The sequence below is a fragment of the Echiichthys vipera genome (genome assembly GCF_963691815.1).
Source record: "Echiichthys vipera genome assembly, chromosome: 21".
Taxonomy (NCBI): Eukaryota; Metazoa; Chordata; class Actinopteri; order Perciformes; family Trachinidae; genus Echiichthys; species Echiichthys vipera.
This window is the reverse complement of record NC_139846.1, coordinates 10,233,584-10,377,762: the sequence shown is the minus strand read 5'-3', so window position 1 is coordinate 10,377,762 and position 144,179 is coordinate 10,233,584. Positions and strand designations below refer to the sequence as shown.

Here is a 144,179-nt window from a genome sequence, read left to right as displayed (position 1 = left end):
TGTGTGAGCTGAAGCTAAATTTAGAGTGTTAATTAACCAAGCTCTCACTCCTGTTCTGGGCGTTGTTGCAGTTTGATTTGTTTGTGTCACCCAGCGAAGACGCCTCCTTAACACTATTCTGACAGTCGTGTATTTAAATATCTGAATGTCTGTAATGTAAGACGAAGTCATCAAGTTCAAAATAAATCTGTCATAATGTCTATTTTTATCTTGTGGTGCATGATCAAAGCAACACTACTGATTGAAAACATCCTGCACAATGACTTATGTCCCTTTCTAACAGAAGAATCATTACTTCTTTTCCATTTTGTTTTTTCTCTGCTCTTTCTTTCACCTTGACTTGCTTTCACACCAGGAAGGAAAATGGGAATGCGTTCTGCTATAGTTCTAACACTGAGGATACACTGTATGATGGGCAGGGCACCTAGCTCTTGCTATTAAATGAATGCTCTCACACCCTTTTCCTGTCCTCATTAATTATTTTTCAGTAAAACCCTCTCACAGTGGGTCTCTTATGGTTGCAATGCCACTACTTGATCTTCTTTCTCCTCCCAAGAGATACAACAAAGCAGACAGAGCGGTGTCAGTCTCCATCTCTGTGTGCATGTTAGTAGCATCTGTTCAATCTCTGCTAGTTTATTGGTTGATGAATAAACAAACAGTCACAAGATTTGTCTTGGCTGTGTGATATCGATGACAAATCTGGCAACCCCTAAGGCGCTTGTTATCATCTGTTTACAGTGAGTTGTTATCAGGAGCATATATATTCTGTACCCCTGTGCATCCATACTTTACTCAAAGGTGATCATAGTTTTCATAAAGGGAGGCGTTGCTTTTCAAAGGTGATGAAAATAAGACGGTTTGACAGTGTGTTGCAAATTTAGAAATGTTTAGAAATGTCTTCTGAAAAAAACCCAACAGAAAAGACATTTGAATTTGCAGCATTTGATATTTTACATGTTAAAGTTAACGGGCAGCAGCTTGTTCCTGCAACAGAAACGTCCTTTAAGAAAACGAGGAACACATCGAGCCTGACATGGACTAGAATAATTAAGTTGAGGTGATGTATGATTTACACTGTATCTCTCATCTTCGAATGACTGACATGCATATCACAGTATCACAACTTTTTAACTAAACTGAAAAGAAAAAGAAAGAGAGTTCTTGGAAGTTTAGGTTTACAGGCTCTCAGTGATGTAAAGAAACAAATATTAAGTCACAGCCAAGTCCATACAGCATTACCTTTTGTAGAACTATATTGCTGTACTTGTGGTACCAGACTAGCCTAGCTAACGTGACCAAATCTTCTTGAGACTGGGAACCACCCATTCATTTTCTCGTATTTGAGGCGTGGTTTATGATTGCCCAGAGCTGTTTATCGGGAGCTACGGTTGTTTATCAAATGTGTCTGTATGTAGCTCATGGCCAATCGTATCAACTATACCAGATGACGTATGTGGAGCGACAGAAATTCGACGAGGAAGAAGAAGAAGCTTCGGTGTGTTGCATAGGAGTCATTATCGTCTTGCCGTCGCTCTCCGTTCTGTGATTGGTTCCCTCGCTGAAGCGAAAATAGGATCCATAGAATCCAGGCTGCCGAGCAGGGCGAAATGAAATCACACGCAAGGTATACCAGGGCTAGTACCAGACAACATCTAAACTTCAAAGTGAAATACACATTTATTTGGCAACATGTATATTTGAATAACGGAACTTTTTTTCCATTAGTTTCTAACTTTTTGTAATTTACTCCCTTTGACTGGAATATATAAAGAAATAAAGGGTCATCTAGTATCACCAACATCAGAATCAGAATCAGAATCAGGTTTATTGCCAGGCAATTTTCATTGCAAGGAATTTGACTTGATTTGACAGTGCCTACATAAATATAAACATGAACACAGGCAAACTAAACATATGGCATTGAATTATATACATGAAATATAAGTGAGTGTATTTGTATAACCAGTGCAGGTGATAGTGTGCAAGTTAAAGTGTCCAGTGAAAAGGGGGGGGGGGGGGAATGTTAATATGACACCTGTTATTTGGGTACGTTAATATAACGTATGAGTTCCAGATGTCGTTAATATAACGAATGACAGTTGAGTGTCTTTAACACAATTCCAAAGCCTGATGGCAGAGGGGAAGAAACATAAAAACATATAAAAACTACAACCATTGTGTTGTTTGATTGATTCATTTTCTTTCCATTATTGTTTTCTTTTGTTCATTTTCTTTTACTGTCCTGAAGCTCCAAGGAGCATGTTTTTTTTTTTTTTTTAAATGACACTGACTCTCTGAAACAGAACAAAATATTTAAAAGTCACATGCCGTATCTTGAAAGGCTTCTGCGTACTGTGAGCAATGCACTATTGTATTTAGTCAAGCTTTCACTCAGGGACCAACAGGCGACAGTTTAGTGCAACAGTATATGGATGCACAAAAAATATCAAAATTAAAATATCTGCTTAATTTGATGTTCAGGCTCATTATATAACTATTTTGTGCAGGTACAGTGTACAGTAGGTGTCGATTTGAGATGTTTTGAAACAAAGGTCTCAAAGGAGTTTTACTGTCAGCCAGGTCAAGTAAACATCCGTCCCCCTCCAGCCCCCACACATGCACACGCACACACACACACACACACACACGCACACACGTATTAGCGATGTGTTATTTATGGACTAAGCAGACATCACCTCTTCGTCTTCCACCGAATCCTCAAGAGACCAGTGGTGTTTCACTGTTCTGGCAGTTTTGTCCTGTTAATAGATGTTCATTAAAATCCAATTGCTATGTTTTGATGTGTTTTTGTTTTCGGCATCTAACGAGCACAATTAAAATGTATTCAGTGATTCAATGCTGTTGTCTCTGTGGACCTTTAAAGCGTTTTGGCCAGAAATACTAATTAGTGTCAGATTTCCACTGTAGATTAATTTACTCTTATTTTTTCCACACACACACACACACACACACAGACAGACACGGCTCTGGTCTCTAATGAGGCCTGTCGAGGTCTGGAGGAGGACAGGAGAGAAGAAGTACAGGTGGCAGCTCTCTAATTATGTCCCCAGTGAATGACTACATTACCCAGGTACCCCAGGCCTCTGACAGGTGGGTTGGTGGATGGAAATGGACCATGATTGGGATGAATGACAAACTCAATGAATCATTTCTCAGTTATTCCATCAGGAAAGGGATTTGGCCAATATTGTCAGTCTTTGTTAAGACCAATCTTGAGACTTTATGTTGGTTGTCAAGTCTTAACTTCACCTGGTCTTAGTGATGTGCATTCATGTGACTGCCCACGTGACTATGGTGATACATCCTTAACAATATCCCACTGTGTAGCTAATCATTGATCATTTGAGGCAACGTTTTTATGGCGGATTAGAGGAAAAGGAGAGGAAATTTCACATTGAGTAAACTTTTACAACGTATTATCATCAACAGGCTGGCAGGATATCGTACGAAAGTTTGGCACAAAAATTTGTATGATATCTTCAGAGATGGAGATTACCGTTAAGGCCCCTACACACAAAACACGGTAAAAACGCCTTCGACGGCCGTTCCATTCATTCCCTATGGAGGAGGCAGTAGCACCTAATGTAGCGGTAGCACCCAATGTAGCGGTAGCGCCGCTTAGATTTGCCTCTCTGCTGCTGCGCTCAAAGTTCAAATCAGTTGAACTTTGACCTAGTGGCAGCTGACCTTTCAAAAGCGCAACCAATGAGATAGAAAAGTGTTTACTTTTGCTAGGCAACCAGAGAGCGACGTCAAGCCTGTTAGAAAGATGAAGGAAAAACATATTGTTTGTGTGTCCAAGTTTCCCGAACTATTTAACGTTAAATTAAAGTTGTATCATGATCTCGAAGAAAATGTAATGCTTGGAGGTTCATAAGCATCGCACCAGGTTTGTTATAATACGGTTATAGCCGTTACTGAGTCTCTGCGCCCAACCTCGCGGTGAGACCAGCGCTAAAAGCTTATCATGTGAAGGTCCCTTTAGGGTTAGGCATGAAAACGACTTGGTTAGGATTAGAAAAAGGTCGTGGTTTGGCTTAGTACATCTGGGACATGAAAGGCAACAGGAAATGAGCCTCACTCTTTCAGGTGAAAGTCATATGTTTAGAGGCGAGATTCGCTGTCTTCTACTCTGTCTCCTGCATAAATGCATTCCTGTTTGGAAGTTAGCTAGATAAAGGTTTGTGGTCCTTGTTTTGTGTAACATTATGAGGCTGCTGAAATTGATACAAGGCTCAAAGCTACGGCATACATTCTGAAAATCAGTTGAGCCTCTGAGACTGATTTGAAAAAAGTCCCCCCCCCACACACACACACCAAACCCCTCCCCTCAGTGTTCCAAGATCCCCCAATTCTGCCTTTTCCTCGGTCAATTTGCACTTTCTTCCAACCTTGGCCGTTGGGACGAGCAGAAGTCTCTTGCTCGTATCAGTCTTTTCCTTCTCCATACCTGAGCTGCTAAGCTTATCACTAGCCACTCAGAGTTTACAGAGAGGGAGGGGGAGTGGGAGGCGACAAGGCTGGATGACGACTAGCAGGGAAGACGAGAGGATTGGATGGATGGTATGAGCCAAAACCGAACCCTTCCGTGACAGAGGGCTCCTATTGGTCAATTTCTATGCAGGCCTACGGCTGATACATTGAATGGATTTCTTTGGTTCTTTTTACTATTCATATTGTGTAGATCGGAATACAGGACCATAATCGGTGTATAAACAATGTTAAAAATAATTACCAATATTCCAAATCGTAGACCATAGCTTTAAACCTAGATGGTGCAACCGGCAGAACTATTAGGTGGAGTTAGAATGCCAAGTTGTGAATGACTTGAATCTAAGTCAGTCAAGATCTCTACAAAAAGGCTGAACATTTACTTTTTATCAACCACGATAGACCTCAGGGGCGTGGATTTTCGAGTGAGTGGGTACTAAAAAAGAACAAAAACAGATCGTCATGCATATTAAGCTACCGCAATATGTTGTGATTTTGGGAGTGTTGAAATGTGCATAAAACAGGTGGATGTAAACCTACAGTTCCCCGAATCAGTTTTTATTATCTTTTAAAAATGGAAAAAATGTGATTCCTGTAAAAAAATGTAAAGTCTGCTCAACTTTAAACACCTTTAAATGATACTTTACTTGACAAATGTCAACTGTATGGATGTTTTTACACATCAGATTGCAATCCTGCAATATTCCCTCCATTCTCTCAGCCCTGGACTCTCGTCCTGTTTGAATAAAAAGTAGCTTTCATTTTGAAACGGTCACAGGAGCAGGCCTGAGATTCCTTGGCAGTGATTTGTGCGGAGAGAGTCGGGTCCCATCTGTTCCCTGTCCACGGGGGATGTTAGGTTAGCCAGCCAGTCTCCACTGCCACCACACTCCCCCCTCACATCTCCACTCCCCCTTAACACCCAGAGAGAGGATAATGAGAACAGGGAGAGGGTGCACCGCACATCACTGGCCAGCATGCGTGTCTGAGCTCCCGCCTCGTCACGTCTCGTCCCCTCACTGTCATATGGACTCAGAGTCTCAGCTGGTCGTATGTGAGCAGAGTGACCAAGAGGAATTACCCAAATGCAGATAAGCTGTTTGACACATGTCCCACCGACTGTTGCTTCTTGCTCTTCAATCTCATACGGTAGCACTTAATGGTCAATCCACCTGTCATTTTCATTTCTACCCATGCACGTAGACTTGGTTTGGGTTTTCAGATATCTGTGTCTGAGATGTCTGCCCCCTTTTTCTTTATAATGGAGGTCAATGATTTGTGAAATTGGTCATTTGGTTCAAGACAAATAATAACAGGTATTCATTTTTCTGACACGCAATCTCTTGTAGCCATGTGAATAATGGCGCTCCCATGGATCTTAGGGGAAGACATGTCAAGCACATGACTGTTTTGGAGGACTTGGTGGATGTTACAATGTTGTGAGAGGCGCAAATTAAATTCTATTCACCTCCATTATATTAGAGCAAGACCAATATTATCAGAGATGAATACTGCCAAGGCTCAACGACTACCTTTTAAAAATGGTTGCCAGGCTCGTAACTAGGTTGCAGGTTTTGGTTGTTGAAACTGAAAATATGGCTGACATTTTAACCACTTTATATTTTGAGTAATTATTAGAAAATTATAAGCCTTGTTACATTAAACGAACAAAACGATTTTCTTGAAGTTGTTGCCGCAGTTAAACACTTATTTTGCTGTTGGCTCTAAAGCAGATGCCTGTGTGCACGTGAGTAAACGCACCAGTGCACATGCAGCAACAACAATATTTCTAAATCACTAACAAATATCAAACATTTATTTATTTTGGGTGCACATTTTGCCGTCCCTATTTTTATACATTAAAAAGTGGTTGCCAATTTCCCAAAATAGTTGCCAATGGTAACTTGTTCTGTCAAGCCCTGTTACTTGCATAGCTGGATACAGTGAAGGTATAGGTGAGTAAATATGCCCATTGGGAGTAGATACAATATGTAGTATATTCACTTCTGCTGCAACTCTGTTTGACTTTGTTCACATTTAATTTGTATCCATTATAAAGTAGGATGGTCACAAAGCCAATTTAGTTTGTTCAGTTTTAAAGTCAGTATAAACACTTTTCAAAGAAGCATCTTTGTTCTTATCCTGCAGCCCATTACAGTACTGCATGTATTTTGGATTGCTTCCCTCTTTCACTGTTAAACATTCAGTGGTACATATGCAAGTAGGGCAAGAAACAGCTTGAAATATTTCATTGAAATATTTGATTAAAAGTGGAATCTGAAGGATGCAACTTTAAAATGTATTTTTTTCCCGTTATTTTGATCCACTTCTTCAAAGCCAGTAACTCAGAGCAAGAGGTCCAACTCACTTCTCTGCAGGTGTCGTCATATTTCCTCTATAATAGAGAATCCATCAGTTGTTTCTCCCCTGACAGCAGCTTGACCGAGCCTTTCTGTAAACATTGTCTGAGTTGTGACTAAGACTCCGTCTGACCCCTCCCAGATGACGTCTTTCATTCCATCCCTGGCCAGCGCCTCTCGGCCCGCGGAGCTCTGACAAATGTTAATTCTTCGTGCAGAGTTAAACTGAGCATTAAGTCATTTATTTCAGCTTGTTGAACACCAGCTCATTGTCTGGCACGACCTCAACCTGCAGTGATCCAGCCAGAGACCGGAAGCTTAAATTCTCACGACTCAACGGCGTGACCAGATGTTTCAGTGACCGTCTCACATATTGCAGTGTAACAGATGAGCTCTGGCATCACACAGGAGTTGCTGAGACACACCCACACAAGCACACAAGCAGAGGAAAACTCCTGATAGGCTCTCACCGTCTGAAAATGAAATGCAGAACACAATGTGCTGAAATTTGTATGTGTGAATGAAAGTGTGTGTGTGTCCCGTATGTATTCTGAATACTTAATGACACCATATTCTCATTCCTTTCACCCTCTGCAAGATTAGTCTTACCCACAAAAAAGCTATGGTCACCTCACACATCACACATTTTCAATATCTCATCCTGCTCTGCTCCACATTCATGTTTGCAGTGTTTGGTTGCCCTTAAATAATCCCATTAAAGTAGCCGGAAAAACACACTGGATGGTTCCTTGAGGGCATACTAGAATTAGAGTGCCTGGAGGGTGAATATGGTCTTTTTATGAGCCCTTGGTCACACTATCATGATAAAATATTATACATCAAATATTGATTCACACAGAAAATGGACTCAGAGACTCTTTGCATGATATTTTTTAACACCAAAAAAAAACATATGTGAGAGCAGCATTGAGTGATGAATTACTTTTTCCGCACGTTATTCTAGCCTCTATCTCCTCTCATGCAAGACCTTGACCTCACCTGCCTGCCCACCTGCCCCCTGTTGCCCTAATTAATCACTTAGTATGTACACTGGTACACAAGCTCACTCTCTCTGCCAGATTTTCTCATAACCATAGAGCTGCAGCCTACGTATGTTCTGCATGTCTGGTAATGATTTCTCCCTGTTCTTGGCTTTTGCCTGCTTACCTGCTAGAGTAAAGCCCTACTGGGACGGGTTCAGTTTTACGTATTTTTACATTTTTACAAGAGGTTTTAGTCCTGTAAGAATGCGCCATGTTAGTAATTATTCCAGAGAATGTCAGCCAAAATGACAGCGATTTTTTTTTTCCTTCTGTAAAACGGACCTGAAAGAATAGCTCAGGTAAGACTAATCCCATCCGAATACGACCCTCGCAAGAGGGATGTGACAGCAGCACGTAAATCGAGTAACCCCTCCCACCTCGTAGAATCAGGGATTTCCTAATCTCATGTAATTGGCCATTTATATTACAGACGTCCCGAGATAAAACTATTTTATTCCACGTCCACGTTTCTCAGTAATAAATGGTGAGCATTTTCTCACCATTGTGAAAAGTCGGTCCTTTACTGAAGCACGTAAGGTCTCCTGTTATGTTTTTTAATTATGCTTCATGAATCTCACTTGTATTATTAATAGAACGCTCTGTAGAAAGTGTCTGGAGTTATGTAAATTGCAGCATTAAAGGTGCTGTTGAAATTTCTCCACGTTCACTTTCCCTGTGCTTTTTTTTTTTTTTTTTTTTTCCTACATGAGAAGATCATGTTTTATGCAGCCGGGTCAGTGTGAAAGAGGTGTAAATTTGTTTTTTCTGCTAGTGTGAGAGCTGCTCAGGGTTAAGTCATTTACTCTCATTCATTTTTTTCTCATCACCACCCCTCCCTGCATCTGCCTACATGCCTACTCACCTGCACACACAAGTACAGTCTAGAATGTAAATAAGCCCAGAGGTCAGAGGGGCAATGGAGACACGGGAGAAATGGAGGAGTGAAGCTTTGAGTCACTCTCCACCTCCAGTCTCCCTGCGTCCTGCTGCTCCTTCGTACCTGATAGGGACACCTGACTGTTTGATGTGTGCGACAGCGATACAGAGAACACCACACCCTGCAGTTCTGATCTGGTCTAATCGCGGACCCACCGCCGCGCTCTCCTGCCGATCAGCATCCTGTCACCTGCATGGGAAAAGGTCAATCCAGGTAACATCACAGCTCACAAGGCAGGTAACTCACGATTATTTGTCCCGTCATAAACAAACATGGCTCAGAGACACTCCGCCCACTTTCACCTCCCCTCTCCCCTCTCGTGCATTTCTTTCAAATCCACGCCTTCAGACGGAGCTGGACGCTGAGTGATGAAGCCAGAACAGAAGTGACTTGAAACTGAACTTAGGTCTAGGCAACACAAATACTTTGTTTGGGTTAGAAAAAGTCATAATCGATGGCTTACAATTTGTCTTGGTCCCATTTAGTCCCAACATCGTAGACTTTATGATGTCACAGACAGAAGTTGTTTAACTTGAAATAAATTGACTGTTGACTTTCACGCAGGAGACGAACAGCAGCCTCCTGAGTGAAAACCCTGTGTTTGTTTGACCCATCACCCCATTTTTCTCTTTACACAGAGTTTGGTGCTCCTCCACTGCTTATCTATTTGCACAATTGACCTATGAGTTTGTTTTCTGGCTAAAGACGGTCTGGCACCTACACATTCACATGCACATGCAGCATGCACTATCCGTCAGAGAATATAACTAATGATAACAAAAAAAAATGTTGGAATACTATTCCTTTTTTTTGAGGGGATGTTTGAGATGCTGCATATGTTAAAGATGAATTAATTTGATCACTGATTTGGACGTTAATTACCATGGCAAGAGTTGAAGCTTCGATCCACGCCAACCCCAATAAATGACATTAATACACAATTATTTCGGAAAAGGGAAATATATTTTGGGGAGAAGTAAGCTTGCAGTTCTATATATTCTTTATTCTCTAATGGATCTGACGAATGGTCAAATTTAAAGAGTTAGATTTAAGCATTGATTTAAAAAAAAAAAATGGTCATGCAGAGTATGCCACATTGACCTCTTTCTTTTTTGCACTGAACATTAGTATTGAGAATGAATAACTATTATTTATTGTAATCAGAGATAAATATCAGAATACTTGTGAATTCCATGCATCGATTCAACCACCTTTTATCCAGGTCCAGGAGTTGCAGTGAAAACAAGACAAGACAAGACAGTCACTTTTTGGGGCTATCTGGATGCTCATATGTGACCGAACTCCAAAGGCATCTTCAATCCAGACACTTGACCAATCAGGGCCTTATCAACATAATACAACCACATTAGATACTTTATTCATACCCAGGGATGAGTATTCAATTTCCCTGCGCTAGCAATCAACTTACTCTGTTTTTATCTTTTTCTCTGATACTCTGTTAATCATTTGCTATTCTGCTCCATTGTCTGTGGTATCATCATAAATGTCCTCATAAGTTGAGTTGATAGCACAATTGTTGCACCGCTCAAAGAAGTGCTTGTGCTTTTATCCACTTTTTAATGTAGGTCCTATTGTCAAATCAATGAAAACGTGTCTTTTTCTTCCTTTTGACCTCTTTTGTGACACAAAGTTAAGCCTTCTGACACCAGACTACAATGATCCAGAGAACAATAGGAACATGTTTGGTTGCTCCATTAGCATCTCTACCTTTGAGTGAAGTTTCAAATTACACTTAGCCCAGGAGTTTTTATTCATCCCGATTGTAATAGTAAATGGATTGTATTTATATGGTGCTTTTCACACACACACACACACACACCGTGGCCGAGGCTGACATGATCACCCGTAATATGACCATGTTTACATTGAAAACAATAGGGGTGACAGCGACAATCGCTCGTTGTCTGAAAGCACCTTCAGAGCCTACATCTAGCTCTGCGAGACTGAACTTATGTTTACCATGTTCAGTAGTTTAGTGTGTTATCATGCTTATATTGTCTAACAAGTGTTTTTAACAACTAAATATTAAAGGCAACATTTCTCAACACGCCTGCTATTACAAGGTCAGGGGTGTTGAAATGGAAAAACTAATAACCAAAAGAAACGGAGATGTTTTAATGATGGAAGGATAATCATGGCTAAACCCCCGAGTTCTCTGAGGCGAGTGTGAAGCATCCAGATTGAGAGTGAGGTGGTGAAATGGACAGAGGGATGCAGCAGGGTGACCGCACAGATGAGATTCCGTGGCTCTCGCTAAGGAAAAGGTATGAGAGGTTTAATTCACAGAGCCTTCTCACGACAGAGATGAGGATAGGAGCTATAGGAGTATAGAAAATGAAAAATGTACCTGTTCTCACAGGAGCAGGTTTTCACAGAGATATGGTGCTATGCTTTTAAATAAAGATGACAAATGTTCGTTTGAATGATCCGTCTTTGTCCGTATGAACTATCGCATCTTGTTTTTCAGATTAAAGTAAGAAAAGAAAAATTCCACTGCCTTAAACATGCAACATTTTTTTTGATCATATTCACTGAAACCGACACTATGCTCTGATAGAACAACACAACGAAAATGCGCCTCTACGTGCACCTGGAGCCTGTTGTTTGTTTTGCAGAAATCATCCGCGCCCGTATCATTCTGTCCACTCAGCGCAGGGCTGTGTGAGAGCTGTCAGTCACAGTTCGTGCACACGCCACAGATCCCCCCCTCCCCACTTGTTACAATATCACACTTGTTACAATATCACATGCACACGCCTCAAGCTAGGCATACGCTAAATGACGTTAGCACCTGCTATCTATGAGTAAGTTAGCCAGCCTACCTCCGTGTTGAGTGTACTTCATGCTTTTTATAGATGAGAGAAGACACGGTGCTTTTACAGGAATCTGGTGCACACGCACTGACGAGCACTCAATGGGAGGGAGCTGAGGAGCTCGGTGGTAGAGGGGGAGGGGTGTGAGGGTTGTAAATATGCAAAATCTGACTGAGTCAACTCCATCTGCCTGACTTGCCGACTGCAGCTTTAAGTTTAGCCTAAAGTGAACTGAACACCTCTTAAAGAATCAAATCAATAATAACTCTACCATAATCGACTTCTTCCCCTTTAAGAAACATCCTAATATGACTCTAAACAACATTTAGGCATTGGTGGACATTTATGTACAAATTTCGGGCACTCATTTTCTTCTTCTTCATACTTCTACTCTACTACATTTGTCTGATAACTGTATTTCATTTTCATATGACAAATCCCATCCCCTTTGTGTGCAGTGAAAAAGTCTCCAGATGTGTTGATGTTGAATGTCTGTGATAAACTGTGATAAATGGAGCGTTCCTTTATGTGTTGAGAAAATCCCCCTACTCAAGTTAAATAAACTGTTTAAGAAGGCTCTTGGATCAGCTGGAAAATGCATCGTCCTAAAACTGAAAACAGGGTTGCACTATCAGTACTGTCACTTTCCATGCTTTAAGTACATTTTGCATTTAATACGTACATACTTTTACTCAAGTAAGGTTTTGAATACAGGACTTTGACTCGTAGTGGAGTGCTTTGTGTGGTATTAGTACTTTAACTTCTAAAGTATCTTAATATTTCATCCAACACTGCATTTTAGTCATAAAAGTATGTCGTTTGGTAACGTATTGGTGAGCAAACATATTTGCTTCACAATAAAGTCAGATAATGCACTTTATTGCCATCAAACAGCCAAGCTTATCGATGTCTGTTTGATCATCTCCGCTGAGGCCTGTTTAATGATCCCCGCTGCTCTCGCTATGAGCCGTCTGTCAAAATTCAATTAATTTGTCAGAGGTTTCCCGCCTGTCACTGCACTGCATTTTAATAAAGCTGGAGGGCATTGATAAGACCTGGCTTTATTTGTTTTCTCCTTTTTATTTCTTCTCTTGTGGTGGGGGATGCTCCAGTACACATGGATCAGACAATTGAGGATGCACTCTTCAAGCCCTCCTGACATTGTTTGTTGAGTTTTCAGCAAGTTCTCTTATTTTGAACTCCCCCCTCTGGGTTTTTGGAAACAAACAGAGGCATCCCAACGCTGGGACTGGTCTTCCCCTCGTATGTGCCATCTCTGTCAGGCTGGTATTCTCAGCTGACATGTTTCTTTTCCATCAAAGCAGCAACATCTGGCCCTCCTGGAGCTGGACTCAAATGTCACCCAGAGACCCCACAGAGTGATGCCAGCCCTGTTTCGGGTTACACCACCAGATATTGAAGCATTCGAGTGTCATTCTTGTGTCGCTGCCCACTGTGATGCCCATGGGTTACTCCCTCCATGTCCCTTTTAAGAATCGCTATATAACACTTAAACAGGTTGTCATGGTTCAAACAGGTTCTCTTGTCTATTTTGTGTATAAGCACCAGATTTAATATGACCAGCAGCGGAACAAAAGATTTACCCAGAAACATTGTGTGTTTATGATGTTTATTGTGTGTGTGAACTGCACAAACACTACTGCTGAAACCTTCTTTGTCTCAACCAATTACTGTACATCATCATCCCGCTAATTAAAAGGCAACCCATATGTCCCATGAAGTCATTGGCTTTTCATAGTGGATGTTACATAATACTAAACCCGTCTCCATGCCCAGCGCGCGCACACACACACACACACACACACACACACACACACACACACACACACACACATTTTTGTTGAGGCTAGTAAGGACATGCATAGCACTTTTCACAGCTAGAGATTTACGGGGGCCAGACAGTCTATGCAGACCTCCAGTATAGTGTAAACAGAACTACAGTATGTGTGTTGTTTGCATCCATGTTTATGCAGCCTGTCTCAAACAAACAACTTCATGTTAAATTTAGAGCTGAGCTTTTAAGACAGAATGTGAATATGGGTATACATTATAGTTTTACTCTGTAAGATTTCCATCTATTTAATTATTGCCTTTTAAGTTAATATTTATCAAATAGTGAGTTAAAACAATGGTGATTGATTATATGACCCACTTATGAAAGCACTTCTACTTGCCTTTTTTGCCAAGTATTATAATATCCCTGTCTGTGGCGACCTACCGGGCTAGATGTAAATGAGCCACCATGTTAGTGACACTGCTGACAGCGGTTGGTCTGTCGGCCCAGATCGTCACCACCGGCTTTGCTGCGTTCACGTGTCATCAGAAATTTCAACTTCTGAGTCAAGCTTGTAATAAGGGCAGAAGTGTAATAGAAACATGTTGGGTTTTTTTTTTTTTTTGTGTGTGTGTGTGTGTGTGTGTGTGTGTGTGTGTGTGTGTGTGTGTGTGTGTGTCTGAGAGGGTAACATATAGGGGACGGAGTGGACGTAGAGAGGTGAATGTGTTTCAATAAAGTTTACAAAAGAGCAAAAAAAATCATACGTGACAAGATGGAGGCTCTGAAAGATCAGGCTCGCCTGCAGTTACATCATACCACCACAGAAACGACGTATCTCAAATCTTATACAACTTAGTACAACTTTAAAGCATGTAGAGATGTTCTTGTAGAAACACAAAATACACGTATGAACCTGAAAATGAGCTTGATATGGAACCTTTTAAAATCACTCACACTCATCGCTCACTCACTCACTGTGAGTAGAGTACTACTGCAGTGGCATGTGACAGTGACTGATGTATTATTATATATGATATTAGATTGTGATTACTTTTACTAATACTAACCAGGTGTTGGACATGCCTTACCCTAACCATCACCTTTTGTAGGCTAAAACCGGTCATGTAACAGTACTTTTGGTGCCTTGGTGTTGCGGTGCAGAACTTTTTGTATGATATCGTACAAACCCGTTCGTGCATACGTCAGTTTTATACATAAAGCTCAGGTTACTACAGTGTAAATGCCAGGATATCTCGGCCTCTGCTGCTTCAATTCTAACCATTCGAAAATAAATAAAAAAAACTGCCAGCTTAATGGATTGCATTAAATCACCGGAGTGCTCCTTTGAATCTATCTTGAGTAAGAACTCATCTTAAAACAAAATTCTTAGTTCAAAATTCTTTAGAACTGTTTCAAATCCATTTAATTCACTTTGAACCACTGTGTTTGCAAGCCAGGCTGGTTATTTGACTCGTCCAAAAATACACACAATCCGCTTGATCCCCTCAATGTTTCATTCACCTCTGCACGCCGTCTTCTTTTCTTGCCCATCGAGACTTGATTGAGTAGTTTTCAGACTGGCCTTGACAGGTTAAGTAGGGCACGAGACACTGCTCTCTGTAGGTCTCGGCCCACTGCTAGCTCACATTACCAGATACATCTGTTTGAAGACTTTCCTTTAAAGGCCGATAAGTCAGGTTGTCACGGGCACCTTTCCCCGGGGAGAGTCTCATTTTGTACACGGACGATCAAGGAGGACTTTGGGTTTGGCTGCAGTGCCTGCGAATGGGTTTTCAACACAACTGCATGTTCTTCCTTGTCCAAATGGACTTTGGCGTGTTTGCTTACTGATTGTCACATTTTTAGATTCATGATAATTGGACTTATTATGAAATCCCACACAGGGCTGTGGTGTTTCCTCTGGGCTAATCAGCTAATCTTTTGATTTGTCTTGTTTAGACATCTTTCTGAGACAAAAACGGAATTTGCTCTATTTTGAATGCTCCGAAGGATATAAAGTATTGCTGCATAAACTCCTGTATAATGCATGGGTTCATGTGATTTAGAATTTGATATTATTAGACTTTATATGACTAGAAGCAAACACCATTATTAGTACCATTAATTTTGTATAACGAAGGCACTACTTGAAATATATTCAGCAACTAGTTGAACTCAAGATAATGAAACATTTTAGTTGATTAAAGTGGCAAACAGAGAAGGAATTACATTATTTTCCCATGAAATAAGAATATCTTCCAGTCGTCCGCAGTGCAATGCATTTATTCCACAAACTCTATCTCACCACATTTCATCATCAGTGATGGAGGACATGCTCAGATCTTTAAATGAAAGTAGAGATACTATAATGTAAAAAATATTAAGAATGACTCTCACTACATATCTGTGAAACAATGTTATCTCTTCTAGACCTCCCACATACCTTCATAAAGTAGCATAAAATGCAAATACTTAATAATAGAACCAGTATGTAGGATTTAGTGGCATCTGTGAGGTTACAGATGGCAACCAACTGAATAACCCTCTGCTCACCCCTTCCTTTCCAAGCGTGAAGTAGAACCTACGGTGACCTTAATGTAACGTAAAACTGTGAAAGGTCCTCTCTAGAGCGTTTGGTTTGTCCATTCTGGGATATAGAAACTAGGGATGCAAAACTTAACCATTAAGAAAATGGACTGTATCCTACACATATGAGAAACAACACACTCTCCCTTCCGCTGCCTTTATTATAAATGTTTTAATTGAAAATCAGAAAGAATGCAAATATATGAAAGTTGTTTGAAATATAGTGAAATGTTTGAAATGTTTTAAATAGTCTGAGTAACATTTTGGTTTTTGAAAAAAATGATTGTTGATTTCATATACAATGATCAAATCTCCGGATGGAAGTAAATGTAATTCTGGTCAATAACAAAATACGGAGAGCATAGTGAAATGTTCTTCTCAATAATGTGCAAAATAAACTCAAACCGAAAAGCAGCCTTTGCCCTCCAAGTAGAAAGATGGCGGTGCAACATGGACATGGAAGCAGACCTGCTACAAAGGGCTCATTCCAAGCGATGATTCTTGGTTGGGTGGTGGTGGTTAGAATTAGGTTTGAATCCTGACTGGGGCCTTTCTGTGTAGAGTTTGCATGTTCTCCCTCCTTACTCCCACATTGATGACTCTAAATTGACCGTAGTTGTGAATGTGAGTGGATGGATGGTTGTCTGTCTCCATGTGCCCTGTGATGGACTGCCGTCCTGTCCAGGGTGTACCCCACCTCATGCCAAATGTTAGCTGGGATCAGCTCCAGCCCCCCCGCGACCCTGTTAGGGACAAGCTGTTGAAGATGGATGGATGGATATTCCCATTGCTGCTAAAAGAAATCCTACTAAATCGTACACACCGCACCTTTAACTACTGTCAATACTTGAGTAATTAAGCCATACTCAATTTCCACCACTGGCAAATACATAAACCGTAAAAAGAACTCACAGGAAAAATAAAGTGGAAAACCAGACTAGAGCAAATTCCAATATACTACCCATGATGATCCCAAGCTGGTCATTAGAGAACTCCACCTACAATAGCCATGGTGGAAATATTAACTAGCTCAGGGTCACAGGCAATGAGCACACAGTCACTGACTGATGGAGGAAGCGTTGATGCAGGGACACAAGACCCAGGAGAAGAAGAGCACCAGCCTATCACCTTAAGTTTGGACTTGATTGTCTGGACGGTAAAAAGTAGACAGGTGCTGGAGATGTGTGCCTGTGTGTGTGGAGGGGCAGTTGTTCCTGCTGGACAAGACTTTATTTGAGGCTAGAGTAAATGCCAAAGTGGCCCAAAAGGCGCCTAATTAATCTGTTCACAGGCTGGGAGGAGAGCTGGTGGTGGTCAAACCATTAGACCTCCTCCTTGGCAAGGAGCCTGTAATCATTAACAAAATTTTATGGATGAGTCCTTGAGGAAATCCTCGGCTATGTTCGATCATGTTCGATCAGCATCAATCATTTATTGACTGGGTTTGTCCAGAAATGGGAGGCTCCAGCATGTGAGCGGGATATCACAACTTTGGGGCCAAATTGGCTCCCCCTGCCCATGTCCCAACTTTATAACAAGCTGTCTGTGCAAGGCTTTTGTTTGAGGCTGAACCTGACACTTTCCTCCCTGTGTCAAACTGGACCGATGACATCAGAAAGGAGCCCACGCCCCAGAGTAGAAGCACACCATATTTGATACCTGACCAGACCTACCTATAATGCAACATCTCCACCTGCAGCTCTTTTTTAAGCTGAATGACAGATTGTCAGAAATGTTTCCTGCTCGTCTGTCTCCCTCTAGCTTTCAGGGACGTGGATGTGCATGAGCGTAGTTTGAGAAGGTCGAGTGACTCCTTTTGTTCCTCTTTCACCCCTCCTTTACAGACTCTTTAGCCCAATGAATTGTGAATGGACAAATTTTAATTACATTTTTCCCTCAATAGATTGTTGAAAGCAAGAAAATGGCACCTGCCTGAATTTTTACCTCCCTATTTTTTGCAATTTATTTTGAAAAATAAAACTTGCTTATATGTACTAAATAACCTAAAAATGGGAGTTTGTGATATTTAATAGTTTCTCTACTCAATGTCTTTCCAGGGTCTCGGATTTGAATATTTTTGCTGGATTTCGACATTAACTGCTAAAACTCTCATATTTTTCTGTATGACGTGGTTTCATGCAACAGGTTCTGGTTCTCGCACCTCTTTAGAGTTACACCTAGCCATGCGGATCACCACATCAAAAGCATTGTAATAAGCTCTCCAAAACGGATGCTAAGCAATTAATCCTGAGTGGAACGTCACGATGGAAAACAGGAGCTGAATACTAAAGGAAAACTGTTTTCATTTAGTATTTAGTATTCTTTCCTGGATTCAGACCTTTGAATCCGGCCATATTTGAATCCATGGAACAGTGGTTTCTCAGCTGAAAAAGCAATTGATCCAATGAGCGCCACAAGGACTTACAATGGGCCAATCAGTGCCAGGGGCGGGACTAACGCCGTTGTCAAGCTGCTGTCGAGCTGTGTCTCAATATTAGTAATAAGTAGTTTGTTTTAACTTTGCTCCATTCATAAAAGCAGGGAAGAAGAGCATGTAGGCATCTGCCTTTAGTGTTGTTTAGTGCACTCACTTTGCATTTGCTTACGTTTATATATCTGTATTTCTATTTATGCTTGTATTTGTATTTCATGTTTTGTCTAATATCTTGTTCTGTACCTGATATTTTTACTTCTCGTTTGCACCGTTTGTCCATTTGTTCATTCTTTTATTTTTGCATCGGGACCAGTGAATCATAATGTTCCTCTACTGTACTGCACTGCAATCTCTGAGCAACAGATTTGACTTTCTCATTTATTCAAGCAAATTGCACGTGTTATGGCATGTGCACAGAACTACTACACTTTGCACAATAACCACTTGCTCATCAAAACACAGTAGCTGTTCCCATTCAAATGTGAATATTAAGCAAACTTTTAAAATGTAGCAAAAAAGAAATGCAAACTAGGCATGTTTCCATCAACTGGTGGGGAGCTAATACACTTATACAATAGCCTACAGTGTAGTTTGGTCAGAAGTTGGCGCTATAGGCTACGCACTGCTATAATCAAGTTGACTTGGGCGTCTAACTCTTCTATGAGAGAAAAATGGAGAGAGGTCTTCAGGAATTAATTCAATTGACCAAGTTTTAATTGTTCTTTCATGTCATCTAGTATCATCCATGTTTCATGCTGTCCGGGGCATATGGGAGACCTATTGCCAGACTACAGCTGCTTATCACTGGCTATCATTCTTGGATAGGCGAAAAATACGCTGTGGCTTGCTTGTATTTCTTTAAACCCCTCACAATCATCTTGGGCGGAGCTAAACCCGGTTAACAGAGCCTCACATCTGGCTTTACCCCAGCCCTGTGGATCGGGTGAAACAGACTAGAAAAACTCAAACTGCTTGATATCTTTCCCAAATGTATCACTGTGCTGTTATATATTAAACATAATAGTTTGTTTATTGGCCGTTCAGCAGATTCCCTTCCTGTTTGTTCACCTGAGCCTGGCTCCGAGCCAACTGCTGTCTGACTCATCTAATTATTTCTGTAAACTAATTTAGCACAAACCAAGCATTCATTAATGTGAGCGCCACCGGCTTTGATTGAGAAATCCTGATGATAGATTGTTTTATGTAAATATGTTCTTGTGTTATTCAAGTCACAGCAGTTGTCGACATGTGGTTTAATGACATTACCTTTGAAGTATTCGTTTCTTCTGGCAATTTATAAACAAGTAGACAAACTTTAACAAAAGGCAGTTCAAACAACTGTGCATATAATTCTGAAATTATCTATTACTTCATCAGCTGGAGAATCAGATTTATATTTAATGGTGCACATTATTAATATATATTATTTGTATAATTTCACTTGACCCACTGGTGAAAGGACAACATCATGTGTTCAAGCATTTTCTGATCAAATGTCTGAGCCCTCGCTTTTGGTAATTTTAGCTTCAGCTTTAGATCAGCCTCAAAAGGACTGGGTTAGGGTGAGGGAGGGTTACAGTGACTTCTTCACAAAGGTTAGGGGACCTGTATCTCCGTAGTAACAATAATAACCACATGGTTAATGCTAGGGTACGGTCATGGTCATGGTAGTCAAGAAATGGTACAAGAACAGTGGTCACCCATGTTAAAGTCTAATATTTTGACCCGTCCATCCCCTTCAATTTATTTTCTTGGTGGACTTTATGGCTCAATAACAACGTCACACTACTTCCTCCTTTGCTCCCAGTAGACAACAGTCATTATTGCTGCAGTCGCTGGAGGTCTTTGTCACAGTAAACACATATTTTCACACATTTCACAAATGGGGGGACAGTCTTGTTTTGACCATGATGACACAATCTCAATGGTGTCAATTTCACTTTTTTCATTGAATGTCATCTTTCACTGTTTTGAATCCTTTTGCCATCTCCTTCTCTTACTTAGCCTTGCTATTGCAGTCTGTTTCGAAGTAAGTCCCTCCTCTCTAAAATAGAGCTCCAGAGCCCTGGAGAGCGGATGCTGAAGTGACGGCATGTCATTGCTGTCCCATATCAGTGACTCACTGAGGCCTGTGTGCCCCGGCCTGTCACTGGCCTGTCGCTCTCTCTTGCTGGGCCAATTGGTGGCACGACTTCTCACCACCTAGAAAATCCTCATGCGATTGAATAGTTTCACAAGAGGAAGCACCTCTAACATACCTGTCTCTCTCCTCGTGTTGCTCTGCAGCATCCCTTCAACAGAAACTTCTGCCTTCAGCATAAGACAGAAAGACCAAATACAATGCAAAAGCATAACATAATAATTCAGAGATGTGTGCCAGTATTTCTGGCAGGCCTGAGTGATTTTGACTGCTGGTTAATTTGGTTTACAGCCACAGTCCTCCCCTGAGCCCTGAGGGGAGAGTAATTACAAATGTCCGAGAAATGGATTTCCCTAAACTGCCGGAAACACTGTGTTATGCCATTAGAGGAGACATACTTAGTGCCGGCTTTCGGAGCTGTCAGGAACATGGGGAATAAGCAGGCAAGTGATGTAGCGTGGACTTGGAAATGTAAGTTAAACTGAACAGAAAAGCTTTATGTGGCATGACAGGTGCTGCGGGGCATCCGGTCCCCAACACTGAACTACACATTTGAAACTGTAATTTGTGGGTCAATAAAAGCCACATGTGAGGATGTGGAGGGTTGTATTTTTTGTTGCTGATGGAAATTTTCAAAACACAGAGGGATAATATTTCATGGAGCCTGCCTCGGGGGCTTGTGTGAAAAAGTAAATGGAAAACTGAAAGTAAGTCATTTTGTATGATTAGTTTAGCTAAACTTTAGGAGCTTTATCTGCTTGTAGTGCCATTTAAAAAGTGAAGTAATACTTTTCTTCAGTTATCTTATGTGTAGAGTCAGTGGAGTTATAAGTTTGCCGTGTGTGTGAGAGAGATTTTAATGTCTGTTATCACTATCAACGCTAAAACATGAGGGGCTCAAATTACAAAGACATAACAGCAGAATCAGATTAGTAAGAGTTTGACTTGTGATCTTTTAAACCCCTGCAATACATTAACATTTAGAAAAGAGGCACGTGTGAACCCTCTGAGTTTGAAACCGCTTTATTTGACCTGAAATTCATTATAGATGTGTTAGTTTCCATCTCAACCAATTAGTGTTGAAGGTGAAACTCATTCATCTTTAGTGAGAACCTTCCCACCTTGTTGGACAAGACTAAGAGACCTGGATCTGTTGAGGAAACAAACTTTCCAGCAATGCTAAAAGTTTTAAAAAGGGGCTGTGGTTAATGTAACAGCAGATAATGGTGGAAAAACTGATTTCAATCCTATGTGCTATTTCATTTAAGCATTCAATTTCTAGCCAGTGTATATTGTTTTTTTTCTGGCAGAAAAAAATGCCAGATTTTATTAGCTGTAGCTAGCTAGCTTAAATTGGCATAAAACACAGTCTGCGGTGGACTTTTAAATTCTTTTTGTCGACTTTTTTGGAAATGAGAACCTTAACAAAAGGGCTCTTATCCAAACTTGTTGGCTTCCTGCATGATTAGGTGCTAAACGTTATGGATGTAGTCTCCATAGCGTCACCCATGGAGTTTCTGACGAGCCAAAATGAAGTGGATGGCTAAACAGTCGTCATCTTGGCACATAACTCCCATAAAAAGGGCAAAGAGGTGGAGCCTGGATGAAGCTGAGGCAGGCAGAATAAAGCCTATATGTCGCTTAAAGCTGCACGCCTGTAATTATACACAACTTTAATCCTTGATATAATTGAGACGGGTGAGTTATAAAAAAAAATGTAGCCCATATAGTTTATATGAACAGGGAAATTAGCTATAGAGACTACAGCCATTTTTTGTTTGTACCAGACTGTAAACATTTTTATTTCTGCTGTAAAGTTGGGCTACAGTAGCTTATCATTTAAAGCTGAATGTCCTGTCCTGTTGCAAACATTATACTTTCAAATAGTATTTATATTTTCACAACTTGTACAATAGAAATATTATTGAGGAACTGGGACAAAACGAATGATTAGCAAACATAAAGCTATAACGTTAGCTGGATTTGCTTGGATGTATAGGCTAAGCGCAGGACAAATCCGCTAACATTAGCCTATAAACTCTGATAGCATCCAGAACTGGCTTGGCGGAATATTACACTGCATGTGAATAAAGTAGCAAGAGTCGATCTTGTGCCACCACACAGTTGAATGTAGTTATTGATTAATAACTCTTTGCCCTGAAAGTTATACTGTGTTTACTTTAAGCTAGTTAGCCGGACATGCAAATAATTGCATCTTACGTTAGAGCAGATAAACACACTTATCTAATCCATCTCTCACACTGTTACTTTTGGGTTTTGTTTTACGACTAAGGCCTGAAGAACCACGGTGTGGTGAATGCTAGTGATTCATTGCTATTCAAATTACAGACTAAATTCAGTATGGATGAGTCATCATCCCTTGTCATAGAAATGGCAATAATTTAAAATTTTTTATTTTGTATTATTCATGTCTTTCTGAAGATGTGAGATGTGTCCTCAGACTCCTGGCTCGGGATATATTTATTGGTGACAAATTTAACACAGCTTAAAGTGATCTTTCACAAGTCAGGAACATTTTTAATTTGAAAAATGTAACTTTAAAATGAGTTCATGCACCACTGACAAGTGACCACTGACAAGTAACTAATGTAAATAAAGAAGCCCTGCAGGAACTGATGATTCAAGATTTTTTTATGTCGTAAAGCCAACTCTCCCTGTTCATTGCCACAAATACATGATTAGTACATTAGAGGTAAAAGCAAAAGGATGCTAGAACCTGAACCTAAAACACAATTTAACTTTCACTTCGTTTGAGTGATCTTTGCCTCATATGACCTGAAAAGGACTTCATGAAAAGCCTTCAACTTTTTGTTTATTGTTAATACATTTGATTTTTGTACAAAAGCCCCTTTGAACAAAAACCATTTACAGAGCTCTGCATTACCTCCACTTTATCACTTCTCTTCGAATCAGCTCAATATCAGAATACTAACCCAGAGAGTCTAAGTCAATATTCAACAAAGGTTATCCATCGGATTCTTTCCATAAAGCACCGATCCATACAGCTGCATGAGCAGTCTGTATAAATAGTCGCCCTACTGCTGGCTTTGTTTACACAGGGATTTATTGAATTGAAGCTATTTTTTTTACTCCAAAATGAATTCCCACAGGTTTGATACAAAGGCTGATAGCATTTGTAAAAGATTATATTATAATATTTCCACCACAAATTACCTACAACTCCAATAAAGCTTATATGTCATGTATCTCACATCCACTTCCATGAGTCCATGTACTCTTTAAAGGTCAAGGTAAGAAAAAAAAGAGGTTGTTGTTGCTGTACTGCAGAGGTGGGCGTTTAGGCAGGCGTAGACACACCACTGGGACTGTGATTGATGGAAACCCCTCTGAATAACTGGGTAGCTGGCTCTACCAGCAGCAATCTGCCAGTGCTGCAGCCTCATCAACACAAACCCACATCCTACACTCACTGATTTACTCTCTTTCACATTCTCCTGGTGCCACAGTGACAGCCACTGCTCTGATATACTGTTAATACTTCATGGCACTAGCTGACACAATTGTTTCCAATTTTACAACAAAAAAATTGAATATAATCATTTCATTATATTCTATAGTTTTAGTTATTATTATTATTATTATTCATTGTCACACATTTGATCCCATCCTATATTTAAGGGCGATGGGCAGCTCGTTCGTGCCTTTTTAATGTCCTATGTAAAGCAAATAGAAATCCTCTGTGTATAAAAATATATAAAAGTACATATATAAATAAATATTCCCTTACCCTGTCTAACATTGAAACATTCAAACCTCAATACTACATAGTTTTATGGCTGCAAAACAGCATACAATGGAAATTATTCTAGATGTCTTGTGCATCATGTTAAATGCATTTACAGAAAAATACAGCCTTTAAAATATTTTTAGAAAACTTTGGGGTCTTCACCAGAATTTAAAATCACGCTCTATTTAGCTGCACAGCAGTCTTTTTTTTTTTTTTTTTTTTTACAGTCATTACAAATTCAGTTCAGTAAAATTAGAAACTGAAGTTGTGCATTCACTTTTCTGTTCTTATCTTTCATGACTGGAGCCCCTCTCCTAAATGTCCTGGATCCTCAGTTTCCTTTTTTTAAAAATCCTTCAAACACCAACAAAAGTCCAAGACTCTTTAAAATGCTCGAGAGGACTCACTGTCATATTGTCTACAGTGTTACTGAGCTCAGTCTGGAACAGCAATGACCTTTGTTCAGTAGAGACATGGGGGTTGGTTGTCTCCAGCTGAACCTGCTTCTCTTGTTCCAGAAACTAGTAATGATTAACAAACCAAGCAGGCATGGAGCTCTAGCTGCACATATCCAGGCCCGTTACTGAGGCTATGAGACAAATGCAGCTGCTGTATTTTCTGTAGCCAATTTTCTGTAACGGATACGGGGCTGAGACATAACAAGTAATAGCTTTGCAACAACCTTTTGTTAATCACAAACACAAATCTTATATTCTCAAGTATGTAACAATGGCTGTAAATAAGTTATTTTAAACGTTTGGTTTTAAAGCGAGCTGAGGTAGCTATGATGCCCGGAAGAAGGTATGTGACCAGTCCATCCAGGCTGAAAATTAAAAGCCTACTAGATTACAGAATTAAATAAGAAGCAACACGACTGGCAGCCTCTGCATTCAAACAGTTACAGTAATAAGATAAGCTAATTAAATAAATAACTGAGCTTGTGGTGCATTCAAAACAACTCAACTTGAACACAGGATATAGTGTGAAAGTCCAAACTTCACCTCAGAGTCGCTGTCTGTGGCTGCTACATCCTCTGCCATGTGTCAGATGCTGATGGGGCAGCGCAGACTAAAGTTAATTACTATAAGAGTCACAAAATGGTCAAATGATCCCAGCCGAGTCACCTATGGACTGACCTACTACCGCCCCCAAATATAGAAAGGCGCCATACAAGCCAGCAAGAGCTATACGGTCACTGTTTTTTGTCAGTGTACACTACACACTTAAAGCTACAGTCGGCAAGAATTTTTCGATCATATTCACTGAAACCGACACTATGCTATGTTTTAGAAAAAAAAGCTCTATGTGCACCTGGAGCCTGTTGTTTGTTTTGGAAAAATCCTCCGCGCCCGGTTCATATGTTCCACTCAGCGCAGGGCGGTGTGAGAGCTGACTGTCAGGTACAGTTCCTGCACACGCCACAGATCCCCCTTGGCGCACGCTACAGTATCAATATCACGATCGCTAGAACCTAGCTGATATTAATCTATACTTTTAATCACATCATAAGTTTCACAACTCTAATATCAGCACAGAAACAGTGACGTGTATTGTCATCTAAAAAGTAAGCGCTAAATGATATTAGCAATTGCTTTCTAACCTTAGCCAGCCTACCACCATGTAGCATGTACCCCATCCGGCGGAGAAGGGTGTGTTAACAGGAATCTGGTGCACACGCACTGAGAGAGGGAGCTTAGTGGTAGTGAGGGAGGGGCATGAAACATTTGAAATCTGGTCCCCTCGATCCGCCGGACTTGCCAAGTGGGAAAACAATTTATTTTTGGACCTGGCTTTGGCTCATTGAAACACAAAGGAGCCTGTTGGTATGTTACAATATTAAGAGGCCTCCTCCAAAGTGAACAGGGACATACTGATGTATGCCTCCTGTCAATGAGTGGAGTAAACCACATCAGTCTAAAAATCAACCCACATCCTATCCAAAGTATTCACCCACCTGTTAAAGTACCTTTTCACAGTTTGACAGCATCATTATATTAGTGCTGACGGACTCTGTGGAACAATTTAGGCATGGCGATCACACATTAATACAATTTTATCATGTAGTTTTAATCGCTCAAATGTCATTTCACAAAGGGATTCTTGGCTGCGGTCTGTATCTAACAGCAGCCTTTGGCATTTTATTCATGAGAATAAATTCCTTTCCAAAGTCAAGAACTTCCACGTTTTATACTTCTCTTTCTCACCCTGCAACAATGCATATACTGTGATGCAACACGACCCATCGCTAACAGAAAAAAATATTTGACAAAAGCTTCATGAGCAAAAATAATGAGGTGTCTTCTATGCAAAGTGAGCAAAAAGAGGTATTCACTGGGCAATAGCAGGTTGTTGTTTTTTGGTGTCCATTCACAAATGTACCTTTCTACTACTCTACTACTACTTGCTAATCTACAACTGTACTGTGTTGTAAATTTATAAATGCATAAAACATGAAAAAAAAGATGAGGTGGACAGACAGGAAAACAGAGCTGCCATGAATCTTTCTGTTTAACAAAGATTTGTGAAGCTGGTGCAGAGTGATTCCCTGCCTGCTGACAGCCACCTGTCAGCCATTTTGACACCTAAACTACTAACATCACTCAATTTATCTCTTTCGGTGACTATTTTGGACTGGCTGCTCATGTTTGGATGCTCAAACAGTCCTTTTTCTTTCTCTTTGACACCTTTTCATTGACTCACTGACACATGCTGCTTGCTAACAGACAGATCTTTACATGAGAGACGCGAGGTATCCTGTGAATGAATATGGATGGAGCCGTCCATCTGTCCATCTGCCATTCGGCCTCGCTGACACTGAATGCTGACAGGATGAAGTGAGAGGCTGAAAAGAATCTGAAAATGAGCTTGCTATGAATGAGGCTCAAATACTTTCCAGTAAGCCCAGGGGAAAAGCAGTCATGGAGTAGTTTCAGTCGCATTTATGCTCCTCATAAAGCCGAACAGAGGGGTGCGACATTTGAAATATTAGCTTTGAGCTTTCTGTCAATATGCAGACAGCGACTGTCAAAATCAACAGCTGAAGAGAAAGGGGTGTGGTAAAGATTTGAAAGAAGACAGGCTCAACGCAGAGGCAATAAGCATATATTTACGTTGAGCTGGAGCCTATCCCAGCTTGCACTGGGCAGAGGGCAAGTCACTTAGAAGACAAAATGTACTAACGCTCACATTGAAGTGAGCAATAAGGACTCTTCATATCACCTGTCATGCATGTCTTTGGATGTGTGGCGGGAGTAGAGCAGCATGAAGCCAAACTCTCACAGTGACAGGGAGGACTAATTAATATAAATCAAATTAAAACTGTAGACATAAGGTGTAAATAAATCATTGCAATATCCAGTGGAATAAAATGACTAACTACTTAGCAAGACGTGCGTGTCTTTATGGCTCTATCTGACACAGTGTTTTTGTGTTTCACAGCTCAGCAGTTTGCTGATTTATTAGCTTGTTAGCTTTTGGCTGTCTGTGGCTTGCACCAGGACTTCCTACTTGTCATTAGCACCAATGCTCTAGCCCTTTGTGGTTGCCTTCAGTCAATTATTAGAACTTTCTTTTCATCGTGTGAAAATCTTGTGCATGACCGAATGCAGGTACAGTAGCTGCCACCTTAAAGAAGTAATAATAGTTGTTTTGTTTTCTTTTTTCACCACTCTGGGAGAGTCCTACAACTTTAAAACAATCTACATATTATCCCTATAATGTGAACTTGTTAGTGAATAGTTAGCTTCAAGTGGTGGTCGAGTCAGCTAGAGAGTGAATGAAGAGAGGGAGCAATGCTAGCAAAGCAGTGAATTAGAGGAATAATTGTTTGCAGTTATGTTCACAACTGTAGGAGAAGAAGCGAGAACTACATGTATTATAATAAATAAATGAATCACCTTATTAAGTAATAATTAGGCTACTTAATTATTCCTCGTTAAAAAGGGGCACCACCACCGTATAAACAGGTAATGTGGACTAAGCTCAATGGAAACCTAGTCACCTGCAAGAATTAAAAGAATACTTTACTTTCAGTTTCTCTTACCAATGAACTGTATTAATCAATCTCAATCTGACAACATTTGTTCTCTTAAAAAAAAAACAGTGATCTCAAGACTTTGCAAAACAGAATGAAAGCTCACAGACAACAGCTGGGGTTTGGGGGGATTAACTGCAAAAATTTGAAGGGATTTATAAAAATGCAATTTTTAATCACATGTAAAGTGTAATGTAAAGTTCATATCAAATGGCCAGTGGTCACCAGATCTGCTCATTAAAGAACCAACAACGTCATCTCACCAAAAAAAAGTTTAAAAGAGAAACTTCACACTGTTGACTAAAGCTTAGTTTCTCTGGCCGGAATAAAAACTTGTTCTCAAACTTAAAACGACGTTTGACTGATTTATAAAATGTTATTAATCAAATAAAAAACTGAACTTCGTTGAAACAAAGTCAGACAGAAAGTTACTTTTAAAAATAAACTAGATATATGTTACAAAATAAAAGACTGTACAATAGACAAGACTAAGACAAAAAGTAAGACAAGACGGAGACTAAAGACTGAGGAGAAGGAGGAACAGAAGTCACAAAAAGTCTGAGGAGACAGCTTGGATCTGCTGTATTTAAGTCCAGTTGTCAAGAGCTGGTTCTGTCAGTACCCTCCTCTCTTCCTTTTTGTGTGAGTTTGTCTCCCTCTGTCTGTGTTCGCCTGCATGTGTTCTTTCCCTTGTCTTTGTCTTGGTCCGGTAGGCGTTCCCCCCAAGCTGCAGCCTGTTACGCTGATCACCTGTGCCACCATATATACCTTGATCTGACAGGCATGCAGCGCCGGAACGTTGTAGACCCTTTACTGGTAAAACTATTCCCCCCGGATTGGCATCCCCTTTCTCGTTGTTTCGTAGTTTCCCGTGTTCCCTTTTCCCGTCCGTCTCCTTGATCTTCCGTCATCTCCTCGTTCCTGTTGTTTCCGTGATCGTCTTGTTAGTTATAGTATCTGTTTTCTCTGTAGTGTTTTGCGTTTGTTTGTTTATATTATTAAACGTTTTGTTTGTACTTTTACTCTGTGTCCATGTCTGCATTGGGTCCACCATTTTTGTGTTATCCCTGAACTGTTCATGACACCAGCTCTAAGGTCTGAAGTCTGGATAATTAGATGCATTCATTTTCCCGCTTAAACTGGAAGAAACTCCCTCTTTCTTTGTTCCAAAAGAAGAGCTCAGTTTTCATAGGCATAAGGCAAATCAGACCAAATGTATGAATTCAACACAGTATCAGATAATGTTTGATTTCTCTAAGTTGTAAGTTGTCAGTAAAACAATAACATCAATAATAACATATTATGCTAAAATAATCATTCTGTGATTGTAGTGATTGTGATATATTTTGATAATGTGTTAATGATAATAATAAAACCCTCAGTGATAATATATGGTATGACTGAATGATACATGCATACAGACTGGGACAAACTTAAAATATAATCCTTAGTTTATTTCTACAGGATCATGTTTAATATCACCACATTTCTGTACCTTTGGCAATCTTGATCACAGAGTTCAGAGTTCCAGAGAACACACATTTCTTTATGGATGAATAAAAAACACATAATAACAGTTTATACTTCCTATAATGGTTTTCTTTAAGAAAATAGCAAAAATGTCCTCCTCTCCTTAACTGATCAGATAAGGATTAATGTGTGTGTTTGTGTGTGTGTGTGTGTGTGTGGGGGGGGGGGGGGGTGAAGTGTCTGTTGGTCTAACATAAATTAGTCTTACATGGTTCTTCATTGAATGACCTTGACGTCATTTTGTTCACTCTTCAATGAGTTTGAGTTCCTACAAAGGGTCAAAGGATCAAGGGAGTAGAGCAGGGCGGGGGCCAGTTCACAGCTGGGCCAAGGAGCAGAGAGGGAGAGAGAGAGATGTCCAGGTCTGATAAGGCATCAGGGATTTCTGATCAGTCTGGCATCTAGGGGCATCGTCACAAATTGTGTCCCCTTTATTTTGATGACGACATATAGTGCAATGTTTCCTACACAACCCTGCGAGAAGTTGCCACATTGTCGGCTTATGAGTGAATGCAGAGCTTCATCCTGTGTGTCTCTGTGTGTGTGTGTGTGTCTGTGTGGTCCTGCACACAGCAAAATAATCAGCGGGCTGGGCATCATCTCTTCAGAAACAGACATGAATGATGATGAAGAGGATTACGTTTTTTAGGTAATGCTGCATAATATACCATTAACTCTCATATCGAGGTTCAGTTATTGCGTTTGGTTTTGGTGTGCCACCCCATGATTTTTAGTGGATCTGAGTATCTGAACAAACAGATTCAATGAGCACATACGGAAATAGATACGTTCATTTCGAATTATGTTAAGCAATACATCAACTAAAGGACAGCTGAGGGTAGACTAATTCTGACAATAACTAACATGATGATGGTGGAAGAGGCTGTAATAATAACTTTTACAAAAGAGGCGGAGACACTGTTATAGACAGCAATGGTCTATAAGGCCAATAAATGCATCATAGATGTAAAAAATGTTTCTATATACATTTAAATGTGCTTACCCACTTGAATTTGAGGATATAACACTATAAAGTTGCTTAATATAATAAGAATTTGAGCCACGTGTTATTCTATTACCTTCCTATCTCTTAATTTCACTAGAATCACTGGTGATATTCCCATTGTGATGCACATAGTGTGGCTTTTCAGCACTGATTCCAGGATAAAAGTGTGAGATCTGTGAGTGTGTTCTTGTAAAATGATGAGCTCAACAGAGTGTCTCGATTTAGCTCTGAAGCATGCTCATCCCTCTCTCTCTCTCCTCTCTTCATATGTATATTTAATGACAGCTAGATATATCCTGTCCCTTGGGTAACTCTGAAACATTTCATAAAGTACATGGCACTGCGTTAAATCAGATTATGTTACCAGAGTCTCCATCCTCATGAATATATTGAAGATATTCTGCAAAGCATTTGCTTTCATTCCTCTCATCTCTAATTTGGAGGTAAATGAATCATTGGAGGAGGTGAAATTATCATCTGAATGTGTATCAGAAAGTTACTGTGTGTATAAAAACCAGCAATATTAGATAATATTAGGGTTTCTGCCGATGAATAATGAAGTGTGAGTCAGAGAAGTGCCTGTGAAATCCGCGTAACAATAAGAAAGTGTGAAGAAATCAGAACTCTAATTTATTTTAATTGCTGCTGTCCTCACGTAGAAGAGAAACATAAGAGGCCCCACTGTTAGAAATATCCACTGGTGATGTTTCTCTTTTACCACAAAGCTCTTCATCAGAAGTGTAAGAACATACCGTGGAGCTGCTGCCGTAAACATCACAGTTGGTGGTAATAGATGTACACTGTGGGAATCATTTCTACGTCTGCACATTCGACTTCAGATTTCACATTCTCTCTGATGGTGCTGACTGACGAAACTACTAAGCGTTGGCTCATTGTAGTTGTTGCAGGGCTGCTTGTGTGTCTAGCAAAGGCTGCGCAGAGGACAGGGACGAGGGATTGAGACAGACGATGAGAGAAGCAGCACCTCTCAGGAAATAATTATCTCTCATACACCCGCAGTCTCCTGTGGGAGATCTGGTCGTGATGGCTGCCAGTTTGCTGCACGGCTGTCTCCACACCAAAGCCTTTGTTTTTCCCTCCGTGAGTGAGAGTTGTTGACAAAGCCCCTGACTATTTACAGCAACATTTTCTCTCTCATTCCCAGGATAACATGGGAAATATGTCTGGCAGTTTACCATTGGCAATATGGCATAGTCTCTTGAGATGGCTAACACTCTCTTAAGTACAACAAGCAAAGTTTTTGATCTGATCAAAGCCATAAGATATGATACAGTCTTTCTCACGTCTTTGAACATTTACATCTAATACTTACTATGCAACAGTAAAATGAGAGCTACTCATTGAATTTAAAGGAATACTCCACCAATTTAACACATCCATTTACTAGTCTACTACTCAGCCTGTGATGGGAAGCATAGATTTCTCAGGAGGCAGTGTTGTATGAGGTAGTCAGAGTATTATCGACAGTAGATGCCGCTTGGTGCGCCCCCAGTTTGGAGACGCTGGCAGGCACGGATATAAGACAATAGGCCCCTGAGAAACATAAGAGGTCACCCACCCTGAACTAGACATCCAAGCTCAAAGTCTACTTTTAACATTTTGCACCTCGTGTTTATTTTGTGGTCATTTTGTGTTGTTTTGCATCTGTTTTTAGTTGTTTTGTCACCTGTTGCGGTGTTTTTCATCTGTTTAGTCCCTTCGCACATCACTATGGTCATTTTGTGGTCGTTTTTATAGTTGTTGTGCATCTCTGTGATTTAAAAAAAAAATCTATTTTGGTGGTTTCCCCTGCTTCTGGTTATTTGTAGTCATTATGTGTATGTTTTTGATGGATTCGTGTCAATCATTTAGCATCTCTTCCTGCTCATTTTGCACCTCTGTAGTCATTTTGGGTCGTTTGTAGTTGTTCTTTATATGTTCGTGGTCATTTAGCATCTAGTTGTTTCTTTCACCAACAGTTCAGTAATTCATCCATGACGGGGGCAACAAAGAATTTGTACAAAACCTTTAAGATACTTGTTGACATTGAATTTAACTCTATTTATCATGTTTGCTAAAACCAAGGAGGATCAGAAACAAAATTTCCCTTCATCCTTTATGGCATGGATGTGAAGAACAAAGAAAGATATTTGCGACACACTAGCAGGAATGATCTAAGCACCAGAGTTGCAAACATATGCACAAGCCCATACGCTGGCCGCAAAAATACCATATGTGCACAGATTATGTCAAAACAGCCCTTTTAGAGGCTACTGTACTTCACTCTGCACAGCCCACTGTCATGCTGCGTTGAGGAATTGTATGCACAAATGTATGTGTCAATTAATTGAATCAGAATGTAATCATAATGGCTTTCACTGTAAGGTGTTCCTCGTTTTTGGAAACTGGGGGCTTATATTTATGCTTCGTTGCATTTCAAAGGGAAATATTGCACTTGTAACACCCATTTACACCACAACATTAACTTAATTCTCAGATCAAAATTCTACAGAAAAAAACATGATGTTTATTGAAATCAGTGTATTAAAGATCATACCAGTTTTCCCCAACTTCGTGGCTTATGTCCTCTTGTTAAAAAAAACGTGTTCCCTTAATGTCACATGACATTTGTCTTTAAGTTTCATCAAATCGCTGCTGGTCAAAGAGGTCACATTATCCAATAATTTACTAAAAAAACAAAACAAAGATTATAGTCCAAAACTGTACGTAAATTTGCAACATTTGTTTCTTTTTCTTTCCTATGCCATTATTCAGCTTACAACCCCTCAGATTGAGGAACTATTTACACTAATTGATTTTATTGGTTGTGTCAGTTACAGTTCATTGGCCTTCAAGAGGGATGAGGTGTGGGCTGACCTGCTGATGGAAATTTAGATCTATGAATGCTCTTAGTCCTCCATCTCCTTCCCACAAACCCAACAGCAATCAGCTGATTGGCAATTTGAGGTGGCGCTTCTGCTCCTGGCGTACAACCACATTTAGCAGATTAGGAGGGGGGAGCTGGAGGAAGAAGAGATGACCACCTTCACTGTGGTGCTTCATCTGAGTTTGACAGGAAGCTCTCCATCCGCTGGCGCCTGGAAGAGAGATGATGCCAACAGTGACATCACTTTGCAGTGCGTTGTAGGCTTTTAGGGAGTGATCGCATAGCCGGAGATGATGACTGTCACATATTTGGGACAGTGACAGATGTGGTAGAGCTCACGTAGGCTCTGTTGTGATTTATATACATATTTACATATTTTTGTACTTTATCTTAATGAATGTTTCAGAAATACACAAGCAAGAGGAAAGCAGAATTCCTCACGAGACAGGACGGGACAATAATCATTTTTTTTTATCACAGATCACGGTAAAAAAGAATCACAATACCATCACTGTGCATGTGTAAATCAACCACAACAACCACTATAAGTTTAATCATTAAATACATTGAAATCCATAACTGCTGCAAGTCCAGTCCACTGTCTGTTTTCATCATTCACCTATATTGAAGTTTCTCAATATAAAATATGTTGGTCCAATATGTGATGCAATAAAAATAGTTTCTTAATGAAATGGAAGGAAAAGTGATTCCAGTGTGTTTTAGTGCCATATTAAGATCAATAAAGTCATGAATAGCAATTATTTTTGCCAGGATAATCCTGACATGTCATTTTCATATTGTCTCATGGTAACTGTTAACCTGACTCTCACCAGATGAATTTTGTTCCGCCTTGCATCCACCTTGACTCCGCCTAGCTCCACTCAACCATCTAGGATCGCTCCATAAGAAAGTGATTTCAGGCGGTCGAGCCAATCAGGGCCGCCGTAGATGTGACGTAGCGGAGAAGCGACTGTTGTGATTCAGACAACAATGGCGGCTCGCAACATCGAAGCTGCTATTTCCCTGCGTCACTCTCATCAGCATCACGGGTTGGTTTTGATGTGAGTGGTTGAAGTAGCACGTCAATAAAGACCACGGACAAGTGGTTCATCCAATCATATGCAAGGATTTTTGATAAGGCCCAGCCTCCTGAAATCACTTTCCTATGGAGAGATCCCAGATGGATGAATGAAGCAAGGCAGAACCAAATTCATCTGGAGAGAGTTATGTTACATAACTGTCAGAAACAAGTCTCTTTCTAAGCAGATGAAGTGCTGCGGAAGCCTTCACCAATGAGTCTGATGGATGATAAATGAGGTTTGAAAGAGCAGAAGGCCGTGAAAAACAAAATGCATCATGCATTGCAACTCTGTATGCATCAAACTCCCGAGTCAATTAATACATGCCGTGTTTTATAAAAGGGACGGCTTCTGAGAAATTTTCAAGGATAAGAAGTGAGAGTTTATTCCGTTTCCGTGGGAACGCAGACAACAAGAAATCCTTGGCGACCTGCCTGGATCTTCAGTACCTCTACGCCTTTATCTCGCAAAACACACATTTCATCACGATATTTGACTCGAAAAGTTGTTGCTCAATTGTTAGCAGTAACTCTTTAACCATACATATATAAGTATATGATGTTCCTCCTCCTGCTGGAACCTTGAAAGGCTGAAAGAGGGATGTGTCCTTCAATGCATTATATGACAGCAGAGCAACTGCATGGAGCGATGAACTGCGTCGATAATAATGCAAACTCACGTCATCGATTTTTTTTGACGCATTTGGAAAGACCTTGAGGTTTAGGTGAGATTTCAGATCTTGTAAGAAGCATTCTAGGGGGACTTTGCCGCTTTATCTTATTCTATATGTAGCCAGAGCATACTCAAGAGCTGGAGGCCAACATTTTTCCTTATCTGAAATAAGGAGAAGTATGCCTTTAGACTTGTGTGTTTGGTGTGTGTGTGTAACAGAGAGTATGACAGGCTAATGTGTAAATGATCCTGCTGGAGTCACTCCGGCTCATTAGCTGGCTGTGTACTGTGCTGCAGTGACCGTAACTCATTCTCATCTGCTTTAAAGACAGCCCTGCTCGTTCCCACAACACCACACCACCTCTCCTCTCTCTGGAGACCACAGACTCATTAGAGAAGCCCAACCCGATAGGAAAAGGTAGGTTAATGGCTATGCTGGCGGTTATTAGTGTGACACAGGGAGAGTACGTCTTTCAGTGGATACGAAGGGAAAATTCATAGATATTCACATATTATGTAAGCATAGAGCTGTGCGTCCTTGTCAGGATACAGCACTGTGTGTTTCAAGTGAAAACTTTAAACAAAAGTTCTATTAAAAGGTCAGTTATATACCAAATGCATTCAATAAGATTTTTTTATTTCAAAAGGAGTGGTATACACTTCAAAATTCAGCTCAAAACAGCATAAAATGAGTAAAAATAGAAATACTTTGATCATCCTTAACACACATTGTGTCAAAGATTAATTAAAAGGTGAAGAAAATGAATCCTTGAGTGTTGTTTATCTGAATGCAGTGTGGGAAGTCAAAAACATAACTGCACAGAAATGCACTTTCATCTCTCCAAATGCCTCATCAGCCCGGATTCACTACGTTAAAAATGCACCAAGACCCCCCCCAAAAAGAAATCAAAGGTCCCACAAGAACACATCAAAAGCAACTGGTATAGACATATTCTTCAGTTGAATCTTTATTAAAAAAGGACAGAAATACTGATGTGGCCTTTGCTGAAGGTCGGCTGTTAGTCCACAGTGGTTGGACAGTGACGGGGAGGAGAGGATTCTCCAGGTGAGCTTAACACCGGTGTGACTGTGGCTTTGTAAGAGCACTCATCGTCTCTAGGCACATCTGCTCCATCATCTGGAGGCGTTAGAGAGAAATAGCTTGTATGCTGAAATTTGAGCACTTCGTTGCCCCAGCTGGTCCATCCAGGCTGAAGACTTCGGGCAAACAGCTCCAAGCACTTTGCCTCAGCTCCTATGTAGGGCTTCAGCACCTCTACAGAAAGACATAAATGAGGAAGAGGAATAATCATAGGTGCTTAAACCCACCCTGGGACACAAATAAGACCCTTATTGTGTGTGTCACTGTCACCCTAAAACCTAAATTAAGTGCAAAGTGCAGACTGCACATGGCAAAAGACCTTTACCAGTTCTGCCTGACTAAGGTTTGCTGTTTTAAAGTTATAATCCATAAGAACTGAGATACGTTTTTTCTAGCGGCCACTTTGGCCGTAAGATGTAACTGCAGGCGAGAACAGCGTCAAGTGTATGACGTCAGTAGATCGGCAGCTCTCACCTGCGTGATGCGGCGTGATGCCTTCACATGCTCCACACTGATAGGAGGTCCACAGAGAGAAAGGGAACGTCACTAACTTTGCGGTGCATTTGATTTTAGCACGAGAAAGTCTCCACAGACACTTCAAATAGTATTTCTCAGCAAAGCAGCAAATTCAAGTGCTTTCATTAGTGGGTCAGAGTATCAATCACCATTGTTTTAACTCACTCTTTGATGGACAGTTACTAAACAGACAATTAACGAGATGAAAATCTTACAGAATACACCTTTAAGGCTGAAAAGCAGTGTCTCTGGTTAAAGACTTCAAGCCTATTGCACCTGTAACCACACCTGAAACAGTGATGCCACTGTGCTGATGTCACACCCTGGAGTTCACTTCCACATCACAGTGGCATGGTGATAAAATGGCAGGGTGATAAAAAGTGGATAAGGGCTGATTAATGTCAGGCCTGAAAACACATTAGCAATTTATTTATTTACTCCCAAATTAATGGACAAAAGCCTTGTGGATGTCTAGGGCGATGGTCCCTGGAGCAGTTGCCCTGAGATGAGAAATTCAGCTTGTAAGATCACTGTACTGCATTCATTTCTTATGGGGGAACTTTCCTTGTTACTCTGTAATAGGCAGAGGACAGCATTGGCAACTACCCAGCTCCTTCACACCACAGCACACACATTTTTCTATGTGGAGACTGGCAGTGACCTTGAGTCTATAAAGAGATGATATCCCAGGAGCAGCACACCTGACAGATACGTTTCACTTCCTCTGCCCCGGTGCTACTCTGTCTGCTCAAACCAGCCAACACTCAGGGAGTTAATGAGCTCAAAAGCCTGATCCCCAAACCAATCCAACCTGCCCAATGTGGTGTCCTGACTCCCCTTTTTCTCTTCTTCCTTTGCACGTCAGAGAGACAGAGTCACCGAGAGGAAAGGCCAAACATGCAGCTCTCCGACTAATTCAACCTCAACCGGTGACTCAGCTCTCAAAGTTGAACAAAGGATAAAATGTCTAATTATCATCTTCAGTCTGAAATGGGACAAAGTATGAAACTTCTGCCGAGAGAGGCCCGAGGCAGAGGACAGTGTTTCTTAATACTGTCTGGACAAGTGACATGTTCATACTTATATATATGTTCTGCCTCTTCATATTCTCTCTAAGGCTGATTCAGGTTTAACAAGGTGACGGAAAACTAATTATGTTGCACGCAACTCAATTTCAATGTCACTTATTTAAGTTTTTGTTACATTTTCCTTGATATACTGCTCAACTTATTTGTGAACCCCTATATAAATATTAAATCAATACATTACAAAGGATTAATGTAGTAAAATATGCTATAGTTTAAATTTAAGTTCTTTTCCCCCTTTGCAAGAGTTTTCAATTAATATAATCAATGACATTGATTTTGTCTTTGGGAGTCCCACAGGGTCTTGTGTTTGGCCGCATCTGTGCCATAAGGATTTTCTATAGTTGAGTCTTTAAAGCTGCTCTAAGTAATACTTTTATATAATCAAATGAGGAAATTTTTGTGTACAGTGTCAAAGGAGTCACTATTGTAGAAGATGATCACCAGCTCTCATCAGTGCTGTGTCCAGATGCAACTGCTGTGATTGAAAAGTCTCTAAAAGGCTACTTTACTGTGTGATATAAGGTGATAACTATGTCAATGTTCACAGCTTGTTGAGCTGCCTGTAAACAAAGCTGCATAGAGTAAAATTAGTGTTTTTTTGCCAAAATCCATATTAAAACTATTTTTTAGAAGTTTCCCAGAACAAATTTGCTTCCATTGTATTAAATGCATCGATCCACACAGATCCCATTTCTGAATGCTTTAAGGCTAAGTTTGTTGCATTTAATAAAGCGTAATCTGCACGACAGCTCTCTAAATCATATAGATATCCCACTGTATGTGTTTTGAACTTATGAGCTGTATCTACATTGATTGAGCAGGTCACAGACTGATTCAGTGTACTTTCTACAGGTGGGAATAAAATCAGTGTATCAAATCATAAACTCTGTTGATTTCTTATGGAGCTAACCTGAAAACTATTTTGAAAAAAGATGGAAGACGGTCAGTTATGATAAAAATGAATACTATATTTATTATATTCCATATCACACACCATATGCACTCCTGTAACTTTTTACCAGCAAAAAAACAAAAAAAGCGGTGATGACCTCATCACCAAGGTAGCGTGACGGTTATTTTCGCAACCCTAATTCAAATAAATACAAGCATCCCCTAAAATCGATGCTGCTCCAAAGGGATTTTAACAACAACAACAAATAAAGACTGTCAGCATCAGGGTTTCAAGACTTTGAAACAATAGTTATGAATGAACAGCTCGAAATAAATCTGAAATATTAACTCAATCATAAACATCTGTTCTTTGCACATTTTTACGGTACTCTGCACATTATTACAGTACTTTTGATCTGTACACATTACTACTGTAAATGTGATACTATTATATATATATATATATATATATATATATATATATATAATGTTATGTATGTTTTATATTTCTGTTTTTACAAATATATGTTATCTGTATAATAGTGTTGTATAGCTGGAGTTTGAGTTGTATAGCTGGGATTATTAAAGTATTTCTGACTATGATTCTGAAAAATGACTTTATTACTTTTAAATAGACTGTTTTTAAAAGTGGTATTGTTGACAGGTAATGCTAATTATTGTAGCTGCCAATAAAACATATCAGTGCATAGATCGCTGTCACAGATCCATTACCTAATCAACAGTAATGCAGCCCACACAGTTGGCAGCGTGCCTCTTCCTGACACGAATATTAGGAACAGCCATTTAACCACTAATATAATACAGAGTTGAGAAGGGACTTCATTTTTCACAATTTCTTTAGTTGTAGGGGGCCCTTGTTGTTCAGAAAATTGCAAAAAAAAAAATTTTCCTGCAGCTTGACCATCTGACAAGAATGTGTCATATCCATAATGGTGTCATTTAGCTTTCCATAGCAACCAAAAATGTCAGTGATAGGAGCCCCATGTGAGAGGGGAGGAGAAGTGGGTCAGGGTTTCTCAACAGTGCAGACTTGAGAGTTGCGCCCACTGGCTCGAGCAGACCCGACACGCTCGACAAAGTGCGGCAGAATTACAGGGACGACAGCTCAGACTTGAAAATAAGAACGCTCGCGCTGATTAATGCCAAAGGTCTTAAGGACATATTTGAAATGTCTAGCAATTGCATGATCTATTGTGAACAATCTTTGAAGCCCTGAGCTGTTAAATTATCTTGTCAGATAGATAAATAAATAAAGGGATCTGCTTTAATTGGCAGCTCAACAGTTGGGTCAAGCCCCTCTAATATTTCATGACATACAGCAATTTGCAGTTATTACACTCACAGATCTGAGCCACACCCGCAAACCAACGGAGCTTTCTCACCTCTTGCACAACAACAAAATGGGGCATAGTAACCGGAGTTAGAAGAGATGCAACTGAGATACACCACAGTTACAGATGCTGCTCATTCGGGCCATTTAGTAGTACGTAAGTATGCATGAATCGAGAGTATTGTCTTTAATTATCAGTGTAATTTAGTCTCTCCCTTGTGCATCCCTGCGCATCTCAATAAATATGTTGTTTGCATTACGAGCTGTGAAAGAACTCCACAAATATAGCAACTGGAATAAACAAACCCTGTTGTTATGAAGCCTGCTGAGAGGCTTGACCATGAGCAAAGAATCACACAAGGAGACTGAACAAATAACTGTGTCCTAATCTACTTCATCTCTATGGTATCACAGCTCCGCAACGGCATCATTATGATTCAAACGAGTGTGTTTTAACAATATCCAGCCGCTTCCATGAGGTGGAGGCTTTTCTGTGCTTCTGAAAGGGCGCAGGCAAACACTGGCCGTGTTTCGCTCTCCATACTGCACAATAAATCCCGTTCCCTTGAGACGGAGGGACGTGACGTCAAGCCTCTCTTATTCATAGACCCTGCATATTAGTTGTCAAGGTTTTACATTGATTCTAAGTAGCAGGGTCCGTGTCGGAGTCAAGTCTTGCAACACAACAGTGAGCGCAGATAGGACACGTTTAGGTTCACTGTGAGCAGCAGAAGTCCTTCACTCTTACAAATCAAACCTGTCGCGGGTTGAGGTCAAGTCCTCCGGTTATTATGAAAACAAGTCAGACACTGCATGTTGTGTTTGAGACATTTTCTCTCTCCCCTAACATGGTTCTCTAGAGGAAAAAGTCGACTTTTTGTGGTGGAAAAGCATGTTATTCAGCAAAAATGTGCGATATTACGACTTATATAATGAAATAATTACTTGAGGCAATTTCACAGTATCTGTTGTCGTCCTTTAATACAATGAAAATCGTGCATTTGAAGTTTCAGCCATTCAAACCTAAATAACTGACTCAGACTTAGTGCCTGTATTACATTAAGGGCTTATCATTGAAGCTGAATGGCAAGATAACAATCTCTGATGTTGCAGCATTGCCCTCTGGTGGCACAGTAGAACATAACAATACTGTACTTCTTTCATATACCAAGAAGTTTGGCTTTCAGAAAAATGAAAATATTTACCTGAGAGTGAGGGTTTCTGGGAGTGGAGAGCTGATGGGACGCTGACAATCAGACGCTGATCCTCCACAGGAACCTCTGACGTCTCGGAAGAGCTGAAAATGGTTCAACAAATATTCTCATTTAACTCATACAACATTAAAAAATGACCCACTGGGAAGTCGAAACATTTCACACCTCGTGGCGTTTTCTGCAGATGAACGATAACGGCCCAGCACCAGCACCTCGTACGGCTTCTTATGATGTGAATCCAGTGGAAACACAAACTGTCCAGACGTAGTCACCTGAGGGGAAAAAAGAGAGGGCTCTTGAAACATCTGGAATAATCAAATCGATAGGTCAGATGTTCATAATAGCTGTATCTATTTAAAGTTCCTGTACCTTGACCCAGAACCATTCGGCCACAACTTCCACTCCCCAGTGTGGATACAGCTCGTTGCGGACAAATCGCAGGTGGCTCGGCCGGTTTGTGACCCAGGTGACCACTAAACAGTTTGGGGAGGCCAGTAGGGGGATGGGGAGCCGTTTCAGCTGGGAGGCGGGCAGAGAACTGTACCTTCATTGAGAAAATGCATATAAAACATGTGTAAATGCAACCTCCATACCCTTTTCTAGTCCAGTTTTTAAAAGTGTCTCTATATTTAAGTACTAATAAATGCCTTACTTAACGCCAAGATTAATTATTTTTGCACACATTTACGGTCTAATTTGCTACCTGAGATCATTCTAAGCGGTCATAAGATGATTGAAATATAAGAAATAAAAGTAAATCTCTTGGTGGAAAAGTAAATCTGTCAGTGTGGAGCATGTGAAGGCATCACACCGCATCACGCAGATGAGAGCTGCCCAACTACTGACGTCGCCGGTTTCCAAAGGAACTCTGGGAGATGAGGTCCCAGAGGCTCGCCTGCAGTTACATCTTACCGCCAAAGCAGCCGCAATTCTTAGGGATTACAACTTTAAAATAAAGCCTTCTAAAAGGATGGATTGAGATTTGGCCATTGGTTTCAAGTAGACATTGTTTCATTTTAACAGATAATGAGCCAAAAAGGAGGCTCCTGGTTAAGGGCTGTGTACTTTATGCTGCAGCTGTTGAGTTCAATATCTAACCTCATGTTATTTCTGTTCAGCCTTTTTTTTGTTCCTGTTGCAACATATCCATTTCATCCCTGGTGATAAATAATAATGCGTTATCATATCTTCCTTTGAATACCCAAATTACCTGCGACTCCTTTTCACAGACTTGTTTTCCCACGGTGGATCCATCACTATTAAGTCAAACCTCTTTCCATCTGTGTGAGAAACAGGCATCTTTAGTAAACAACTACAACGACTGAGCTCTTACTTTGGAAACACACTGACTCACGCTAGAATTATTTACGATACATTCATTTATGCCACACTATTTCTTCCCCCATGATTTTACAGCTTTTTAAAGTTCAAAATAAGTCACCGCAATTGTGCGGTGACGACATTTTTAAGAGATTTTGTTAAATCAGTTCCAGACGGCCTGGCAAACATTTTTTAAGTTCCCAAGATCATACTCACAGTGGACTAGGGGTTGTATTCTTGTGAAATCAGAAAGCAGGAAGGCTGTGTGTGGTGGTATTACATATTCCCCTCCCATCAGTGTGACCGCTGCAGCCCAGTCCGCCGCGTTCTCTGTTACCCGAGAGAACAGGTCGACGTGGGACGTGCTGCCATCTTCAGCGACGAGGAGCTGAACGCGCTCCTCCTCCTGCTGCTCCTCATCGTCCACCAGAGGAAGCTCTTTAGCCATCTCACAGAGAGCGGCGAGGCTGCACTCCTGAGAGGGAAGAGGCTCCTTCACTGTGTCTGTTTCACCGTTTAGATATCCCAGGGATCGGGCCGAATCCACCAAGGACTTGGTTCCCTGGAGGACAACAGACCTGATCTACAGAAGCACATGTTCTATGATTATATTTGATTATTTAGGAGGATCTGAGAGTCTTGCTGCCAAAGACTGTATCTACAAAAGTAACAACAATAGAACATTTTATTCCAGTTTTGTTAATTTTGATGCTACTTCATGCGTCTACTACACATTTCAGAGGAAAATATCGTCCTTGTTACTCCACATTATTTATTTTAAAGCTGTAGTTATTTGGCAGATTCAGATTATTAAAACAAAATATAACCAACAATTGATGATGTATTATTATAGATTAAGCTACATAACGGTGAAGTTACCCCCACCTTTAACATCTGCAACAATAAAGTTACCCCTAAACACTGTGGCATAAAGAGTTACAATCAAATATAAATGAATCAGGTATTAGAGTTTATTTTGTGTTTATTCTGGAAATAGCCAAGACATTTAAGTGGAACTTTGATTTTCCCAAATCAAGTTTTTTTCATTTTGTTCGTTGTTTAATTCAATCCCCACCGGCAAAAAAAAGGACTTTTCAAAGACGCTGCGTGCGGCGAAGACTTAAGGAGACTGAGATTCGACCTACCTTCTCATGAAAGGCCTGTGAGTCAACCTCCCCCTGGTTGAGTTCACTGTGCTTTCGTTTCCTTTTCTGAAAGTCAAATGAAGAGTTAGTTATTGCGGCACCTGGCACAGATTTGTTTCCGGAGGACTACAATTTGATCACACTAATGCATCTCCTCATTTTCATAAGCTCAAAGGTCATACCCCCGGGTCATAGGCTTTTCCCCTCTCTCTGCAAATTGCTGACAACTTGTTTTGTCTTCCTCTAACTAGGGACAGAGCTTCTTAACACACCTTTGGTAACACCAGCTTGCAAATAACTGCTTCTGCAATTTACCAGCTTGGGATCAATAAAGTATTTCTATTCTATTCTATTCTATTCTTTCTGTTGATTACACAGAATTCAATTCATAAGCTCCAAGCAGACACTTATATGTTTTCAGCCATCTGACTGCAGTTTCCTGCTCTGTATGAATCTGGTTCTGTTTGTTGCATCTTTATCATTTCCTGCCGTACACACACTCTGTTCTCCCATTTAGGGTCTAAACTTTTTACGTCTCACTCTGTGACAGTCACTCATACGCCTTCACTCATGCCCATGCAATGGTTTACCACAAGGACCACACGCCTGAGAGTAGTGTGTGAGTGTATGTTGGCTCGTGTACAGGTGAGGTATGTGTCTGCTTAGAGGCATGACTGAAGATAACAAACATGATGTTGATTATGATAAACCACTGATTAAATATGTCAGAATATTACTGCGGTTGTTGTTGTCATTTAATTTTGACAACAACACACATGAAATGACTACTGCAAAGCATATTATTGTCTCACAGATAATAGATGTGCATTCATGTATTTCCTTTTATGTTTTGTCAGTTACAAATAAACTATTAGTACAAAATCGTTTCACTGATTTCTTTCATTTCTTTTTTTTCACAGCGTTGAAGCAATCATGTAGTCCTCATCTAGAAACGCCTATTATGAACTCTAAACCCTTTTAATCTATACACTGCAGGAGTTGTCCTTGTTTATTCTGGTCAGTGTTTACATTCAGCATGTCAAGAAAAAACAGACTCCCAGACTCCCCACTCATCACTCTTGGGGACTTTAACAGAGCACACCTCAGCAACGACTTCCAAAACAGACAGCATTAAGTATTAAGTGCCCCACCAGGGACCATAACTCACTCCATAACTGGATCATTGCTACACAACATCTGCTCACCGCCACAAACTAAAATCTGCTTAGCCTGCAGGCAGGACTGTGAGGGGATGGACCAACGAGACAAAGCTGGAGTAACAGAACTGCTTTGATGCATGGAGGGTTTTTGCTGAATCTGCTACTTGAACTTTGTGAGGACAATAATAAATCGTGGTTCACTGCAAAACTCAGGAAGCTCCAGGAATGCGAGCAGACAACCAGCCCAGAAACACAGACAATAAACAAAGAGCTTATCTCATGAGAGAGACCTGCAGGGCATCGCCAGCTAATGACCTCTCAATGACCTGGATGGGTTGTATTCTTTATAGAGGCTTAACACCCCCTCTCTGCACTCAACTCAGCGGTTGACTCCCCAACTTCACACAGATGTGATGTGGTACACATGCCAGGCCTGTAAGTGGTGCGCTGTAACTCTGCCACAGAAATACACCAACAACTGAGAAGAGATGGAGCATGTGCATAAAGAAGAAGAAGAAAATTATCAAAAAGAAGAACGAAAATTGAACTGTTTGTGTGTTCTGAGATATATCCACTCTACTCATACTTTTGCAGTTACCGCAAAACACGTCTGGGTGTGGATGGCACCTTAAACCCTGGGGACAGATCTGGTCGTGCAACATATTAGGCGTGTTTCCATTAGCCCTGTAGAGTGGCCCCCCGGAAAGTTTCAGGGCCCGCCCTCTCAAATGGCCGTTCACTCGCCCTGTTTCCATTACCAAAAAAAAGGCCCAGAGGCATTTACGAGATTCAGGATGTGACGTTTCCATCGCTGGAGATCAGCTGATCAGGGATACAGCGGTGTAGCACTCTTTCTCATAGTAAGAAATACAGAATAGTTGTAGTTTGATTTAAGGTTGCCCGTATGATCCCCGTCAACTTATATACAAGTAACATGGAAGAAAACACTCCTCTTTAAAGATTTGAGGAGCAGTGAAAGTTTTTGTTGACAGACAGGCCGTCAGCCCACTGCAGTATGGTGTGTGTGTATGTGTGTGTGTGTGTGTGTGTGTGTGTGTGTGTGCGGGAATTTGTGTGTAAATGGGAGAGAGAGAGAGAGGTATGGAGCATGCAGCAACCACAGGTCGGAAATTCAATCCAGATCCATGCACGCATCATTTTCTGCGCTGCGCTCTCCACCACTGGATAAAAGTGTCTACTCTACTTCGGCGTGTTGTTCCATCCAATCAGCAATCTGTATATCTCAGGGGACAAACGAGGCCCTGCTCTCCAACAGGGTCAAACGGCCTCCTGAGCGACTCACATGCAAATTAGGGGCGTTTTTGGTGAGATGGACCCGCCTCATTCAAGGTAATCAACCACAGTGGGAGCGCACCTATTGGGGCATCAAATATCTGGACGGAAGTTTGCACAACTTGCAACTGCTAGACAACATCCTGGCGGGGTCACAAAGACCTGGGTGCCATTAAATCTAAAATCTGTGAAAAAGACAGTCACTATATCGTGACAGCACGATGAGACAGAAGACCTGTGGAAAACGTCATGCATCTCTGCCTCCACCTCCTGCTCCCAGTCAACCACTGCTCCCATCAAACTCTGAAACTAGACACAACTGATCAAATGTGAATCAAGATTCTCTTACTGTTTTGCATATTTCTCACATTAGATGTTTTCAGAAACATGTTGAAATGTACTGTTTAGCTTTAAAGTGACCAACACACACACACACACACACACACACACACACACACACACACACACACACACACACACACACACACACACACACACACACACACACACACACACACACACACACACACACACACACACACACACACACACACAAATTCTACCCTTATGAAGTGTATAATGTTCACGTTCTGATCTGTTTGCTAAAGATGGTGAGTGTACTCTTTGGTGGTGCTGTGTGTTATGCTGAGAGGTGTTTCCAAGTTAAAAAATGGGCCAGACATTGAGATCTTTAGGATTCAATGCGGTGCAGTTACACTGGACTGCATTAATGTTACCCGGAAGTCGTTTTACTTCAATCAAAGATGTTTCTTTAATATGTGTACTTCACGTGTCATTACAGACAGCAGTGATTCTGGATGGATGCATACAACACTGGGACCAGCAGTTTTTCTTCTTCTCTTTTTTTTTGTGCCTCTGATTTACCTTTGGTAGCTTGTCTGTTTTCTGCAACATATCCGCGCCTCCTCCACCCACTGCGGCGCTGGCACTGCCATGGCTTTTAAAGATCTGGAAACACTGCCTTTTGAAGCGACACTTCACATGGGACTTCTCATGATTAGCTCTCAGTCGGATGCAACGCGAGTACCCACGATCGATGAGTGAGCATGCATGCACAACCCAGCCCTGCGTGTTCAGAGCCACCACGGACATAGTGAATGAACCTGTTTTGTCACAAGCTAGCTGGTATCAAAGGCAAAGCGATTCAATGTTTAAGAGGTTAGCTGTTAGTAGGTGCGGCAGCCGCGCAACGCCCCATGGCAACAATGTGTCCAACTAATGCATTTCCATGAAAACGATACTGAAAGTACAGCGCGTTTTAACTCTCAGCGGCGGTGTGTTGCTGCTTCCAAGGCCTATGGTAAGAGGTTGGGACACAAAAAAAATATGTCATCGCTTCGGTGTATGACGCATGCGCAGTGAAATCTGGTCTGGCGCACTAATCACAGAATTAGAATAAGTTTTTTCTTCTTTTTTTTTATGTTTTAGTCTTTGTACATTTTAATGTATGTTATTATGATTCCTACATTCAGGCACTTTCAGCATTGTGCAGAACTCTGGAACATGTAAAAAAAAAAAGGAATGTATATGTTGAATATTTTAGAATAGAATAGAAATACTTTGTTGATCCCAAGCTGGGAAATTGGAGTTTTTTTGTTTCTTTTTTGAATAGAATTTTCAATAAAATTTGAGAGAAAAACAAACTATCATAAAAACTTGGTGAAATTGATTCATTTCACTGAGGCGTTCTCAGTATAAGTTTAAATATATCACCACCTATCTGAAAGATCTGAGTGAAACCAAACAGCACCTGAGCAGAAAGCAGCAGAAAGCTGTTCTGCCACCATCTGCTGCAATATACGGAGGACTAAACATGACTTTAATAAATACATGTATAAACAAATACATGCGCAAATAAATGCATACACAAATACATAAATAAATGAATTAATGCATGGATAAATGGGACCTCCTACCTCCTATACTTTTTATTTATTTTTAAATTAATTTAGTCAATGTACTAAATCTACTTTTTATTTTAAATTAATTTAGTCAATGTACTAAATCGGCTTTTTATTTTAAATTAATTTAGTGAATGTACTAAACTGCTTTTTATTTATTTTTAAATTAACTTAGTCAATGTACTAAATCTACTTTTTATTTTAAATTAATGTAGTCAATGTACTGAATCTGCTTTTTATTTATTTTTAAATGATTTTAGTCAATGTACTAAATCTACTTTTTATTTTAAATTAATTTAGTCAATGTACTAAATCTGCTTTTTATTTTAAATTAATTTAGTGAATGTACTAAATCTACTTTTTATTTATTTTTAAATTAATTTAGTCAATGTACTTAATCTACTTTTTATTTATTTTTAAATTAATTTAGTGAATGTACTAAATCTGCTTTTTATTTTAAATTCATTTAGTGAATGTACTAAATCTGCTTTTTATTTATTTTTAAATTAATTTAGTCAATGTACTAAATCTGCTTTTTATTTTAAATTAATTTAGTCAATGTACTAAATCTGCTTTTTATTTTAAATTAATTTAGTCAATGTACTAAATCTGCTTTTTATTTTAAATTCATTTAGTGAATGTACTAAACTGCTTTTTATTTATTTATTTTTTGATTAATTTAGTGAATGTACTAAATCTGCTTTTTATTTTTGAATTAATTTAGTCAATGTACTAAATCTGCTTTTTATTTTAAATTCATTTAGTGAATGTACTAAATCTGCTTTTTATTTATTTTTAAATTAATTTAGTCAATGTACTAAATCTGCTTTTTATTTTAAATTAATTTAGTCAATGTACTAAATCTGCTTTTTATTTTAAATTCATTTAGTGAATGTACTAAACTGCTTTTTATTTATTTATTTTTTGATTAATTTAGTGAATGTACTAAATCTGCTTTTTATTTTTGAATTAATTTAGTCAATGTACTGAATCTGCTTTTTATTTATTTTTAAATTAATTTAGTCAATGTATTAAATCTACTTTTTATTTTAAATTAATTTAGTCAATGTACTAAATCTGCTTTTTATTTTAAATTCATTTAGTGAATGTACTTAACTGCTTTTTATTTATTTTTAAATTAACTTAGTCAATGTACTAAATCTACTTTTTATTTTAAATTAATTTAGTCAATGTACTGAATCTGCTTTTTATTTATTTTTAAATTCATTTAGTGAATGTACTAAATCTACTTTTTATTTATTTTTAAATTAATTTAGTCAATGTACTATACCTAGTCTGTAAAGTGTCCTGAGATAAATTTTGTTATGATTTGGCACTATTAATAAAATTGAATTGAAATTGAATTGAATTGAAGTCATGTTTAGTCTTGTGAACCTCCAACAGCGCAGCTCCGGTTCTGTTTTTGTGTCCCAGCCTCCTTCTTTTGGCCTTGGCTGTGTTCATTTCGCGGAAGTGGATGATGTGTGTGTGTCCCGTGCATGGTGTGTCCGTCTCTGGTGTGTCCTCATTGAGTTTCCATAGGGAGAAAGGCGTATGTCATGAACTCCGTGCAGAAACTGCCCTGAGGCTCATTATTCAAATCCCTGTTGGATTTAAAGGACACGAAGCCGACGGCACTATTTCATTACCGTGGGGATATGTGAAACGTTACACGCGGACGAAGACCACCGCAAACTTTATTGTAGCGTAAGTTGAGGAGAAGTTTAGCTCTTGGCAGCTCCATGGAGGGAGGACGCGCCCGCAGGAGGCTCCGTGTGTTCGACCGCCGCACAGAAAACGGGAAGGAGGCTGAGTTTATTGTACCGGGCGGTCTGGACCTCAATGCCTTTCTGCAACGTCTGCACCAGGTAATGTGAACGGACTTCTGCAAGTCAAAGTCTTAATGCCACACTGTCGAGATACTGTGTTACAAGGGAAAGTCCCGCATTCAAGGTGTTACTTTAGTTTCTTTAATTATGTATTATCATCATTGATAGATTCATTTAAATATCACTTTAATGTTGCATCATTAACGTGTGGGGCTCATTTTATTGACTTTAAACAATGCTGTGTAGCATGATGTCTTGGTAATATTCTCAGTGTTTCCCCTGCCTTTATATTAGTAGGTATTTCAATTGTATTTTCTGAATAGCGTCAGATCCCAACAGGAGTCATTTAAGGGTCCCTTTCCTATAGAACAGCCTTATGTTATTGATCTTATTTACACGACAGCATGTAAGTTCTGTCTCTACATGGTTGCCTGTTTATAATTCTCAGTCAGTGTTGGAGATTCACTTGTTAAAACATCGTTTGTTAAATTGTTTGAGAAGAAGCTCCACTCCTAAAGGAGAAACGAAACTGAAACTTATATCAGAGATCCTTTGTTATTTAGTGTGAGGAGATGATTCACTCCTACAAAAAACAACGGAAACAGCATTAAACAAACTGAAATTCTTTCTTTAGTTTGTTGATTTTTGTTTTAAATTTGTTCTGTTTATGTTGGGGAACATTATTTGGACCTTTTGGACATTCACTATTTCAAAGACATTTTCTGATGCTGAGTGTAGCTCATTGTGCAACACACTGATTTAAAATGAGTTTGCGTTGTGTCTCTGATTATTGTTGTATTGTTGTGATTCTTCTGTCTGGTGATTTTTAACACCCTTTAACACTGATTCATGTATCCATGTGGGGATTGGCCTTTAATACGAACCCATCCATTAAAGTGTCTGATTGAACACCGACCGGCACGCTAACAAAAGAACATGCAGGCACTCTGCTACAATGGAAACACATGAAAACCATGATTCTTTTAATTTCTTTGTCATTGTGCATTGTCGCCCCCCTGTTCACATATTTAGCTTTTTTTCAAAGCACTAGATAAGTGTTAATCTTTAGTCCTTTGGTGTGACAGTCCTGAATTATTCATTCATTCATTCATCTTCAACCGCTTGTCCCTGTCGGGGTGGCGGGGTGTAATTTTTAAATTGAAAAACTGTATGTAAAAGTATATAATTATGGAAAATGTAGCAAATGTTTCCTGCTAACTGCTAATAGCAGGTTAGCTATGTATAGCAAGGTCATTAAGTGACACAAAAGGCTGAAACCTCCTTTGCTGTGACACACATTTCCACCAGTGTGACAGTTACAGGTGTCATTAAACATGATTTTTTAACTCCTTTTTTTTCTTTTGTGACCACTTTAAGTGTTTTTAAATACAACTATTACGTTATTTCAAATATTGTCAGCTATTTTTGTAGAAATTTGTTCTATTATACACTACCGTGCAAAGGTTTTAGGCAGGTGTGGAAACATCCTGTAAACTAAGAGTGCTAAGTGTTAATAGTTTATTTTTATCAAGTATCAACATGCAGAGACTGAACAGAAGAGAAATCTAAATCAGATCAATATTTGGTGTGAGCACCCTTTGCCTTCAGTCTGCTTTGAAAACTGCGTTTGGAGAGACTTTGCTGATGCAGTATAACGACCTTGTGTCTTGTTGCTGTGCTCAGGCTTGCCACGGTGTATGACCTGTGACATGAAACTGTCTTCTACAACCTCACCTCAGTAGCCTAAAACTTCTGCACAGTAGTGAAAATAAGTATAAAATGTGGCACTTCAGTCATTTTTTAGACAGAAAGAACCGTCCAAACTCCAAGCTGAGACAATGACTTAATAACCAAAATGGTTGTCAGCTAGTTCATTTTCTGTTGATCGACTAATCCAGGATTGTTCCACCTCATATATAAAACTGAAAAAAAGTAACACTCTCCTTTGACACTGTTTTACAGACATTTGCCATCAGGTCACATGAATCATTTGTGTTGGCCACGACAGACAGAACACCCTTGGACTTTGACAAATTCAGTGAGTAAATCGCTCCTTTTATAGGTGCTAAAGGAACAAGTTCTACATGATGAAATGAAACCGATTCATTTGTACTATAAACGTCATTATGTTTACGTTTTTCTGCGTTTGCTGTGATCTTGTCTGTTTGTAAATGTTAATATTTGACTGTCGTGTGTTTAAGTCGGTACTTGAGTACTGCCCATACTTAAATTTACATAAGACTGTTTGCAAACCCTATTTTCTCTTCTCCTGGTCTCGTGCTCTTAAGTGAATTTCCTCTGTTGCCCTCAGGTCGTTGCTGTCTCACCTGTATGTAGGACGAACCGTTTTTTGAAATCATTTATCCCCTCTGCTATCTGTCTCTTAAATTATTTATAATGACTTTATTCCTTTTACCAAGTGCATCTTATTGGTTGAACATGTGTAACCTATGTATTTATTCACTTTGTTCGGCTGATCCTTGATGACACTGTGCTCATTGGCATTTTATTTTTACTCTTATTCTATTCTATTTATTTGCTTCATTGATTTATCCCTGTTTATTTATTGTGTTTATTGTGTTTTCATACTGTGCCAGTATGCAAGCTGCTGAATTCAGTTGCCCCTGGTGGGATTAATAAAGTTGTCTGAGTCTAAAAACTGTTCATTTTTCATTATAGAGGGGCTTAAGGATGGCACCACCCTCTGCTTGTTCCAACAGCAAAACCAAAATCTGGTGAAGGCAACGGAGGAGCGCATCACGTTCACGCCTCATTATGATACGTTGATCCGCAGCGGCATTTATGAGTACTATGCCAGTGAGGGCCAGAAACCATTGCGTACGTGCTCATATAATCACAGTAGCATACCTGAGATGGACAGAGACATTAGGCTGCACATCATCATTTGTAACGTGCTACTTTTTGTTCTGTTTTTTTCCAGCATACGCACTCGCTGAACTGATCGACAACTCTCTTTCGGCCACTGCGAAAAACGCGGGAATGAGGAAAATTGAGATACGCATGGTTGGTTCTGCATTTGCATGTTACTTTTATAACCAAATATTTCGCCCTCACCTGTTTGTATACTCACGTCAACCTGTCAACAAAGAGTTCAGACAGTCTGTGCCTTTGTTTATCTAAATATGTAAGAGTGACTGAGCTCTCTCTGTTCTCCAGATGTTTGATGAATCTCTTGGGAAACCGGCAGTTATCGTCTTAGATAACGGCTGCGGCATGACCTCGAAACAGCTCAATAACTGGGCCGTGTACAGATGCTCTAAGTTTTCCAGGGTAAACGACACGTTTGAAGGGTTTGTGTGCTTTACCTACTTGACTTTCTATCTTCGGTTTGCCATGATTGCCAAGATATGCTTCTGACGTTGTATCTTTTCATTGTAAATGCTCCTAATTTTCATGATACGTCGGCCTTTTGTTTTTTTCTTCACTACAGTAAGCAAGAGGGGTATGTACGGCCTGATCCTGTCCCTCGTAGTCTCAACAGTGATATATCCTACTTTGGAGTTGGAGGGAAACAGGCTGTTTTCTTCATCGGAGATTCGGTCAGGGTATGTCTTCTGTGAAAATAGTGCAGGATGCAGCATTCCCTTTTCTGTACTCTTTGCTTTATAAAAACTCTGCATGTCAAGAAAATGATCACAGAGTTTAGCTTTTTGTTTTGACAGTCACAAGGTCAACCGTAGAAATACCGCATTCACACGATTGGCCAACACCTTCTTGGATGATTTGTGTTTAGGGATGGGAACCAGTAATGATTTCCTACATCGAGTGATGATTCAATAAGGGTGGATCAGTTTCTTTATGAAGGGAAATCTATCTTTAGAGCGCATGTGTCCTTACAGCAAGTGAGCGTTTGACTATCACATTGCAATAGGGCTCTTTGTCCACCTTGAATCTGTTAAATATCCTCTGAATGTGTGGAGCAAGCTGTTGAAAACATAAAAAAAAACATTTCCCATGCTCCAGCTGACCTCCAATGTGTTTAACAATTAAGGAGCTTGCACTGTCACTTCACATACTGTCTCCCCACAGCTCTGTCCTGCCACACAAACATTTTCATTTTGCTTCATTTATTTAGGTTTTGTCGTGAAATGAAGAGGTGGTAAATAACTCCTAAATGTCAAAAAACTCCTTCCCTCAGATACCCTCATAACGACGAGTAATCAGGGAATCGGTCACTCACGCCCATCCCTATTTGAGTTGCAGCAAAAGTTAAGATTCAAATTTTTATCGGTTGTCCTTGCGTTTTTTTTTTTTGCCGGAGCAGTTTGGGTCATCAACCGTGTTGCGTCGCCAGACTGCCTTCATACAAATGAATAAACAAAATATAACCATAGATTGGTTTCCTTTGTTTATTAGATGATCACTAAACCAGCGGGCCTCCCAGATGTTCATGAGCTGGTTGTGTCCAAAGAAGACTTTGAGAGAAAAGAGAAGAACAGAGAGGATATTTACGGCGGGAGCATTATAAACAGGAGGGTTAGTGCTCTGTTTTAAAAGACTCTGTTTAGACTTAGTAAATGAACACGTGGTATCTCTGTTATCTATCCTCTGTGTGATATTCCGTCCTCCTCCTGCAGCCCGGTGACTCTTCACATATTGTAAAAGATGATGTGCGCTTCCTCCATTCCTTTATCGCTGAGGAGAATAGGAAGGCGAGCTTCACGGCTGTGGTCATTACGGGAGTCTTGCCCGAGCACTTAGCATTTCTGAGAGACGATTTTGGAGTGTGGACCAGACAACTAGCGTGAGTTCATTCACCCACACCATCCGATATATACTTGAAAATCTTAACAAGTTGTCTGTTTTGATTTTGTGCATTTGTTTTGTCCATATTCCAGTAACATATATCACTATTACATTCACGGAGTAAATGGAAAGGCCATGAGCAGCAGCTCTACAAACTCAGGTCATCTCTCTAAAATTGACATTCAGGTAAGGCTGCTGGTCTTAATGGGTTGCACTGACAAGAGTGACTTCCATTTGACTGCATCCTGCTCGTGCTTTAATGCAGTCCATCTCATCTGACATTCTAACATGACTCTTCTAATCAGGTCACATTGCGTGAGAAGCCTTCCAGATTTCCCCTTGTGATTAATCTTAGGACAGTTGAAGACGACATGCAGACTCTGTACATAAATGCTGCTGCAGACACGTTTGAGTTTAACGCCCACACTGTACAAGACAATGGCACAGTGGAGGGAATCATTCGGTATCATCCCTTCCTCTATGACAAGGAGACATACCCGGAAAGCCCTGATGCTATGCAAGGTATTCAAAGTCTAAAATGTTGAATATACCTTAAAACATACGGCAGCTTTGGAATCAAACTGTGGATTTTCTTTTTTTTTGTTTATCAGCCTCTCCTAATGATGATGACGCCGATAAAGATTCTGAAGTCCTGCATCAGGCGAGAGGGAAAAGGCCGATATTTGACTGTTTCTGGAACGGACGGCTCATACCTTACACCACAGTGTCTGAGTAAATACTTCCAACTATTTTTGTCAAAGTACAATGCATTTTGGCTAGTCTTTTTCTAATGTACACATCAGCCGCGTAAATGTGCACGTTACTTGCATTTGATCGTTCAGGTAGCAATATTTCAACAAAATTTTGAGTTGCTTTCACTATGAATCTGCGTATTTGCATTGAGTTTGTAGTATGTAAAAAAAGTACAGGACAGTGTGGACACAACGAGAGTCAGAAAATCTAAAGAAATAGTCTGACAGTCTTTTGGGAAATTCACTAATTTGCTTTTTGCTGAGTCAGATGTTTTCATGTGTGTACTGTACGCTAAATATGGCACTAGAGCAGCAGGTGGTTAGCTTAGCTTAGCACAAAGACTGGAGACAGGGGGGAACTGTGGAACAAATATTTACCTTTTTGTGTGAACTACACGAACAGGGTACAACGAGTCAGTTAGTGAGTTTTGGAGGTGCTGGTAGACAGTCTTGTAACCATTAACGGTTAACAGGGTCACACATTAATGAGTGACTCTGTTAACTGGCGTGTGCGTCGGCGGTTGCCATAGTGACGGCATATGTTAAAAACAGGCAGAGAATGCGTAGCTGTCCTCATGAATGTCTCTATGTTTAGTCATGACAATGTTAACCATAACGTCACCTCCCTGATATGATCATAGTTTTGTTTGAGTAAATGTGTCAGTGGTGTTTTACACGTTGCTTGTTCTTACGGTAAACGGGAAGAGCGAGTTGCTCCTCCTAATCTTTCTTAATAAATCTATTTGTCTTTGAAACCTGTTTGAGTAACCGCGTGCGTCACATAAAAATGTATGCATCACTTTGAATTTTTTAAATTCATGGTAAACTGCACTGAGTATTGCCTCAAACACACACACTAACACACACACACACACACACACACACACACACACACACAACCCTGTGTTAGGTTACCACACCAAATAGACCTACCCCAGACATAATATATTTTTTGTTAGCAATAATGTAAAATTATATATATATAGTGTTTTAATTCTTTTTTTTATCCGATTACTTGATTAATCGATGGATCAATCGGTAGAATACTCGATTACAAAAAGATTCGATAGCTGCAGCCCTGTTCCCAGTGACTTTGGTGATCCTCCAACGTTTCCTCTAGTGCCACCGTGAGGTTCACTTGTGTGGTTTTGTGTGAAATATCTTGACAACTCATTATTGTGACATTTACTGCAGACAGCCTAATCCTTTAGCTTCTGATCAGTCCAAACTTAATTATCCCAGTACTTAACTAATGACATTCCCCTCATCCTCTAAGCTTGTGTTCAATGCTAATTGGAAAATGTTAGCGTACTAACACACTGAACTCCAGTAAGATGTCAAACACGGTGAACATTATAGCTACTAAACCTCAGCATGTTAACTTCGACATCATGAGCATGTAAATTCAATTCAATTCAATTTTATTTATAGTGCCAAATCATAACAAGTTATCTCAGGACACTTTACAGACTAGGTAATGTACATTGACTTAATTGATTTAAAAATAAATAAAAAGCAGATTTAGTACATTCACTAAATGAATTTAAAAATAAATAAAAAGCAGATTTAGTACTTGACTAAATTAATTTAAAAAGAAATAAAAAGCAGATTTATTACATTGACTAAATTAATTTAAAAAGAAATAAAAAGCAGATTTATGACATTGACTAAATTAATTTAAAAAGAAATAAAAAGCAGATTTATTACATTGACTAAATTATTTTAAAAATAAATAAAAAGCAGATTTAGTACATTGACTAAATTAATTTAAAAATAAATAAAAAGCAGATTTAGTACATTCACTAAATGAATTTAAAAATAAATAAAAAGCAGATTTAGTACATTGACTAAATGAATTTAAAAATAAATAAAAAGCAGATTTAGTACATTCACTAAATGAATTTAAAAATAAATAAAAAGCAGATTTAGTACATTGACTAAATTAATTTAAAAATAAATAAAAAGCAGATTTAGTACATTCACTAAATTAATTTAAAAATAAATAAAAAGCAGATTTATTATATTGACTAAATTAATTTAAAAATAAATAAAAAGCAGATTTAGTACATTGACTAAATTAATTTAAAAATAAATAAAAAGCAGATTTAGTACATTGACTAAATTAATTAAAAAATAAATAAAAAGCAGATTTAGTACATTCACTAAATGAATTTAAAAATAAATAAAAAGCAGATTTAGTACATTGACTAAATGTTAGCATGGCTGTAGACTCTCTAGTGTTGTTAAAACCTTTGACAGAGCCGGTTTCCCTTCCTTTCCTTCCATCGCTTGGCTCCAGTTCTGTAAAAAAAAATGTAGAAAAAAGCAACTTTAACTTGATTTATTAAAGAATTTGCACAGTATGTCGTTCTCTTTACATGTGCGGTGTTCATTTGCTGCAGGTTTGACTGGTGCAGCCGGAGTAAAGGAGCGAAGGAGCTTGCAGAGTGTTACAGTCGTATTTCAGGGGTGCTTTTCACTGACGACACGTTCCAGGTCAGCACCAACAAGCTCACCTTCATGGACATGGAGCTGAAGCTGAAGAACAGGGACACTACCTTCACACGCATTGTAAATGGACAGGTGTGCATTTTTTTATGATTAGAGCCAATGCAAGCCCCACATTCAAGAGTTTCCCTTTGTTGCCTGTATTAGATGTTTATGGAGATATATTTTAAGATGAATCAGTGCATAAATATGATTTTATTTATTTATTTATTTATTTATTATCATTGGATCTAATTACTCCGGATAATGTGAGAAAGAGAATTAACACACAACTCCACAGCTCTATACAGCTTTCTATTAGCTTATTATTTGGGCTCTTCAATCTACATAAAGACTGAACCCCATTCCAGATATACAGCATATTTTTATCAGAAGTTGATTAAGACCAACACAGACTTAAAATGTAGTAAATGAAGTCATTAGGCAGTTGCTGACACTTTATCCATAGAAATGTGATAAGGACACCTGTTCTGGAGTCTTCGGGTTTCTAAGTGGTCCTAATTCTTAATTATAATGCAGCTATAGTCCATTTGTTTTGAAAGAAGTGTTTGCTTAACTGTTTTTATTTCCATGCCCACAGAAACTCAGAGCTAACATTCAGAAGGAGTTTACGCAGTGGTTAAAAACCTGTCACAAGAAGTGGGACAAGCAAATAAAGTTCCTGGACTATAAGGAGACCATAACACGTACAGATGTGCTGGTTAAGAAAATGCAGCATCCCTGGGCGACGTTCTCCTCCATCGAATGGGACGGCAACATTTACAAAACAGGCCAGCTCGTGAGCATGTTTGCTTTTTTCTTCTCTCTGAGTGAATAATCTGATTATTCTGTATTCTTTGCTGATGACTGCATACTTGTTCTTACAGGTGAAGTCTCAGAAGACGCAGCCCATTCTGTATGGCAGCGTGGTTCGTTTCTTACTGTATGGAACACATGACGGAAATGTCTTTGCCACAGGAGGAGAGGTTGAAGTCGCTCTGGTAAGGAAGCAATTATGATAAAGTCATAAAAGTATGAGTTTTTCTTGCATGTGCATCCTCTATGTCCCTTTAATCTTGCTTTCTCTGTAGTTCAAGCCAATTTTGCTCAATTAAGGGCAAACAAACAATCAATGGTGGAAATAAATTCATTTTTTGAAACCTTAAATGTTTTTCTTTATACATGGAAACCTTTTACTTAAGTATGGCATCAGGAAACTGGTGTGATGCAAAATGTCAAATACCTTTTTTTGGAGTTTTCTTGTATTTAGCAGTATATTGATTAAAAAAAATCTGTTTCCTAGGAACCCAAAGCATTTCATGACAAGAACAAGATCATATCCATTTCCAAGATCGACAAGACCGCCACTGATGAAGCCATCAAGAATCACATCGACAAAGACTCTGCCAGGTGAGTTCACCGTGAGGGCACATGCTCTCATCTGGCCTTTACAATGCTTCTATAGTACAAAGCAAGATCACCGTGTAAACCTTTTGTAGCGGATATAGTAGCAGATTTGATAACTAATAATTACCAACATATGTTATGGTAATTGGTAAGTCAGTATTATGCATCATAAACACTGGAAGTGGCATTAAAGGTGAAGGAGAGCGAGGGGAAGTCCCCTTTTGAGACCACGGAGCACCTTACCTCTTCAGAACAGAGATTAATTTGATGAATTCATCTAATCTCATAATAAATTGAAGGCTGCTACAAGTTCTTCTTTCTTGTGTACAGGGACACAATATTTGATGCACACAACCCACACGATCAAGTTCTTTATAAATGAAGCTTTACTGAACTAATAACTGCAAAACTGAACTGCTAGAGAGACAAACAAATGAATAATTGATGTGTGATGGAGGTTGACAGGCTAAATGGAATTTGAATAAATCAAAGCAGCGATCAGCAGAACCTTATCTGGACCATGCTTTCTTTCCTTTCATCCAGGGTTCGTAGGGTTGATGGAATCCCTTGAAAAGCAAGAATTTTGATGTTGTGTTGACAAGCTTTGAAAAGTACTTGATTTTTGGATGAAGTTCTTGAAAATGCTTGAAACTGTATCTGCATTTCTTTCACAACAAAAAGCTATAGGATAGAAACTGATATTACCATATTACGCAACACAATTTTAGAGCTAGAAAAGTGCTTGGAAAGTGCTTTAGTTTGACATTGGCATTGACATTGTTCATCCTATCTCATTGCCCTGACTAGATGTAGACGTTTTACCCTGGTTGGACTTTATCAGCTCAATATATATTTTCTTTTCTTCAAGGCTTCCAGAGATTCTCACAGTTGACTGGCCACAAGGTAACCCCTGGCCACAGAAGGCTTCTCGTCCAGCTGGGACTGTGTTAGGTAAACAATCCGGTCATCGTGTGCATGGAAACATAATAATGTAGAAAGAAGTCTCTGTTTTTCACGTTTTGTGTTTTCCCTGTCACATTATTTCAGGGCCACTGCAAATCAAAATTCTAAACAAGAAGGAAGAGTCTATATCAGTGATGCCAGCAGTGGGCCAGGGGAACAGGAAAAAACTGAGCATTGAGCTCAAAGTCATCCAGCACGGTAAGAAAAGAGCAACAAGCTGCTCTATTCCTCTGAATCAGAGGGTTTGATGTGTAAAAGTCAGGGCTGTGTTATTTTAACATTACAGACAGTATTACAGCTAGCCAACTAATTCATAGGGTTGCCTCCTGGAAGTCGATGAGTCAAATCACTTCAAGTTCTTCAAGTCGAGCCGTCGTCGTTTTCCAACTGGTGGTCTATAGATACGAATGATAATGACTGGGGGAAAAAGTCACACCCACCATGCATGGTAAATGTGATGGCCCCGTGGTTCAAGACAGGTTGCCATCATCTAATCTTCTATTAACTAACAGAGAAAAAGATTCACCTTTACCAAAAAGGAAATCATTTCTTTCTTCCATTTATTGCAAAGGGGCTGTGCGAATGGTTTTGCCCAAATATGTGATGGCAAATGAAAAGTTAAAAACACAGTGTAATTGTAATTTTAAGATAAATGAGAATCATTTCTCTATACTGCCATTAAGAGTGGTGTTGTCTAAATATCGCTGAAACATTTCATTATTCCATCAAAACTCCTTCTACTTGAGGACAAAACAGACTGGTGGGCCCAAGGCCATCATTTAGCTTTGTGTTGTGCTCAATGGGCCTCCAGGAAGTGTGTGTCTGTGTTGCCCTGCACTAAGTTGGCGTGCACGCGTGCTACTTCCTCTAACCATGAGACAGCAGACAGAAAGAGGAAAACACATTCTGTTATATAGTATGTATATAATATAACTTTATGTGTTTCATTATAGCATTTGTAACATATTCACCTGTTCTCTTTCGTGAGAGATAACCAGTAAGGGGGAGGAGGATTAATTGAATTTATAATGAATATTTTAGCTATTAAAGAGTAGAAAAATGCATTTCTAAAACCGAAAATCGTCCATTTACTGTTATAGATGGAATAGACTTGGAAAGCTCTGTTCTGTTTGTAACTGTGTTTCTCCCTCCATGTATTGTAGTAATTGTTGCAACCTAGAATTATTTTGGAATTTGCATATTAATTATTTAAATAAATAAACTGAAATAGATTTAATCTGTTCAAGCAGAAGGTATTCTTTATTTTTGTTGTATTTTGAAATTGTTAATATGCCAAATATAATTGTGTTTAATGTTACATAGAGGTCAGAGTTCAGTATTAACGTGGATGATGAGTGATGTCATTAATGTGCAGAGTTGAGTCACAGTGTGTTTACGTTTGTCTCTATTTTACTTTCACAGGTCCAGGTCCTAAAGATGATCATGACGTTGTCTCTGCTGTCGCCGAACATTCAGCAAAGTGGGGGTTTTGGTTCAAAGCAATTGGTACATTTCTATTATTATTTTCCTTTAATATTTGTCAACTTTTTCATTAATGATCACTTCTTCATCATCTATCAATTGTACAAACATCTCATCTTCATCAGACACTCTGACCGCCCTGGGGAGGTATACTCTGACCCTGAGAACTGTAATAAAGGAAAGTAATGCTACCGAATTTGGAGGCAGAGAGCTTCCAAGCTACAAACTCAACTTCACCATCAACGGTGAGGAAAGCCACAAAACTTTAACCGCCATATTTATCGTCTTTTCTGGATGCCCTAATCACACGCCACACCAATGTTTCTGTCCTTTTCAGAGGGAAAGGCTGAGAGTTTCATTATCGGTGAAGTGAGCCCCACTCTTAATGTGGGAGTGCCATTCAACATTCCTCTGCTGATGAAAGATGGTCATAACCACGCAGCGACGCCTCCTCCTGATCTGGAACCTGTACTCCAATGCAGGTGGGTCTCTCCGCTTTATACGTAGATCAACTGTTGTTCTGTTCTTTTCATTGAACAGCTTTAGCTCACTGTAGGAAGAGAAGAGAGATCTACATGTATTATAATAAATTAATTAATCACTTTTGCTATTTAATTATTCCTAGTTAAAGGGCTCACCATGGCAATATCTACAGGATGTTTATTAAACTTTGACAAAGGTTTAATAGTTGTTAAAGTAGAAGGACACCTTTAGCAACTTCTCTTATCAATTATTTAATCAATTCATTTATATCAATCTCAATCTGAAAACGTTTGTTCACATAAAACAGTGACCTCAAGATTCTTTGCCAAACAGAATGAAAGCTCACAAACAAGAGCTGGGGTTTTGGGGGTTTTACTACAAAAATATGAATATATTTATATGCATAATATACATGATAGATTATAACATGAAATGACACACGTGAGAATAACACAGAAAATGAATGGGCATGGCAAAGCTATGATATGGAAATGCAATTTCTAATCACACCTTAATGGAAAGTAAAGTTTCATATCAAATGGCCAGTGGTCACCAGATCTGCTCATTAAAGAACCAACAACGTCATCTCACCAAACTCAGCCGTGCAGAGGGTAGACCAGAGGAAGGAGGCGTCTCAGCTCCAGGATACAGGGCGAACAGGCAGCGGGGCGGCCGTCCACCGGGCGGCACTGGACAGTCTCTCGAGAGGGGACGCTTTACGGTCGCAACGCATATTCGGCATCAAGGGTCACTTTGTCGTAAACCCGAAATCTTCCGATTTTAAGCCAAAAGTCTTTCTGGACACTTCTGCAGGGACGGGGTAACTTTGCGCTGTTAACTAAAGTTTCATTTAACCATCCAAGATGAAGTTTGCTTGTTCTAAAAAACAGGAGCACTAACTTAAAAAGACGTTTGACTGATTAATAAAATGTTAGTAATCAAATAAAACACTGAACTTCGTCGAAACAAAGTCAGGCAGAAAGTTACTTACTATAAAGTTAAAGATGAAATAGATAGATAGATGTTACAAAATAAAAGACTGTACAGTGGACAAGACAAGACTAAACTAAAGAAGAGTAGAGGAAAGCAAAAGAAGGCGCAGAAGTGAGAGAAGTTGTGAGGAAGTGACAGCAGAGGTGAGGAGACAGCTGGGGTCTGCTATCTTTAAGTCCTGGGTCCAGGGTGTGGGCTGAATAATGAGGTGCATTCATTTTCCCGCTTAAACTGGGATGAACTTCAAATTTAATCCTTGTTTGATGTCTTAATCTCAGTATTTTATAATATCGCCACATCTCTAACTTTGCTATTTTTGATCATAGACCGACCAGAGTCGTTGCAAACAAGACTAATAAAATATGACTTAAATTTACAGATGAATAGAATACATATTATAAAAGTTTACACTTGCTTTAATAGTTGTCTTTAAGAACATATTAAAAGTGAGTCTCTATCTTCTTGAGAGTCTTGTGAGCTAAGTGTCACAGGTTTTCTGTGTGAACAAAACCAAGGAAACGGAGGGAGAGGTCTTTTTGTCCATTAGATAACTGACAAACTTCCTTTTTGACAGTGTCTTTCTTAAACCAGCCTCCTCATTTAATGTCCTTGACGTAATTTTCTCCACACTCAGAGCTTAGTTACTCCAAAAGTTCAAAGGATAACAAGAGTGAAAAGGGAGGGGGGCAGTTCAGGGCCAAAGCGAGGGGGAGAGAGGCCCAAACACATGACCAGTTTCCTGTTCATCCGGAGGGGTCTCCGACATATCAGACTGGCATTTAAGAGTGTCATCACAAATACTGTCCTCGACGTTTGACAACGACATTTTAGGGCAATATTTCCTACATCATCATGAATCTCAGCAGGTCTTTAATTTGTCAGGTGCACGGGTTAGCTCTGCCCAATTATCATAAACATTATCATTGTTGTTATTTAGTGGCCTGGACCTGACTTACGAGACGGTGGACATCAGTGGGACCACGTTAACAATCAGAGGCGTCACAGCAAAAGGAAAAGTCCTGACTTACCAACAATCAAAGGTTAGGAAAAAATACTCCACAAGTTAATACAAAATGTATAATCATGTCAAAATAGAGTGTATGCAAGATGGATATTTAGCTTGTTTTGGACAAAGAGCTACAACTCACCAATACAGTAAAGTCTCTGCACAGCTAGATATAAACAGAACAATGTCAGGACACATTTCTTGACCAGGAGAGTAAAAGAGTTCACCATTTGACACAAAAAGCATCTGATTGATACCCAAGAGACAACAACTGCTTAAAGTCCGGTATTTATTTCCATCCTGTATTTAATTTTGTAGACTTATGACCTGAAAGTGACTCTGCCTGGCCTGAAGAATAACACACAAACTATCAAGATCAGTCTTCTGCCCGGTAAGACTGCATTTATTTATTCATTACTAATCAATTGCTCAAATGAAACGATTAAGAGAGTGTTAAGATGAATGCCAAAAATGTTCAGCTTCTGAAATGTCTTCTCCTGTGTTATATAATTGTAAATTTAATATTTTTTGACTGTTGTGGAACAAAACAAGCGATTTTGAGCATGCACTCACACATTCTCAGCCCATTGGTACCGTGCAGAAGCACGCTTCATGGCTAAAGTCTAGTTCGTCTGACCAGTGTGAGTACAACGGTTCCGTGCTCAGGCACTGCACGCTTGCTGGATGTGTACGAGCGCATGCATTGACGCCGGTCCTGATGTCTATTTATATACAATTGTTGCCCACAACAGACATTTAAAAAGATGCGGAGGTGGAGTGTTTACTGCAGATTTGGTCAGATGAAATGTTCAAAAACAGTCAAAAACTCTGAGGGGTGATGACGTGTAAGCAAGAAGCATTCCAGCCCACGCTCGGATCATATAGCGGGCCTGGGCTGCGGGGGAAGAGGAAGGGGGGACAATCGCACTAAAGCACGGATCATCTGGGCCAAGTGTAGGTGCGCCCTGAATCAACACTTTGTTCTCTCGGAAATTGTGATAGATATTTTTGGGGATTTTCCGTTATCTTAAGTGAAAGATGAAGCAATTAATCAAAAAGAAAAGGCAACAGTTGTACAAATGGGCCAGAACCAACACAGCTTATTCCCCACTGACTGTTAAGTTGATAAATTTGCTGGCTACAATCATTAAGATAAGGATCATACCTGTATCTTGTCCTCACTTTTTTAGCATATTATTTTTCTATGTGTAGATGATCATCCTGTCAGTTAAAAAAAACAAAAAAACTCAATAGTTTCTCATATTTTTCAGGTAATGCTTATTCCCTCGTTGTGACGCCAGAAGACAACCCAATCACAGTAGAGAATGGAAGAGCTGTCCAGTTTAATGTTGAAATTCACGATGAGGCTGGAAACATCACCGCTCTTCCCAAACAGATCGTTCGCTGCCAGGTATGTGTGTACAGTTGCTGTGTGAACACTCAGTCTTCGGACTATAACCTGACTACTTTTGATTGATAAGCATCTGTATGATGCTTTTATCATTGAGATGAAATGTTTAAGGTAGTGTTCTCCTCTTTTGTCATCTTGTCTGTCGGTGTTGATGTACTCACCTCATCCTTTTATTTGTGAATAAGGTTCAGGGGTTTCAGCCGATGGCAACTGACTGCAGCGCCACAGGAACTGGACTGCTTCTGATAAATCCCATAAATGTGAAAATGATCAATGGAGAGCCACAAATACTCAAAGTTAAATTTGAGATGCCTGTAAGTAAAAAACAAAACAAAAGCTTCCCGCTTCAAAGAACATCCCCTTATTAAAACTTTGCTCATAATGTCTCCATCTCTTCTTTGTTTTCCCACAAGAGTCAGAAGAAGATTTTGTTCGTCGTGAAGGAGCTGAAGGTGGTGCCCAGCAGCAGAGTCTCCCGGATGGAGCTCTCTAATGAGAATTTGGTGCTGAGGGACAAGGAGAAGATAGAATGGCTGGCTGGAGGCTTGCTGGAGAACCTGTCCTATAAGCTGTATGATGAGGCTGGTAGAGTGGTACCTCCCACTGACACAATAGCCCGCAGTATCAAGGTGTGTCTGGACTATATAATGCATTGGCTTCCTGTCGTGATTGCACGATTGGCAGATTTTTTTTAAGTTTGGGTATTTGGTGATAAATCAAACAATAAATCCGACATTTAGGAGTCATCGTATTTAAATACATACCAACTTATTACTGACCTTTCATTGTTCTCTCTTGACTGTTTAAGGTTAACTGGACAGGAAATGAGTGTGTGGAAGATTTGGCCCAGGGGAAGCTGCCCGACATACATGTGCCCACAAATGTGCCCACACAAGTGCAGGATGCACCCTTCTACCAGGTGTCCTTCCAGGACCAGAGTGTGTCTGTCTCCTTCAACATAGTGTAAGAAACATACCAGATTCAATGATGTGATTCAGTGTTTGCAAGCAAGGTTTAATGAGGGAACTCTTTTATACAATGCAGCAGGATGCGTGTCGTTGTGAGCTTGAGGTTTGAGAGTTATTTATACAACCACTCCTCATTTCACTACAAAAACCTAAACAAATGTGTTGTTGCCACTAAACATGGCAACATAAGGTAAATGCAGAGGTGTCTCGGAGGAAATAAGTGTGTCTGGCACAGTGCAGAGCCAGAGCCAGCCATGACAGCAGCTTTTTGGGAGCTGGCTCCTTATTTCTGTTCAACACTGTCTGATGTGACACGATAGTCAGACACTCTGTTGTTGTTACACCGTGTACAGACCACATGCATGTAAGAAGCGTTTTTTCACTTCCCCGTAGCTTCATATTTAATGGACAGATATGAGAGTGTTTTTTTTCGTCTGACTCTCAACAGGAAAGCACAATATTGCATGGTATTATATTGCCCAAAATGTTGAACTTTTCTTATAATATTCAGACTGGTATCTTTTACGTCTACATCCATGCTTGTTTCGTTTGCAGGCCTCATCCAGATGAACCGACACGGCTGAAAGCAACTCTTCCCCAAATCACAGTGGCGCTGGGTGAAATACTACCTGGAAACATCAGTGAGTATTAGCCTGATTTCCCAAAAAACGATGTTGGATAATATGGTTGCACAATATATAATAAACATCATTTTCCTCATACAGACCTGGAGCTCGTGGACCAGTATGATAATGGCACCAAGGCGCTGACCTCCACCTGTAACAACCTAATGACTGTGGAAGGAGAGGGTCTGGACAAATCAGCCATCACCTTTACATGGCAGGTGGGAAGAGAGACACACAAACCTAAAGGAAGACTTTGAGTCGATTAGGTATAATATGTAGTAATATCCTAAAAACAAACAAACATATAAACTAATACAAATGTAATGCCTCTCAATCATCACTTATGGCCCATTAAAAGTGTGATAGTTTCTGTATCTGGAGAGAATCTGCCCTCTGCCTGGAATTTTTTATTTATTTCTGGGTGTACGATTGGCCCACGTCCCAATAACCAATAACAGCATTCAGGGTGAGCTGCCCTCTGATTCCTGCTGCTGCTTTGTGACGCCCCACCAACCCCCCCTCAGAGTCAGATACCGGATCACAGAGCATAGGGTAGTGTGTCTGTTAGGAACAAACAGAAACATGAGACATGAAGCTCTGCAATCACTCCTAATCCAACGGTGAAACACCTTTTAGCAAAATGTCCGGACTTCCAAGGAGAGACCGCCACACGCCGAATCTTCTGTTCAGGCAGCTTTACGCGGAACTGGAAGATGCTATTTAAGTTTCTCTTTGAACAGCAGTTTACATACAGTTCTTATATACTGTTAAGAACATAACATACAAATGATTTGCATTATGCTCATGACATTAACCTAGATGTTGGCCGGACATTCTGGCACCCAAGCTGACACATTTTATGTTACACTGACAAACAGTCACCCTGACCTTTATGCCCCAAGTCTAGATAAACACTCCAAAGAGATTCTCCTTCAGCATCACTAACCTAGTTCATATGGTCAGAACTTCACTAACACAGTTGATACACAGTGAACACACAACACAGGTTATTACAAGAAAATACTATGATATATAGAAATTCCATCTATCACTGTCCAAATCCACAGCTCATCCAGTCCCAAAGGGGGCCCCCCTGTCGGCTTTCTGCAGACTCCCAGAGAAAAGCTTGTGTGCAACTGGCGATAAAACTTTAATCGTCAAATTATTTTTAACAGTGTTTCTTTGATTGTGATTCCATTGGCAATATTCTTATTTAACAGTTTTTACTTACTGTTGAAATCAGGAGAGCAGCAGTTCTGTTCTGGTTACGGGGGTGCAGTTCAGATCTGGGACGCCGGGCTACAGAGAGATGTGCTTCACTTACAAGAGCTTTGAAGAGCGTGTCAGAGTTAAAGTTACCGCTGGTGTCCCTGCACAGCTTAAACTAGTCGGCTCGCTCAAGGTAAGAAAACATTTTTTTCCGGCGAGTCCTGATAGACAAGAGGATTAAGATGCTGACCATGGAATTAGGGTCGGGGACCTTTGCATGTCACCTCCCCTCACTTTCTGTCTCCTTTTTGCTGTACATTGTCACGATCAAGTGCCTTAATAATATTTTGAAGCTCATACTAATGAAGCTTTAGATGCTTTTTGTTCACACTTTTGCTTTATATATATATATTGTATCTATAAGCCTTTGCAGTTATTGAATGAACAAGGCATTGCCACACCATTCTGCGTCCAACTGTGTGACGAGTGGGGAAACCCCACCGTGGACCAGAGGGTTGTGGTAGAACTGAGGTCTTCACCCCAGACACTGAAGGTTAGCTCGACAAGCAATACAAGCAATACGCACCATTTACGCCGAGTTGTAAAGAATGATCTAAGTGGAGAAATGTAATGAGATCTCCTGTTGTTTTAGGTGACAACAGCTGTTATTTCACAACCCGTGAATGCAGAAGGGAAAGCCTCTTTCCTTGTTAACCGCGTGAGCGGACCAAAGTGAGTGTTACTTTATAATGCAATATAAAAAGGGAGCATTTTTTTTATCATCATAATGCAATTACAGCTGTGTGCCAAATCAGGAGTTGTATCATGAGAAAACAAAACCAGCTGTTCTTGTACTGCCAGCTTAAACTTTAACATAATTTTAACATCTTAAAAACACCTTTTATAGTAGAATATTTTTAATTTCATCACACAATTGCAGCTAGATTAATTCAACCTCCATACTGGTGCTATAAAATAAATACAAACAAGTACAAATGGGTAAAAATATCAGTAAAGATAAACACTATACAGTAATCATCAGATATCCCACTGAAATAATGCAAAAGGGTTATAAAGTCAGTAAAATTCTAACCTTAAACCAGCAGTATTCAGATTGTAAAGGATGATAAAGTTGGCAATGCTAAGCACAGATATTGCTCTTCTATTCTAAACTGGAAGCAAGTTTATAAAATGATGCAAAGTAAGCGGCATTATCCATGCAAACAGTAAAGTCCATGACACTGTGTCCCACCATTAATGGGAGTGTTGTTACCCTGTTGTTCCACTAGGGGGTACTACCAGCTCAACTTTAATGGTTACCTCAACCAGAAACCCATCCTTGGTCCATCAGTGAATCTCACTGTCATCCCTGATCTCACTAAACCTGTCAGCCTGTCAGTGGAGTACAACGCCAACGCCCAGTTTTGTGCGGGAGGAGTCTTCCCGGGTTTGTATTTCTATTGTACCTCTATTTTTTCTCTCTTGTGTCACTACATGCAACCGGTTTAGCGCCTCTTCTCAAATTAAAGACAGCTGTATCTGTGTGTTCAGTCTTCTCTGTGACCGTGGTGTCTGAGGAGGGAAGCCCAATTACAACTTTTATCCCTGCTGCCGTGTCCATGTTTCTGTGGAAGGGAGCGTCAACAGGAAAAAACCCTCCACTAACCGTGAGTGACTCACCAACAGACAGAGCTAACCGTCACAAATGCCCAAACTCACAGACATAACCAACACTGCTGCCAGGATCATTGAACTCCCCACGCCCAACCACACAGGGTAAAACAATAAGGCCACTGCATCCTCTACAGCACAGGAGATCACACACTGCCCTACTCATTCACCGCCTTGCCCTACTGATGTGAATATCAACACCTGTAGAAGCCACTGGATCTGATGTGGAGAAAAGGGTCACAGTGAATAGTCTTTTATCTCGCCCTTTGATTCCCAGCATAGGCGCTCCCCAGGGTTTTTCAATGCCCTCTACAGTAAACCACTTCACATCTTACCACAGCTCAGTCACCTATCCTTAAATATGCAGATGACACGACCATAATTGGACTCATAACCACCAACAACAAAGACCAGTACTGTGAGCAGGTAGCCTAAGAACTCATTATAAATCTCAGATACAGCCCCTTCCGCCAAAACCCCCATACACGTCTCAGCAGAACCTATACACACCGGCCACTGTATTAGGTGCTGTCCAACTGCTCGTCAACGCAAATTTCTAATCAGCCAATGACATGGCAGCAACCATGTGCATTTAGGCATGTAGAGATGGTGAAGACGATCTTCTGCAGTTCAAAGCGACCATCAGAATGGGGAAGAAAGGTGATTGAAGTGACTTTGAATGTGGCATGGTTGTTGGTGCCAGACGGGCTGCTCTGAGGATTTCACAAACTGCTGATCTACTGGGATTTTCACCAACAACCATCTCTAGGGTTTACAGAGAATGGTCCCAAAAAGGGAAAAGATCCAGTGAGCGGCAGTTCTGTCGGCACAAACCCCTTGTTTTAGCCAGAGGTTAGAGGAGAATGGCCAGACTGGGTGGAGCTGATAGAAAGGCACCAGTAACTCAAATATCCGCTGGTTACAACAGAGGAATGCAGGAGAGCATCTGTGAACACACAACACCACCTACTTTCTAGCAGAGAGGGAACAGCAGCAGAAGACCACACTGACACTTTATTAGGTGCACCTGGTGCTTAATAAAGTGGCCAGTGAGTGTATAACCATCAAGGAGGCATTCAGATTTCTTGGTGCGCACATCAGCAACACACACAATCCAGACCACATTACCAAAAATGCCAAGCAAAGGCTGTTTTCCCTCAGACAGCTCAAAAGTGAAACGAAGCCTTCAGTTTTAAACAGCTATTATTGAGAGCAGACTCACCTCATCCATAACAGTTTGTTACAGCCACACGGACAGTCACACATGCCAAAAACTGCAGTGTATAGTCAATAAATCATCCAAGATTGTTGGTTCCCCACAACCATCAGTTGGATCATAATATCACAATCGTACGATCAAAAGAGCAGGAAACATCATCTCTGCTCCGTCTCACACTGCCCACCACCTCTTCAGCTGAAGCCCTTTAGGAGGCGCCAAAAAAGCAGGAATCTGAACACTTCACACTTGACCACTGATCTCTCTGAGTGATGATTAAATAATAAATTATTGAATGAATATTTTATTAAAAATACTTTTCAAATCAAGTTTGAGGGATTTCCTCTGCTTTTTATTTCATTGTCTGTGAAGCTATTATCTTGAGTTATATTCTTCTAATGTTCTTGTCTAGGCCACTGAGCTGAAGTGTAGTAAACCGTTGGAGAACGAAAAGAACGACCGTTTTCACTTCAGGTAAAATGCTTTTACATCCTGTCTGTGTCTCTTCCGTCTTGAGTTTTTACAGGATGTTTAAATGGAGTTCAAAGTTCAGTGATAAGATTGGTTTAACTCTCATGTTTGTGCCGTAAATGTGTTTTAGTTATCTTTGCATGAAGACAGCGAAACAGCTTGCCTGGTTCTGTCCAACGTTATTCCTTAAAGGAGATTTTTGTTTTCTTTCACTGCAGAGATAAAGAGATCCCAGAACATGCCGGGAAGCACACCATCCAGTTTTCTCTGCGCACAGACAAAACAAAAGTCCTGCTCAGTACTCAGGTTGGTTTAACCTAAAATCTGGAAATGTCAGATAAATAAGGACTTATTTCCACACAAAGCACATGGAGATTCTTGGAACGGGTTCTTAAACTGGTTCCGTTCAGAATTCCTTGAACCTTGGTGCTACCCAGCGAACGAGCCCGCATTTCTATCCGTTTTGTGGGAACCATTGTAATCAAGGATAAGGGTGTGTATAATGCACAATGGCAGTAAATGTATTGTGCCCAGTGAGCCTGATGCAAAAATGACCTGAATGTGCCATAATGTGGAGTGCTACTTATTATTTATTTCCATGTTAAAGCTGTTATTGTGAATGTTGGTGAGTTCCTCTCACCACGTTGTGCTGTTTACTTCGGAGGATTTTAAGGTAGCAACAGAGGTCTGCCGCGTGCAGACGGAAAACTATTTCTCTACTTTAACCTCGACAAAAGCAGCGCAGATAGTTTCACATCTTCCATTCTTACCTTTCAAAATAAAAGCTCTAGACACACACTACATAGTTAACTGTTTACCAGAGAGAACTGAAATTCATTCAGAGCATTTTATTAAGATGAAACTCAATAAAGTATCTTTCGGTTTCAGTTTTAGCAATTCTAGGTCAGGAATCACAGGAGGAGACACTTTTATTTTGTTTCCTGGTCGGAGTCTCACTTCATTCAGCAGCAGAAACAACACACGGGACTCCTCCACGGGTCTTTTTTTGCTTTCAAACTGAAAACTTTAGCTGTTGTACATTCTCTAGATATCTTCATACATAGGTAAACTTTGTTTCTCCTCTGCTCTGATGGCTCTCTCTCATCCACTCAGAACCTTTCCCATTTTCATGTCATTTATTGGTCACGCCCCCGGAGAAGAAGGCTGCGTTGCTCTATCTTTTGAATGGCATACTCGCCGCTGATGTTGTCACGGTTGAATCGGTTCACACTGAAAAAAACAGCTATTTTCAGGTTTGGGTTCGGGACGAACTTTCGAAGTTCTGAACCCAGTTATTTTTGTGCGCGAACCAGAACAGAGCCTTTTCCCAGTCAGTCGAAACAGGCTACGAAAGGAATGACTAACCTCAGCACTGTTTCCTGTCCTCTAGATTACTATAAACGTGGTGGCCAATCAACCTGTCAAACTGGGACCTGACTCTCAGCCACCAACCCCAGTTGTTTCTTACAGTGAGGCCATTACTAACAGAACCTTGGTGGAGAATATGACTCTGAGGATAATGGTGAGCTTATATCTTCAGAAGGCATTTGTTTTTACTTATTGCAAAAGTTTTCCAGTTATATATAAGCATTTGAAAGCTGTAGTTTGGGTGTTTATCAGCTGATATACAGCCTGACTTAGTTCCTTTGACTGATTCAAGGATTCATATGGAAATCCTACGGGGCAGGACCTGAACGGGAAGGTGTTCGTTTCTATAAAGAACTCAAGTGGAGACTGCAACAAAGTCCGTCCTCTGTTTGAAAACAAAACCAACTGCGTTCAAATTTACTTGGCAGAGGGAAAGGCCCACATCACCGTGAGTAACCTACCACAACCTTACATTAGAAGGGCCCAATGATGCATATCACATATGATAACTGTGTCATTTATTGTGCACAGAGGCTGGCTATCACAGAGAACAGCCCCGGTGTGGATGGAAGCGCATACATCCTCCTCTTCAGCCCTGAAGTGTTGATGGTTTCCACACCCCTGGCTCCCTTTGAGCTCCCCTTCCATTTTTATAATGGTATGATGTATAAAACATGGGCTGAATTTGTATTAAAATTGTATTGGTATAGTATTGAGTAAATAAACTCTATATTCTTCTTTTTAATTCACAAAATCATATTTTCTCACAGTCACCCAAAGTGGGTTCTAACCATGCAAAGACTTTTGCTTTGATCTGCTCAGGTTTTTGCTCTTTAATGTTTGCCACTACCTCCAAACTGTGGAGGTAAATCAAATTAATGTGGCCCGGGAAAGGGAAGTTTGGGGTCCCCTGTTAAAGCTGCTGCCCCCGCGACCTGACCCCGGATAAGCGGTTGAAGATGAGATAAAGATGAATTAAATTATTCTTTTTTGCATATAATGTTAATACCGGTGATTTTTTTTCGAACACTGCACATATTGTGCCGCTCAAAACTAGTGTGTGTTTCTTTCAAGTTGAAAGGTCTGTTAAGCCACGCGTCTGAGGTGTACGTACCCCTCTAAATTAATCTACAGTGCTTTGAAGACCAGAAATCAGTTTCTCTTCAAAGACGAATATCTAACGAAAAAAACTATTCAAATAAAACCAAAACTATCTGCAAAGGTTTTGTTTCTAAGTTTAACTACAGTTTAACTTAACTTCAACTAAAAGTTTGTCTTATTGATCTTTTTCTGTTTTAGATGCAGAGAACCAACTGAAAATGTCCGAGCTGTCCAAGAAGAAAGATGAGCTCACCACTGCTGTTGCTGCATACAGAGAGATCTTTAAGACCTCGGGGGAACTCCTCGACTTACTGAACTGTAAGATTTTATCTCTCCCCTAAAATAAACTTATATGCAGTGTGCTACTGGACAAATGTGTGTAGAATATTGTTTGAAATAAGTTTACATCAGTGGCAATGAAAATGAGTATCAATACTAAAACCACATACATCGAAGAATATCGTCACCTATCATCAAGTAGTTGAATGCTGAATGTTTAAACACAAGCAACTGTACAATAATTCTGTCTACTAAAATTGGCATTTTATTTTTATTTAAAAGAGAAAGTATTGTTTGAAGAATCCGTACACACGACTGTGAATCAGACCAGACATTTAATACCAGCTTTCAAGGCTTGGTGTTAAAGACGCATTTTGACCGCTACCAAGAAAATATTGAAGTACAAAACCCAAGCCCTAATTGTGCCTGTGCTTGATTTTTGTGTGTCTGCCAGTAAACATGTTAAACATGTTCTCTAACTGTAAGTTCTCTTCATATCGTAGCTCATCACAGGATTGCAAGTTGCAAAGAGGCTGATCTTAAACAGGAGCTGAGAAGAAGGAACGTGGCAGTGGCGGAAACTGTATGTGTGAGATATTATGTCTATCCACTTTTGTCATCACATCTATATATACTTATTTATGAGGTGATGACATTTACATATTTTTTAAATTCTTCGTAGGTTCCCGATATTGACAGACTCCTAACACAGAAGAAGAGTCAACTTCAAAGTATTATGGACACACCCAGACGAGTTTTTCCCACCACTGATAAATTCAGGGGGCAGCAGGACGTTTTGGGAATGGTAATGTCACAGGAAAGCGGCTTAGGCCTTTCAAATCCCAGTGTGTGTGCTCTCACAGATTGCATTGTCCCGTGTTTATTTCCCAGAGCTGTGTGTGTGCACGCGCACATTTGCGTGTGTGTCTCACCCTTTACCTTTTCTCTGCAGGTCGGCCACCTGGCGTTTGTGCGGGACGATGATGCTGCGTGGGTTATCTCCTGGCACATCAGGGGTGACATGGATTGCGTCGTCACCATAACGGCCGATGCAGCACAGAGGATCTATAGGGACACCCGAGGCATGCAGCAGGTCATGCCGCTTGACGGTGTCTATGTGTCACAAGAGAACAGGTACACAGACATAAAGCTCAGGGTCTTCTGTGGCTCTAAAAGTTCAGTCACGTTGGGCTGCGCTTTAAAGCTCTTTGTTTTGTCCGTTCATCTAGCCCAACGCCTTGCTCATACTGTACCTCCATGCACCATCATTCATTCCACTATCGCTGTTGGTGCCTGAGTTAGTTTCCTGTTGAGATTCCTGTGTGTCTTTGATTATAGCCTTTAATCTATAAGCCTACTCCTACCCCAAGCCTTCCAACAACAGTAATTTCATGATATAATGGCACCTCCTTCTTGCACAGACTGTCTAACAACGAAGCAACAAGGACACCTTTAGTGAAGTCAAGTCAGTTTTATTTCTATAGCCCTTTATAATCGGATAAGGAAAAACTCAAACTTAAAAGAAAGAGTTTATGTAAATAAATTCCTAGGTGTGACAAAAGACCACATGCTCTGCTTGAAACCTGTTCAATCTAAACTCTCTTTTTCACAACTTCTTTTCACGAGTTAATTGTATATATGTTGTCACAGGTTTTTTTTTCTTATTTGTTAAACTAATTTAATGTACACTTTTGTATTCTGTTTTTGACATGTCTGAAATAAATTCAATTCAATTCAAACATGGACACATCCCTGGCCCAGGTCGGACGGACAAACAATAAATAACGTTTGTAAAGACCAGATGGATTAATAAAATGACAGCATGGAGAGTTAGAATGACATTATTATAGATGGATTAGCAAAACAACATGAAGTGAAGTCCTGCTTTCATTCATCAGATTAGATACATTTCAATTCATAAGACATTGCCATGCAAATGAATACATGTTTTAAAATATGGGCAAAATAAAGTGGAAACTCTGAGGCCATAACTCATTAAATGTAAATATAAGTTCTGATTATATGATGTAAGACTTTGTATTGCTCCCTAAGTATAGGTAATGGTGACGATGATAATTACTGTCATATATAAGAAGGAGAGCAGCTTCCTTTTTTCTGCTGGTCTTTGTGGTGGATGATCGTGTGTTGATGACATTCACTTAAAGGACCACCCCAGTGGTGCTGCATGTTTTAGCAAGTTTTGACAAATGACACGCTTAACGTCACCATTTAGCAAACCATGCTGCACAGGTTTAGATTTTTAACATGATTTTATTTCTGGTTATGATACTGTAATGTTGTGTGGTGATGCAGTTCAAGTGCTGCTAACAATTATTTTCCGTATTGATTTATATTCAGATTATTGTTTATTTTCACGATTAAGTTTGGCCCATAAAATGCCAGAACATCGTGTCACAATTTCCCAAACGCCTTCATGTCTTCTTTCAAATAATTACACGAGGGAAAGTAGATAAATCATCATGCACGAGAAGCTGGAACTAAAGACAGTTTGGCAAAAACAAAATTCATCCAATTCATATTCAATTGTTTCAGTTGATCGACTCAAATTAAATCAACGTTTTAAACCCTTGGATTCATAGCAGATAAATCAACAATTTGAATGATTTTTCAAGCTAGAATGGGAAACATGTGTTTGTGTAACGTAGTAAACAACTCTGGGAAACTGTGATGGAGCTAAATCTGTCAAAACAATAGTACGGTCCTTTTAACCCTTTAATTCATTCATTTATTTATTCATTTTTACAGGCCGTTGCCACATATAAGAAATGGCCGCCCGCTCTTTGATCCCCCTGGGAACCCAGTCCTGGCCAGAGATCTCCTGATTTACACTCAAGACCAGGAGTACTGCAACAAAAGTGAGCTGCCTCAAATGGATTTCCCCTGCTCAGTGGAACATTACCGGGTTGTTGTTTTTTCATTGCAAATATTACTAGTCAAGGGTTTTTTCTAGGAGCTTCCCAGGTCTCTTTGTGGTTGCTGCTGTTTCCCTTTATTCCCCCGCTGCTCTTGTTTAAATGGTTCCACCTGGGATCCAACCTCACGGGGTTTGGAGGGGTTTCCTCACTTGGGGCATGGTTATTGGAGCAGAAATTGGGCCTCATTTGCCATATTTTAATGACTTGTAATTTGGGGATTTTCTCTTAGCTTTCGAGTAACTTCTATTCATTCAGATATGTATGGCTTGTTTGCATTGGAGTATGCATATATCAATAGCAACCTCACATGAGCTCTACATTCTCCTTTAATGTCTTTATGAACTTCAGAAAGTTATGGATGTTTGGATTTGTCTCAACAGCTCTGCTTGTGTTTCCTTTGCAGCTTTTAAAAACATCCTCAGAGACACTATTCTGATTGATGACCTCCAATCTGCAAACTCCTACAGAAGGGCGGTGAGTGATGCACGCTGGTGGAGCCATGCCATAGATTAACTGACTTTTTTTTCCTTCTAATTGTGCGGTTGCTTACAGGTGACACAAAGGGGGATGCCATGTTCCACCATCCTGACCAGGCAGGGGGAAAGGGTCACTGCCAGCGGCAAGTTTGGAGGTGCACAGAGCAAAGCCCCACCGATGGAAAGATTACCAGTGTTTGGAGCCCCCCTCCCGCAGGAGCACTACACGCTTGTGGAACACATAGGTGATGTCTCTCATAGTCCCATTTTAAAGTTACTTTTTCAAGTCAGTTTGTGCTTTAATTTCTCTTTAATTTGTTCGACAGACCTGCTCAGCCAGCACCGGACAGCTCTACAGAAAAGGGCTCTGACAGAAAGCGGGCGTGACGATCACTTACAGAAAATGAAATCTCCTGAAATGCAGAGAAAGAGGCAAGAAATGGAGGAGAAACAGAAACAGTTGGAGGACATTAAGAGACTACTTGGTATGTTTGTTGACCTGGGAGTAAGGGCGGGGAAAACCTTCATTAAAAATGTATTCTTTTAGTATTGTTGATTTTCAATTGGTTTGTATTCTACTTCTAGTGTCAACCCCGGAAAGACCAGTGAAGCGGAGTCTTGAGGATGCCGCTGAGCCGTCCTGCAGCATCACAAAGAGAACAAGGATGAGACCCACATAAGAGTTGGACTATTCTATTGTTGAGTTGATTAAGTTGTTGGTTTGTTTCATTTTTGTTTTAAATATTACAGATTTATTTTTTTATGTTTTAACAATTTTGTAATTTGCAAAACTGCAGACAAATTTTATGTGCGTGAGATGGTTATTATTTCTATAAAGATAAACACATTTACTGAGATCTTTCTTGGCTTGTGTCATTATTTCTACTTAATAATAACTTTGAAAAACAACGAAAGTTTTAGGAATGGGGGCAGGGAGCGACTGACAGGCGTGCGCCCTTTACGCACGAGATAATTACGGTGCCTTTCTCGAAACGAAGACAATCATTATCCAGATATAGGTCTCCGGAAATGACATTGTGTTTTTGGATGCAGATGTGGATGTGGGCTTTGTTGTGTGTGAGAGAGTGAATGAGGGAGAGGGAGAGCGAGAGAGAGAGAGAGAGAGAGAGAGAGGGAGAAACGGAAAAGGCATCTGTCAGTATTGGAGGGGGTCCCGAAACGTCACATCCAAGGACGCTGGAAAGAGCTTGTGTCGGTCTGCGTACCACAGAGGAAACAACTCGAGGTGCCTTCACTGACCACCGGACCGCAGACCTTTTACTACTGATTGAAAACTGAGAGCGTACTAAAAAAAAACATATTAACCATGATCTGCGGACTTATTCCCTTTTTAATAATGTTTCACCTCATCAGTGGAACACCATACCAACAGAGCATGTTCCACGGTAACGCATATTCTGGCACCGAAACACGACAGAGAAATAAGTGAGTATGGATGTTTCTTTATAACATGTTTGAATGTAAAAGACTCATTGAAGCGTCTCGTTCATTTTCTCTGTACGTACATATTTTATTCAGTCACTTGTAGTACAGTAATCCATGCAGTGAAGCGTTCTACATCAGGAGCAATCGATCTGTTTTCTGCAGAAACTGGTGCGCCTACGTTGTGCGCAAAAACGTGAGCTGTGCCGTCGCTGGAGGGATGGAGAGTTTCGTGCAGCCGGAGGTTCTGCCGTGTCCACCTGAGCTGCCGAACTGCGCGCAACAAGTGATGTAAGTCCTGGACTCTGGATGGAGGGCGGATATTATTTGCCCATGTTAATATGTTTAACAGTGTGAGGCACTCGTTTTTATTATCACACGTCGTTAGTGAACTCACAAAACATACTGAGATGTTAATAAGCATACCTTTGGCTTGGTCAGATGTTTGTCCGAGGCAGTGACTTTAGGACTGAGCTGTACTATGTGTTCACTTACAGCTCTTGTCCTATACTTCCAATGTGTACTGTAGTATAGATGTTCTTTATTTAAGGCCAAAACTAACATCTGTTAGGATGAAAAACAGATACTGATAGATTCGTAAATCTGCCTATTTATTTCAAAATTACAGACAGGGGGAAGAAGTAATCAGATATTTTACTTTAAATAAAAGTAGCAATAAGTTACCAGAAGTACTCATAATGTTCTTAATTACACATTTTAAGGATTCAATTCAATTCAATTCAGTTTTATTAATAGTGCCAAATCATAATGAAAGTTATCTCAGGACACTTTACAGAGTAGGTAAAGACCACACTCTATGGCTTATTTATAATTTACATAGACCCAAAAATTCCCCGCAGTAATTTATATTTTGTTTGAATAATCTGCAAAGCTGTCAAATAAATGTAAAAGTACAATATCACCTCTGAATTGTAGTGGAGTAGGAGCATACAGCAGCATACATTTGGAAATCTCATGCAAAGTACAAGGACCTCAAACTTACTTACTTGTGTAAATGGATAAAAGTGCACTCTTTTTCTGTACCTTTGGTGTTTATTTCTTGAAATGAAGGGCTCTTAATAGAGACATATATAATATAAATTAGATCAATCTTTAGAAGAACATTAAAAACATGACAAAATGATTTTTCAGACATCTGTGCTGAATCTTCATGGATGGCAAACCTGGGCGGACACTACTCTGACTGTTTTGCTTCAGAGTTCATTGAGAAACAAACCCTTGTGAGATGTACTTAATCATCGAGTGGCAGGGCCAACAGAGTCTCCATGACGTGGAAGTGCTGGAAACTTTTAGCTGCTTCCTGCCAAGTGTGTGAATAATTACATGCAAATGTCACTGTTGTTTATCTAGTTTTCATTGTCAACAAACAGATCTTATTGTGCTGTGATTCCTGAGAGGAGAGTTGCACAAAGTATCATATCAAGCAGAATTATTATCTAGATTATTCTGAAAAACATACTATTGCACACTTTTCGAATCCATTCATGTCTCCATGTGTTTCCAGATATCGGACACACTTTAGGCCCATGTATAAGATTGCATACAAGACTGTAACAGAGCTGGAGTGGAGGTGTTGTCCGGGGTACCAGGGTCACGACTGCCTAGAGGTGAAAGACATAAAGCTGCTCCAAGTAGAGCGTTTGCCTCATGCTCCCTCTGCAGCTGGACATATTCCAAAGCCACAAGGTGAAATACATGATTGTAACTAAGGAAATCTTGTGTAATATGTGAAGCAAAGTTACTTCTGGAAAATGTCTTATATTCCTGCTTCCCATCCCTCTCTCTGTTATATCTTGTATAGCTCCAGAAAAGAGAACAGAGAACCAGAGGTACCATCCCTGGGGAGGGGCGGGGCAGTTTGGAGGTCAGACAGGTCACAGGCCACAGAGGGGTCATGGAGAACCTCAAAGTGCTCAACACCTGGAGGAGGAGGTGCAGCGGCTATCCCAGATGGTCCTCGATATGCAGGCAAGAATGACAGACATGTCCTCCAATCTTAGACTGGATTTCCAAGAGGACGCTAGTAAAATGCTGGTTACGCTGCTGAATAATGTCAGACAGCCTGCAAGTGCGAGAGGCTCAGAGGCTCACACCATCCAGGTGCAGGACTTCTCTTTGGGACAAGAGACAACGCAGATTGATGAGGTCATGAACAAGATCAGCCAGGTCACAGGTGATTTAGAGTCCAAGGGCAACACCCTGGATAACCTGCTGGGCCGTGTCAACCGTCATGACGGACAAATTCACCTGTTAATGGAGGCGGCCCACAACCAGCCCTCAGCCACACCCCCTCCTGCTCCCCCAGCCAGTGATACGGACCTGCGTGCCTACCTGGATGAGAAGATCCGCGCTCTGAGAGAAGAGTTAATGGAGGGCATGGACATCAAAATGGCAGACATGAAGAACTCATGCGATTATAAAATCATGTCGGTTCAGGAGCAATGTGAGGGACGGGAAGCCAACTACCTCAGCCTGGCCGAGCTCATGGACTCAAAAGAAACTGACCTCCGCAACGAGATCCAAGACCTTAAGTCCAGGCTGATAGATCCAGGAAAGGAAGACACCCGTCTTGTAGAGAACCTTGAGATGCGCCTGAACATATCTGAGAAGACTGTAGTGGCCCAGTGCCTCTCAATGGAGGAGAAACTGCAGAAAGAACAGGCAGAGGCCATCAAAGATCTGAGGGAGACTTTGGAAGACAAGCTGGCCTCAGTGGAAGACAGACTTGCCACGTCGTTGGTAGATACAAGCACCTACTCCCCATCTGTGGGTCTTTTGTCTGTTGTAGAAAACCTTCAACAAGACTTCCAGAGCTGCAGAACTGCTGTAGATGCTATGGAAACTAGTCTTAAAGCCCAGATACATGGCCTTGGAGCCCTAGATTGGCAACTCCTCAACAACAGCGCCAACATTGACAACGTATATGGCGAGATGAGCTATATGAAAGGGCGTGTGAGCAGGTTGGAGGTCTCGCTTTCAGATCTGGTCCACCAGGAGTCCCAGGTGTCTCTGATCCTCAACTCCACCTTGGGTCAAGTTAAAACAGGAGCTGAGCAGGAGGCAGAGGACCTTCTAGAGCTCCACAGGACTCTGGATCAGGAGCTGAGAACCCGGCTGGACGACCTGAGCAGGAATGTTAAAGTCGGGGCCGACCACTGCAAGGAAAAAACAGAAGATGCAGAGAAGGAGTTTGCACGCATGGACAGCCGTATTGTTAGTGTGGAGAGTTTATGTGGCAAGCTGGATCCTATCTCCAGTAGCCTGCAAAGGATCAAAGAGGGGCTGAACAAACACGTCACTGGGTTGTGGACATGTGTCAACCAGCTGAATGGTACAGTCAGAGCTCATGCCAAAGATATTGGAGGACTGAAGGGAACTTGTGAGAACCTCCAGAAGCATGTCACTAATGTAGCCAGAGAACTCCAGGTGCTAACGGACAGCACTCCTGAGAAGACAGGTAAGCTGCAACACAAACAAACTGAGCCTTTTTACTGCGGTGATGTATAAATGATCTAGGGATTTAAAGTGACACTTCTTGAATACATTATTTCTTCTTACAAATGAAAAGTTGAATCCCTCAGCAATAAAATATACTCTTGCTCAAGTCAATACACTCAAGGGCACCACCTTACTGTATAAAAGATGAGCTTTCTAAAGAGCCAAAATGAGCAGCTGTGGTATCACAGAAAATGGCTAAAGAGGTGGAGCATGGGCGGAGCTGAGGTGGGCCGAATGAAGCCTACAGTCTATTCTACCCACCTGTAATGACACCCACCTGTCACTGTAAACTGCACACCCCTAATTGTGCAGAACTCTAAGGCTTAATTTAATTTAAACGGGTGAGTTTTATAAAAAATTTACCTTAGGTACAGTTTTTTTTATACCAGGCTGGAAACATGATTATTTCTGCTGTAAAGTTGGCCCGTTTAACATGAAGGTCTATGGGGATTGACTCGCTTTTAAAGCCAGCCCCAAGTGGCCATTCGAGGAACTGCAGTTTTTTTTCCCACTTTTGCATTGGTTACATTATAACAGACACTGACTCACTTAACTGACTTTTATCTGCTTGTGCTACTGTGTTTTCCATTATCCTATAAACATCACCTGTGGCCACAGTATACAGACTAAAATCTGATTTATTATTCACAGAAGTTTAAATAGTAGATGCTTGAGATCAATCAGAGTAGCTGTAATGTTTCCCAACCTTTTTTGAGCTCATTGCTTGGACCGGAGTCAGTTTGTTTAGCCCATTTATTGGAGAGGCTGTGATATTGGAGCATGTTTCAGTATGTGTGAGAGGAAGTTGGATTTTCATTTTACCATGTTCTTAGTTAAAGGAGCCAGGGTTGATTGAAGACACATGCTTGATTTAATAGACCCCACTTGTGTTGAGCAATGCCTTGGCATAAAGAAACTTTGCTTTCCGGGGGATTTTGTGCATCCAAGTGTGCATTTATGTGGTCATAAACCCTGTACGTGTATGTATAGTTTTTTTTGGGTGTAACATACGGGGGATCTCTTTAACCTCGTTTAATGTCACGATCACGATCCATTTGTTAATCATTAAAGTTGGATATTATTGCACAATTTGTTTTCTGTAGGCATATTTGGGAGTATAGAGAGTACATATGTTGCATATTTCTCGCATGAGTTTGCTCTGTAATGGTGCCTATGAGACCGAGCTGGACTTCTCTCGGACTCTCACATTTGTAGATGTGAACTAGAAGCACACCCGTGATGTTTACGAGCCAACTCTCTTCCTCTGGGACCAGCTAGTTTTCAGTCTCTGGTTAATGGGGCAGGTGATGCCCCAGATGATCCAGTCCAGAATCTCATGGGAGGTGAGCTGGAATAAGAAAGTCCTGGTGGTTCTTGTTCTGGTTAAAGGCCAGGTCAAGTCAGAGCCGAGGATTTGCATCAAGATATGTTTTGTGTAATCTATGTAGCTCTGAGACGCCAGTTGTTCCTCATTATTGCCAGTCTGTGATGACTGAGACATGTTGCCACTCCACCCAATGGCTGTTTGTCATAATATGGCATTTAATTCATCATTCTGTCACCGGGGAAGTTTTACACAGTTATTCATGCTTTCCACCCGAGCTCAGAGATGCCATTTTCACCACTGGTAACATCACTGAGCGCCTTGTTTGTCTTTGCCAGATGCCTCATCCCTTTGCCCCACCTTATCTGAAGAGTGGAAAAAGCTGCTCAGAGGAGGCCATAACAGGGAGACCTCCACAGCTTATCACAGGGAGCACTCATGACCGTCTTTATATCAGAGCCAAGAGGGTGTTGCGATTAGGTGCTACTGGATGGACATTTATATCACTCCTTTTTTTATCGCAACCTCTTTTTTACTCCTTCTTACCCGCTCTCTTCAAGACCATCTGCAGTTTTCGTACTTTTTTTTGTTTTAAAACTTGCATGGTCGAGTTCCCTTTCTGTTGAAATAAACAGTGTGAACAGACAAAGCTGCTCCGGGGTCCCAGGGGCCATTTGTCAATGTGTTTACCATGATGTCATACCAGTTGTTAACCTTAAATGAGAGGGTCAGGAAAGGGACAAAAACAGATGCAATATGTCATTCTGGAAATGAGTTTGTTGCTTTCAGCGCTAATCATGACGTAGTGGCTTTAATCTTTTTTGGCCTGTTGACACAAAATGAAAGAGATACAAAAGCCTCCTAAGTTTTACTTGAAACCCCACTTTTTCATTCAAATATTAAAGAAGATTCTTGACCTTTGGGAAAATACAAAAACTGGTACCACTTTCTGACACAGCACCATTTATTAAATATTAAAAAAGTGTTTTTATTGACGATTATAAATCAACCAGTTAATAATGCTTAATGGATCAGTTATAATTCATTAATAAGCGCAACATAAAGGTTGTTGGTGTTAATCCTCTTTGTTCCATAATGCAGTAGGTAATCTATTAATAAATGTTTTAAGTCTACAGTTATCACTGTTAATAAATAGATTTTGGTACAGATACTCTGCAGGTTTAAGGCGGTTTAAGGTTCTCTCTTTCTCTCTCCTTTTCTTCCTCCCTAACCGGTGCAGACAAATGTCCGTCCTCCACAGAGCTCGGTCCCTACGATGTTCCTGTCTGTTATAGTGAAGGTTTTCGTTGCCACCGTACTCTACGGAGGAATTGATGGGTCTATGTAAATCATAAATAAGTCATAGAGTGTGGTCTTTACCTAGTCTGTAAAGTGTCCTGAGATGACTTTTGTCATGATTTGGCACTATAAATAAAATAAAATTGAATTGAATTGAATTGAATTGAATTGAATTGAATTAAAGGGATCCTTCTTTAACTGCTAACCCGAAATCATTCTTATTAACGGCTTATAACTGATGTAACTAATGGCTCTATTCATAGTTCAAGTATAAATGCTTATGACTTATAAGACAGTTGTACCAAAAAGTTATAAAACAAGGTACATATATGTGGAGCTGGAAACTGCTGAGTGCCTCATCCTCACTTTGTTGCTATATGTAAAAGTTTTCCTAATTATTTTGCTTGCGTCAAAGCACGTCCGTCTAATTGTGTTTGACAAGGTAGTCTCAGCTCATTTAAAGCATCTTTGAGATCTATTATTGGGACGTTGTGAGATAAGAAAGCATGCGTTCTGGCATCTGACAGTGTTCAAGGACCTATGAGAGATAAGGCAACTTGTAAAGGGACGTGCTCTGGTCAGTGGTCAAACATGATAACCCTGTGAACCATAAACAAGACGGGACCTGACGGAAAGCCCTCGAGCACCAGGAGCGTTTGGTAGCTGCTCATTTTATACCCTGTTATTCTGACGGAGTGGGTGCTACATTATCTGTCACAATAAATCTGTTTTATCTTCTGAGCTCTGAGGCTGGATTTATTTGATTCATAAATCAAAGACTTAAGAGCACAGTTTGTTTTTGACTAGCAGTGACTCATAAAGTCAACGCTCATCAAATTGTACAGTCATTATTATTTGGTATGTAATGCGGAAAGTGGCCACTCTTGTGACACAAGGAGCTATTGTCTCCAGGAACTGTGGGGGGTTAAGTTTCCCAACCAACTTTTTTCCCATGCTGCTTTTGTTTACAGCTCACCTCTTTCATCACAATAAACACTCACACATACATACATCCATCCTGCATTTGCCTCTTTTATCCTTGAGGCACTAAATCAGTTTTGAATCCCTCCCATGTCACATACCTCGCTTTATATGAGGAGCGACGCGACGAACAAACGAGACCAGTGAAACACATGCACATGTGCATATACGCAGACTTACCCCCCTGTGCTGTTTTACGGTTAGACCCCGGCCCCTTTGCACATGTTGTGTTTAACAGGCAGACTTTTTTGCCTTCTCTACTAAATGACCCATTCCCCAGGGGTGAGGGGACAAGCTGTCTGGTGATTGAACATGTGGCCCTGTCTTGGTATGCTGCAGGTATGCCTTTTATGTGCTGGTTTCCCTCATGGAATAGCAAATTGGGGCCTGTTGTCTCGTCGTAGACCAGAGTTTTGAGCCCCAAGCCAGGAGGGTTGATTTGTTGATAAACCCCAGGGTTCGTCTCAGCTGTGGTTCCCAGGAATGCAGCGGTACATGTAGTTCAGAGACAATCACCATATAGGATGGGAGATGGGACAGGGGTCTGTCATTTTCTCTGTTTGTTTATGTCCATAATAAGAGGCTCAGATAATCACTCACTGTTTGGCTGTTAATCAGAGTCTGTGGTAGTCCATAAACATAAACACAACTGCATGTTTTTTGAAAAGTGAAAATTAAAGTGGAAAATGTGGAAATGCAACATGGAATACAATTGCATGTTATTCCTGTGAGGTTTGTCAATATTTGTTGGTGAAAAAAAAAGTTTTCAAAAGCTTGAAACATGTTGAGTTAAGACTCCAATTTGGGATGTAATCAAATTACACTGTGGACCTGGAAAAAAACAGCAGGAGGAGCTGACAAGAGAAGCCCTCCATTGTGAAACCAAATATTTTTAGTTTCTTTGTCAGAGAGGTATCAAATAGATTCAAAATATATCATAAATGTTAGATCGTAGTTTGCAGAGTTGTATTGTAGGTCTGTTGACAATGCACTGTTAAATGACAGATGTGTGTCCACTGTCAAGAGACTTTGCTCTACTGTACAACATAGTATCTCTGGTTACACTGGGACATTTGTTCTCAAGCCTTTTCTGCCTTTAAGTCTATTTACATGGTTAAAGCCTGGTACTGGTTTCAGCTCTATAGCTAATTTCCCTGTTAATTACAAATGTACAGGGGGTGAATTTTTACAAATCTTACCCCCCTCAGCTCCATCCACTCTCTACCTCTTTTCCCATATTTGGATTAGCTGGGAGTTAGAGATGGCGACGTCCTGGACACCAGGAGCCGCCAGCCTTGAGCTTCATTTTGGCTCTTCAGAAACCAACGGGTGACCTCAAAGAGACTGCATCCATACTTTATACAGCATATGATTATTTCCATCTATTATGAGGTGAACATCCTCTTCAGTAGGCAATTTAATTAAATGTGTTCCAGTTTATTTCCTGTTTCCGTGTAGGTGGATGACATAAACTGACAAGAAGCTAACAAGAACCCAGGCTGTTGCCATCAATGGAATTCCATTGGAAAGATCTATCCGGTCTTTAAGTCTGACGTAACACCCTTTTAAAATACCTTTTCTGGGTCCAAACCATAGACTGTATTAAAAAATGGACGTAGCATACCCGTCGAGGTCCATTAACTTGATCCAGTCCTACTCGCCTATGTACCTTTTCAAAGATGTAAACATAAACATTCAAAAATAGTCCTAGTCTTTTTCCTGTTGCAGTGTATTGCTGTGTCCCATTCGCACTTACACCCTCAAACTGGCTTTTTTGAGGTTGGAAGTGAGTTCACGCCGAAGTCGGTAAAATGCAGTGTACTGCATTTATCTGGTCGCGCACTCAAAACAGCCAAACCGTTGAGTGTGGATCGATGAACAGTCAACGCCCTCAATTGCCGCCATTCTGTCTACGTAGAGGAAGAGGCGGGACTTAATTCAAACCTAAACATACAGAATAGAATAAAATAGGTTTAATTATACTGTGAAAACGGTCTGCTTAACATGGGGTAAATGAGAAACTGCTCTATTTAAAAACCAGCTCCTAGTGGACATTTGGAAAACTGCCGTTTTTGGCAACTGCAGATTCCTTATTGGATCAACCAGGAAGTCGCTGTGGTGTCCATGGGTCAAAACCAGACACATTTTCATCGATAATTGACAGGAAAGCGGTAAAATGATGTTGGGTTGGCTTGGAACCTGAAATAGTACTAAGAAATGACAATATGGTCCTGACTTAAAGGCTGGATACTCTTTTTTCACAGCAGATGCTTTAGCTAATACAAAAACCCAAAAGCACGAGTGTACTGTAATTAATAACCTTAAAGGCTACATTTCACTGCCAGTAGGTAATTTCAGGGAGTCAGCTTGGAGAGGATTTATTATTACTGCTGTAAGGTGAGGTCCACTGTAGTTGGCCCAAAGATCAGGTCATATCTTCATACCTCTGTCAGTCGGCTTTGAACTTTAAACTTGTATCTTCATGAAAACCAATTGCTATTTGGCTCTTCTGCTCATAATTTAGATGTTTTTGACTGGCCGTGCATCTGTCTCTCTCTGACCTGCAGCCTCTGCCCCATCCCTCACTCCACCTCTGTCTTCAGGTGTTCAGGTCCCTGTGGGAGAAGCAAGACTTCCCAAGGGTTCAAGTAAAAGCCTCACAGGAACAGTCGCTCCCCTGGACGCCTCCCGCCCACAGCCACCTGTCATGGAGACCGGGGAGGCGGGACCCCCCGGCAAGAAGACCTCTTCCAAGTTGCTCAAGGGGACAGACGGCAGCATGACGCTTGTTCATGGTGTTGCCGGAGCTCCAGGTGAGACACACACACACACACATGTACATGCACTGCTGCTCTGCATGTTTCCAAGGATTTTTTCATGTCTCATTTTTCGTTTTATTTCATAGCTTCCCCAGTCAAATCCACTGACTGGCTAAAGCCCAGCATGCCCCTCATCTCAGGTAAATACTCCTTTAACTCCTTTTTTTTCTGTGCCGTATCAAAACTGAGCCTCTCAAGAGCTGTTTTTTCCTTTGATCCACAGATGTGAACATGCCCCTCAGACCTGCCACAGTGTCAGGTCAGAATGTATTCATTATACAGGTTCCTGTCTCTGTTAACATAGTGTTTGTTAGTTGATGTTTCCTTCCCTGTGGTCAGGTGAGACGGTGTCGTTCTCAGCTGGTCTGACTCTTCTTCCGTTCGAGGGAGAGGTTAGAATAATTCGATTCAACAAGGTGCTGGTCAACGATGGAGGACACTACGATGCTAATACAGGTGACTGTTACTACAGCCTCACAGGACCGGACAATGAAACAATACATTTTACTCCACAGTTTGTAAGTTTGCATTTTCAAGAATAGATTTTCAATTTGATTGGTGTGAACAGTGTTGTGTGTATTAACAGGCCAAAGGATATTGTATGATCTAGAGAAAAGCAGCAAATCTTTCCATCGGAGGGGCTGTAAACAACAAATGTTCAGCATATTTCACAAACTGCTTAAACATTTAATAGATTAGTATAATGGTTGCAAATTCATTTTACGCTGGTTGAATAACTGGTTATTCCTTGTACTCCCCTTCTGCTTCCTCTGCTATTTTGCGAGGGCACAGTCCATCACTGCTTCAGGGGCGTGTGATTGGTTTAAAGAAATAAAAACAAGCTCCTATCCCACAATTGTTAACTCTTGCAGCCAAACTAAAGGGAGATAGTTGATGCGAGACCAGTCAGAAAGTGACAGATGAATTCCAGTTTTGACCTGATAATGGTGAAAATTAAATGGATTAATTAATCTTGAAGTCATAAATGTATGTGCCGAATGTCATGGCAATCCATAGAATAGTTAGAATAGAATAGAAAAAACTTTATGGTCTACTTAAAAGGCAGTCATTTGTCTTTGGCTTGCATGTGCAAAACTGGCTATTAAAAAAAGAGTACATTAAAAAGCATGTGTATAAAAACACAATAGAAGGTTCATTAAAAGGAGCACCATTTGATTTGGACTGAACCAAGGTTAAAAATAGATATAAGTTTCTAAATAAAATAACTAAGATATTTAATGCAAATCCATCAAACAGTTAGTATATTTTAATCTGGACCAAAGTAGTGAACATAAAAATCCTTCTCTTTCAAATGTCCTTGGTAAGAACGTGTGTCTCTGTGTTGTCCTCAGGTATCTTCACAGCTCCAACAGACGGCCGCTACCTGGTGAATGCTGTGCTCGCAGCCCAGCGAGGAGAGTGGTTGGAGGCGGTCCTGTCCGTGTCCAATCGCAGCATCCAGAGGTTGGACTCGACGGGCTTCTCGTCGGCAGCAGCGGCACCGTCGTCACGTGAGAAGTGTAACTGCAGCGGTTCGGCCTCACTGAGCCTGATTCTGTCTCTGAGGAGAGGAGACCGAGCCGGGCTGGTCATGACTGCTGGGAAACTCGCCATCTCGGCCTCTCCTGAGATCATGTCGTCTTTCAGCGCTGTGCTTCTTTACCCCAGCCCATCAAAACGGTGACCTGCCTTTTTTAAAGACACCTTAGTGGACTATGGTGTACATTATCGGGGACACATTAATGGTGATATTACATATCAGAGGAGGTAAACCAGCAAAAGCAACGGAAATATCAGCCACAGTCTCCAAATGTTAAAATGGATTATTTCTATCATTAGTACTAATATATACTGTAGTGTCAATTGTTTTATATATTTTATTGTCGAGTTTGACCTACATCTTACACATATTTAAATGTCTTAGAACATCCTACAGTTCAAACCAGTTTTAATTATTGCAGATTTCTCTTGTTTGTGCTATAACTGTCAACATGCAAAATATGCTTTGTTGTTTCAAATAGTTTGTGCTTTTATTAAAGCATTATCAACACTTGATTCAACAATTTATTAATTCAACACGTGGTATGTACAGAGTTCATACTCAATGACTCATCTCTCACTGTCAACAAATAGAAAGTGGATCAGTTGAATGAATTTATCAAAACAGTCATCAAAAAACATACTTTGTGCTTACATTGTTACAGCATAATGTAAATTGTTACATTATAATATCCACTTGGGAATCACAACAATCTACAGGAAACACCTGAAGCAGCAGCAACAAAATACTGAAAATTAACTTCACAAAACCATGAGAAAAAACTGTGTTCCCATTCACACAGAGTCCATCACTTTCATAGAAAGAATGCATTAAATGTTTACTTACAGATGTTACTGAGCGTGAAAAGGATAAAAACAAAAAGAGGCATAACATTAATATACTGTCGTTTTCACAATCGCAAAATAAAACAAGACTGGCAAAAACATCTGTAAAGATTAGTTCATCAAAAATAGTTTTTTTATAACTAAATCTTGATTTTTGGAAAAATACCAAATAGCAGCAGTTTCTACAGTTCAGAAAGTTTTCTTTCCCCAAAATTGCTGTAATGCAATCATTAACCAAATCATTTCACGTTTTCCTTTAGAGAACAAAAGTGCAAAATAATTCAGCTTCAGAGATGTAAGAAATGAAATAAGATTAAAGACAGAATAAGGCCTTAAGGATGAAAACATAGCTGCTATAAATATTACCTAGTATTATTTATAATCGCTCTCCAGTCAGAGAGAGAAAGACAGTCAGTACTTTTGTTTTAATACTGAGCCAGTGGCCAGTTTAAGCACTTGCGATGACTAAATAAGGGCTCTGGGAATATCTTCTGATAAGCACTGTAATGAAAAAACTATGCACACGGTAAAAACAATAACTCATACGTCATACTTTTTGGCTTCCGAATGAGCCAAAAAGCTGACGGCGCCTTCAAATACACTTCTTAACTGTGTAGCTCAAGCACAAAGAATACGAGTGCATGAAGGGAATAAGCCCTGAAATCATGAGAAGATATGGAATAAGTTCATATCCCAAACTGTTTCACTAAAGTAGAATGTGTCTTAGATAACATCAAACCATTAAAGCAGCTACAAACGTATCAATATTATACATGCATTACTGCTCTGACTTTCAAGTAATTAAGATCTTGAAGGGATAGCTCAGATTTTTTTTTGAATCATGCTATATGAGGTAATTATCCATAGTCAGTGTGTTAGCTACAGTAGATGACAGTTGGCACGCCTCCAGTTTGGGGAAGCAGGGAGGAGAACACCTAAAAACAGAATCACCTGTGCTATATTTAGAATATTTTATATTATTTTATTATTATTTTCCTTGCCGTCAGACAGCCCTGTTTGAGTTTAGGCGTGGGGAAGTGAAGCCGTTATCTTTGTTCTCGCCAAAGCCACCACTGCCAATACACTGACTATGAATGGACCTCGTGCAGCATCCCAACTATCCCTTTAATGTCAGTTTGAGTTACAGCAGCTCCTCCAAACACACCTCAGCGATGGGCTGTCTCCAGTAACAGAAGGAGCTGAACTCCGGGCAGCTGAAGGTGGCGTTGTGTTGTGAACTTCGTAAAGGAAAAACATGCTCCACCAGCTCGCTCAGCCTCTTGTATCTGTAGAATAAAAAACAGCAGCAATGGGAACAATAAATATTTGTCTGGGAGAAACCACTGAAAGACAATGTCTCCGTTGATAGTTCTGTACTCACGATGTTTTATTGCCTTTGGCTTGCTCGAGGATTAGCTCCCCTTTGGGATTCACTGTGAATATCCGACACACGGGCACGCCCACTTGCTTGTAGGCAAACACATCCTTAAAAAACAAAGTAGAAAACTATTTTCAGAGGAATGGCATTTAACTGAACATAATACATAGTTTCACATGTGTATATGTATGTGATAAACAAGTGAAGCTAAAAACCCCAGTTGTAAAACTCACACTTTCTCTGTTTCCAAAGGCTGCATAGAAGGGGTGTGTGTTTGGGAAAAACAGGTTCTTGATGTCTGTGAGGCATTCGATCTTGAACTTCTCAGGTTTTTTTTCGATGATCTCTCTAACAAGAGAATCACAAAGAAGGGATTAGAGACTTACCCTGTGACCTTTCGCTGCTGCAGCTGGAGTCGCCTGCTTTAAATGAACTTGGACATCTTTCATCATTTATAATCAGTTAAAGAGTCAATGACTTTCCCAAAAGCACAAAATGACCATAAAAACAGCTCACTAAGTATTTTGGTTTTTTGAAAACTGTTCCAAAACAAACAATTAGAGGTCTTTCGCTGCTCAACAGCACTAAAATGGGATTGGTGTTGAAACAAGTGCTGGGTGGCATGGCCAAATGAAATGTATCATGGTATTTGTTAAGAGTCTGGTGGTTTCACAGTAAATCAGTCTTTTTTATTTTCGCATGACAGGGCCTCATTATCAGTTTAAGGTGGCTTTTTCTACTGTCAGGAGCCCATAGAATATACAAACATGCTGTTCAATGTCCAATTTTTAGTGTTACAAATATGTCATAAAATGGTTCAGTAATGCACAAGTATGGCGGTATATGAAAAACTCATATCATACAGGAAATTAAAACCAGTAAACTGCCCAGCACTAGATAGATAGATAGATAACTTTATCCCCGAGGGGAAATTAGGTCATCGTAGCAGCGGTATACTACAATTAGAAATACAAAATATAAAATACAATCAGAGTACAGTATCGCAAATTTAAAACACTACGGTAATTGAAACACATGTTAAAAGGAAAAGCAGAATGTCGATGCTGCTTCATATCCTTGCTCCATAAACATCTATAGCTAAATCTAAATCTAAATAAAGCTTAGAATAAATGCTTAGGTAAGGGACTTCTTACCTGTGGAAGGCAGAGAAGAGGCTGCTGGGGGAGAGCATGAGGGGTCCTTGAGGCAGGAGAGTCCCTCTGTCGTTCACCCAGTGCAGATATCCTCTGGTCATGTCAGCCATGCCGATGGCTCGGGCCGAACAGTACAGGAACTTGTAGCCATTTCTGTAGCGATGAGATATTTATTGAAGGGTTAAAGACTTAACTGGAGCCACTTTGCCGTTTCTGACGTTTTTAATCGTGACTGATCAGTAATCTGGATCTTACTCGTGCACTGAGTTGTAAAGCTTAGCGATGCCTTGGTGAGTCCAGTCTTTCCCGAGCTGAGGCAGAATCTGACCGAACACATCTGATCTGTGGGAAGGAAATTAGGAGAGTAAATATTTTAGATCTCTGCGAAAAGCCTGAGAACCGGACTGTGTCATTTATTTGTTACCTTTGAATAAACACAATATAATTATGAGGAGGTGGATATTTAGACCCTGTCGTACTTGGTTATTGTGCCATCGATGTCAGAGATTATGACCTTGTCGTCCCAGTTCCACAGGTAGATGGTGCCCACACAGCGACATGTCCCCTGGTACTGAGTGGTTATGCTGAAGGTGACATCATTTGGCCCCTCTCGGAGCTTCAGGCTGGCCTGTAAGAGACAGAAAATGAGTGGAGTTTAAGAAGAGTACCCATCCAATTGGCGTTACTTTCCTATCACGATGTCAAACCCACGATGGACAGTTAAAAACTGATACAGAAACAAAGTCGATATTTCTGGTCTGCTGCGTTTGCCTAATTTTAGCCGCACTTCCAGTGTCGGTGATCACTCACTATCTGGTCAGACGACAGACGGAGGGACTTCTTGTAGGAGTGACAAGGTGCCGGTGCCGACCCTTCTGTCTGCACGTGCTCAGTAGGTGTCAGAGCGACTGCCACAGCGTTCAGCTCTTTGGTCTCATCGTCGCTGGACCACTCTGCTGCTTTCTGTCTGCAGGAGAGAACACAGTCTGAAGAGAGACCAGCAAACAATGCAAATTTAAAAAATAGTGTACTGCTATATGGCGATATGGCCAAAATATAGGTCATTTCAAATCACGATAACAATAAATATTTCACAATATAGCATGTTTTCCGCTAATTCAATAAATAAATAGCTATATGAATAACCACATGGTAAAGCCTATTTTTTGTATATTCCTCATAATGAAGGATCGCCCTGCCTTAAATGTTTGTCAAAATAAGCACAATACCAAGGCAATGCACTGAGCCATGTTTATACTTGAGTGTGGTTTAGGTGATGCAGAATCATTCAGAGTCACAAGAGGGCAGTAGACCTCCTCATCTGCCTGCAACTCTATTTTTATTTGATACTAAATATACAGAATGCTTTTGTTCTGCATGCATCCTTATTACGATAAAAAAACAAACAGAATCTTTCAGCTGACTGGTTCAAAAACATTGACACTTTCTGCTGAAGTCTTAATGCTGAGTTTGTGAGTCATAAAATGACTAACATGCTAATCCAGCCTCTGTGGGACATGTTTACCCAACATGCCTGTGTTGTTGTGTGACTGTAATGTTGTGAGGAAGCCGGAGCTTAGTTGCTGACTCACTGTGTTTCTGGGGCCTGGTGAAGGGCAGGACTCTCTGTGGTCAGAGACTCCTGTCTCTCTAACTGGGTCTCTGATGATAACTGAAGAAAGGAGGAGACGTATTACTATTTTTTACATTGTAATGCAAAGCAGGGATGTAAAGGGTAATGATGCTTATTCCTCATTTGACTAGACCAAGTTGTTAACTCAAACAGTGTGGGATTCCCTCTGACCTCCACTGTCTCCTCAGTACCTGCTTCACGCTGCTCTTCCTCCAGAACCACCAGCGTCCAGACTTTTTTGGCATTTTCTCCTTCACCCAGGCCTCCTCTGTAGCCTGCCATTCAGATGAATAAATAAATAGATATATTTACACATGAATTATAGAAGCCTGTATGGATACAGAGTGCACTATAAACACATTAGACAGAGAGGGTACCTTTGGCAAGTTCTTCTGAAAAGCCTGCATACTAAGTATCAACGGTGCTGCCAGTGTCCAGTTGTAATACCTGGGGGAAAAAGTTGATTTAGCTGTAATGTGCACATCATGTAATTAGATATGGATCATATTAGTTAAACTGTGGTGAGAGTCCAGTAGCAGTGCTGTGAATTAGGGAGCAGGAAAACTCACCTGTTTGCAATTCTAACCACCAAATTGGGATTGTCGATTATTGCTGGATTCTCTGCAAATTCATTGTAGCTGATGATGTGCTCCATGAATTTTTCTGGAATAAATCATCAAAGCCTTATTATAAATGATGGTAATTGCTTACAATATTAATAACAACTTAATCTGCATGCAGGAGCTAAGATGTATGACAGTCAAACTCTGTACTGAATTCTGCTCATGTGATCCTAATAAACAAGGAATCAATGGCTCATTTGTCACAAGTAATGGGATTAGTTAAATACAATATGGTGTGCTCCGAAAGTCAGAAAAACATATGAAAAATAAGCATTAGAGAAAAAAATATTAAAAGGATAAGAATTCAAGATAGAAATGTACGTAGAAAGCATACAGTGTGCAGGGTAGTGCCAATAATACAACAAGCATACAGACAATAAAGCCTTCAAGACAAAACAACTGTTAACATCCTTTCAAATCTACCTTGCATTCTGTATTCTGATTTTAGGAGAACAAAAAACTACTATGCAAGAGGAAACAGGTATTTTTAGTGTTGCTGCAAAAAGTATTTGCTGCTTATATTAGCGAGTACCTTTAGGGATCTCCGAGTTCTCACCAACGCCTCCGCACAGCGACAGCGTGACGTCAGGGAGGTCGCCGGCAGAGTCGGACAGACACTCGGTGCCGCTGTCTGCTGCTGCGCTGCCGACAGACTGGGGAGACTGAGATCCAGAGCGCCTCTCCATCTCCACCTGCTCAGACTCACTGAAAACAAACATCGTTTTATCAGAGTTGTATAAATAGTTGCAGCCTTTTTGATGCATAAACCATCTTCGCTACGTCTGTGATTATGTTGACCTGTATCAAATCATCTCGTAGCTACGGAGCATCAAAGTACCAAAAGTTGAAAATGTTTTTTCACCTGTTGAACATACACTCACACTTAATTTAATACTCCTAAATCAAGTGGCATGACTTCCCTCTGAAAGGATTTCCAGGTTTGTACCTTTTGGGGAAATAGCGGGCAACAACCTCAGGCTCAAGTATATTCAGGTCATCCAGGTAAATGTCTTCAGGGCCTTGATGTTGGCTTCTCTTCCTCACCCCTTTTTCTGAAAGCGGGACAAGAGACACTTTATCAGATATCGCTGACTTCATTTCCTTTTCTTTTTGGCCTCTGCATGCGAATGCAGAGCAGACGACTAGAAACCACATCCTTCCTGTTAACTTTCACATACATTTAAAGTGTATGTAGTCTCACATAATCTGGAGCTTTACTTGACTTTACCACGTTTAAGAATTATTCAATAATTTACTGGTACTTTTAAACATTCATGACAGATAAGCAGGTAGCATTAAAGGCTTCGTTTTGAACTCCCTTAAATCTCAGCTTGTATGACTGTTTGTTGATGGGAGTCTACCTTTTCTCATTCTAGTTTTTTTTTTGTGAGATGTATTGCACTCATTCAGTGACTGTTATGACTTTCTAGTAGAAAAAAGAGGAGCTGGATTCCTTGTATCATTTCCGTATGCTTGCCATAAATATTATATATAGATATTAGGGGGAGGGCATTGCAGCTTTTTTTCCAAAAAAGGGCACAACCAGCTTCAGCCCTCCTCCTAACCCTGATAATTTTCACACAGTCCATAAGAGGATCCTTTTTTGGAGTGAAACCAAACCATCAACTGCTGTATCTACATCAGATTTCCATTTTTATAACCATGCTACAGAAAATACTGTAATTCCCTTCAATTAAGAACACAACACACAGAAACCTCTTCAGAGAGAAGGATGTGTTACCTCTCCTCTTGATGGGGGAGTCGGTGGTTTTAGAGGGGGCTCTTGTATCGGGACAAACTGCAGCCGAGTCTGCAGCCACGTTGCTGTCTACACTAAGAGCAGAGCTGTCCCTGCGGCTCGGTGGCGAAGACGTCCACCTGGTCTTGCGTGCGTTGTTTAGGCTGAGGTGAAAGTTAATGGGAGGTGGCTCAGAGGTAAAACTGCTGGACATTAAATCTGAAAGGTCTGGCTTGTGCTCTTTGAGGTCTGTGTTGCGTGACGAAGCTTCGGGGGGCTGCGGTTGGCAGCTGCAATGATCCATTGTGAGGGTGCGAGGCTCTGGCTTTACAATACTGCAAATGGGATCTGTGGTTCTCTCTTCTTCTCTTTCCTCCATGGCTTCTGTGCTCAAGATAACCCTGAAATGTGTGTTCTCAGAGGGAGTGATGGTCAACATCTTTGGCTCCGATTTGTCCTTTTTGTTGACCTGGATGCATGAAAGAACAGCACATTAGGGAAGCTTCACCAAGTCTCTTAATATGTTCATTTTTTTTTTTTTTTTTACGAATTTAGACCAGATCCTAAAGGTCTAGACCTGGGCCTTACCCTGGTGGATTCTGGAAACTCTCCCCAGGTCCACTGCATGTGGGTCTCGGCCCGGTGCATGTTCTCTGGCGGCTTCACCATCAGCTCAGAGTCACTCTTGGGCGACATGGGCCCCGACATCTCCCTGCTGTAAGCAAACACCACATTCCCACTGAGTCAGCTGTAATGAACTCGTGGGAGTGATTTGTTTTACTCAGCCCTGTCTGTTTTGATAAAGTGAACTGTCTCATTGTTTCTCTATGCTTGTATGAACAGTTTAAATATTTGAGCGGACAGAGTGGAGGGGCCGTACGTAGTGGAAGGGGACCAGTCTCCATCAGAGAAAGGGTAGCTGTCCCATTCGAGGGTGGTGAGGGGGGAATGTTGCCTGTGGTCCATATTGTCTTTCATCACAGAGAGTGAAGACGCCCTGAAGATGGGACGTGATAAAATTAAAAACAGGTTCATGATGAATCACATAGAAATCCAGATTTTTAACTGTATAGTTACCGTCCACTGTGTGTGTTGTGCTCCTCATCTGAACTGAGGTCAAACAGCTCCGGCTCCCCGCCTGCAGGTGTGGTTTGCTCCTCCTTGCGTGGCTCAGCCTTGTGCTTCCTCCTGCGTCTCCTCTTCTTCTTGCCATATGTGTTGGAGCAGGGTTGGAGGTTTCCAGAGTCTTCTGGACTCAGAGGCTGACTGTTCTCTGCCACTGCTCCGCCACATCTGGGCTCTCTGCTCCGGGACAAAGCTTCTTCTGTGGGGATTGGCGAGGTCACCAGGTGGGCTGGGACGATCTCCTGTGTTACGGTCAAATAAATTAACACGACTTATTCCACACTATTTAGGCGTTCCCAGGCCCAGCTCTTAGTTTAGTGTTTAAAACTCACGTTGTTCTGCTCTGTCTCCCGCACAAAAAAAGCCTCTCCGTTGTCTCCCAACTTCATGTGCAGCTCCACAGGTTCCCCGTTAATTTCTATATCAATCTGCATAGAAACAACAGATTTCTGTAAGAATGTGCAAAGCTTTACTGTGTGGTTCACCACAGTCTCCTAGGCTGATCTCAGCAGACAATAGTGAGGTTTGTTTACAGGAGAAAAGCACAACACAGCTTATGGATTAAACTGTGCCACAGATTTACCTGAAGAAAAAAACAACAGCTTGTACAAACGGTGAGCCTGGGTGGAATTAACTTTGGGGTTTTTTTAAAGTTCAATGGGGCGGCCAGTGGCTTGGTGGTTAGAGCAGTCGCCCCATGTAAAGAGGCTGAAGGTCCTTTGAGGCAGCGGCTGAAGGTTCAACTCCGACCTGCGGCCCTTTGCTGCATGTCTCCCCCGCTCTCTCTCAGCCCATTTCCTGTCTGTCCTTTTTAATAAAGGCTTGAAAAACTGCCAAAAAAATAATCTTTAAAGAAAAAAAGGCCAACAACATAAGTAAACATATAGTGTGCGAGTTGTGTGCACAGCGACGACTCCTCACATCTTTGAATTATCAGAAATGTTTAACCAAAATCTACTGCAAGATGCTGACATTTGACGGGAGGCTTCTCCGTCTAAGTCGAGCTTTCGAAATGCTCTTCCGTAAGACCTTTTTCTTGAATGGGATGAAGCTTTACCAGTTGGGAATAAGGGGCTAAATTGAGCTTTAGTCCGTCAATCCCACTTTAGTCCTCGGCTGACAATTAAACCGTGTATATAAATAGAGAGACAGTGCAATCTGCTGTTGTGAGGAGCAGTGAGTGGATTGGATGGACATTTAGAGGGAAGGAGAGGAGCAGAGAGCCACTAGAGAATTATAAAATGTATTGTGCAGCTATCTCCCATCTTACTGCATGTTTTTAAGCGTCATCCAGCGTTTTGATTGCAGGAGGAGTGAGGATTTTTTTTTCCCTACCGTTGCACAATTAATCTTGCATTATTTTTCATCACCAGTTAATCTTACTTAATCAATTCTGGATTTCTACGGACTAAATAAATACCGCAGAAGGAATTAAAATGTTAAAAGACTCAAACTAAGCATCACCAATTTAGTGATTATGGTATCTCTATTTGGGCACTCACTACTTTCTCCCTGGAGCGCAGCACCCCCAGTTTCCCGAAGCGGACATGGAAAGGGGAGCACTGGAACGTCCCATCAGGCTGTCGGACCACGATCACGTCGATGCAGCCCGACAGAGTGGCCTGATTGATCCCCTTGTACAGCTCCTTTACTGTCACCAGCACCTGGCCCGCCAGCTGCCCCACGTAGTTCATGGTGTCCACCTGTCGGCAAAAAATACCCCTCATTAATTACTAACTACATTTCTTACCTTCCAAAACAAGTAAAACACACCTGAATTACTGTCAGAATGAAACCACTACTTTCTTTTTACGTCTTAATAGGTCAGTGTCCCAGTAGTGAGGCTCCTGTTCTTCAGAATAGTCTGCAATGGAAATTCAAGCCAGTCCCTAAACGCAGCGGCTCTGTCCCATTTGCCTCAAAAGAGTCCTGAGTTGATGGAGCCTTAATCAGGCCCTCAACTGCTGCAGACCAGAGCGGACAGACACACTCCCCAATCTAGGTCAATATAACCAGCCCCTTTACACCTACATGTCACTATTTCAGCTTTAGCTTTACTGCTCAGTGCCCCCCCCCCTGTGTTTAATGCACCTGGTGTTGCTTGATCATCCATTTAGGACAATGTCTGTACTGATTATGATAGAACACCATTTTATAGATGCTAATTTGCGTGCGTGCGTGTGTGCGTCTGAACAATGACCCTTCAGCAGTGTTTCAGTATTTAGGACAATGGTTTACACTGACTAAATCAAAGCTGCATACCAGCTGGATGGACTTTGAAACCATTCAGTCTCTAAGACCGGCAGCCAGTGAACTTAATGATGGAGGGAAATAAACCCTGTAAAAAGCCTGTGAATGTTCTCATTTATCCAGGTCATCGTTATCCTCAAAGCAATTTCAGTCAAAAAAAAAAAAAAAACCCAGTCCAGTTGTTTTTTTGTTTTTTTTTACTGAAACTGCTTTGAGGAAAACCCTGTAAACAACCGTCTGTTGAGAATAACTGAAACAAAATAGCTATGATGAATACATGAAACATACCAGGACAAGAAGAGTAAAATCAACGTCGTGATATGCCACGACATGATGACAATCAGTGTGTCACTAAAATCTGCTGACCTTCATGTCATAACAATATCACAATACAAAGTGTGATTGGAGATCACTGAGATCTGTCTGCAGACAAAATAAGACAAACATTTTATTCTGTTTATCAAAGTGTAATATCTGGCTGGTGCAATGTTGCAAATACATTTTTTTAATGGTAATAATTGATTGATTTACAGGACTGTTTCATCAGTGTGATGAATGTATCTTGATATTAAAAAAGCATCTAATTCATTGTATTAGCCTCATTTCATTAATTATTGGCCACCTCCAATAGAAAGGTTGTCTACAGGTCTTTGGACGCATATACTTAGAGATCAAAAATTCTACCAACATTTTAGGTCATAAAATGTTGTGTTTAATATAACAAAGCCACAACTTAATAATCTACATACTCAAACGGAAGTCTAACCAGCACCCCAACTCACCAGAGTCCAAGGGGACTTCAGGTGCCGGCCCTGCTGCTCTACAGATAACCTCCCTGAGGTCTCCATGTCACCTCAACAGGATGTGAGCTGAGCCCTCCTCTCCTCCCCCGTCCTACTCAGCCAACCTGCTCCTGGCCCGTGCCATGCACCACGGCTCTAATGACCTTTCTAACCCCTCTGACTGAGCACAAACTCTTTGTGGGGAGAATTACTCTAAGTCTAACGCTTACATAACTTCTCTTCGCATCGGCACCCTGTCACCGCCAACTTGTGCTCGAAAGGTCTCTACAGGGACCTCAAAGCAGCTTCAGGGAACATTGTAATCTTTTTGTTTGATGGAAACAATGACCAAAGCTGCATTTAGCATGTAAGTGTGCAACCAACCATACTGAGCACATTGAAGCGTGCTTTAGTATGTTAGCATTAGCTTCAGCTGCACCTTGGCTGAGAGGAATTTAGTCATGTGTGTTAAGGTCATGAACTGAACTAGGTTTGACCATTTGATTGAGCTAGATGAGTCACCAAAGTCTTTAGGATTCTGTGGATCAAAGATCACCAACGTCAGTATAGGCTCCATCTTCTGGGGACCTTGAATGTCTGAAGAAAATAGCAATCCATCGAGTAGTTGTTTCGACATGTTAGTCTTGACCAAGAGATCGATATTTCCATCCCACACAGCCATGCTGCTAGCATTACTAAAAAAAAAACATTAGTCATGCAGTCAAAGCAGTTACTGAGGGGTAATAAAACCAACAACACTGAGTGCAAGCGTCCAGTGTTCACCACCAGTTGATAATAGTGTCACACGGTGTTTCTGTTGTGGTTTTCACCTCAGTGAACTGCAGCACATTGTAGAGGGGAAAGTGCTCATTTAATGGACAAAGCAGAAGAGTCCAGATGAGAGTCATCAGCCGTGATAGCAACTCTGAACAGCCAGATCTCTAGTTCAGCTGACTGCACGCCGTCTACACAACACACCAAATTTAGTAAGGGCCTCAGCTCCCACAGCACGTCATATAGACCCCTCTGCTGCAGCACTTCAAGCCTAAAGAAAATACCAATGTAGATGTATGATGATGTTCTGCAGAGTCTGTCACTATGTGTGTTGGTTTGAAATGTGCTGAAATTAGAATTAAATCAGTTTGTTATCTGATTTAAAAAAAATAGTGCTTACATCTAGGGCCATCACAAACTCGCCTGAATAAAACAATCTATACTGAAAGTCCACTTCTTGCTCATAAAACACTCTTCATCATCAAATATGCAGTTAAAAGTTCATTTTGCCAAACATGCATGAGATGTCCTAAAAAGACTGAGAATACTGGAAAGTCTGAACATCTAAAGTTTCCAGTTTCATGATCGGTTAATCTCACAATTATTTTTTGATTAGTTGGTCTAAAGAAAAAAAAGAACCAAGTGCTTGTTTGTCCGCAAAGAGACCAAAACCCAGAGTTACTCAGTTTACTTCTGTGACAGTAAACTGAGAGCCTGGAACCAGTAAAAACTAGAAGGACACTCGTCTTTCACTAGTGGACCTCTGCTCCACCAGGACATGCCCCACAATGTTAATGCAGCGTTAAGTTTCGATCAGTCAGGATTTCATTTTTCTGATTATTCCAACACCACATGAATGCAGCACGAATGCCCTATCTCCCAATGTCAACAAAAGCGCAGAATTATTTGTGCATCCGTCCCATGACTCAAAACCACTCCAAAATTGAATGGGTTCTTCCTCGACCCATCAGGCTTCACCCTTCTACCAGGTTTCATTAAATCCAGGTCTGCCGTTTTACGTAATCCTGCCGACAAACAAACAAGCTTATTATCAGAAAAAACTTGTATATTCTATTATTGTTTAAGTTGATTTTTATCCAAAATCTGTCAATTGACTAATAATGATAATAATTGTTTCAGCTTCAGTTCAGAGACAACTAAGTTGTCCATCTGCTGACGAAGACTGGTCTAAAGCTTCAGAAAAAGGGAGGAAGTTGAGGTAGTTTTGTCAACTTCTGCTTCAAGGTCAAGATGAAAGAAAGAACTTTGGAAGCTGATGGTATCGCACTTTCGTTTTGTGGCTGTGCTTCTCTTGTAATGACAGTTTAAAGCTCTAAAGCTTCATATGAAGACAATCTGGCCGTCTCCATGGATACAGCATAATAAGAATAATATGATAGCTTTGTTTCATGCTACATTACTAAATCTAAATGTCCAGCAGCACTTGTTGATACGATCCACCCAGATCTCATCCACAACACTGCGAGGGGATCTTAGGAGGTGTTAATCCCGTTAACAGGATTAGGACAAATCTAGCTTTCCCTGTCTCGGCACGTTATTCACGCTCACTACGTCCAAGCGTCCAAGGTGATTTTGCATAAGCCATTGTTGTTTTGCCCAGTGTTGTTACTGTTCCTGACAAATCAAACACCACAGGGTTTTGACTTAACTAATTGTATCTTCCATGTTACATTTCCTATTATTTCAGATTTGTCAATTAATCATTTTGTCTGTAATGTCAACGCCTAACAGTCCAAAACCTCAAAGTATTGAATACACAATTACATATACACAGAGAAAAGCAGCAAACCAGAAAATGGCATCTAGTATGTGTGAGATTATACAGTATGTCCATGTTTAAAGGTCTTTCAGCAAGGAAAAGACAGCAGTTAGAAAAGATCAATCTCAGCAAATACTCTCATATCACAATAGTGATATAATACAGTAGCCTGCACTGATACTGTATATCTCATAAATCACTATCCTTATCTCTCTTTGTTTGGAGAGTATGCTGTTTAACTCAATCAAATGATAAATGTGCTGCACGCCATCACACATAATATTGCCCTATAATGTTCATGATATTGGCAAAAATATAGTCCAATCTCTAGTTAAGCAGCTGCAGGCGTTAAAGTCTAATTAAACCCATGAGACGTTTAGGGACACAGCTGGAGGCTTTCATTTGACAAACCGGACATTATGATAAAGACTATCATTTAAATAATACTCATTTAAATATCATTTAAACAGCAACAACAGGTCGTACAGTAGAAAACGTCCGGGTTACCTACAGGAGGAGGCACAAAGTGTCTGCTAGTCCGTGTTTATCGCTTATGTCCGCTGTCACAACACTTCACACGCGACACTCGGTATCAAACAAGACTCCGCACGAGCCGCGAAGTGACTTCTAAAGGCGACCGCGAGGACAGAACTCCACCTGCTGCTGCTGCTGCGTCGTTTTCTGCCGCTCCAGGGGCGTCCGAGTGAATCCTCCTACCTGCTGGGGTTGAGGCTCAGCCGCAGGCGCTCACACACCTCCCGTCGGCTCCTCCACCGGTTTGAGTCCCTGCTGCTGCTGCTGAGACGAAGCCCGACACACGCACGTGACCCTGCAGCGCTTATGCACGTGATGAGAGCGCAGGAGGATGGAGGATGATGATGATGCTGATGAGGTTAATTATTCAGGTTGATTATTACAGATTTGTTCTCCTCACCACCGGTGTACAGAAACTCAGTGGCTACAGTTACGCAAGTAGCCTACTGTAGGGTAAGTGCGTCCAGGTGCCTGCACTTTGACTTTGAGTTATTCAATGTTATGTTACTTTATAAACTTCTGCTCCGCTACATTTCAGAGGGAAATATTGCACTTTTTACTGTAGCGCATTTATTAGATAGAGTGAGTTACTATTTACTTTACTTTACAGATGTAAACTACTAAAAGAAAATATCATCACAAATAACAATAGAGGTATTATTATATAGGTTAAGCCACACGGCGGCATATGAAGCAACTTTTGCCGCCCCCTCAGCGCCCGTACAGACTTTTTGTGGGGCAGGGGCGAAAAGGAAAAAAAAAGGGCACATATAACGCATCCTCGCCACTGAAAAGGGCACTTTAACACATGTTTTGGCTCCTGGAGGGCACTTTAGCACACGTTTTGGATCCTAGAGGGCACCTTAGCACACGTTTTGGCTGCTAGATCTAACTTTAGCACATGTTTAGGTTCTTAGAGGGCACTTTAGCACACATTTTGGCTCCTAGAGGACACTTTAGCACACATTTTGGCTGCTAGATCTAACTTTAGCACATGTTTAGGTTCTTAGAGGGCACTTTAGCACACATTTTGGCTCCTAGAGGACACTTTAGCACACATTTTGGCTCTTAGAGGGAACTTTAGCACACATTTTGGCTCCTAGAGGGAACTTTAGCAACCATTTTGGTTCCTAGAGGGCACTTTAACACATGTTTTGGCTCCTAGAGGGCACACGTTTTGCCCCACACGTTTTTGTTCCTAGAGGACACTTAAGCACACGTTTTGGTTCCTAGATAGCACTTTATCACACATTTTGGCTCGTAGAGGGAACTTTAGCAAACATTTTGGATCCTAGAGGGCACTTTAACACATGTTTTGGCTCCTAGAGGGAACATTAGCACACATTTTGGTTCCTAGAGGACACTTTAACACATGTTTTGGCTCCTAGAGGGAACCTTAGCACACATTTTGGTTCCTAGAGGACACTTTAACACATGTTTTGGCTCCTAGAGGGAACTTTAGCACACGTTTTGGCTCCTAGAGGATACTTTAGCACACGTTTTGGCTGCTAGATCTAACTTTAGCACATGTTTTGGTTCTTAGAAGGCACTTTAGCACACATTTTGGCTCCTAGAGGACACTTTAGCACACATTTTGGCTCTTAGAGGGAACTTTAGCACACATTTTGGCTCCTAGAGGGAACTTTAGCAACCATTTTGGTTCCTAGAGGGCACTTTAACACATGTTTTGGCTCCTAGCGGGCACACGTTTTGCCCCATACGTTTTTGTTCCTAGAGGACACTTAAGCACACGTTTTGGTTCCTAGATAGCACTTTATCACACATTTTGGCTCGTAGAGGGAACTTTAGCAAACATTTTGGATCCTAGAGGGCACTTTAACACATGTTTTGGCTCCTAGAGGGAACCTTAGCACACATTTTGGTTCCTAGAGGACACTTTAACACATGTTTTGGCTACTAGAGGGAACCTTAGCACACATTTTGGTTCCTAGAGGACACTTTAACACATGTTTTGGCTCCTAGAGGGAACTTTAGCACACGTTTTGGCTCCTAGAGGATACTTTAGCACACATATTGGCTCCTAAAGGGCACTTTAACGCTTGTTTTGGTTCCTAGAGAGCACTTTATCACACATTTTGGTTCCCACAGGGCACTTTAACACATGTTTTGGCTCCTAGAGGGCACACGTTTTGCCCCACACGTTTTTGTTCCTAGAGGACACTTAAGCACACGTTTTGGTTCCTAGATAGCACTTTATCACACATTTTGGCTCCTAGAGGGAACTTTAGCACACATTTTGGATCCTAGAGGGCACTTTAACACACGTTTTGGTTCCTAGATAGCACTTTATCACACATTTTGGCTCCTAGAGGACACTTTAGCACACGTATTGGCTCTTAAAGGGCACTTTAACGTGCGTTTTGGCTCCTAGGGGGTACTTTAACGCGCGTTTTGGCTCCTAGAGGGAACTTTAGCACACGTTTCGGCTTCTAAAGAGCACTTTAGCACACATTTTGGTTCCTAGATGGAACTTTAACACACATTTTGCTCCTAGAGGGCACTTTAGCACACGTTTTGGTTCCTAGAGGACACTCTAGCACATGTTTTGGCTCCTAGAGGACCCTTTAGCTCGGGTTTTGGCTTCTAGAGGGCTCTTTAACACGCGCTTTGGTTCCTAGAGGAATCTTCTATTCCAATATAGGTCATTTCATATCTCAATAATGATGATTGGCTATATCACGATGTAGCATGTTCTCTGGAGATTCAATTAATAAACACTGGATGTAATGTGTAACAAATGAAAATACTGAGCATTTTCTAATGTTATTAACAACTGTATTGCAAAATCTGAACTCAAAATATTTCCCATCATATTTTTTATAAATTCGGCTGTCTTGCCTTTTTGTGGATGCTGAACGGTCTGAAAGGTGAGTTTATTATGATTGATTGTTTCCAGATGTTGGTGACCTGCTCCACTTCCTGCACCTTCATATTAAAGTAGAAGGCTTAAAGATCGGCCTGATGCTGCCTACTCCCATCCTTCCTCCCAGACACAGCTCCCTAGTCTTACTGACTGCTAATACTGTTATACTTTTACTTCTTCCACCACAACACATTTTTAACTTCACCTAAATGTGCTGCTCTGATATGTACAGCAGTGGATTCTGTTTCCCCGTTTCCGTTTCATTTTTACATTATACCTTTGATCTAACTTTTGTGTATATATTTTCAAAGTTTCACAATTACTTCCAGTAAAAACCTCAAATGTCAGCTGCTGTCTTTAACCTTGAAGTGGGTTTAGCTTCCAGCCTGTTTCTATCATTTATAGAAAGTTCATTTTATAGTTATCAGTCATGCAAAGATGAATCCATGAAATGAAAGCCTGATTACCACAGATCAGGTAGAGTCATCATAAAGCACAATCAGATTTTTCTATTTAAAACATTATTATTATTATTATTATTATTATTATTATTGAATCATAATTTCACCAGAATATATTTAATCAACTGGTAAGAGTTCATCAAATGGGAATGCAGTTCAACTTACTCATTGTTTTATGCACTGAAATTATGGGCAGCAAATGAATGTGATTTACTTTATTGATCACCGTAAGAAAATTCATTTATCCACACTCTTCATTTGGAGGTCAGAGGTCACAATCAGCGTCAGAGCAGCAGCCCTGTAAGGGATTTTCAGGAAATTTGCTCCAGGGCAGTTCGGTAGGGCGGATATTTGGCACCACAGTTTGGACTGAACTGACCCTGAATCCTCAAATAAAGGGCAGTGTGCCCCCGGCTCAAGGTACGGAAGAACAGAGTGTAGCGTCCACCAGCTCTGGATGGGAAGTACAAAGTTTCAGTTCCCCGTTAAACACCTGCTGAGTCAGACTTTGGATGTTAATGCAGGAACTTCCTCACTTAGTTTTGCATTTAAACACAGGTTTAAACACATTTATTTGAAGCACCTACCAAGTTAGATCTTTTTAATATTTATGTTTTTAATGCTTTTGCTTGCTTTGTCCCAGAAGTGTGTCAATTAGCAGTATTCCATTGATGTTTACTATTATTTGCATTTTCCTATAAGCTAAATACTGACACAAAATCAGCATCAAAGTATTTAAAAAATCAAAAATAACATGCATTTTGAATGAATGTCACAGTGTTGTATGTAATGAACTGTGGCCATGTTCTCTTGGACCTCTACCACTTTTACACTTGTTGATTTTAATTAATTCTGCCCTGTTTCACCCCAAGAATGTCTCATGTTTGCTTTGTCCTCCCCTCCAACTAGTGGGTATGGAGTCATAGGAGTGCCAAAAAAATACAAAAATAAATGTGGAGATATGGAGAAATAAATCAGTAAATAAAACATGTGAAAATAATAAATAAATGTAGAAATATAAAGACAAATAACTAAAATATAAAAAAAGCATTACATTTGTTCATGTTTGCCTGTATTTAGGATTGTTGTATTTATACATATTTAAAAATAAATATATAACATATATCATTTATTGACTTTGCATTTACTTGAAATACTTTCTTGTATATTTTTTACAGTGTTGATTTATTTTTACATCAGTTATTTATTAATTCATATCCCGTAATTTTCTTTGTTTTTTATCCTTTTCCGTAATGCTTTTGCTTTACCCTATACATAACTAAATGAATATAAATGTGAAAAACATGCTTATAATATTTTGTGATACATCTTGATTTCTATTTGTTTATTCCTATTCCTATTTCCACATCTATTTTCTTGTTATTTTACAGATTTATTGTTTCTTACGGCACTCCATATCCATACCATCTTCTGGATTATAAATACTAAAGCGTGTGACTATTTAAACCAATAAACATGCCATCAGATACTTTATTCATGCAAATATGATGGAAAAAGATAAACCCAGTAGGCAAAATGAATAAAATGCAGGCAAACCATAAAAAACTGTGGTCTGTAAAGTGTTAATATGATTGCATCATATAAAAAAAGTAATGTTTCATATAAGATACTTCTTCTGATATTCAGCTTCCATCTCTTATTTCCTTCGCACACGCCCAAACCATCTCAAAATCTTGCCTCTCTTGCTTTGTCTCCAAACCATTTAACCTGAGCTCTTTAAAATACTCCTTCCTAATCCTGTCCATCCACAAGATACATCTCTATTACACAAATGTGGAATATTGTTATCATAAATATTTCATAAGAGCAAATGCAACGTCTACGTTACAATAACTGAAAGCACATCAATCATAGGCTCAAACGCCTTCATCAAACTAAATGCGTGTATATGTGAGTATAATCAATACTTTTCTCCACTAGATTCACTCTGTCTCTTGTTGTGTTTCAGCCCCTGATGCAGGCTCCTCCACTGTGTCTGCAGGCTGTTCGGGGGCTTCTGATTGGTCAGTAGTCAAAGGCTGTTCAGCAACTTCTCCTTTTGCATCTTGTATTTGTTCTGAATCTGAAGCTTTGGGTTTCACTGCAACCTTCTCCTCGTCTTTGTCTTCAACCGTTTCCATGGGAAGAGTCTTACATACAGATTCTGTAAGAGAACGGTCATTAGTGAACATTTCACGTCAATCGTGACAAAATGACGGCGAACTGCAATGTTTCATCACGTATTCCATCACAGCACGCTCACCCTTTCGCTTCTGCGTTTTGGTTCCTGTGACTGCGGTTTTCATCTTTTCCTTTGGGGTGTTTGGGCCAAACACCACATTTCCCTCTGCATCAGTGGAGTATGAAGTCACCCCTAAGTCAGGGGTTCCTTCTATCACTTCCAGCTGAGAGGAGAAGAAACTGGAGTCAAATGTCACATGTATAAAAAGCCCTGCTCTAATCAGAACTGACCATCACAGCAGCCAAAGAATGATGTCCTCTACTTACCCAGGACGCTCAGTGAGGTGACACCTAGCACTGACTGCCAAAGTCTCCACTTGACTACAAACTTTTATCATCTATTCAAATATGTATTCATCTGATATTTTACAACCCATTATTTATACTGCATCATAACCAATATTATTCAATTATTTCTATCTTTAGACAGATAAGGATATTGCTTCTTATCAAAGGTCCAGTGTGTAGGATTCAGGCCGAAATATTGGCAAAAATGAAAAATAATTATAAGAAAAATGTTTGTGTATAATCACCTGAACATAAAAATTGTGTTTTTGTTACCTTACAATGAGCTGTTTATATATGCATACGTACACAAGGTAGTTGTCCCGCCATGTTTCTACAGTAGCCCAGAATGGACGAACCAAACTCTAGATAGGACCATTTGTGCTTCTGCATAATCGAAAGACCTTACTTCTTCTACATGCTGGACACACAGGTGAAGTTTCAATTGTCTGATACACAATAGTTATAGTAATAGAGAATTGTATAGATCCAAGATAACACCGAAAGAAGGGCTGGTATTATTGCTATTACTGGTCTGCCTGCCTACTATTCTGCCATTTCAGAGCCATGGTCGGGGCCGTAGATTCTAATTGTCACAAACCTCAGTCAGATAAAGGATGAATGATTCAGGCAGACAAGACTAACACAACCCTTCTGCCCCGCATTATATCTGCTACTACATGATGGAAGGTGGAATGGCAGGTTAACAAGGGGCATGCATTTTGGTCATTTTACTAACAAGGAGGATGCCTCCTCACCCTCCCTTTATATGATCATTTTACCTTTCTAGTGAGGACAATATCAATATCTTTAATCCATTCTGTTTAAAATAATATCTAAGTCATAGAGGTTCCCCTGATCAGACATACAGTATTCCTTGTCTGTTCAAGGAACAGTTTGACATTTTGAGATACGCTTTCTCATTGAGAATTAGATGAGAAGATCGACTCTCATGTCCATTCAATATGAAGCTACAGCCAGGAGACGGCAGGAGAAGCTTAGCATAGCTTAGTGTAAAGACTGTTAACAGCTAGCGTTGGCTGTTCAAAGATAAATAAACCTGCATATCAGCACCTCTAAAGCTCACTAATTGACACCTTACATATTGTTTGTTTAATCCTGACAAAAACTGCTGGGCTAATTTTTGACCAGTGCACAGTGACTTCAAGCCGTGGAACTTGTGATAAAACGTAGGAAAATGTCTATTTAAAAGCTTTATCTTACAGAATCTTGGCTATATTCTACAGTGTGATAATACCGGTGGCTGCTGTTGACCAGACAAGAAGGGGAAACGGCATTAGTTTTCTCTCAATTACATTCAGGTGAGCTTGATTTTGTCTGCTGCTCTCTTTGTGCTCAAGGTAATTTTTTTTTGTGTGTGTGTGTGTGTGTGTGTGTGTGTGTGTTTTGTGTTTTCCAGAGCATCATCAATCAAGCACACCATGGTTACAGTAGAGAGAGGGGTTGTCTCCATGCTGGTGGTTGATCTTCAGGCAGTCCAAGTCTACAGAAAGTCGTGACTGGGAGTGAAAGAGGGAAAAGTCAACTGAAACAAGAGAGCGAATAGTGAAGGGTGGAGGGTTCAAACCAAAGTGAGACAACTCAAAGAGGAAGAGAGGGAGGAGGAAGTGGGGAAGTACATGCTCGTTTTTATTAGTCTCATCAAGGAACAGGGGAATAGGAAGTGATGCAAAAACCCAAATGAATGAACAGTGATCTCATGGTCTTCATTACAGGGGCATCGTTATACCAAAATAAAGGAGGCATCATAATTAATTAGGGACTGTGAAGGGGGTCTCATTACAATGGTGACTCACATAATTAACAAGAGGGCAAACATACAGTATTTACTACAGACAGGGAAAAAATGAAAGTGATGCCATGATCACAACATTCAAATGACTGTGAATAATAATAAAACAGGACTAAACAATGAGTGATGAAATGACACAATGTATGTTTTAGCCCATTTGCAACCAATTTAGTTTACTTGGTTTACTGTTTACGAAGCATACCATGGATTACCAGGAAAGGATTAAACAGTGCGTTCATCTTCTTTAACGTAAACTGTTAGCATGTTCAGCTAACTAGCTTACTACCTACAGTAGCCTAGTTACGGGTCCTAGATGCTATCAAAGCTTTGGGTAACGTCAGCGGCTCTGTCCTGCGCTTTCGTTTGATTTGTGAAAAAAGATATCATTATGTTTGCCAAACAGATAGTCCAGGCTAGTCTTCATCCCAAAAAACCTTTTGAAAATTTGAAATTACAAACAGGGTGCAAACTCTTATGAAAGGTCAATCGTAGACAGCGTTTTCAAACCATCGCACAGAGCTAACATTAGCTCAGTTAGCTAACTAGCCACAGCTGATATAATCTGGAAATGAGAGGCCTGCTTTCGGCAAGCTGTGTCTGCAATATAGGACCCACTGTTTCAAACATGACTTTTAGCATCTCAACGCTAAATCTGCCACCATTGCTGAAGACAGAAAGCTTGACAGCAGAATCTAAAAACTCCCATCTGCACTTGAATGCACCGACCTGAAGACTTGCTACATCTTGCAAAACGAAGATGACATGTCACTGTTAATCATGACTCTCTGTAAACATTATGTCTCAGCAAAATGCTTTCCACATTTTAACAATATGAACTGAAAGACACTTTTGAAACTGTTGCGTGGCAGTAAAGTATACATTATTTGTAGCAAATGGGATAATACATACATACATAATACAACCATTTGGCACACTAGCTTCATGATTGCTTTTCCATGATTTATAGCGTTGCATCCCATCAACACAACATATCTTAAACTATTATCTTTGGCTTTCTTTTGTCAAGTAATGCTTCATTTTTCTTCCATAGCAAACAGAGTACAATGAATGCCAACATTTGCCTCTCTGCATACCAAAACTAAACTTGCACCAGTAACATTTTTGACATGATGTTAGATTTGTTATTATTGGACCAAATGAGTGCATGTCTTTTCTTATTTTAAGTCACAGCTCTTCACCACACTCTGGATTTCTCTCTGAACTGTTTCAATTCAGATTTAGCACCTCTAAAGTTAATTTTATATTCTACACAAAACATCTAACAACATCCTCAAGCCTGTTTCTTTTTCCTCTCGCTGTTTCCAGTGTTTTTTCCATTTATACATATTTACGACAAGATTTGGACCGCTTTTATTTTTTCTTGCCGCCCGCCTCGTCAGGGTTGAAGACACTTACGGTGAAGTCTGAGCTCTCTGTGCCGTACTTGTTCTTCACCAGGATGCTGTACTTGCCAGAGTCCGATGAGTTCACGGCGGTGATGGTGAAGCTGGCGAACTTGCCTGACGCAAACTTGAGGATGCAGTGGTCATCGGATGTGATCTCCCTGTCGTTCTTCAGCCAGGTGATGTCTGGCACGGGGTCGCCCGAAATATTGCAGGTGAGATTGAGGGCCTGGTGAGAGCGTGACATGAATATTATACAGAAAGAACAGTTCTGTTCAGGCACATAAAGTCAGTTTCTCTGTAACTGTCAGTGTGCTGTTTATTATCAGCTGAAGCAGTTTACCTTGCCCTCCTGTATAGTGACCACATCAGGCAGGCCTCCTGCTACTCGAGCACGACCTGAAAGAAACACGGATAACAATTATGGCAAATAGTAAAGATGCCCTAAAAGGTCAAACACTACATACATTTTTTTTCCTCCGTTTTCTTCTGATAACGAGATTATGAATGTGATAGAAAATTAATGAAACATGATAGGCCTGAGAATTCCATCACATCTGACATGTCATGCCTCATAAAGACTTCTCATATCTTGAAGAACCCTATGGACAACACTGACTTGATTTCAGTTGGTTATTTGCTTTTATGATATCAAACTTTTATCTGTATATTAATGTGCACATTGTAAAACTCCTCCCTGTACTTGTATTTATGTTGTTGTGTCATAATATTGTAAAAAAAAAACTGTAGTTAATGAGGACATCAGGCTCACTCGCACCTCTGATAAAGCTGAAGCTTTGCTAACGTTATTTTGCATAAAGTTATTTCAGCCTATGTCAGGCCTTTTTTGTGATCCATATTCTCCTGCTCCTCTGACATTGCTACACTGATTCTCCAGATCTCAAATAATAATCTCGTTATCACGATAAAACTGAGCAAAATGATCTTAATATCACGGGAAAACAGATACAATTATCTTGTTATCACGAGAAAACGGAGGAAATAAAATGTATGTTATGTATGACTGTTTAGGGCTTTCATAGTTTAGGGCTTCCGTAAAATACATTTCCTTTCTATGTTAATCTAGATAAAAAGATCGTGTTTGTCATTAAATATATGTGAATATTTATACCAATATATAGACCAGATAACTTGTTTCTATTTAGTATAATCTTAAAATGTATTTTAAAGGACTCGGCAAGTATTAGGTGACTACACATCAAAGACTAGGATTATATAATCTGTCATTTAGTTAAAATTCAAGTTGCAGTATTTTAAACACCATTAAACAATATATGAAGGATATCTTGACGGTTCAGCAGCTAACATTAGATAAACCTTTATTTATCCAGAAGAAAAATGCTGTGCATGACAAAGTGGGAAGAGTGCAAATATAAAGTCCAAGATAACAATAACATTTAAGGTGCAAATCAGAAATATACACAATATATACAATGCCAAAATCAGGTTCACTGAATGAAAATGCATAAATCTCTACCCCATCCAGGCCTAAAAGCTGACAAACAACAAAAACAACTTTAAATATAGAAGTCATTAACTTACTTCTCTCTGCAATAGCAGCAGCTCTAATGAGGTAAAAAGAAAGAAAAAAGAATAAATTAGGTGAAAGGTGCTGAGAATCAGAAGTGAAAGTTAAGGCTTCAGTAATCTGCGTGCATAACCCTTCATGTATTTCCTCAAATCACTGTAGGTTCAAAACAAAAACAAAATGTGTTTGTATGCACGCTGTGATCACAGTTAGGAGTTACTAACTTACTTGAGTCTCTCGAATTCTGCAACAGCGTCGTCAAATGCTGAAAAACAAAAATAAAAGTAGGATATGAATGTCTGTAGGATACACTAAATGCAAAACACAAAATCTACCTATGAGAGGTAATCAAAAAACTACACATTTGGTCTCTGATCGTAACACAAGCAACATTAAACTGGAGTGCAAGTAAGGGGATACAATCACTGCGGCTAAGAGCGAAGTTTCAAATATGCTGGTGGTCTCACCTTGACCAGACAGCTCAACGGTCCTCCTCAGGCCACCTTTTCCATCGTTAAACTCAATGGCATATTTTCCTGTGTCTTTCTCTGTGGGCTCTGAGATCTGCAGCCACAGCTGCTCTCCGACCACACCGCTCTTTATACGGTCGGAGAAGGCAATGGCTGAATCTCTGAGAGACATTACAGACGCGGAGACACAGAAACATGAGGAAGACTGCAGGTGCACAAAGCATTAAATATATTTTACGGAATTAATTACGGAAAGTACAACCAAGTGACTCTCAGGTGTAATGAGGGATCATCATTCTTAAATAATTTTGATAACAAATGTAGACATGCTTGCACAAATAGCAATGTAGACACAGAACGTACTTGTAGTGCCATGTCACTTGGAGTAAATCGTTGTAGTAGTTTACAAAGGTGTAGAGGCGGATGCCCTGATCTGTGCTTGTGATCTTCAGCGGAGTGGAGGAATTGGCTGCATTTAAAAACATTTTTTTAGATATTTCATTTGGGCCAAATTATAAATTCGAAATGAATCCGGCACCAAAATGTTTATCTTCTTACCGATAAAACTGAAAACTTCGTTCATCAAGTCTTTGAAACCTTGAAGAGAACAAGAGTAGATCATCGTGATGTATCTGCTACAGTCATGATTGGTTATCTCAGTGTGTGACTCTCAAAGGTTACCTTGATCTGTCAAATTCAGTTTGGAAGTGTCCTTTCCTCTGTCGTCCTTCAGAACCACCTCATACACACCAGCGTCCTTCTTGGAAATCTGACGGAGAGAGCAGGAACGTCAAAAATCGGTCGTAAAACAACACTGATAAAACATTATGATTTGTATTCATCTGAAAAGGCAAGCTTTTCTCTTCTGCTACGGGTGCTGCAGAAAACACATATATGACGCAAAAGCAAAAAAGCCAACGGACAAACAATCAAACAAACAGACAAAGAAACAAACAAACACGAAAACTAAAGCATTCTCAGGCAGAACGGAAAAACCAGAAGTGGCCGTGGGCCCATGACGACAACTGATAACTGTTCCCAACTTTTAGGTTTCTCCAGATTAGGTCGTCTTCTGCTGTGCCTGCAGGGGAGCCTCGCTGAAACAGGACACATGTGACATCAAGTTTATATGTTAGACTAGCTAGAAGGATGTCATGACGTCAACTGAATGACACTAGGACAGACATTTAGAGACGGTACAGTGGGATGGGAATGAATTTTGAGAAACAGAATGGAAACAGAGACATAGACAGTTGGAAAAGGAAAGTGATCATGGCATTTAGGATGTAGTTTGAATTAATTAAATGGCTTTGTTAAGACTTAAATGCACAATATGTAACTTTCTGCCGCAAGGGGTCTCCCAATCAAACAATAACAATAACAAAAGGTAGAGTTTAATGACGTTGTGCGACCATTGTCGTCATCGCAGTCAGCCCCTACCGGGTTAGATTCCTCCAGTATTCCTTGTTTGGGAGGTTTTTACCGGGAGACGAATTATCAACAGTGGTCTCGTCCTCCCCAAAACAACAGAGCCGGTGATTAAAAGCAATAAAAACCACTGCGAGCTGTCAGGCTTCTAACATTTAGCTCTGCTCGATTCTCTGATAACTTTAGATTCATATGTCCGATGATTAAAATTCTTCATCCAGGTAAAATATAAAATATAACCGAGATCTAAAAAAATATATCCTAAAAATGTGGCTTGAAACTGGATAATATGGATATGGACAACCACAACCGCAACACATGAGAAATGCCTAGTCGTTTTTGTCATTTTAATGCAGAAAAGTTACATATCATTCTTTTAAAATATGATATGTCATTTTGTTTGTAAAGACAGATAATGCTGGTTATTTATAACAAACCTTTTAGTGTAATTAGTAAAAAAATAAGCTTTTTAGCAACTCCTTTTCCTTTTTGATCTCTTTTTCTCCCAACTTACTCAAAGACCTGATGTAGACCAACGTGGAAGTGAAAGATAAAATGCGAAGGATCCATATATTTTTGGAGTTCAGACATAAACAGAGCTGTGCAAGGATTCCACCGTTAACATTCATATATGCAAATGAATTCACTGACAGTTATACAGTACAGAAATATACACAGATATATAAATACATACACACATGAATTCACACTTCCTTTCTCATATTTCTACCTGAGCAATTTCCAGTTTCAGCACTCCCTCGGTGAAGCCCAGATGCTCGTCTGCCTTGATCTCGTGTCCGTCTTTGTACCACAGCGCAGAGGTCTCCTTCTTCATGTTGCCGACCTGACATGCATCAACACAGAAGGATTTTTGTTGAAACATTATTCCTTTAAAAGAGTGCAGAATGAGAAAGCTTTAAAGTTCTGTCTCACCTTGCATTTCAGTATAACACAGCACTCTGGTGTCACCTCATAGCCCAAATACTCGATGAAGTGAGGACCTGGAACAAACAGGAGAGTCATCAAAATGGAAATCATGTCTCGTAACGCAAACATAGATCAACGATGACCAATAGAGCTGAAACGTTGAGTCAATTATTTGATCATTGATCAACAGGAAATTCATTTTCAATTATTTTGATAATCGTTGGTGTCCATTTTCAAACTAAAATACCAAATATTTGGTAGTTCCAACATCTTTAGTGTGAGTTTTTTTTCTGCTTTTCTCTTGATATCTTAGTAACAGACAAAACAAGACATTTTAAAGACCTCAGGCTCATTTTTTGACGCGTTTTGACGTGTTAAAGACAACACAACTAATCGTTTAATCAAGGCAATAATCAGCAGATTCATCGATAATATTAATCTTTAGTTGAAGCTCTAAATGCATGATTAATAAATGCATTTGCAGCATTAAATACATGAGTGTATAGGGCTACAATAGTCATAATAGTGATTGTCCCTTACCTTGCTTTCTGACCCATTCTTTCATCTGGAACTCTGATTCCTTCTGCAGCTCCTTGAACACTGCAAATAAAAAGAGTTTACAATGTTAACATTTTATGGCTCAAAACCACACTTACTCAAACCATGATGTCTATATCTATATATCCACAGGAAAGGTTTCTAGGGCCGAGCTTCTATGGGGGAGCCATGGAGGCTAGCAAATTTGACTTTGAACCAAAATATTCACTTTTACGTGACAAAAAGGCGTCACGTGAATTATTGTTGCTTTGCTTTGCAGTATAACTAAGTAAACTCATGTCTTTTAGATAATTTCATGTCACTCATATGAACAGAAGCTTCTATGCCCAAACGTTTCCACTGATTCTCTGCAGGTTTTAGCATCTAAAATAGTATATAACCTAGTTGTAAAGAAAAAGTCACTGAGGTCTACCTTCATAGAATTTGTGAGTAGGATCATCTTCAGGATTTTATTGTCTGACTGAACATACCGTCTCCTATCAGCACCAAGCTGGACTGGTTGGTAGCTTTTCCATCCTGCAACTGGAAGGTGAAAGTGCCCTCATCTGCCGGAGTCAGACAGTCCATGATCATTTCGATCACGCCGGTGTTCTTGTCGAAGTTCATCTTGTATTTCTGCAAAACAAAGACAATAACTTCAACTTTTCTCACATGCATACAAAAGGTAATTACTATATACATTATGAATGTTAATTTTTTACTGACCTCCCCCTGAGAGACAGCATTATCATTAAAGACGTATTCCACTTTGCCGTTGGCTGAGATCTTGTCTGCCTGCAGCCAAAAGCGGACTCTACCTTTCTCCAGCAGCTCCACAGCCAACTCTGACTTCAGGGGAATAACTAGTGAAGAAAGAGTGAGAGCCAGCTCAAAGAAACAGTTTAGCCCATGACATACTTCAAAAGCAGCTGTGCTTGCATGCTTATACACTCACTTGGGAATTTGTGGTCATGACTGACCTCCAGCAGCTTCTTCAACTCTGACAAAGAATATGAGAAAGAGATTCATAAACAGACGACAAAAAGCAGAAAACTGAAGTCATTTTATTACATTTACTTCTTGAAATATTGTGATTTAATGTGTTGCACATGTCCGAATCAGTTGGATCGGACATTAAAAAGACTTTATTCCCCGAGAACAAAGTCTGTGTAATGTCCATTTGAGCCCATGTGTGACTTGAGCTGCTCATTGTGTGGAGAATTGATAAAGTTTCTATCATGCAGCTCCTGCGAAACCTAAAGAAAACAAACATCCGAGGGTGAAGCAGAGGGGTGATTTACATGAAAACTTCTGTCGGTGAGGGTGGACGCCAAAATCATTGGACAAATCAAAAAACGGCAAGAGACTTACCGGAGTATTTCCAGTAAGTAGGAACGCGTCTCCTGTTCTGTGCTACATGTGAGAAAGGGAAACTTCGGACACTGTCCAGAGTCATTTTACCCACCTTCCTCCGAGAGATTGTAGCTGGATGAAGCACCATCCGTGTGTGTGACAAGACAAGAGTAAATGCCAATGTCGTCCTCCCCAGGAGTGTTGAAAGCCATCTTGGACCTGCAGGGAAAACACAGCACGGAGGCGTAATAGGTAAGAGATTGATGGCGTGTCGATCTGTGAGTCTCATCTTAAAAAGTCTTCTCACTTGTTTCCCTTGGTGTCTATGTTCAGGCGGGATGAGTCTGTGATGTCCTCGTAATTCTTGGACCACACAAATTTGGAGTCGGGGGTCATGTCACAGCATTCAAAGTTCAGGGAGATGATCCCGTCATCGTCAACATCCACTAGTATCTCCTTGGTGCCTGAAACCCAGAGAGAGACGGTGTTAGAGCTTGAAATAACAAGCTCATCACTAGTCCATTACAATCAAACGTCTTTCCTACCTGGTTTGGTGAGTGCAGGGACCGGCTCTGTCACGTCTGAGGTTTGACCAACACCGGCTTTATTCTGTGCGCGCACACGGAACACAAACATCTCTCCTTCCTTCAGATTATTAATCTGCAAAATGAAAGAAGGTAATGAGATTACACACCAGCCCCTGCCACAGGAGTACATGAAGAAGAAGTGTTCAGCCTGACGACGGCGACCTTGAAGAACGTTTTCTCTGTAGCTTTAGTGTTCACTCCTCTCCAAGCCTCCTCCGGTGCGTCCGCTTCCTTGATGTCGATGTAGAATCCGTTGACCGGATCGCGGCCTTGATACACAGGTGGTTTCCACAGCAACACCAGAGAGTCGCTTCGCACCTCTCTTATCTGCAGGTCATGAGGAGGTCCTGTGATCCAAAACAGACAGAAAGAAACACACAATCTGCAGGTCAGTTAGTGTGATTATGTTTAACTAATGTTAAAGAGGTCAATAAATAATATCAGAAGTATCAAGAGTTTTATCTTGTAGTCACTTCAGATTATGCCTAATGTCCTTGGTGAACATGGGGACGTTACTTCTTTCCTGGAAAAAGTTATAGGGGGATGCCAGTTCTTCCAGAGTTTATTTTTTTAGCCTGCCCTTTCTAAAATAAAGAGACATTGCTCTTTCAGGTAGCTTATTCACACCATTCCTAATATCCTTAGTGAATATGGTGAAGTGACTACTACTAGCTAAAGATATAAGGGGACTCAAATTCTGTAATACAAAATTTTGGGTTTGCCACAAGGTGTGTTTGAGGTTGAACCAACCTGGCACGGCGATGGTCCACTCCTCGCACAGGAAGGTGTTACTGGGCAGTGAAGGGATGCCGACACCTGCCATGTTGGCTGCCCGCACCTGGAACTGGTACTTCCTGTTCTCCTTCAGGTCAGACACCTGTAGACAAAGGGACAAACAGACAAAACCTTATGGAAGTGAAACTCAACTGAGCCCTGTATGTTGGTTATTGAATGTAATAGCACACCCTGTAGGCCCGCTCGCTGATAGCCCTGATGTTGGCCTCGTGCCACTTCCCCGGCACACCATCGATGACCTCACGGTAATCCACGAAATAGCCAGTGATGTCAGCACCGCCGATGAAGCTCGGCTGTTTCCAGGCCAGCACCATGGAGTCGTTCACACACTCCAGGACAGTGATGCCATAGGGTGGAGCAGGGGAGGCTGAGATGACAGAAAACATAAATTAACACCATAATGCCTCAGCAGGGGAACAGGGTGATGTAATAGGAAACTGAAGCACTACAATGAGGTGATACTTTTAACTCCCAGACTTATTTTTACGCCTCCCACCAGCTGATATATTTGTAATGCTTTATCTTTGAAATTCTTGGGTTCTTCATGGGTTTATTTTACTTTTCCCTTTACAGCAGGTATTGGCTTCATTACAACTCACTTTCTTCCATGGCCAAACCGTCACTGAAGTCACCACTTAATTTTGTAAAAGTAGGTGAATACCTGCTGTAACAGAATATTGTCAAACACGACATAACTGCACCTTTAACCTTTTTTATCATAATTTTGTGTTATGATTTGCTGAAAGTAACGGTTTGAGAATTTGGGGAAAATGCTCTCTTGCTGAGAGTTAGATGAAAACATAAGCTAAATACGAAGACTCTGTCCAAAATGTTTATTCACTAAAGCTCACAAATAAGAATCACATTGTGTCTTTTTTGTTTAATCTATACATCAAGAACCCAGACAGGCCGGACACATAAGCCTCCGTAAAACAGAATTAAAATAATATTTAATCAGTGAGCTTATGAGGTGCTTGTAGGGGATCTTTTGTGACCTTTGGACAGAGCCGGGTAAGCTGTTCGTCCGTTTTCTTGTCATTGATATCTCCACAGTGGTTGGACAGATTTTTTTCTATTCAAGATGCATTTGAAACACCCATCTCCCTTTTTTCTTTTGCAAATTGAACTGTGAGGATCAGCCTTTTACAACGAGGAACATGGGGACATAGGGATGACTCCATGACGATTATGGGCCTGTTTATCCATCCGAGAGACGGACAAACAATGGGAGCGTTATCAACCTTCTCAGCAAGAAAGCAAATACTTGTATTTCCCAGAATGTCAAACTTTTCCTTTATACTATTCATTAGAAAATAGTTATATATTAAATACATTTTGTGGTAAGGTAATACACAACAAAGGACACAGTGATTTCTGGGACTATGAGCTAAAGGTCTCTGTCGCACACAAATAGTCACATGAACTTGATACTCTCCCCTATTTAGGGGTGAGACGTTGGTCTAAGTGTCCGGGAGGTGGACATCTTGGAGTTCAAAGAGCACTACCAAAAAGGTCACAAGTGTCCTGCTCTTGTGCTGGCTCAATGACCCAATTTTCAAGTTCAGGGTGGGATTAGCTGGCTCCTGCCATGTAAGTGTGTGTGTGTGTGTGTGTGTGTGTGTGTTTGTGTGTTAAAGTGCTCTGGGTACTCAATGTGATGGCAGGTCCTGAGGTGCCTGATGTCGAGCCACCCAGTGAGAAGGTTTGTGGGGAAGTGGTGGCTAGAAAAAGTATTGACAAGCGTGACTGTGTTGAGTTAAAGTCTAGTGGTGTTTTACAGTGACTTACCTTGAAGAGAAGAATACCAGCAGTGAACGTCACCAACTGTTTATTGATTATTTAAGTCAAAAGTGTGTGAATGTAACAGTAGAACTTTGCAGCACTGCTTTAACAGGGTAAACCTTTCTTTTAGAACGTGGTGGTTTGTTTTGGAGTTGATGAAAAGATTTCCATCCGTGACCGGTGCTCACCTGCCGACTCTCTCCCGGGCCTCGCTGTCCCCCGATTAGCAGAAGCATCTACAGAGAACTTACACGCCTGTTTGGCCTCAGGCTCATTGACTGTCTCTACAGCCTGATCCTGAACCGCAGCAGTGACTGGGTGTAAGTGTGCAGCTAAGTCAGTTAGTGAGTCAGAAACTGAGTCTGACACAGACTCTGAGACCAGCTCTTTTGCCAGGTCAGGGGCCCAGGACACACTGCCTCTCTTGCCCCCCTTGCGTTTATTCTCCATAGGGTCGGGCTGTGCGAGGGCCCCCTGCCTGGCTTCGGTGTCAGCCTGAGCTTTAATGCGCTTTTGAAAAGTGTCAGGGGTAAACTGGACAGTTTCATGCGTGCCCGTCCAGCGTGGCCTGTGCTCGGTTAGTTGGCCCGCGTTACCCCCCGGCCCCATCTCCGGCAACACACCATGAGGGATGCCGCCCCCTACAGGAGTTAGCAGAGAAAAGCAGAAGAGCTTTTTATTAAAAAAAACAAAACAAATAAAACAGGCAACAGATCTCATTCACAAGTCACAGCTCCTCTCTGTCACACAACATCCAGAGAAGTCAAACAGAAACAGTTCATCAGACTATCAAATACAGTAAAATGTCTTCATCTGACTGGGAGAAGAAAATGAAGACAAGATGACCAACAAGTGACATCCGTGTGAGGAGGTGAGTAGGACTCATTTATGAGAGCATGCAGGCACGAAGAGCAGAACAGGCAATGACTGTGGGTGTGCAGGCTTTGCATCAACCCTCTATGAAAAAACACTGTACTTTAGTAACAATGCCAATAGATTTCACCTCTTATATTCCAACTCAAAAGATGAAATCATTGATCTAATGATATGAAGTAATATTACTGTTTTTTTATCTTTTGCTTAGTATTTTACCTCAAAATTAAGAACTTTTCTTGTATAAAATGTACTGTATAAATTGTTATTAGTAGGTTATAGTATAACAGCCCATTCCCTTCTTTGTAATTTAACAAATTAGAAATGACTGTGTGAACATTCACCAATACGCCTGCAGAGAAATCCATTGGCATTTTCCTAACTGTGTACAAAGTGAGTGTGTTTCATGAGGGCAAACGGAGCAAGAACAAAGCTGGCCAGTGAATGAGTGACATCCAAAGGCTGAACGTTATAATGCAGAGAGAGAGAGACTGTAGGGAACACGTGCAGGAGATCAGGAAGAGCGTCTCTGACAATATTTTATCGTTTATTAACATTTATTTATTCAGTGGAATCATATTTAGATAATGTGAAGATACAGAGTTATAGCTTTATTACATTTAGACTTATGCTGTCCAAATTAAAGAAATCAGATTAAAGACGTATTCTCTGAGTTTAGAGTTTACAAGTTAAAGGTATCAAATTTACAAGAAAAAAATTTCCGTAAATTTGCGAGAAAAAAAAAAAATTAATTTGCACCCTCGTCACACCACAGATGCCGCCGTTTTGGCGAAGTGGAGGATCTAATAAAATTATATTTAGCAGATTTTCGCAAGACTAGCCTACTCGTATTATCCTAAACATCCAGATTTTGAAGAGCTATTGCCATGAATTGGGCTTATTCAGAATAAAACATTTTTTGTGCATCAGGAATTTTCATATTTCATAAATCATTTATAGACTCATCATTAAAACAGTTCCACTTGCAGGTTAGCTGCCACAGGAGAGGAGTTAGGATAGAGAAGCTCAGTGCAGTTTAAGGGTACCGGTGGGGTGGGAGGAGAGGTGTGTGCGTCGGTACCTTCAGCACCATGTGGGGTTGCCGACACGCCTTGTGCCCAGGAAAGGAGAGGGAAATGAAAGGTGGTGGTGATGGTGTTGGTGGTGGGTGTGTGACATTGAGCCAGTTTGTAACAATCGCTGAATTGGATCGTACAGACCCAAATTAGAGGAAGTCTACAAGTCTGGGGGGAGGAGGAGGAGGAGGAGGGTGGATGTGGCTGGAAAAGGCGGTGGGTGGGTGAGGCACATAACAGTGCAGAAAAACGTGACAGGGTGGAACCATGGTGGAGAGAGTGTGGGGGTGTAGATGCTGATGATACAGTATAAAAAAACTGAAGACATCATGTTAAAATGCTCATTATTGCAAAACTGTAGACATGTTTTAAAGGACAATTCCACCCTTAGAGCACATATTTAAACCAATCATGATTTGTTGGTGTTCAGGGCATTTCAGGAGTCATCTTGAAGTGAAATCTCCTCTTTTTAATGAGCTCACCTAAACCTGCCTCATCTACCTCTACTTCAGGTGTCAGCCTCTGTTTCCTACATTTCCCAGAATACCTTTTGAACTAGGTAATAAAAGGTCCCATACAATTCACATTGTCAAGTTTTTAGTATTTTGGGTTTCCACTAGAATATTTTTACATGCTTTAATGTTAAAAAAAACATTATTTTTCTCATACGGTCTGTCTGAATATACCTGTATTAATTTGTTTTAGTGCCTGTCTCTTTAAGACGCCCACCTGAAAAAAACAGTATTGCCATCTCCACATCTACATTCTCGGCATCTCTGCACCGTCATTGCAGTCGGGGAATGACTGTAACAGCGCTGTAGCAGCACTTTCCCTCTACGTAAAGTCTAGTTGTGACAACACAACCGTACAGAAGTCCTCACGGCTCGTTTAAAGACACAGTTTCTGAATACGGGCTGTGTGCGTTCTCTGTGGTTTAACAGTTTTGGTACTTTCACAGTATTTATATAGTATTTACACAGCACCTCCACCTGTTTTTTTTTAAATAAAAAACAGACAATAAAGGACCTTAAGAGATTAGATTTTCTAATTTAACTTTTTCTAAAGCTGACCTTTTCAAATGATTAAAGAAAGTCCACATTTGGGCTGCATTCAATTCTATATAATCTTGTTGCATCTAAAAGTATCATAGAAATGTCCTAAGATGATATATCCTAACATTATTCACTCGAATGCAATTGCACACAAAATGACTTCAGAAATGGAAGTTACAACACCAACAGCTGATTTCAAAACATTATTAGAGAGCTTTTCTTTTTTTTAAAGGTGAATCTTTCCTTTAAGCCACACATGTGAATAAACAATATTACTCTATAATTCTCCTCTGAGTCATTCCCGAGCTTCTTGTATTGAGATGTGAACCCACAGTTTGACTCACCAATAGCTGCCTTCACCTCCACAGGCTCAGACTCCGGGGAGAACTGGCTGAGCCCTGCTGCGTTCAATGCCCTCACCCTGAACACGTATTTCTCTCCCGTCATCAGACCGTGGCAGATGAACCTGCAAATGTAGATCAAATGGGATCAAATTTGTTAGTGAAAGTGTGTATATAGAGGAGGAGGAGTCATTTTAGCTTCGGGATCCCCCAGTTAGAGCTGGTTAATGTGGCCTGGGAAAGGGAAGTTTGGGGTCCCCTGCCAGAGCTGCCGCACCCGAGACCCGACCCCGGATAAGCGGTTGAAGATGAGTGGTATGAGTGAGTGAGTCATTTTACCTGGTACCCTTTACAGGCTTGTTGTTGCATGGCTCCCACACATTGCTGCCCACAATGCTTCCCTCAATGTAGTATCCCACCAACTCTTTGGCGTGACTGGACGCTTCCCAAGACACCACGACTGATGTGTCTGTGTTTCTGGTAGGGACTACTTTTCCCGGGGCTGATGGGATATCTGTGGACCAGAATGTTTGACATTTTTTTTGTCATCAATTGTGAATGTGAATGCTGTTAGGATGTGTACATGTTTGTTTTCTGACCAAGCTTGTCGCCAACAGTGGTGGCCTCCGTCGGGTCAGATGGCTCGCCCACACCGGCAGAGTTGCAGCAGCGGACGCGGAAGCTGTACGATTTCCCCTCGGCGAGATCAAACAGCGCAAAGCGAGGAGACTTGACCGGGATCTCTGTGTTCACCCTCTGCCAGCTGTCCGTGCCCGAGACACACTGACAAACAAGGACACGAGGCGCTTCAGTGGATATCTCCTTTTATTAGGTAACATGTAAAAAAAAAAATGTTGGTATATAATTTACCTTTTCCACATAGTACATGACACCCTCAAGGCCTTTCTCTCCAGGGGGCTTCCAGCTCAGCACCACATAGTTTTTGGTCGCCTCTGTTACCTGCAGCTCAAGAGGTCTGCCTGGAACAACGCCCTCTGATGGGCAAGGGATAAAGAGTGATGACCTTGAACACATCAGTCATGCAGCAGGAGAATGACCTTAAGTTAAGTAAGTAAGTCAACTCTATTTATGTAGCACAGTGCTCTAAATAGAAATGCACAATACACATCATGAATATGATTTATAAAACACTGTCACTGGGTGTCGTAGATATGACGGGTATAGACATGGTTTTAAAGAAGAAATGTCCCACCTGCAGGCTCCTCCTCTGTGACAATGATTTGGCCGGTCCAGGGAGCAGAGGTGCCTGACAGCAAGTAGAGGATCATAAAAAGTTAGGGATCTGATTTTGCTCCAATATTCACATTTTTAATCGGTCCAGTTTCCAATCATATACTGAGCAGAATTTGATCTGATTGGGGGAAACCATTTAAAACCAGGGCTGGAATGTAACTAAGTGCATTTACTCAGGCACTGTATTTAAGTTTAATTTTGTGGTACTTTACTTCATTTTATACTACTTTATACTTTTACTCCACTACATTTTAGAGTGAAATATTGTACTTTTCAGTCCACTACATTTGTAAATAACTGTAGTTACTTGTTACTCTGCAGATTCAGATTGTTAAAACAAAATAAAATCCATTAAAGTATGAACACAATGTAGTATTATCTACCTGTAGATAATCATATAATAGCAACATTAAAGTTCTATAAAAAAACATGTAAAGATGTCACCAGTGTTTTATGGAGCTGTTGTCTGCTGATTACACTGACTTTAATTCTACAATTTTACTATTATGAGTTAATTAATCTATTTGAATATGTCTAGGACACTGGTAAGATGTGTATTAAAGGTTGCAGTACCTCTCATGCGTGCGCGGTCAGCTGGGTCCATAGCAGCCACCGGCTCAGAGACTCTGGATGGGTGGCTCATGCCGCTCTTGTTGACGGCACGCACACGGAACATATAGGAGCGACCCTCCACCAGGCCCGTGACGGGGAAACGTGCAAACTTGACCGGAGTGTCATTGCACTGGATCCAGTGGTTGGTTCCGACCTCACATCTGCACACATATCACAATAGTTGTTATTATATTAAAATGCTTACAAGTCATTACCGTTCCAGGAGGTTGTGCGCAGAGGATTTATTTAAGATATCGGTCACTGACATTCTTGTTATTTTGACACGACTTTTTAAAGAGAACTTCAATCAGTCCTGTGTTTTCTTCTTTCCTCAGATTTAGAATTGATACAAAGTTCTGTAGTCTGTACTTTTTTTCTGTGGTGTCCAGTTTGTTTTAGTTTTCAAAGCAAACTACTGCTGCTTCCTTTGTGCTAGAGGGTTTTTCATGGAAATTAGTACCTACTACAGAGTGTTAAAGAGGGTCAAATCACTCTTAGTGAATAGCACCAACTTAACAACTGTGAAATTGTTCCATTGTCTTTACTCTTTCAGGGGTTTAATGTAGGTGACTATTGACTGACCTGTCCACAAAGTAGCCCAAGATAGAGTCACCACCATCAATAGCTGGCTGCTTCCAGGTGACGATGATGTAATCCTTGTTGGCATCCAGGCAGCGCACATCCAGAGGGGCACCAGGAGCTCTTTCAACCTCAGCTTCAGAATCTAAACACAGTAACACCATCAGAACTGCCAGGATGCATACCTTATTTTGTCTTACATACTCTAGTATTTTTTCACATTTATTTACCTTTGACTCAATGATGTATAATGAACTGATTCTACTGTAGCTGGTGGTTTTAAAGTGAGCTGTGCCCTGTGCTGAGGGCGTGATGCCAGGAATGTTTCTCGTCCTCAAGTCAAACACAAGCCAAGAGCAATCAGCTGCAGGAGGACCGAATTAGCTGTAGCCTGCCCCGCAGTGAAAGGGGATAAGAGAGGTGACTCTTAAAGAAACATCAGGGGTAAAGCCAGGGCACCTAAGAGTTGCATCATTAAGTAGGATCACGTATTAAGTGGGTTGGGTGGTAATGTTTATGTATTTACAACCATTAACCATCAACAAACAAATGACAAAAGATTAATTTTCTTAATATAGCAACTTTATCCTGATCTTCCTGTTATTAGAGCATACTGAGAGATACAGAAAGAGGAGATGGGCATAACTATAAAGCCACAAAAAGCAGTAAGGAAACTGGGCAGCCTATTGTTTCTCCTTTAAGCAGATATTTACAGTATCTAAAGCCAGGCTCATTCCATAGCTGAGCTCTCCGAGAATAGCCAGGCTCATAGAGCGTTTTGTTCTGGAGGCTGTACCTGACCTCTTCTTTACTGGCTGACCCTGAGACCAGAGTACCAGAGTCAACAGCAGGGTCTATTTTCTAGCATGTTCATACTTCAGCATGTGTAGAAGCTGAAGAAGTAAAGGTCAGATTGTCCCTGAAGGCAGCAAAGATAAGCTTCACTGATCATTTTTCCACTGTATTCAAACGGAGCTGGCACTGTGTTGTCTCTGTTAAAGATATCCTATTTAAAACTAGTCACTCACATTCAAACACTCTGACTATTAGATGTGGTGTGGTCATTAGGTGCCAGGGGACATGCTGTTGTGGCTTTGACCTTGATCTGATGACATAATGGACAAAAACAAAGCTGGGGGGGAGATCAGGTTGCGTTTGACTTGTGTTGATTAGGATGGTAGTAAAAATGTCTGGTAAAGACATCTTAGATACATAACATTTTATAGAATGAAAGTCTGGGACCTTTTCTAAATGTGCATGGAGTGAGGTCTTAAGGCTTTGGGTTGTTTGAACAATGGTCAGCATGATCAGGGATGTGTCAGAGCTTTGAGTGCTGTGAGGGAGTCCTGGGCTTGGAGGCAACTTTGGATCAGGATATCAAATATCGTTGCTGTTTTTGAGGATCCACTGGTGTTACAAGATTTAGTCACAAGCTCTTTTAAATCGTTTTCTTTGGTTAAAACTTGACAAAAAACCCACACACAGACGTAAAGAGTGACCAAGTACCAAGACAGAGTTCAAGGTTTTCGCCAGACAGCGACAATATGTTATTTAAGCAAGTAGCGGCTGATTTGGAGCATATTCATACTGAGCTGTTCCTAAATATGTGAAGGACAAAAATGCACTCAGTTAAACAAAGAAAAAATATATAAAATGTGTGGCTGGATGTGTAAATGTTTGAAATGTAGGGAGCTTGAAACTGTGAGGAGCTAAGAGTTATCTAACTTTTTTACAACGTCCTTGAACAGATTCTTCATAGGAGTGTAGACAACAGGGCGAGATTTAGGAAGCATTCCCATCTGAGTATGCTTTGACTGCATGCAGACAAACAGTCCGTGTAGAGAGCAAAAGAGAACCCTCACACTCATTTCTGATGATGATTTACACTGTAAAGCCTGAAATATTAGCTGCTGCCCCCACAGAGTAAATTGTTGTCAAACAGATAGGCGATGGACTCCGAGACGGATTTAAAAAAAAAAAAGATAAGCAAATGAAGGGGGGCCAACCTCTGACGAAGACGTAGGCTGAGTAGGTTTCATATCCAGACTTGGTGGTGACACGCAGGGTGTAGAGCCCCTCGTCCTCTTTGTTGAGGTGAGTGAGCGTCAGCGTGGCTCGATCTCCACTCCAGTGCATGTGGTGCCATTTACAAGGAGACAGCAGAACATCTGGGGGGGATAAGACAGAGGGTGGCTGGGTGACGTGCATTACTAACACACTCCTTTAGAAAACAATACCAAGCTGTGACATGGTAGGAACAATCTTACTTGTACTATTCATTTTTTACTCTTTAGACATGCAGTTCTCCCAACCAGAGCACTGCATGTGATGTATTCAGATCGGAATAGAAACACTGTAGAACTTTCCAGAAGGCGAGACTATTGTTTGTATACCGTAAACTGGATATGATAGATGTTATGATTATGTTCTGAGGTATTTGAGGAAACAAATGTATACATTTTACCATCTTATACTGAATGCAGGCATATTTTCTGTTATATTTCATATATGTTATAATCATGGCAGGTTACAGGCTGTTTTATTATCATTCCTGGTCTCCAGACTGTGTGTCTGTGTATGCTTAGTTAGTCACAGTGTGCAGGGGGTTCGCCTTTAGGTTTCATTTTCATTCAATTGATGGTCAGGACTGGTACGCCTTGCCGATGAGTGACCATAAACTAGCATTGCTAGTAATTTAAATGTATACATGATTGTATACTTTCATTGGTTAATCCTGGGTTTTGTGTTTGTTGCAGGTTTACAACCCAACTAACATAGTTATCCAACTCCTTAACGTCACTAATTCCAAAGCTGACAGGCCAGTGTAGCGGTAGCAGTCAGACTACCTAGTGTGTGGATGCTTATGTGAGCGCAATACAAGTTTGTAAAGTGACACAAGTTGTATCCATCGCACTTGTCGTGAACCCTTCCAGTGGGCAGTGTATTGAGCTATAGCAGGTAGCTTAGTAAAGAACTTGACAAACACTATTCTGAGGTAGTTGAGTATTTCCATTTTATGCTACTTTATACTCCTCCTACACAAAAAGCAGGAGGGAAATATTGTACTTTTAAATTTTATTTTACCCCTTTAGTTACTTTGCAGATTCAGGTTAATAATATAATCATCAAACGCATTATGATATATTATTAATAGTAGTTAATATGCTAACCAGCAGCATATACAGTATTCCAATTAGCTCCACCTTTACCAGCTGCAACTAGAGAGTGATGAGCACATATTTTAGGATTTTTCTATGCAGGATTTTTCAATACAGGATTAAACTGTTAGAGTATTTCTACACTGTATTATTGCTACTTTTACTCAAGTAAAAGATGTGAGTACTTCCTCCACCACTGTTGGAATCTCATCCCAGTGATATTCATACAGGCATGTGGTTTGAAGTGGCTTAATCCGCAATAATCCACAGCTTGTCATGTGCTTACCGTCTCTGTACCACTGGACCTCTGGCTGGTAGCGGTGCAGCGCTGGGTAAATGATGACTGTACATCCCAGACTCATGGTCTCACCCTCTCTTCCAAAAGACACACCGAATTTATCGACAATGTGAGTCTGGAAGTTGATGCCATACTCAGACACTGGGCCGTCTACAGACAGAGCATGACACAGCAGAGTCAGAGCTGAGACCGACCATCACTGTGCAGTTTGCACATGCATAAAAAAGTGGAAAGACCACTGTGTTCAAATCAAACATTCACTGTGAAAGTGTCAGAACATTATCACGTCAATGATCATATCCACGGTGAAATCAATAGGCTGGATCATAACTTTTCAGGCGGAGAGAAGATGGTGGAGAATAAGAATAAAGAAGAACAAACAAACACAGAACAAAAGAGGTACAGTGCTCACAAAAAGTGGGGGAAACTTCATGCATTCAACAGTAAAGCACAACACACGTGAAAATCCTGGAAACTCAAAACAACTCTATATTCAGTGAATTCAGTTGTGGAATTAGTCAAAAATACGATTCAACATTTTAAACATACAAAGATTATGTTACAGTTTGCTATGTTAACCGACACACTTTACTTAGGCTCTAGTAAATACAACTGGAAACTCTCATTTAACGCGGATGCATTTTCTCACAGCAGTACAGTCCGACCTAATGTGGACATAAACTCACATACTTGCAACAATGTTTTTCAACCCAAAAATACTGAAAAATCTGTATATTTTTTCCACATGAGCTACTTCAGAAGAATACTGTGAACTCTAAATATCTACACAATCAAGAGTGGTCATGCATGGTCGGTGGAAACATCACGTTCAAACCAAATGGTCCCTGTTACCTTCAGTACAGGCCCCTGCATTGTCGCCGCAGCATCAAGGAAACAGAAAAGTTGTTAGTGCAGTAACACCCACCCATCTTCACAGCCCCACCCAATCACACTAATAACTAAGAGCAGCTTGCAGTAAGTTACCCAGCATGAGTAATGTTAATAATATCACATTATAGTTTTAGAATAACCAGTAAATACACAGTTATCATCATTACACACTTGTTTTGTGGAGCTTTTTACCCGTCCAGTCTCATTGTTCTCATTGACTCGAGCAGCAGTGGGCAGATGTTTTTAGTAAACAGTCTCTTATAATGTAGCTGTGCGCTAACACACAGGACGGAGAGTTAGTGGAGACCAAAACAGAGCTATACGGAGGTAAATGTGTGACTTCAAGATTCAAGAAGCTTTATTTATCCCAAGGGAAATTATTGTGCAACAGTGTCAATACAAAGATGGGAAAGGGTCAGAGTAACAATAAGCTAACATATATCAAATAAAAATAAAGCTAACATAAAATAAATCGAACAATCAAACAAATAACTAGAACAGGTAGCTATAGCAACTTAATTAGGTGGAAATGTGCCAAGGCCGTATGTTTCAGCTTGATCCTCTGCCCCCTGGTAGCCATAAACGAATCATCACAATTGAACGGAATTTAATTTAAAAAAATCAAAACAAATCCACTGTAAATTCATACTTACGTCTGGGTGATGGCAGGAACTCATCAACTTCCCCTTTGAACCCTACAGAAAATAGCCGCTATTAATACATGCAGCACAAACACATGTATTATAATGACAAAATATCAAAATCATATGAGAAATCACAACTTTACAGATGCCACAGTTCAAATAGTGGGCCTCTAACCATAACAGCAACCTAAAGTATATTTAGTTCCTACATTTGGGGCATTCAGAGAGGCAAAGTCCCTCCCCTTCTGGTGGACCACCATTTGTTTTGGAAAAAATATATACAATAGTCAGAGGAGAGAGACAAAAAATGTTTTGATCCCATTTGAATTGTGCCATGAATTACTCATGATGATGTTTGTCAAGAAAGTCACACTTCATCGTAGGTTTGTCATTGTACCATTTGGTTTTTTTGTGAAACCGCTGAGTGAACTATCTCTCGTCTGGCACAATGTAGTTCACCGGCATGGCCATTGCCTTTTTTTTAATTTAAGGATATTTTTTGGCCTTACGTGCCTTTATTTATAAAGTATGAGACAGCTGGAGTTTTGACAGGAAATGGGAAAAAGAGAGAGAGGGAGTGACATGCAGCAAAGGGCCACAGTTTGAGAACTTTAAGCTTCTGTATATGGGGCGTCTGAGCCAAACAAGCACAAACTGTGACTTTCTTGTCTTGCATAGTTAAATTGACCGACATATTTTTCCAAATTAGGGCCCATGAGGAACACAGTTATTAACAAGAAAAGCTTTAAAACTACATTTGGAAACTTGACACACTGATAGTACTGATTTATAGTGTGCTGTACTCTTTTTCCTGGGATTTAAAATAATTTTGTGATCTTGATTAAACAGTTCTGAGAGTGCGTTCATGTCGAGAGTGTTGGGGTAAAACCTACTCTTGACAACGACGGAGGCAAATGCCGACATCTCTCCCTTGGCGTTCATGGCAGAGACATGATACTGCGCCGTGTCATCAAAATCACATCTGAAAGAGGAGAGCATCAAATGATCAATGTCAGTGATGCACACATTCTTCTTGTGTACAGTGCCCTTCCCCCATCTCTACCTCAGCCCTCTCAACCATGTAAATAATACCAAGTATGTGAGCCCCGACAGTAAAGCGTTCCATAACTCCTGGCCAGGAATACTCTGGCAATAAATAGACACCGCTGATGATGTCATGTGCACCAGGTGGCGTGGGTCGCTGTACATGAAAGTATCTACAGACAGCACATTCCACTAAAATGTGATAAAGTTAATCTCTTGAAATGGTCAAAAGGTCTTAGCTATGTTTAGACATGCTCTTTGTTATCTGTGGCAGCCTGGGAAATAGTGTGACTCTTCTCCGGCTTACAGTCAGTGTGTCTGGGCTAGTTAGGCACGGACAAAGGCTTATATCAACATGACCACGCCACACATCAAGACTTTGCTTCTGCCCACTGGGTACAGTCATGACTGAGTAGAAAAAAAGATCTTTGGCTGGTTATTTTTAAACAGTCCAAATGAATTGCTCATTTACATTTTTGTATTCAATATTTCTTTGTATAAGGACAAGTGTTCAGCATGAATCAACACCACAGCATGTATATTCTAAAGTTTCCACCAAGTAGTCCAGTCCTGTTCAGTTCAGTTCATTATACATTAGAACGGTTATCTTTGGGTTTCCATTAGCAGAAGTTGTGGATAGTACCTTTGTACTTTTTTTGGTACCACCGCAGTTGAGGTTCCAAACGAGCTGAACCAACACTAGAAGGAGGATTAAAAACACTGCAGACTACTGACTGGTCAGAGAGGATCGTCATTAATGGGACATCCGTGGAATAATTCTGCAATACCCAGGCTACCATCAATAGGATCCATAATTTATTTATTTACTCGACAAAATTTTACAAAATGGCAGACTATTGTAGATTATAATTGTGTTATGCAATGCTATACACTACGTAGGCTACGTTACCCTGCACAATGGACAAAGTGCAGAAGTTCCTCTGTTTGGTTGCCGATGAAAAGGATTCAGCGAGTGTTGTATTAAAGATGATGTCACAACAGTTTCACGCAGTGTCAATGGCAATCAGCTGAGAATCACACCTACACTAGGGGTACTACAGTATATCCATAGTGGCAAACAAAAAGACAGCTAGTGTACGTGTGTATGTGTGTGGGTGTGTGTGTGTTTGTGTGTAAGGGCGTGTATGTCTGTGCGTATGGCTTTGTATGTGTGTATCTTTGTGTGTATATTTGGGAAAGACTAACAGAAGAGCTAATAACAAGACAAATTCTATGCCAATTCCAGGACGTTCTACAATGTGTCCTTAGGATTTAAATTAAAGAGAAGACTTTATTGTGATAACTGTGGAAAGCAGAAGATTCACTTACTTGTTAATCTCCAGTGAGTGCACACTGTATCTGCTCTCAAGTTTATACTTGCCAGCATTGGTAAGAGGGTCAATCGCCACATTGTTTTTGTACCTTGTAGTGAGAGGCAGGAAAGGGGACAGAAGACAGACCAGAAGAAACAGAAATAACTTGAATAAAGAATAAGCAGGATGCTGAGGGGACAGGAAGGACAGATTTTAAGGTTATGTTATATGTGACGTATGTCAGTGACCTACCAGACGACCCGTGGGTCGGGCCAGCCGCTGACAGTGCAATGCAGCCGCACACACTGCTTCTCCCACACGGTGTGGGAGCGTGGCTTAATCACAAACTCGGGGGGGTGCATCAGGCTGTCTTCGTTCATACGCTTAAAGTGTTCCCCGTGTTCATGGATCTACAAACAGAACATTACTTAAGCATTAAATCAATCAGGGCAGTTGTACCTTTTAAACTAAAAAAAAATGGGTTTCACCAGGAATTCACAATGCAGGGTTGAAGCAAAAACAAAGCGTTCACATATGCAAACTGAGCAAGATCCCAACATATCTTTATTTGTTTACACATGCAAGACGTTTGCACCTTTAAACATGGCACGTGTTACGAGTGTGAGTGCGTGTTGTTCATTATGACCTATGAATAGCTCCGTGTGTTGAGGCCCTGTCTCGTTGTGCGTCCAGTAACTCAACACATAATATGACAACACCATTGGGACACTGCTTCCCTGTGTCTCAAGAAACATGATCTCCTGAGGAATTTGTCACCGAGTAGTAAGGCTATCTGGCAAAGTGGAGACAGATAAATACAGTGAGGGGGTCACTGTGGCTTTTATGATGCTCAGTGAATGGTTGGGTACTTCACATGGGACATTAATAACTTCCTTGTGTAAAGAGTAGCAACAACCACTTAACCACAGGCACTTTGTGTTCCTAAGCAGTACGGCAGATAATTAAGCTCAGTAATGCACTTATGCAGATGAGGTAATTGTATTTAGTTTAAATAATTGATTTTTTAAACTGATGTCATAAGTAAGAAAAGACATTTTGTGTCATAGGTATGAAAAAGCTGCGGTTACATGGACAATATTTCTTCAATCTCATATAATTCTGATTATTATTACTGTTTACTTGGACGCTAAATAAAGAGAGCTGAAGTGTGCGCTTACATGCCCCAAAGCATTTAATCCGAATATGACCTTTTTTTAAACTCAAATCTGCCAGAGATCACAAAACTTTCTTTCTCTGTTGATCTTTTCAAACACCTGTTTGGTCATTCGACAATTCAATAAACTTTTAGTCTTTTAAAGTTTCCTTATATATATATATATATAATATATATTATACCAACCAGAGAGAAGCAATTGGATTAAGCTTTCAAAAGGTTATTAGGTGCTAATATCTTTGGATTATAACATCCTCCTAAACCTGAAAATCCATTCCGATCAGGCTAGTCTCTTCTGATTGAGGAGGTTACATACATGGGTCATTTTTATTCTGATTTGGCTGTTAATGTTATTATTATTATTTGAATATCAGGGTCCATGTAAACGCAGCTGCCCTGAAGGAGAATGGTTTGTGAAAACACATCAGAACAAACCCTAGTCTAAGTGTCACTCATGCTCTGTGGTGTAAAGATAATAAGTCATTCATGTTGTTGTAAAAGCCTCCTGAATATGACCTCAAAACACCTACATGTACAATTCCCCCACTGACCCTTTTGTTCAGAGAGATGCGTGTGGCCGAATCACGGACCGCCTCCCTCCTGGAGATCAGCTCTGACCTCTCCATCTCCACGCCACTGGTGAACATATCCCTGCGGGCCATGTATGCAGAAGTGTCCCTCTCTGTATCCGAAAATCCTGTAGCAAACTCTTGACTAGCAGTTTGTAAAGCAGCGCCGGGGATAGATGTGGGGAGTAAGGCACATCATTAAAACTGGCAGAACTTTTGTTGCAAAAACATTCTTGGAGTTCAAGTTTATTACCTGCCCCTGAAGATAGGCACTACATAGCCGATGATTTGGTTCTCTTTATCCACAGCCAAGTAAGTTGGCTTGACTCTCTTGGAGACAGGGCTCAGTCTGCTCGCCTCCAGCCCAGAATGTGAAGACACGTTAAGTCTGGGACACATAGAATACCATCAGCCTGGCACCAAGCCAGACACTAATAACACAACATCAACATGTGAGGATGAAGCCAAGATCAGGGTGGATGAGTTGTAGATGAAGGTTCAGTGGGAACAGAGTAGGTGGTTTAGTCCTGATTATTTTTATTTTGGTCTGATACAAAAGACAATATGAGCACCACTGATGTTATTATTCAATCACTAAGATCCAAAGCTGTGATCTAATATGATGGTAACACAAAACAAAGCCACAAATCTGAGAGTGCAGCCAATATTATAGACCAAACTACTCACATCTACTCAAATCCTTATAGATCACATACAAGAATCCACAGTCATACTACAAGTGTCTTTCTATGTGCTCTCTTATGATTCATTTAGGGAAGGAAGTGCAGCAATGAAAGAAAAAGTGTTTTTGTGCTAGGCCAGAAATTTGCTATGGGGATAAAGGTAATTTCATATCTCCCCAAAGATACATAGGTAAATAGTCTATATGAAATAACCACATGGTGATGGCAATTTTGTGTACTATTTTGTAAAATAAATAACTGACAAATGTTTTCATTTCATTAAGAACTTTAGTGCAAAAATGCGCGTACCAGGATCAGAATGTAAAGCGTTATCCAAATTATGTAAATATCGCCCCAAAGCAATTCGGCTGCTGTTTTTTTGACATAGCGATAAAAAAATGTATTAAAAAAATAAATAGATATTTTTATATTGTTCTTGAAGATATATCATCTCAATATACCATAATATCTTCTCATGTCTTCTTGCTATTGTCAATTTAGACAACGTTGTTGTGTTTCACAAAACCTCACTATGATTTCTTTCACGATATTAATTCCATTGAAAGACAATACATGATCATATTGAATTATCGCTCAGCCCCAGGTCAGACGCCACACAGTTTGTCAGTGGTAACATTATCTGCAGCCCTGAGAGTTGGGGGTAGGAGCTCAGGGTATGAGATAACAAGAACCTGATAAGCAGGCGGGAGCAGGAGGGGTGACAGGGCAAGTGCCCTCATTTTTCCTGTATCTACCTGGTTCACTGTCCCTCTCCCTCTGTCCATTTACACGAAAAATTCTGTTTTATAACTGAAATACAGTTTTTTAATATAACATATCCAATGTTCATGTCATAAATGCAGTGTATTTGCCATAACAGCATTATTGCCACCACACTGACTGTAAAAACATCATCACTTCATAATCCTCCTCTCCACAGGTTTGGTGGCTGGAGGGCTGCCCAGCCACATGAGCGTAAAGGCAAAGCGCAGATGATGTTACTAAAACCTAAGCTCTGACGTGTTCACACTCTCCAGGCCAGTGTATTTAAAGGTCTGTAAAAGATAGGATTGCCATTAACTGCATTTTTGTTATTCCTAAGATAAGAAAGAAAAGCATCTTTCCGGTGACAAAGAATCTGCATCATCATAGAGTTTGGAGAAAAAGCTATAAAACCAAACTACTTGACACTACCTTTTGAATAATTCTGAGTACTCGCAAAAAATATATACATATATGAATATAACGTAAGAATATGGATAATGAGAGTTGTCGTCTTCATTATTTAACAGCCTTCATTGCTGGGCAGAAATAATGTTCACAGACGAGTGAATGTATTAAAGTTTTATTCATGTTACGTTCACTCACATTCATGTTGTGTACTTTAATTCTAACCAAATAGCCGGAAATAATGTTATCCAATTTAATGGTCATTTTCTAACTTACTATGAGTTGAGTTGATTACCCATTAGTGGTGTAAGAAAATATCGATGCCCTTGAGTATCACAATGTTATATTTTGTGAATGATTCTTAAAAATGCCAATTTTGAAGCAGCTCTCTGTGTCATCTTAGTGAGGGCAGTGTGTGCAAGTGAACAGTATTTGGCTTCCATCCGTGCAACTTGCGTGCGAGCTCCCGCAGAGGTGCGCAGATGCATCCTGATACACTCAATGAACACTGACGTCCAAACCGAGTACTCATGGCCATCCCTACTTGACGCTACCATCATTTTTATTCTGTTAAAACTATTGTACTCTTTCCTGGTAAAACCAGGACAGCTGACCAACGCATTCAACAGGGGACGCACAAATCTTGGCAACAACATTGACCACTCACACTGAACAACAACTCTCTTTGTGTCTATTGGAAATAAAGGGAAGCAACTACGTTTCCAAAATATGATAATAAATGTAAAAGCCATCAGGTTTTAACGATTGACTGACAAACTTGTCCCACTTCTTACTTTCCTTCCAACATGGTATGCACAGGTCATTCTATTTCAGTATATGCCATATACCATAACTCAGCCATTACATAACTGTGCATTTCCTTACATCTTATCTAACTTTGAAAGCTAGACAAAAAACAGGAAAGTTATTTCCCATGATCATTTTAGTTGTGTAGGAGAAGGCATGTTAGAGTCTGTCAGCGTGCAGGAAAGCCTTTCTCGGCCTACATGCAAAGAGCTTCATGCAGGATTCAAAGCTGTTTCCAGATTTTCTCAAGTGTGTGTGTGTGTGTGTGTGTGTGAGAGAGAGAGGCCTGATCAAAGGGAACTCAAGAGGAGGGAAGGATGGTTACTTTGGTGTCAATATGGCAGCAAAGCAGGAAAGATGATCCCAAAGGCGGTGTGAAATGATCCAATAAGGGTGATGGAGGTGAACTTGATCAGTTGGGTTGGGTGGAGGTGTTAAGGGGAGCCCCTTGTTACAAAGAAGTGGATTGATGAAGGTGTGATCCTCTTCCTCTTCCTTACCCCCTGCTCCTGCTGCTTGTGGCAGCTGAGGTGCTGCTGCCAGCAGTATATCTGCTGCTGGCCTGGTACTGGCTCAGTTTAGACTCTGTCTGCTTGTTGCGGTAGCCACGGTCATAGTGGAGATGGTGCTTCTGGTAGAACGGTATAGATCCAGACATGCTGTAGGCCCCTCCTCGTACCAGCCTGGAGTTTCTGAGTTTCTTGCTGTCTATCTGTTGTCTGTGTGGTCAGTGTTCAAGAGCAGGTGGATTGACTGTTATAACATACTATAGGTTCATTATGACTTTCAGTGAACTTTAAACATTATAGACTTTTGTTGAAATCAGTAATTGGTGAGTTAGCAAGCTGGCCATGCCTTCAGTTGCTTCACCATGTTCTTTATTGTTGAACATGTACAGTTAATTTAGCTCTCAAGATGGAAAATGTACAAAACTAAATAATATTATGGAGAAATGATAGGATTCCCATAATGCCAATATATAAAACATATTCTGGCTAAAAACTGTAAACAAAAACCAGTAGTAATCTTTTAACTATAATTAAATATGCAAATTCAAACCTGCAACATCAGCTAGCAAGACATAATATAAGACTCAGGCACTCAGGCACTTTCTCGGCATGCTCGGACACACATATGCGACAACTCCAACCTGACTTATCCCGTCTTCACCCCTGACACTTACCCTGCACAAAAAGCTCTCAAACTCCAAGCTTTAAAGGAAAAGAAGGTCCAACTCCACACTTAAAAGCTTGATATCCCAGCAAACCTACAGGTAGTTGCGTATAGGGCTGCAGTCTACACAACAAAAATAATGTTGGCCCTCGCCAGAGTGTCCAGGCAGCAGTCACAACCTTTTATGGTGAGGGTGGAGATAAATATAGCTGAGAGCAGAGTGTGGGGGGCAAGTCAACTCCCGCAGGGCAACACGTTTATGGGTGCAGGTCTCTGCTGATAAATAATACTGCCTGATGCAGGTAAATGTAGGCTTATGTTTGCATTTTTTGTACAAGCTTCTTCCATATTCTTTTTTAAAAATTAATTGAATTTTTGCTTCCTTTATCTAGCTTATAAACATATGAAATCTATCAAATGTAAGCATCTATATGTGTGTTATGTACCGCATTAACAGGTGAATGTACATATTATTTATGCTTGTTGTTTTTTATTCTAACAAAAGTAAGGATTAAGTCAAAGAGTTGACCAGTTATGAAAATAACTGATGAATCCTTTATACTTTAAATCAATGTCACGGTACAAAAGCACCTCACAACATTTTCTGAGACTCAGGGATTCCCAGTTTTCCAAATGACTTTAATTTAATTCAGCATCTTTCTTTTTTTTTTTGAAGTCCATCACACAGACTTTACAATCTTGCTGGCCTCTAGCCTATAATGTGTCATCACTGGCCGATCTACAGCCGCTTTTGTCTTGACTTTTTTATCACGGCACTGTCAGCTGTGACTGCTGCTAACTTTAGCTTTGCTATTGTTACTTGCTTTCACATGCAACAAATGCCAGTTACTCTCTCTTTGTCACTCTCCCTTTCAGACCTCACTCT

The 144,179-nt window shown here is 40.4% G+C and overlaps 5 protein-coding genes across 9 annotated transcripts; 2 read left to right on the top strand and 3 right to left on the bottom strand.

The window, feature by feature from the left end:
- Window positions 1–36,380: 36,380 nt before the first annotated feature.
- Window positions 36,381–47,938, bottom strand: mettl4 (methyltransferase 4, N6-adenosine). Its single transcript, XM_083935885.1, has 8 exons — window positions 47,589–47,938; window positions 44,251–44,316; window positions 43,322–43,688; window positions 42,996–43,065; window positions 42,155–42,329; window positions 41,951–42,057; window positions 41,777–41,868; window positions 36,381–36,899 (listed from the first exon to the last, which is right to left on the bottom strand). Exons 1-8 carry the CDS (start codon window positions 47,814–47,816, stop codon window positions 36,643–36,645), a joined length of 1,362 nt encoding a protein of 453 aa, XP_083792011.1. The 5' UTR covers window positions 47,817–47,938; the 3' UTR covers window positions 36,381–36,642.
- Window positions 47,939–50,221: 2,283 nt separating this feature from the next.
- On the top strand, window positions 50,222–79,364 carry smchd1 (structural maintenance of chromosomes flexible hinge domain containing 1). The gene is made up of 47 exons (XM_083935730.1): window positions 50,222–50,493; window positions 52,417–52,492; window positions 53,134–53,292; window positions 53,396–53,478; window positions 53,632–53,765; window positions 53,906–54,020; window positions 54,832–54,951; window positions 55,053–55,219; window positions 55,314–55,407; window positions 55,527–55,743; window positions 55,833–55,953; window positions 58,376–58,556; window positions 59,062–59,259; window positions 59,348–59,461; window positions 59,764–59,870; window positions 60,736–60,818; window positions 60,915–61,028; window positions 62,253–62,336; window positions 62,438–62,557; window positions 62,650–62,794; window positions 64,726–64,828; window positions 65,113–65,185; window positions 66,066–66,205; window positions 66,391–66,519; window positions 66,619–66,834; window positions 67,014–67,168; window positions 67,729–67,814; window positions 67,899–68,017; window positions 69,043–69,201; window positions 69,433–69,561; window positions 69,661–69,740; window positions 70,298–70,455; window positions 70,560–70,675; window positions 72,308–72,369; window positions 72,585–72,672; window positions 73,757–73,888; window positions 74,027–74,182; window positions 74,266–74,392; window positions 75,034–75,153; window positions 75,618–75,697; window positions 75,797–75,919; window positions 76,067–76,248; window positions 77,881–77,990; window positions 78,454–78,524; window positions 78,603–78,771; window positions 78,853–79,011; window positions 79,112–79,364. The coding sequence occupies exons 1-47, from the start codon at window positions 50,368–50,370 to the stop codon at window positions 79,204–79,206; spliced, it is 5,895 nt and encodes a 1,964-aa protein (XP_083791856.1). The 5' UTR covers window positions 50,222–50,367; the 3' UTR covers window positions 79,207–79,364.
- Window positions 79,365–79,737: 373 nt separating this feature from the next.
- On the top strand, window positions 79,738–91,960 carry emilin2b (elastin microfibril interfacer 2b). 2 transcript variants are annotated; one of them, XM_083936387.1, is made up of 9 exons: window positions 79,738–79,972; window positions 80,135–80,260; window positions 81,495–81,676; window positions 81,792–83,447; window positions 89,696–89,905; window positions 89,998–90,051; window positions 90,135–90,170; window positions 90,251–90,367; window positions 91,264–91,960. In XM_083936387.1, the coding sequence occupies exons 1-9, from the start codon at window positions 79,854–79,856 to the stop codon at window positions 91,593–91,595; spliced, it is 2,832 nt and encodes a 943-aa protein (XP_083792513.1). In that variant the 5' UTR covers window positions 79,738–79,853; the 3' UTR covers window positions 91,596–91,960. The 2 variants fall into 2 exon arrangements, with proteins under 2 accessions (XP_083792513.1, XP_083792512.1); XM_083936386.1 differs by having other exon boundaries at window positions 89,660–89,905.
- Window positions 91,961–93,437: 1,477 nt separating this feature from the next.
- On the bottom strand, window positions 93,438–102,997 carry LOC310963175 (phosphatidate phosphatase LPIN2-like; the record flags this gene model as incomplete). The annotated part of the gene is made up of 20 exons (XM_083935859.1): window positions 102,980–102,997; window positions 101,450–101,650; window positions 100,280–100,375; window positions 99,900–100,189; window positions 99,703–99,819; window positions 99,411–99,537; window positions 98,826–99,291; window positions 98,031–98,130; window positions 97,617–97,789; window positions 97,031–97,124; window positions 96,839–96,908; window positions 96,653–96,736; window positions 96,421–96,500; window positions 95,639–95,795; window positions 95,308–95,456; window positions 95,084–95,170; window positions 94,829–94,981; window positions 93,908–94,022; window positions 93,678–93,781; window positions 93,438–93,582 (listed from the first exon to the last, which is right to left on the bottom strand). The coding sequence occupies exons 2-20, from the start codon at window positions 101,639–101,641 to the stop codon at window positions 93,438–93,440; spliced, it is 2,799 nt and encodes a 932-aa protein (XP_083791985.1). The 5' UTR covers window positions 101,642–101,650; window positions 102,980–102,997.
- Window positions 102,998–113,567: 10,570 nt separating this feature from the next.
- On the bottom strand, window positions 113,568–143,451 carry myom1b (myomesin 1b). Of its 4 annotated transcripts, XM_083936339.1 has the most exons (38): window positions 143,304–143,448; window positions 142,621–142,839; window positions 139,714–139,848; window positions 139,443–139,605; window positions 137,970–138,127; window positions 137,734–137,826; window positions 136,254–136,342; window positions 135,370–135,411; window positions 133,814–133,975; window positions 132,376–132,537; window positions 130,373–130,514; window positions 129,752–129,951; window positions 129,138–129,191; window positions 128,795–128,919; window positions 128,524–128,707; window positions 128,264–128,438; window positions 127,928–128,049; window positions 122,971–123,167; window positions 122,756–122,882; window positions 122,168–122,352; window positions 121,964–122,078; window positions 121,726–121,882; window positions 121,531–121,637; window positions 121,021–121,065; window positions 120,792–120,928; window positions 120,557–120,701; window positions 120,069–120,128; window positions 119,535–119,602; window positions 119,332–119,445; window positions 118,217–118,270; window positions 117,855–117,942; window positions 117,732–117,770; window positions 117,537–117,642; window positions 117,171–117,334; window positions 116,932–116,968; window positions 116,718–116,740; window positions 115,498–115,553; window positions 113,568–115,383 (listed from the first exon to the last, which is right to left on the bottom strand). In XM_083936339.1, the coding sequence occupies exons 2-38, from the start codon at window positions 142,776–142,778 to the stop codon at window positions 115,123–115,125; spliced, it is 4,449 nt and encodes a 1,482-aa protein (XP_083792465.1). In that variant the 5' UTR covers window positions 142,779–142,839; window positions 143,304–143,448; the 3' UTR covers window positions 113,568–115,122. The 4 variants fall into 4 exon arrangements, with proteins under 4 accessions (XP_083792465.1, XP_083792467.1, XP_083792466.1 ...); XM_083936341.1 differs by lacking the exon at window positions 142,621–142,839 and having other exon boundaries at window positions 143,304–143,451; XM_083936340.1 differs by lacking the exon at window positions 118,217–118,270.
- Window positions 143,452–144,179: the final 728 nt, after the last annotated feature.

Excerpts from the sequence above, each read along its gene's own strand:
- emilin2b (XM_083936386.1), top strand. The coding sequence starts at position 79,854 with ATGATCTGCGGACTTATTCCCTTTTTAATAATGTTTCACCTCATCAGT. Across the intron at positions 89,906-89,997 it reads TGGTGTTGCCGGAGCTCCAG|CTTCCCCAGTCAAATCCACT; the intron begins GTGAGACACACA and ends TTTATTTCATAG. Across the intron at positions 90,368-91,263 it reads ACACTACGATGCTAATACAG|GTATCTTCACAGCTCCAACA; the intron begins GTGACTGTTACT and ends TGTTGTCCTCAG.
- myom1b (XM_083936339.1), bottom strand. The coding sequence starts at position 142,778 with ATGTCTGGATCTATACCGTTCTACCAGAAGCACCATCTCCACTATGAC. Across the intron at positions 121,883-121,963 it reads CCCTGCACTCACCAAACCAG|GCACCAAGGAGATACTAGTG; the intron begins GTAGGAAAGACG and ends TCTGGGTTTCAG. Across the intron at positions 121,066-121,530 it reads CTACAATCTCTCGGAGGAAG|AGTTGAAGAAGCTGCTGGAG; the intron begins GTGGGTAAAATG and ends ATTCTTTGTCAG.
- mettl4 (XM_083935885.1), bottom strand. The coding sequence starts at position 47,816 with ATGTCCGTGGTGGCTCTGAACACGCAGGGCTGGGTTGTGCATGCATGC. Across the intron at positions 42,058-42,154 it reads CCGAATGGTTCTGGGTCAAG|GTGACTACGTCTGGACAGTT; the intron begins GTACAGGAACTT and ends TTTTCCCCTCAG. Across the intron at positions 41,869-41,950 it reads TCTGCAGAAAACGCCACGAG|CTCTTCCGAGACGTCAGAGG; the intron begins GTGTGAAATGTT and ends AACCATTTTCAG.
- smchd1 (XM_083935730.1), top strand. The coding sequence starts at position 50,368 with ATGGAGGGAGGACGCGCCCGCAGGAGGCTCCGTGTGTTCGACCGCCGC. Across the intron at positions 50,494-52,416 it reads TTCTGCAACGTCTGCACCAG|ACATTTGCCATCAGGTCACA; the intron begins GTAATGTGAACG and ends ACTGTTTTACAG. Across the intron at positions 55,220-55,313 it reads GTGTGGACCAGACAACTAGC|TAACATATATCACTATTACA; the intron begins GTGAGTTCATTC and ends TCCATATTCCAG.